Raw genomic sequence first — 143,507 nt, forward strand, 5'->3', positions numbered from 1 at the left:
TCCTGTCTGTCCCGTCCTGTCCGGTATCAACCCCATTTGTCCGATATCAACTCGGGCAATTGGAATCAATCTCGTCGGTCCCTGGCTTCCTATCTTTCCACGCCAGACCGCTGCCTTACGTGCATGACTCCCCATTTCCCATTAAAGGCCTGTGTGAGAACGTCACGCGTTTGGGTCCTGATCCTGTTCTGGTTCATGACAAAAATATGAATATAAAACTAAAGAAAAACATTTTATGAAGTGTATTTAAAATCGGGTGGAACCAGTTGTTAGCCTGGAGAGCGATGGGCGCCACCAGGTTGTACCTGCCCAAAACACACCACAGGAAATGGATTCTCTACGACCCTAGTGGTTAATGGAGATGATAAAAACAACATTACAGCATCCATTAAGCGTTTCTCTCACAAGTTGTTGACAATCTACAACATGCCAGCGATTTTATGACTTTGTGATGTCACATGAAGCAGTCCCTCCCCGCCCACACCTGGACTGGTTTGTTCACTCGAGTTCTCTTGACATTTTCCATACTGGGATTCGACTCATAAGGGTCGCTTTCTTCGACTTGGTCTCATCTGCAAATCTCTACATTTGTAAGTCAGATTTTTAAAACTTTATGTAGATGGAATCATGATAGAATTCTTTTTACAGAGTATATACATGAATCTGAAATATTCTCGTATTAAGTGAATGTTAAATATGGATTTATACCTGATTTCTCCACAGATACATTCAGTTCTTCAAGACAAAAATGACTGAGCTGAGTTCGCCGTACAGACCATTAATCAATAATAATAACAATCATTGGTTTGTGGCTTCGCAACCTGCTTGGATTCAAAACGGAATTGTCCCCGAATGGTTCTACTGGAGAATTAGCAGGAAGTAAGTCACTGCCCGAGCTTTAACATAAACCTTTTTTTGGTTTGAACAAATTTATTGACACTAAAAACAGAAAACAATCATGACAATCTCAACAGCAATTCACAATATTATATTCCAATATTACGTTTTTAACAGCAAACACAAAGTGAGGTTTGAACAAACCTTCTCGAAAATCAAACATATTCACAATTTCATTATATAACATCTTTGTTGGTGTCAATAGATCCGTCCAGGCCAAAGTCGATTGTCCTCGGTCTGAACAAATCCACTGACACCAACAGCAGCAAAACACAGCCATCAAGCATGTGTTTCTTAACTGCTAGAACTCAGTGGTTCACCGGCTTTTGCCCTGGCAAATTTATGCCGATTTAAGCAAATACAGGATAGTATTGATTAGGGGTGAATTTTAGTTAAGAGTTTTGGGGTGCTGAGCGCCCACAGTGTCTGGCTGGTTTAATTTCTCCTAAGGGACAGTGTGTAATATTTAGTGCCAATAATCAGTGGTCTGTGCAGCCATTTGAGACTCCTTGTGATTAAGGGCGTAAACATGACTAAAAAAATAGGGGGAAAAAAAAAAGAGTCATTTAAACTCCTTAACTATAGGGGTCTATAATACCCTGCAAAAGCGATTTGACACTTGCTATTTCACACCGCAGAAAAACACAGTTTGTATACACATGATGAGCACGGGCAAAAGAAAAAGAATAAAAACTATGGAGGCTCAAAAGTGACTAAAAAACAGTCTTTCCTAGGTTTTTTCCAGGTACCCTTAGTAGCAAGATGGCTGACAATTACGGTGCAGCTCATTTTAGTTCAAATAAATGCAAAGTTCTTAAACCACAAATATTAAAAAAAAATCATGTTTATATGTATTGCATGTATATTTATACTATATATTATAGTATTTTTTTAGTATTTTTTTATATAGATTTTTTTTCTTTTTTTTTTTTACAATATGTGTTTTTTTTTTTTTTTTTTTAAATAAATAAAGTTTTTCCCCTAGGAGTCACTAAATAATACACTCTGTCTCTTTAATGGAAATATGATTACCATTACTTGAAATTATCTAGGTTTTTCTGGTTGTTTCGTTGAAAAATAAAAATAAAATGAAATTCTATCTCTGGTTTAAACTGCAAATCCATTCATTAAATACATTTGTAATTAGACTTGTTTTTGCCAAACTTTTTATAGCAAATGCACAATTTTTTTTTATTAAGGAAACAAAAAAATTCCGCACCCCGCTCGTCAAAAACGTTTAAAAATGCGTTCAGGACCCCAGTTTTGTGTTGTTTTTCAATCTTAAATTAAATCTTTAATTATCATGCTGTTTTTCCTCTTAATTTTTGATCATCTTGGGACGTAATACAGGTTGTTTTACTTCGGTTAATAAAGCATATATGCATATATACATATATTTAGTTCTGTTTTACTACACTTAATCTCTCTTTGAGGAAAAACAACCCCCCAAAATGTATATTTGATTTTTGTGAACAAAAAAATAAATATTAAAATCGATTAATTTTCAGATTTTTACTTCATTTGAATCATATCTCGCAATGCAATCCTTAACTCATTTTATTTGATGAAGCTTTTTAATCAATTACTACCTCGTGAGCTGATGATCACCGTATTTTCTGGATTATAAACCGCACCTGATTATAAGGCACATTCTCAAAATATTCCTCTGAGCTATTTATTCCCTATAAAAGGCGCACCAAACAATAAGGTGCCTGAAATTTGAACCTGATTAATAACATAACATTGAAAAAAACGGTTACTTTATTTATTTATTCTATGTATTTTTTATAAAATTCTGTATTATTTTGTTATCCATTTGTCACGGTTGCCATAGCGCCCAATTGGCCCTGCCCGTGTGGCACCAGCTGCGGCTCGTTGACAGATTGGCTTTCCGTCTAGTTTAGCTCAGTGGTCTCATGCTTCCTTTGTCAGTCCGTCAACGAACCTCTGCCCCGCAAGACGTGGGTTTGGACTCGGTCCTGTTTTCCTGTTGGTATTTCCTGTCCGGTATCGTTCCCGTTTATTGTGTCCTGTTTAATATCGGTTTCCTGTTTCGTTCCCGTCTATTTTTGTCCTGTTTAATTTCGATATCCTGTTTGAATATCAATCCTGTCTGTCCGGTCCTGGCCGGTATCGACCCCATCTGTCCGATATCTGCTCAGGCAATTGTATCGGTCTCGTCGGTCTCTCCTGTCTTTCCACGCCAGACCGCTGCATGACTCCCCATTTCCCGTAAAATAAAAGCTTGTGTGAGAAACGTCACGCATTTGGGTCCTGATCCTGTTCCTGACACCATTTTGTTTTCACCTTTTTTTTGGGGAGTTTTGGGTCCTTCATACGCTGGTGTCTTTTCATAAAATTTTCTAAATTTAATTTGAATTTTTAACTGCTCTCACTTGTTATCCAAATAATTGTGTGATGATATATGATATATTTATTTTGCCTTATGATAAGTCTAGTGAATCTGTTTTACTGTCCCAACATGTTCTATTTTGTAAAACAACATGGAATATAACTTATGTTATAAAGTCTTTGTTTTTACGTGCAGGTCTGCAGAGGATCTTTTGAACTGCAAACCTCCGGGATCTTTCCTCATCAGGGTCAGCGAAAGCCGGGCTGGCTACACGCTTTCGTATCGGTGAGTTTTTGCTTTAAAAAAATGAATTAAAAAAGAAAATTAATTGTTGTGATGCAATTTTTTTATTGGAGCAATAACAGCCAAGTCTGATGTCACAGTTGTCAGCCCAATAGAAAAAAAGACCTGATAATTAAGTCACTTGATGCCACACTATATTATTCAATGAGCCGAAATTACTTATTCGAAGGATTGAAAGTTTTTATGCTCCTCATTTTTATATCTCCTCGATGCCTCTTTGATTTGTTTGGGGGGCACTGGAGAACTTGTCCATCAACCGTCAACCAACGCTATTTGTTAGAAAAGTTCTAAGAATTGATGTTCCATATTACAATACATTTTGAGTTCCTATATAAGACAACTTGTGTGTCTCTTCTCTACCTCTTCATAATGTGAGCGAGATACAGGAGAGTTAGCCCATAATCTCACCCATAATTCTAACCACTGAACCACCAGTGATACAGATATCATACGAGAAGGCATCAAATGGTGCCATCCGCCCCTAATACTGAGTAAAAATAGTGACATGATGAAATAAAACCTGAGGCCTTTTTATGTGTCATATACATTACTGGTGATAGAGTGGTTAGGAGTCGGCGCGCTCACCGCCGTGACCTCGGTTCGAATCCCATTGCATCCAGCCACAAAGTTTAAGCTGAGAAAAAGTGAAATTAAATTTTATACTGATTTTTAATCAAAAATCCAAGAAAGAGTGAAATATTTTTCTTAGCCAAAGCATGTGTGACATTAAGCATAGAATACATATCAGCTATAATTATATGCACTTTCTGCAACGTGTCTGTCAGTGTTATAGTGTTCATAGCAATATATTGTTGTTATATTTATGTATTGTTATTTTTGTGTGTTTTTTCTTTGCCGCTTCAGCTCCGACGGCCGCGTCCGCCATTTTATGATCGAAGCCAAAGACAACGGTTCTTGCGCAATTGTTGGCGAGAAATTGCGCCACCCCAGTTTGCAGCAACTGGTAGATTTTCATCGAAAAGTGCCCATTGCCGCCCACAATGAGGTCCTGACACTCTCCTGTGGCCAGGTGAGGACTCTTAACCCTTTAACGTTCCTGTAAAATTGGCCTAAAATCCTAATCCAAGACGTACCCAAAGTAAATTGAATGCTGTTGGACAGTTTTGGTCTCTTTTGAAAGGTAACACTCTCAAGTTGTGTTCCAAATTGAAATAATCACTGCAAGTGCTAATAACATCTAGTAACCAAAACCACAGAAATAGAACGTTTCTTATTTTCGCTAATAAATAGTTTCAATCACATGCCTTCATGTGTAGCATGGGCATCTAAACTTGAAAACATCCGGAACAGTAGCATGAAGCCTTACCTGGTCCCAGATGATCACAATCTGAAAAACTAAACATTGTATATTACAGATTTCTCTAAAGGTATGTCAAAGCGTTTCCAAAAGTAGCCATTTGGAAACCACCAGTTTACAGCCTTATAACCTCTATAACTGTGTATTTTACTTTGGCCATTTTGAGACATTGTGAAAGAGTTGTAAATGTTTGACTTCTTGTTATAGAAGTCGATCACTGATATACACACTTGCGTGTGATAATCGAAATTGGAATTGATCCTGGGTTGCATTTACGCACGTTTATTTTGTGATTTGAATACACCCTGGGAAAATGACATACATTTATGTTGGGAATATCTGAGGCTGCAGATTTTTTTAACCCAAAGTAGTTCATATCCATTTTCTCAATACAGGCATTCATAGGCTATGGCAGGCTGAGAACTGTGAAAAAAGCTTGTAATTGGATAAGAGTGGTGTCAATCAAAAGGTCATCATATTTTGAATCCCATGAGTTTAAGCTTTCCAAGGATATGTGACACGAATATGTTTATCAACATTCTTGAACAGTAAGAGTTTTTAAAGGGACAGTGTGAAATATTTGGTGCCTCCTAGTGGTACAAAAAACTTCAGTTCAGTTAAAAAAAACATTGATTTGAATACTACACAAAAATAGATGAACTATCATACTGGTGTTATTTTTTTATGAAAAAAGTCAAGAAATTTGTATTTATTTAACATAGTGCAATCCCTGCCTAAGGATACTGACATGTCTGTCTCGCATCTTGTTGCTACGCTGTACTCTTGGCACTTGTTTTTGTTCACATTAGACAATACAGTACCATCTACTGGTCAAATATTACACACTGGGGCTTCAAGACAAGGATAATTACAATTCAAAAGATCTTTGCTATGACGAGTGTTATTATGTTCATGATTTACTTTTCCTGTTTTATTGGCCCCACTTGTGGATGAGAGGGTTTTCTTTTTCTTGCTGGGGCTTTAAAACCCCATCATGTATGATATAGTGATTTCTAGTGGTATAAAAATACGTCTTTTGTGGGAATAAAACACTTGATTTAAATAATAAGCAAAAACACACATCTTAAACAATTTTAAAGACTCGTAAGTCTGAACATTTGTAACTATATTACACAACTAGAGTGCCCTTTTCCTCTATTTTTCCACTAGTTCCTTCTCTAGACACTTATGTCAGTCACTTGGCTGCAGGCAATGATTTGCCGCTAGACACTATTGTCATTGTTGGCTTGTCCTGCTTGGTCCTTTGGTGTCACCCACCTTCCACAGCTAGTCATGCAAGCGAACATTACTCAGTTCCGTAATTCAGGCACCTTTGACTTTTTTCCTTTTTTTCCTTCTCTAGTTAATTATGTTTCCCACTTGGCTGCAGGCTCTGGGTCGCTGCTAGCTGCTATTATTGTTATTCTTAGCTGCGCCTGCTTTGTCCTTTAGTTTCATTCACTTTCCACAGCTGGTCATTAAAGCCAACACCACCGGGTTCTGTGATTCAGGCATCTTCCACCTTCTTAGCCACTGTTTCCTTTTCCAATCACTAATGTTACTCACTTGGCTGCAGGCTATGGCTCGCCACTAGCCATTATTGTTAGCTTCTCCTACTTCCGTCTTTCAGTGTCACTCGCTTTCCGCAGCAGTCATGCAAACGAACGTTACTGAGTTCCGTGATTCGTTCCGTGATTCAGGCATCTTTGACTTTTTTCCATTGTTTACTTCTCTAGCCACTTATGTTACCCACTTGGCTGCAGTCTGTGGGTCGCTGCTAGCTGCGGTAACCATTATTGTCTTTGTTAGCTGCTCCTGCTTCATCCTTTAGTTTCATTCACTTTCCACAGCTAGTCATGCAAGTGAACATTACAGAGTCCTATCATTTGGACATTCTTGACATTTTTAACATTGTTTCTTTCTCTGGCCACTCATTTTAGCCACTTGGCCGCTAGCTACGGCTTGCCGCTAGCCTCTAATGTCATTGTTAGCTGCTCATTGTAAAAAAGCATGCCTATGAGATTGTTTAGTGCCCTTTTAGTAGCCTCTCCCGCTAGCCGCTAAAGTTAGCTGCTTACAGCATCTCTTACCAACTCCAGAATTTCGCTATTTTCAGCCAACTTGGGTGCGAAATCAAATAAACCTCCAAATTCAATCAATTTAAAGAATATTAGATTTTCCCAAAAGTTGAGATCCAACAATTTGAACCCACTTTTTGTAGAAATACTCCAAGGTTCAAGACTCAACAAACACAAATATCGTTTTCGCTCCGGCGACAATATACAGCAATCAAGTATGTGCTACTTTTGGAAGCTAACGCTAATCCGTGAGGCATGGAGCATCCTAATTGTCTTATGTTTGCTGTCAAAGCTTATTTTCACATCTACTGTCTCCATTTGCACACCAGGCCCCAATCGTCGAGATGAAAAAAAGCGAGAGGAGTTCTACCAACTCTGAGGAAAGTCACATCACCCCAAAAGAACCCTGTGATAACAAAAATGGCGACGAGCATCCCTGCCAAGCGCTTCCTACCGTAGTAAGAAAACAATTAGCACTGTTATTTATAGTTATCTCTCGTTTTTTACGGGGCTGTGGTCCAAAAAGTCCTGCGATAGACAAAACCTGTGAAGTACAAACCTTTATTTATTTCTTAGATAATCTATATACACTATAGACATTAAAGCCATAGAATAAACCCTATTTACCAGCACAAGCATTTTTTTAAACTAATAAAAGTACTGTACTTTATACTTTATTTATACTTTATACTGTTTATTTATAATTAGGTATATCAATTTGGTTTTAAGTACTAAATTTTATATTTAGTTTTGTACTCTTATTCTAGTTTTTTTTGTATTTTTGTAGTATTTCTGTAGTATTTATTTAGTGTTACTATAGTTTTGTTTTACTCTGCAGTACATTTTTGTAGTATTTCCGCAGTATTTATGTAGTAGAATTTTCGTGTTATATGAGTAGCATTTTTGCTGTGTTATTGTAGTTGTATTTTTGTAGTATTTCTGCAGTATTTCTTTGGTGTTACTCTAGTTTTGTTTTGTTTTATTCTGCAATCCATTTTTTGTAGTATGTCCGCAGTATTTATGTAGTAGAATATTCGTGTTATATGAGTAGTATTTTTGCAGTTTTACTGTAGTTGTATTTTTGTAGTATTTCTTTAGTGTTATTAGTTTTGTTTTGTTGTATTCTGCAGTAAAATATTTGTAGTATTTCCGCAGTATTTATGTTGTAGAATTTTCGTGTTATATGAGTAGTATTTTTGCAGCGTTACTGTAGTTGAATTCTTGTTGTATTTCTGTAATATTTCTTTAGTGTTACTGTAGTTTTGTTGTATTCGGCAGTAGAAGTTTTTGTAGTATTTCCGCAGTATTTACGTAGTAAACTTTTCGTGTTTTATGGGTAGTATTTTTGCAGTGTTACTGTAGTTGTATTTTTTGTAGTATTTCTGTAGTATTTCTTTAGTGTTATTAGTTTTGTTTTGTTGTATTCTGCAGTAAAATATTTGTAGTATTTCCGCAGTATTTATGTTGAAGAATTTTCGTGTTATATGAGTAGTATTTTTGCAGCGTTACTGTAGTTGAATTCTTGTTGTATTTCGGTAATATTTCTTTAGTGTTACTGTAGTTTTGTTGTATTAGGCAGTAGAAGTTTTTGTAGTATTTCCGCAGTATTTACGTAGTAGACTTTTCGTGTTTTATGGGTAGTATTTTTGCAGTGTTACTGTAGTTGTATTTTTGCAGTATTTCTGTCGTCATATCACTATAGTAGTATTTTTGTAGTATTTCTGTCGTAACATTTCCGTAGTATAATTTTTTTATTGTAGTGGTATTTTTGTTGTTTTTCCGTAGTGTTTTTGTAGCATTACTGTGGTGGTATTTTTGTAGTATTACTTTAGTTTTTTTTGTAGAATTTACATATTATTATTTTGTAATATTTTCATAGTAGAATCTTTGCAGTATTTCGGTAGTATTTCTTTAGTGTTACTTTTTAGTTTTGTTTTGTTGTATATCCGTAGTAGAATTGTTGTAGTATTTCTGCCGTATTTAGGTAGTAGAATTTTTGTGTCGTATGGGTAGTTTTTTTGCAGTGTTACTGTAGTTGTACTGTATTTTTTTTAGTATTTCTGTCGTCATATCACTGTAGTAGTATTTTTTTTTTTGTAGTGGTATTTTTGTTGTATTACCGTAGTGTTTTTGTAGTATTACTGTAGTAGTATTTTTGTAGCATTACTTTAGTATTTTTTGAAGAATTTACATAGTACTATATTGTATATGTCCATAGTAGAATTTTTGTAGTACATATTTAGTATTTTTGTAGTATTTCCATCTTCATATTTTTGTCGTATTTCCGTACTATTTCCATGTTATTTTTTGTAGTATATTTGTATTATATTTGGAGTATTTCTCTTGTAATATTTCTTTAGAAGTATTTTTGTATTACAGTTATACAAAAGTGGCGACTGTTTAGCCAATCAGAATGCAAAAAACAATGCTCCGATGAAAATCTGCAAAGCATCGAAAACTGCGATACAGCGAGGGATTACTGTTCGTTCTCTATCTGCATCCCAAAAAATATTCTTTTTTTGTTTCTAATTCAAAGCCCATCCCAAAGACCAGAAAGCGTTACACCACCGACATCTCCCGAGAAAAACCCACCGACATCTCCCGAGTCAAACTTCCCGAGACTCCGGCCCCAGAAGTGGCCCCCGCAGCTCAGGTTGCGCACCAGGAAGAGACGGACTCTAAGGAAAACGGCATAAGCGAGGAGATGCAGGATTTGAGCTGGGAACAATTTTTTGATGCCGCGCTTTCCACTTACAACGACGAAGGCGAAATGTTACCACCCGAATATTTGCCGCCACCTCCTTTTGCTCCAGGTTACCAGGCAGAAAAATCCTGAAAAAACAACAGAATTCAGATATGAAGGAGGAACCTGACTAATGTGAATGCAGGCTACATCCATGCATCCATTTTGTAAATGTAATAGATATTATATAAGTATGAGATGAATGTTTTAGTGCCTTCTAACGGCACGTGAACGAATCAGCACCAAAATGTAATTTGAATTTTCTATTAAATGGATTTATTCTTTATGGCCTATTTTTCTTATTTAAGTACAGTTATATGTGAATTGCATGCAATAGTTTATTTGAATAATTAGTTTCCACAATGTTTTCAATAATGTTAGACTACTTTTTCAACTAAAGTTGTTTTGGTTTTGATTTTGTTACTATTATCATTTGTATTTAGTGCAAGATTCTGTTTTAATGAAGAAAAACGCCGTTAAGAAACAGAACTACATTAACCACAATGCATCTGACCAGTTGGACTTCGGAACATGCAATAGCATTAAATACTGGACTGTCTCAGAAAATTAGAATATTGTGATAAAGTTCTTTATTTTCTGTAATGCAATTAAAAAAACAAAAATGTCATACATTCTGGATTCATTACACATCAACTGAACTATTTCAAGCCTTTTATTATTTGAATATTGCTGATTTTGGCTTACAGCTGAAAAAAACTCAAAAATCCTATCTCAAAATATTAGAATACTTCCTCAGACCAAGTAAAAAAATAATTTTATAACAGCAAAACTAAATCAAACATTTGAAAATGTCCATTGATGCACTCAGTACTTGGTTGGGAATCCTTTTGCACGGATTACTGCATCAATCCGGCGTGGCATGGAGGCAATCAGCCTGTGGCATTGCTGAGGTGTTATTGATGCCCAGGATGCTTCGATAGCGGCCTTCAGCTCATTTGCATTTGTAGGTCTGGTGTCTTTCATCTTCTTCTTAACTATACCCCACAAATTCTCGATGGGGTTCAGGTCAGGGGAATTAGCAGGCCAATCAAGGACAGTGATGCCATGGTCAGTGCACCAGTTACTGGTGGTTTTGGCACTGTGGGCAGGTGCCAGATCATGCTGGAAAATAAAATCCTCATCTCCATAGAGCTTTTCAGCTGATGGAAGCATGTAGTGCTCTAAAATCTCTTGGTACACAGTTGCATTTACTCTGGACTTGATGAAACACAGTGGACCAACACCAGCAGCTGACATGGCTCCCCAAACCATTGCTGACTGTGGGAACTTCACACTGGATTTCAAGCAACTTGGATTTTGCTTCTCTCCAGCCTTTCTCCAGACTCTGGCGCCTTGACTCCCAAATGAAATTCAAAACTTGCTTTCGTCTGAAAAGAGGACTTTGGACCACTCTGCAACTGTCCAGTGCTTCTTCTCCATAGCCCAAGTCAGACGCTTCTTCCGTTGTCTTGAGTTCAGAAGTGGCTTGACCATGGGAATACGGCTATTGTAGCCCATTTCCCGGACACGTCTGTGAACTGTGGCTTTTGATACCTGGACTCCAGCTTCAGCCCACTGTCTTTGAAGCTCCCCCAAATTCTGGAAGCGGCTCTTCGTCACAATTTTGTTAAGGCTGCGGTCATCTCTCTTGGTTGTGCAGCGTTTCCGGCCACATTTTTCCCTTCCAACAGACTTTTTGTGGATATGCTGATGGAGGGTATCAATGATGGTCCTCTGGACAGCAGTCTTCCCCATACTTGTGATTTAGTTTACTGAACCAAGCTGAGTGTTTTTAAGGCTCAGGAAACCCTCGCAAGGTGTTTCGAGTTAATTAGATGATTCAGGTGATTAGTTGAATAGCCTACTTGTATACTTTTTCATGATATTCTAATATTTTGAGATAGGATTTTTGAGTTTTCTTAAGCTGTAAGCCAAATTCAGCAATATTAAAATAATAAAAGGCTTGAAATAGTTCAGTTGATGTGTAATGAATCCAGAATGTATGACATTTTTGTTTTTTTAATTGCATTACAGAAAATAAAGAACTTTATCACAATATTCTAATTTTCTGAGACAGTCCAGTATACTTTTTGAATTAAAGTGTTGTCTTGGTTTTAATGTGTAATTATTAGTGTATTAAGGCTTTTTTCATTGAAGTATTTTCCCAATCGAAAAAGAAAAAGAATACGAAGAAAAACATTCAAACGGCAACTTTAGGAATGACAACTACGTTAACAACAATGGACCTGACCAGTTGATTTTATTTCGAATGCATGGATATCAATTGTACTTTTTAAATTAAAGCTATTGTCCTGCTTTTGATTTGTTAATATTAATTGTTTGTCTAAAATTGTACGAGTTTGTTTTAACTGTTGAAGAACATTCAGAAGACGAAATGATTCAAAAGGCTGCTCTAAGAAAAATAAAATACATTACCCACAAGCTTCTGACCTACTAGATTTTGGAACGTGCAATACTGTACAGTACTATTAGATAGATTTTTGAATTAAAGTTGTTGTATTGGTTTCTATTTGTATCTATAATTGTACTGTTTTTTAATTGTAATATTTTCCCTTATTGTACAAAAATAAAAAAGACGACAAAAATATTCAAATGGGAACTTTAGAATACATAGCTACATTAACAGCAATGCACGTGACCAGTTGATTTTAAAATGCAACACTTTACAAAACCACAGGGCCCTTATTGCTATTGTGCAAGGGCGAGCTACAGTAAGCCCTGTGCGGGGGCTTGCGTTTGGCGAATCCACAACGGTTTGGAGCAACGTCAATCATCCTGCCCTCCCAAACAGACTACGAGACTTGTCATGGATGGTGGCTCATGAAGTTCTCCCAGTCAGAGCCGTAATGCACCACCGAGGAATGTCAGCGACTTCGACGTGCCCTCGACCTGACTGTGGCGCCCAGGGGTCGGTGAGGCACCTTTTTTGTGAGTGCAGCGCTGCCCAGATCTTGTGGACAATGGCCAAACAACTAGGAAAGTTCCCGGACTTGCCACAGTACGTGCTTTACGGGGTGAGTCGGTCGAGGAGGCCTCGGAACGACTTTGCCAGGGACTGGCTCACTCTCGCTGCCATCAAGGACGCCATCTGGACCTCCAGAAACCTGCTGGTATGGAGGTGCAGGCAGATCCCCCCTGTGGCTGTGCTCCAAATGGCTGCAGATACCATACAATCTGCGAGCGGCGGGCCTAGGACGCAGCCATAAAGAAGAATCGTCTGCACCCACCCGGAGGGGGGAGCCGGAGCTACACTGTGGGAGTCCCGGCAGCAACGGCCTGGGTTGTGGAACCCAGAAGGGAGAGGACCCACGCAGAAGGGAGAGGACCCACACAGAGGACTGGAAGAATGCTGCTTGGGAGGGTGGGATGTCAGAGCTATGCCCTTGCACAATAGTATTGCCTTTTACACGCTGGTTAACTACTGTTAAAAGAAAATAACTCTGAAATTGTTTAATTGATGTTGAAAATGTCAGGAAAAAATGTTAAAACGTCATATCGTCACGTCATATTGTCAGATATAAAAAAAATTGTGAATATGCTTGATGGCTGTGTTTTGCTGCTGTTGGTGTCGGTGGATTTGTTCAGACCGAGGACAATCGACTTTGGCCTGGACGGATCTACTGACACTAACAAAGATGTTATATAATGAAATTGTGAATATGTTTGATTGCTAATAAGATTTTCGAGAAGGTTTGTTCAAACCTCACTTTGTGTTTGCTGTTAAAAACATAATATTGGAATATAATATTGTGAATGTGCTTAATTGCTGTTGAGATTGTCATGATTGTTTTCTGTTTTTAGTGTCAATAAATTTGTTCAAACCAAAAAAAAAAAATAATAATGTGGTTCTGGATTTGTGCTCCATCTGTTCTGGATTTGTGCTCCATCAATAAAGATGGAATAAGAGCTTGCTCTGTCCACTCCACACATCGGCCCGGTATTGCAGTACCTCCGGGAACAGTGCATTCGCACTGATCGCTGCTTGGCTCTGTGGTTAGCTAGGACCTTGACTCAGCCTCTTGGCTGAGAGCAAGTGTCTCGGCCCCTTTGCTTTGTAGCGTATTATGATTTGACCGATAACGGATAATGGATAATTGATAAAGAATATAGAACAATAAACCTTACAAAATCCCTCCTGCAATAATGTAAAATCTACTTTTTGAAATAAGTTTGTCTTGGTTGTGATTTGTCACTAACAGTGTACTAAAACTTTTTTCTTAACTGTCATAGAATAAGGAGACCAAGAAAACATTATAATGTCAACTTAAAGAAACACAACTATACTGTAGTAAACAAAATGCACCTGGCAGTTGGATTTGGAATTCGTGCAATAATATTAAATAATCTTACTTTTGATGTTAAAGCGTGTTTCTTGGTTATTTTTTGTCACAATTTGTGTTCTAGGGTTTATTTTTTATTTTTTGTTTATTGTAGGATCATTAAATCGTATAATATTTTTTTAAAAAGATGAAGGAACAAATTACAATGGTAACCGTAAGAAACACTACTACATTACCCAAAATGCACCTGACCAGCTGGATTTTCAAAACCACGCCTTTTCTATTATTATTTTTTTTTTTTTTTTTTTGCTAGGGATCAACCCCGCTGAAACTCATGTAGTCACCCAGAAGTTGCCCCACTTTGGATTTTATCCCGTTCTCTACTAATTTCATTTAAATCATAGTCCAGTCGTTGTTATTATTCGTTTGAAGGCGCATTCCGTCGAAAGAAATGTCTTATATTCCAGGACAGCCGCTGACCGCTGTTGTGGTAAGTTGAAGTTTTGGAGAGGAACTGGGACGCTCAATTATTTTTTCTACTGTTCGTTTGGACACAAATTTATTCGTATTCCTCATTCTGTTAACCCATGACTGGATTACTACTCTTAAATAACTAATTATATACTTCTTGTTACATATTTAGCCTGTTGTTCTCTAGCTAGCTATGTTAAATATGTTTCGCTTTGTTTGGCACTAGAACGCATTGCTACTGGCGCTGACGCAAAAGCATTCTTTCCCCCCTGCGACCAAAATTTATATAAATCATTTTAAGTATTCAATTTAACTCATAGAAAAATTTAAATTCATCTTTTACATTTGCCATATGGTTGTCGAAAGTGCAATGGGCTTCAACGTCAATGACGTGATTTTCAAGCCATAATACAACTGTGGTGCTTTCAAGTGCTATGGGAAATAATATATTCCTGATCACGACCAGATACTTCAAATAAGGAAGTGCTGTACTCTTTGACCTTTTCGGTGAAATTCCTTTATTAAATTGCTCTTAATTGATTTTCATTTAATTTTCTGAACATATTTCTTCACCAATCCCATAAATTACATATTTAAATGATACTAGCCACTACAGTAGACCCCTGGGATACGAAACCATTTTGAGGTGGGCATCGTTAAATGAATATTGCTGTATAGCGGGGGATAGAAACTTATGGTAATTAGCGTGCTGAAACCCTGGTATCTCAAAAAGACATTGAAATAAAAAAATGTATATAGTAAGTACCACTTATATGCAATTTACCTGTGCTGTATATGATTAATTTACATTATAAATAAATATACATGTAGAGGAAAATTTACATTCTATTTACCTATGATGTAACGTGACTTGAGCTGGTACAGTGGAGTTAGTGGGTGAATGTAAAAGGAGGGAGGAGACGACGGATTGAAATAAAAAAAGATTTTAAAATTTGCAAGGATTTATTTGCGCTTAAAAGATCCTCACTTAAATCGCCCAAACTATTTTCGTTTGGGTGTGGCCATATTTCTTAAAGAAGGTAGCGACGCGTGTACCTACTTTGTATTTCTTGATAATCGCAAGCTTTGTTTCCATGGTTTTCATGTTTTTTTTTGCTTCTCCCTTTAGGATCACTGCAAGCCTTTGGACCGATAGAGAATGAACACAGTGCAAAAATACAGTATTAAGTTGCCAACTTGCTAAATACACAAAGCACACAAGATTTATAATGCAAGAAATGATAGAAATACATTGTGGGAAGTAGTTCAGCCAATAGTATATCAGCATATTTGTGATGATTTGGCACAAACCAATAGCAGACAAGCATCTTAGACATATGCGGCATGCGACAGGCAAAGTTTTTGGGCATGCATTTTAATTTAAGAGTTTATGTTTTATAGTCAGGGAAATGCTGCAACACATTGTTAATCATCTTAAGTTGGGGGCCCAACATGGTGTGCATATTTTCACATTTCTGAGGGTTTTGTTGCAACTTGTGTGTGTTTGAGGCTATTCAGTGTCACTTAACCAAAACTATTTCCACTTTGCTCAATTGATAGTGTACTTTCCACACTTTGCAGACTTCTTCTAACAATGCGAGGATCTTAAAAGAGTGTAGGCACACTTCACTGACTGAATGACTTCCCTGCAGGCCTCTTTAGCCCTTATTGTGTCAGCTACGCTGCTGACGAAATGTCTACATTCCCACACGCACACAGGAAGTGTTTGTGTTGATGAGCGAACCCTCAATCACTGTCGTCTACTCTGCAGCTGCTTTCTACTATCACCCATGTTTGACCACCTGTTTTTTTTTCTCTACAGCAAAGGATCGAGATCCAGAAATTGCGACAGGGGGACAATCTCATCTTGGGTTTCAGTATCGGGGGAGGGATCGACCAGGATCCTGGGCAGAACCCCTTCTCGGAGGATAAGAGTGACAAAGTGAGTGCCCTTGATTGCTATATTTTGAAAGACAAATACTCCTCTCCCATACAGTATTTGTGTCATTTAATGAGCTTGATTTTCAGGCGGAAGTATGCACAAAATAGCATTGAGCAGCACTTAACATTTGAGCACTTGTTGAAACAAAAATAATGTGCCGAGATTTTATAAGAAACATGTTTGATCACATCTCTGAGAGCTTCAGATGACTAACCAGGATGATGTCATCGGATGACAGACAATGGCCATAGGGTTTTTTTCCTTTTTTTGAAAGCCTAGAGCGTATCTCAAGGAAGTGGTTTATGCTTCATTTGTTTAAATAATGCACTATTGATTCAAATAATGAGCAAAAACACATGAACAATCTCTTGAACTGGATTTTTTTTATCTTTAAGACTCATAAATTTAGAAATTTGTAATTATTGGTGCCCCTACAACCCAGACAGTTAAGGGATCTGTGAATCGAATTATATTACTCAAGTTAAAGAAACTGGCAAGTTTGTCCGCCATCTTACTACTACAGAAGCACCACCGGGTAGCTTTACACGGTGGTGCTTTTAGCACCTGAGGACCACTTGCTGCACACAACTGAGCCCTGCATGTGGTGGTGGCTGAGATTGAGGCATCTTCCACTGTTTCCTTCTCTAGCCTACTCATGTTAGGCACTAAGCCGCAGACAGTGGTCGCTACCTGCTATTAGTATTGTTAGCTGCTCCACTTAAATAAGGTGTCTACAGCTTGTCAAGCAAGTAAATTTTTTTCGTGCCGAGGTCTCCAACCTTTGCCAATCCTCAAGCAGAAAGGACTAACAGTTTGATAGGCATTTCTTAAATAACTAAAATAAAATGTTTTTACTATATTGTTACTACAGTATTACCAGGTTTTTGGGATGTCGGCTTAAATAGACTCAAGGCAACCACTGAAAAAATCCTTTTACTAGAAAATCACAATGACCTATTATTGTTTAACTATTTTCCAAACAGGTCCACGCGCTTCTCAGCTGTTCTTAGAGTGCTATGTTGGGCCCGTGGGAACCCCTGGTTTAGTGATTCAGGATTGATAGGCTTCACAAATTTATGTAATCTTTTACTGGATTTTCAGTAGCATCTCCCAGTAGCCATCAAAGTAGGCCACTTGCACCAGCTCTATTTTAACTTTTCAGCTGCTCCAGGTGTTTCAAGCTCACTCTTGCTTTTGTTGTTGCTCATTAACAGAAACTTTCACGTCCTGTCGCTGGCTGAAATTGATTCTTTCTCAAGCAAGAAAATATGGAATAGGCTTGGGAATTTTGCCAAGTGGTATTCTTTAGCCTTCCGTCTTGAGTCTTTTTCAAATGCACACAATAAAGATCCATTCTATGCAACAACAGATTATTACACAATGCCACTTTAAGGCATGTATTAATTTAAGCACCATTGTGTTGCATATTTTGCAAGTATAACCTGTTGGTGTTGTTGCTTAAGAGTACACAATATTTTGTTTTGATCCTTTCTATTGTGTATCCTCACAATGGTTTTTTTGCATCTATTGCGCTTGTTTAAAGAGACTAAAATAGAAAAAAAACAAGTTTGATACAATTTTAAACGGATCAAACATTATAAATGTTACTGTAATAAAAATGGCAATAATGTGCTATTGGTGTTTTGTTTTTTCCCCTCCTTTAGATTTTTAAATGCAATTGCTTGATGACCATTATTACTAATGTTCTAATTGATGTTATCATATAGGAAAATTATTTTCTAGCAAATTCAAATAGCTGAAGGTTAGACTCCGCTGGGAAATGGCACACCAAAAATACACCAAATCCTACATGCAAATCATTCTGTTTCACTGTCTTTATTTGATCACTAAGACTAAACAAATATTATGTTTTATTTAAAAAATAAACTGTCTGATAAGCTAACTTAACTTTTCTGTTTTTTCTAAAAAGACCCAAGACTTTTCAACTCCGACGCTAATATCCATTTGGCTAACTATTTTTCATTTTTTCTTTGGCTGTTTTTGTGCCCATCATCCAAAAGAAGTGAGCAGTAACACACACTGGAGAAATTACCAAGTCAAGAGACTTTCACTGCGAAAGAAAGTTGTGTGGTTCACTTCTTTTTTGCTGTTTTATGAAAGTTATGACTAACAAATTGAGTCATAAGTAAAACTCGAGTACTTTACCTCAGATATGATTAAATAATAATTGTTAAAAGTTATAGTTCTTTTTTTTTTATAGTTCTTTATTGTTATGGTCCCTTGATTTAGCTTTACAGATTCGATTAGTCTTTTGTTGTCTATATAATTCACTTTAAAAGTACTTTTAATGTTAAGTAATAAATTAATAATTTTTCATGTGTTCTTTTTTGTTTTGTTTTTCAGGGAATCTATGTGACCAGGATAACTCCAAACGGACCAGCAGAAATGGCCGGCCTAATGATGGGAGACAAAATCATGCAGGTGCTTCAAACAGCCACCAGATGACGCTGTGTAAACGCGGGTGTCTCACAGGAGTAGAATAGTCTTTATTGTCATAGATATCAACGTAGTATGCAATCGCAATCTTTTCAACGCGTACCTGTCGACCTCAGGCAATTAGTCCCTTTATTAATTGTTGCAATTCCCCTTATTAAGCGATAATAAACCCTACAAACACAACGTAGCACCAATATACTCACAGACTATGTAGAATTAAAAAACAAAAACAAGTTCTATTTTATTTGAATTAATTAGATAGAAATAAATAACACGAACAATTCTTTCAGCATCTTTTTCAGGTATTTCCCCACTTGGAGTAAAATTTGTGTTGTTTATACAGTGTAGGATTTTGCAAACTTACTGTTCTACAGATGCTCAACAATTTAGTTAATTCTTAACAAAAATGTCAGCGCATCAGTTCCCACTGTCTTCCTATACTCTCTGTATGTACTACTTTCTTCACATGTTTGAAAACTCTCACTGTTTGCACTAGAGTGAGGAAGGCAGAGTACATTTTTTCAAATCTTTTTGTATGGAAAGCGATCTTGCCTAAATAAATTTTCAAATTAAATTATTCGTAGCAAAAACACTAGATTAATACAGCTACAATGGTAAAAATCTACGATGACGTTGTACCCTGCTACCAGATTAGAGCCGAAATGGGCAAGATGAGATTGGTTGAAAAAAAAAGTATCATACTAAAAAAAAATACAGCGTACAAAATTTGAAATGATCAAAAGCGTAATACATACTGGAAAAACATAGAATTGAGAGGTAGAGGTGGGACAATTTGCTTTGGTCACGATTCGATTGTATCGCGATACTAAGGTGCCAGTTCTATCTATATTCTTTATAATTGCGATTCTACAAGTATTGCGAATTGATATGATTGCGATTTAATTTTCTCTCCTAAGAAAACAAGCAACTTGATGTTCAAATGATAAAAAGTGAGGGTTTTTTTTTGTTTCAAATTTGTCTCTACTGTCCCTATGCGTGTCTACCACAAAATGTTTTGACACAGATACTACAAAAATACTACCAAATTACACAATACTAAATATCACATTTAGTGCTTAAATACAGGGACCTAATATATTATTTTACTTTCAATCTGAAAATTAAAAAATACTATCGAAATAACACAAAAATACTACTACATCCATCCTTCCATTATCAGGCACCGCTTATCCTCAGTAGGGTTGCGGGAATACCATGACAGTAGTGCAGAATACAAAATTATTACAACCAAAATACTACACCTGAAACACTACAGAAATACAACTACAGTAATACAACAAAAATACTACTGAAATTCTAAAATAGTGTTTCTCTGGAAATGCTACAAAAATAATACTGAAATACTAAAATAATACTACTATGGAAATTCAACCAAAAATACTTATACAGAAATACAAACTAAAATACCACTACCAAAATTATATTATGGAGAAATACTAATACAAAAATATTACAAAACAAAAACTACTAAATACAGCTACAGTAGTATTATAAACCTAAAGCGCAAAAGAGGTGCGGTCGCGTTCTTGGTGTTACCGCAGTGGAATAAAGGTTCTGCGGCAAAGTTTTCAGACAGTTTTGGTCGTGTCTAGCTCAGTCTTCCCGCAAATTGTGTAAAAACCAAAATGTGTCCATACTTTGGATTTAAACTTTATGAGCACCGGCTTTTGTTCTCGTTGCTCACTTTCTTCCTCCATTTTCCACTTTTTTCTCACATTTTTATGTACCGAATATGTTTGGTTGGTTAGATTCCTTTACCACTATGGTCGTAGGGGCACCATTTCCTGTGGTGTGTCTTGGGCAAGTACAACCCGGTGGCGCCCATCCTTCTTCAGACCAACATATGTTTCCACCTGGTCTCGAACCGGGGACCTTTCGCGTGTTAGGCAAATGTGCTTGAGGTCACAAAATTCGATTTGAAAAAAAATAAAAATAAAATCATGATATATATACCGTATTTTCCGCACTATAAGGCGCACCTAAAAGTCTTAATTTTTTTCAAAAGCTGACCATGCGCCTTATAATACAGTGCGCCTTATATGTGGATCAATATTAAGTCGCAAAGTCTTGCAACTAATGCAAAGCAGCCGCCGACTAGATTTTCCCCCGAACGCGAAGTAGTCCGCGGTGTATGCTGGGATTTATATACCGGCGTTTCATTGGCTAACCAATGTGTCAATCATCATTTGAATGATCACTATTGGGTAAAGTTATTCGGAGGTAAAGGGGGCGGATCCTTTTTATTATTTACAGGCTCGCATAGGCTAAAGGGGCAAAACAAACCCTGCAATTGGCCGAAAAAGATGTGTCAATCATCAGTTGAATCGATCACTATTGGCTAAAGTTATTCGGAGGTAAAGAGGGCGGATCCTTTTTTATCATTTACAGGCTCGCATAGGCTAAAGAGGCAAAACAAAGCCTGCAATTGGCCGAAAAAGATGAATGTGAATAGTATGTTGGGTTGACGGCATAGAGAAAACAGTATTTTACTATTCTGTACTGTATTTGTAAATATTTTACTCTCCTGGATTTACTACACTCACGGATATAAGAGGACCATGGTTGCACATTTTTATTGAACACAACGACTTCGGTGAGCTACTCCGGCTAAATATTTTCCCAGTATCTTGTTTCAGAGTGATATCGATGTTTCTGTGATGGGTCCTTTTTTAAATTAAACTCAATTCCAAGTGTTTATTGTCATATGCACAGTAAAGACGCGAGCGAAAAAGAAAATAGAAACTAAGGAATGGTTGGCATTTCTTGAATCCCAAGACTTTAACCATCCGAATGATATTTGGAACGATGCATTTGAGTGACATTGTACGGACTCCGCATCCGCACGTGTCTACGACACGTATTTGCTTCTTTGCAAGCTTTTGGAATGTTAAGGGGGTAATAAGTTTGACTGAACTATCTGACTGTTTTGTCGACGTTCCCATTGTAGCGCCTTATAATCCGGTGCGCCTTATGTATGGAAGATATAGGACCAAAAACTATTTTTGGGGGGTGCGCCCTATAACCCGGTGCGCCCTATAGTGCGGAAAATACGGTACATTAATCAAAATTTATTTTCTTTTGTTACGCCCCCTATTAGCAGGTATGCAATGCTATTAGACTGCGCATCACAAGATAAAGACTTAAACGAAAAAAATGAGATAGAAAAGATTATTAGGCAAAGCTAAGGTTCGTTTCTGCAGGTGAACGGCTGGGATATGACCATGGTGACCCACGACCAGGCCCGCAAAAGACTGACCAAGAAGAAGGAAGACGTGGTGCGGCTTTTGGTAACCAGAAAATCCCTGGAGGAGGCGGTAAAAAATTCCATGGGGGGCCATCCCCACCGAACGCAGCACTGACCGCCACCAGGGTACCCCTGGACTTGATTTCTGAGATTTTTGAGTCCCTTCATTCCATTTGGTCACTGGACATAATGAAAGACGTGATCTCTTTTTAACCTAAACCAAGTACAAAAAAACAACAACTACACTGGTAGTGTCTTTGTTATATTTTAGTAGAGATGCGGGTTTTAGTATGCCAACTTTGAACAAAACCTCTAGCTTCCTACCATTAATCGGTACCTACACGTGTGATTTTTTTTAGTCTCGTTTAGGGATTTGGATTTGAGTATTCGTCATTTAAATAAACATGACTTGACTGCACCGCTGCAATAATCTTGATGTTATAATCAAAACGTTTGTTGTATTAAGTCATCTATAATGTAACGAAAAATGACCTGGGAAAACCTGAAATTTGAAGAAAATCTACAAAGAAATTCTAAATAAATGAGTAAAACTTTTTTTCTAGCATAAAGCTTGTAACTATGACGATAGATCACGACAAAATATGACTCTAATAATCAAGTTTTTTTTGCTGTGTATATAATCTTCCAAAATGTGAAGAAAAACTGTTAAAAGCCTAATTACCCAAAACAAAACAACCACAAGAGTAAATTCCAAAATAAAAGCCAAAATAGATGTTTCCAAGCGTAGAGCTTGATAACACGGCAATAAAACAAGAAAAATACTTCTCTGACTATTTCAGTTTTTTGGGAGTGTTTAATCATTCATCATGACGACAAAAAAATATCTGTTAAAATCTTTATTTCTATTCTATCTATCATATCCCTCAAGAGGGGTGGCCGACAGCAAGACAAACACATTTGTTTCTACAAAAGCAATTAATGGATCCTACAGAGCAGGCTAAGCCACGCCCACCATTGATGTGATATCCATGTATCATACGCGGACCAAATAGAGTGGCCGAAACAGCGAGCAACTTTTTAGTCGCTATTCCTGATAGCATAGCCGTATAATTTCTTCCTTATGATGCAAACTTGTCTCAAAATACAGTAGAACAGGGTCTCAATTATTATAGACAGAGTTATTATCACGGCAAGGGTGGATGCAAAATGTTGGCGATCTATGAGGAAGTAAAAAGCTCCGTACCAACTACACATAGAAATGGATTCAGATTTGTGAGAGATAACAGTATATAGAGGATATACAAATGAGCGACCCAGAAAATGCAATTCGCGAAACGAGTGGCGCTAACTCCAGCCGTTCCGAGTCTCCAGCAAGGAACATATAGAAACTAGATCACAAGCCTCACAAACCCGTTACCCCAGATCACGAACTCCACATCCTATTTATCCCATAATATACAAGTTTGACTTTAATTAAAATATGCCACCTTGGCTTGTATTTGTTTTCGTCACATGCTAATGCGGTATGCGCAGTGATGTACTCAAAGAAAGTGCAAAAGGCCGGAGTAACTTACAAGCCGGAGTAACTTACAAACTTCTCTCACTGAAAACTAACCGATCCAACAACAGCGTACTAAAACAAAATAATACTTTGTTTCAGTTCCAATCGTTCCTATGTGCGGTAAAACGGTGTAGCGGCTAGTATGCCATGCATTGTGTGTGATACAAAAAGGGGCAGGGCTATCGTCTGCCTCGCGTTCTGATTGGCTGAAAACGGCTCCGTCTGATTTGTAAATTGTCAAAATAGATTATAGACATTCCCAAGCATAGAGCTTGTCACCATATTGTAGAAGCACAACAAATATATGACGCTTGTCAATATTTTTTGCTGTGTATATAATCATCCATATCGTAAAGAATATCTGTTCAAATCTAAAATAAGATAAAAGTTAGTAACTTCAACAAAAGCAATTGGCAAAGTAAAATATAAACATTTTCCAAGCGTAGGGCTTGTTACCATGGCGATAAACCACAGCAAAAGTATAACTTTTATAGTATTTTTGGTTGTTGTATTTAATCAGAATGTCAACAATGTCATCTGTTAAAACCTAAAATAAAATAATTGCCACAAAAGAAAGCCCCTCCCAATAGAAAAGGACATTAGTTTTTATAGAGCTTGTTACCGTGGTGATAATGGTGACGGCACACATTTTCCTGGATTGTACAGGTCTGGTGTATTTTAAATATTTTCTTTAAATCTGTGCCTTATTTTTAACAGCTGATTAGCCTGTGGACCGTCTCTGAAAATAGCCAACCAGTGATAGGTCATTGCAAAAATCTAGGAAATCAAATTTCTAACTGGCATGAGAAATCAACGAGATGATCACTGTCTTTGAATACAGTTTCTCGAAAATGTTAGGGAAATTCTGTGACCTTTTACCTTTTTGTGGTTGATTAAAGCCTATTTTAACCCATTCTTCTAATAATTACCACCTGGTAACATAATAACAACATAATTTGTTTCCGTTAATCGGTCACAAAAAGTAGCTCTCAGCTTCAAAAGGGTTAATGACCCCATTTTAAACTTTTCTGGTAAATTTCCTAAAACTTTCCATGGAAACTTAAAAGAAGAATTTCGAAAATCTTTCGGGATGCGTGGCCCTTCGTTGTAATCATGTGAATATTTCTGCAAATTAATTTCATCCATTTCCAATGCAGATTTCACAATTTTCAGTTATACTGACATGTTTTTTATCCTGTTTCAATGTGCAGTTTCCAAAATTTGTGTAGGTGGGCTTTATTATGCTCGACAAGGACCCCAACACCGGCTTGCATTCTAATACAGACGCTACCCTACTTACGAACGATTGTTCATAAGTTAAATTTGTTTGTAAGTTACTTCAGTGCTATATTGTATGGAATGTATGTTTATGGTTTATATAGGTATGTTTAAGGCTTGTATAAGTAACCTGTATTGTTTTGTACTAAACGATAAACATTTCATAAAGTAGTATGCTCTATAAAGATAAAGTTAATTTTAACTTACTTTTGGAAGATGAGCTTTTAGAGGTCCTCCTCCGTGGTAGAGTGTGTTCGAAAAAAAGCGATCCAACCATTTTCTCAACCGCATCAAGCTTTCTTATTCCACTCTCGTTTCCACAGAAACAGCTTGTTTCTTCTTTACACTTTACACCAACCATACTGAATGGATGCACCAGATATTAAACAATAAAAATGTCAAAGTTCTTAGCATGCTGGAGCTAGTATATACAGTATAGAATGTTTACACACGAACTAGGAAGAGAAAGGCGGATTTCTTCTTCGGGGTGGATGCTGGGTGACCACTCACAGCGCCACACTCCGATAGCGGCGGAAAGAAGCACTACAGTACTGTCCTGTACTCTGAAAAAGGTGCACAATACAAAATCTAACACACAGCAATGTCCAAGTATTTTTCGACACCCCGAAAAAACGTTCAAATCTACCATTTTACATAACTCGAATGTCCGTAAGTAGGGGGGGGGCGTCTGTAATAACAAACAGTGATAAGGTATTCTGTATCTTTGAATATTGTTGTTCACTCCACTGGCAACCTATTACTTCGTAATGTTAATTCTCGTTGTCTGCTTTTGATTTTTTTTTTTTAATAATATCGCTTCCCAGGCCAAATGTTTGGGTAATGATTGTGTAATGCAGATGTTTTGGATAACAATGAAAAGACACAATGAATGAATTCTGGCTCAGTACTTTATTGTTGTTGGATGGCCTTTTCTTGACGTTATATCTGGTTCTCAGTTGCTATAGTTTTTAAGAAAAAGTGTACTTGTCAATTACTTGCCAATGGAAAAAGATTTATTTTGTTCCAAGTGGTTTTTACTTTACAAACATGCTTTTTTACTTTCATTTTTACTCAATGTTACCTTTTTCTCAGAAAAGAGAAGATACATACTACATATATATATATATATATATATATATATAAATTAGAAAAAGAGATTAAGCATTTTAATGTGTGAAAATATCAGTGGCACAAGATCATGAGGATTGACCAAGATAATTCCCCAGGGCAGTGTCTAAGGGGGCAGAAGAAGAACTGGGCCCACAACATTAAGGAATGGACTGGTGTCAACTTTGCCACAACCCAAGAACAGGCCAGGGACTGTCAACAGTGGGGAAAGTTGTCGAGAATTGCGTCCTGATTGGTGCCTCAACGACCTATGCGGTTAAGGGATTTGTGAACCGTGAATTATAATATAATTTTACTCATCTATAAAGGTTACGTATCTTTTTTAAATTGTGTTTTTTAAGAATTATATTTAAATTACTCCAAAAATCATATCTAAAAATGAGAAGATAAAAAACCTTTTTCATTTTTTTGCAAATTATATTCAGGAATTTTATAAATTTCTGCAAACTTATTTTTACACTATAATTATAAAAGGAAACATTCCAAAAGCATCCAAACTATCATATATATATATATATATATATATATATATATATACATACAGTGAAGAAAATAAGTATTTGAACACCCTGCTATTTTGCTATTTCTTCCAATTAGAAATCATGAGGGGTCTGACATTTTTATCGTAGGTGCACGTCCACTGTGAGAGAGATAAACTAAAAAGATACAGAAATCACAATGCCCGTTTTTTTCTAACATTCTTTTGTGTGATACAGCTGCAAATAAGTATTTGAACACTTGTGTATTATCTAAAATTCTGACCCTGGAAAAACCGTTAGTCTGCCCATTAGAAGTTCACCTGCAATACATGTATCATCCTGACCCAGATACACCTGTTTGAGGTCGTTACCTGCATAAAGACACCTGTCCACCCCGTACAATCAGTAAGACTTGAACTTGTCACATGGCGAAGACCAAAGAGCTGTCCAAAGACACCAGAGACCATATTGTACACCTCCACAAAGCTGGAAAGGGCTACGGACCAATTGCCAAGCAGCGTGGTGAAAAAAGGTCCACTGTCGGAGCAATTATCTGAAAATCGAAGAAGTTTAACATGACGGTCAATCTCATTCGCAGTGGAGCCCCATGCAAGATATCACCTCAATGGGTCTCAATGATTTTAAGAAAGGCAAGGAATCGGCCCGGAACTACGCGACAGGAGTTGGTTGATTACCTGAAAAGAGCTGGGACCACCATTTCCAAGGTTACTGTAGGTAATACACTTAAGACGTCGTGGTTTGAAATCATGCATGGCATGAAAGGTTCCCCTGCTCAAAGCAGCACATGTCAAGGCCCGTTTGCATGTGACCATTTGGATAATGCAGAGGAGTCCTGGGAGAATGTTTTGTGGTCAGATGAGACCAAAATAGAACTTTTTGGTCATAATTCCACTGAGCGTGTTTGGAGGAAGAAGTACAATGCGAAGAACAACATCCCTACTGTGAAGCATGTGCTTTGGGGGTGTTTTCTTGCAGAGGATGAGTGGGGCCGTGTATTGTGAGATTTTGGGGAACAATCTTCTTCCCTCAGAGCATTGAAGATGGGTTGTGGCTGAGTCTTCCAACACGACAACGACCCAAAGGAGTGGCCCCGTAAGAAGCATATCAAGGTTCTAGCATGGCCCGGCCAGTCTCCAGATCTGAACCCAAGCGAAAATCTTTGGAGGGAGCTCAAATTCTGTTTCCCAGTGACAGCCCAGAAACCTGACTGATCTAGAAAGATCTGTGTGGAGGAGTGGGCCAGGATCCCTCTTGCAGTGTGTGCAAACCTGGTAAAAACTCCCTCTGTAATAGCAAACAAAGGCTACTGTACCAAATATTAACATTCATTTTCTCAGGTGTTCAAATACCTATTTGCAGCCATATCACACAAATAAATCGTTAAAAAATAGTGCATTGTAATTTTTGGATTTTTGTTTTTAGTTTATCTCTCTCACAGTGTACATAATAATAATAATAATAATAATAATTTCCTTGTATTGTCATTCTGTGTAACAATGTACACAGAACGAAATGTCGATTGCACCTGACCCGTTGTAGCGAGCCGATGCAGCCGCAGCCAACAGAGGGCGCCGCCGACCACTTTTTAAGTCTTAGGAATGACTCGGCCGGGGCGCGAACCACCGACCTCCCAGTCTCAAAGCGGGTGCCTTACCATCTAGGCTACTGAGCTGGTAACCACCGACCTCCCAGTCTCAAAGCGGGCGCCTTACCATTTAGGCTACTGAGCTGGTATGCACCTACGATGAAAATTTCAGATCCTTCCATGATTTCGAAGTGGAACAAATAGCAAAATAGGGTGTTCAAATACTTTTCTTCGCCGTATATATTTTTTTATTTTACAAAGGTTGATTTGCCTGATGTCTATTTTGCTGCTTCATCTTCTGTGCTTTAGTAAACATCTGTTCTATGTCATGACCTGGCACTGGGTCGAATTAGGACATTGCTCATTCCTTTTGAGAAATAATCAATAAGCTGTATGTGTGTTTGTGAGACGGGCCCCCTACGAAGACGAAAGGAAGCACGCTTGATTCCACTTGCCTTGGCATCCTCAAACTATTACTCAACGTGATGATACAATAAAGAGGCTGCACACACAAGGACTCGGATCTCCAACGTCTGAGTTTGTCATCGCTAATAGCTCAACATGATCACGCCGCTGTTGCCAAGCAACTAATGGAAGCCATTCGAGTCACTTCATTACATTTCGAGTGTTTAAAGTTATTTTGTTACTAAGATAATTCTGTAAAGTGACAGTGTGTAATAAGCAGTGTCTGGAATAATGCCGTTTTAAATAACCGGTGTTGCGTAACGGCGTTCTTTTTTCAGTAAAAGGCTAATCTAACTAACTTTTTCCTGCTGTTACCGTTACTGACAGTCAAAAGCGGTGCATTACTTTGGCTGCAGAATGCCAAAAGGGGTGTCCCCTCGCCAACCTGACGCCATGTAAATGGCCCCGGTTTTCCACTATCTTTAAATTGTTTACGTCACCTCTTTCTGAGCAGCACGGCGGAGCAGTAGCTAGCGCGTGTGCGGCACAGTTTCGAGGTCATGAGATCGAACATTCCTGTGTGGAGTTTGCATGTTCTCCCCGTGCTTGCGTGGGTTTCATCCCGGCACTCTGGTTTCCTCCCACATTCCAAAAACATGCATGTCAGGTTAATTGGCCGGTCCAAATTGTCCCTAGGTGTGAGCGAGTGAATTGTCCGTCTCTGTGTGCCCTGCGACTGGCTGGCAACCAGTTCAGGGTGTCCCCTGCCCACTGCCCGAACATAGCTGCAATGGGCTCCAGCACCCCCGCGACCCAACTGAGGATAAGCGGTGCAGATAATGGATGGATATCTTTTTGAATCATGTAACCATTCAAAATAGCGACTACCTCATAGTTAGATATCGATTATGAATACAGTATTTACTAATGCATCGAAAGAAAAGGTGAATGAGGGCTGAATATTGACAGCACCTCTATGAGCCAGCTCTTGGAAGTGAACGAAAGGAGCTGGCCCTCCATCAATGAAGAGATGGTTCCCTTCGAGCCTTCCTTATGATTTGTCAATATGCAATTTTGGAAGATTCTGTGTTGTTGACTTTAAATTTGTTAAGTGTAAAAAGATTATGATTGTTTTGTATTTTATGCTTTTTGTGGATTGATAAACATATTAATTATATTTCCTTTGTTCTTCAGTGTTAATGTCTTTATCTCATCTCATCAGCCGTACCGCTTATCCTCATCAGGGTCGCGGGGGGGCTGGAGCCCATCCCAGCCATCTCCGGGCAGTGGGCAGGGGACACCCTGAACTGGTTGCCAGCCAATCGCAGGGCACACAGGGACAGACAACTCATTCGCTCAGTGTATTCTTTTTTCTTCTTTTATCTCTCCCTGTTTAATTTTTTTTTATTTTGGAAGCCGAACTGAAAAAGACGGTTCTCTAAAATAGTCGGAATTCCCATTTCGTCAAGTAATATGGGTGTTTTGTCCAAATATTTCAAATTCTTTGACATACAATAACTTATTTTTAAAGCAACAAAAATAGCTACTTTACCTGGTAACCCTTTACTTTGACTATAGAGTAATTCAGTAACTAAATCAGGTACTCTTTGCAAAAAGTAGTGAGTAACTATAAATAAATACTTGACACTGTTAATAATTCACCAATAAGCGTCGCTGTAGCTTGGAATGGACTATGAGCATGTGTATTCAAAGAAGACATACTATGGAAACTTTACTCAATCTTCTTTCATATTTTCATGCAAGAAAAATAATTAATTTTAGCCAACCGGACATGAAAGCTGCTATTAATCGACGCAGGGACAACAAAAGACATGTTGAATGGTTACATGAAAAAGAATACACTATTTATTTTTATATAAAGACATTAACACTGAAGAACAAAGGAAATATAATTAATATGTTTATCAATCCACAAAAAGGATAAAATACAAAACAATCGTAATCTTTTTACACTTAACAAATTTAAAGTCAACAACACATGTTCGGAGAAACTGAAAAGAGCGAATAGCTGGAGTTGGACAGAAATGGTGAAGTTACTAATAAGGCTGGTAAATAGATTACCATACTCTGCAACTTTAAATCTGAAAGGCGAGTGAAACTGAAAGACAAAGCAAGATTTATTCACATTAAAATACCATGCAGCTAAGTGGCTAACAAAAGTGGCCAGAAAAGGAACCGGTTAAAAAAAGTCTACAATACTTTAAACATTGAACTCAAGGTTAGCTATGGAAGGCGAGTGACATTGAGGGACATAGCAAGCTTTGTTTTCATGGAGCAGCTGAAAATAACAATAGCGCATAGCATCAAGCCACAGCCTGCAGCCAAGTGGCTAACATGAGTGGCTAGAGAAGAAACCATGAAAATTTTTTTAGATGTCTGAATCGAGGAAAGCGTCAACAATAGATGTGGAATAGGACTGACACTGATGGACAAAGTTTGCTTTATGAAAATGAAATGATCTGCATTTTATATAGCGCTTTTCAAGTCAATGACTTCCCAAAGCGCTTTACATTGTGCTTCACATTTCCCAATAGCGGCCGTGATCTGTGCAGCCATGTAAGGCGCTAACCTGCTTATTGGGGGTAATTGGGGGTTCAATGTCTTACCCAATGACACTTCGACATGTAACACGGACAAGCCGGGATTCGAAACTGGGATCCCTTAATCCTAAAACGATCGCTCTACCTCCTGAGCTACTGCCGCCCCAATCTATGCGGATCAGCTAACAATAACAATAGTGGCCAATGACAGCCAAGTGGCTCACATAAGTAACTAGAGAAGAAAACCGTACAAAAAAGGACAAAGATGCCGGAATCGTGGAACTCAGGAACATTCACTTACTTAACCAGCTGTTGAAGATGCGTGACACAGCAGAACCAACACAGAGTAACCTGTAGCAGCGAGCCATATCCTGCAGCTAAGTTCCTGACATGAGTGGCTTGAGGAAGAAACAGTGGTCAATAAATCCAAGATGCCTGAATCACGGAACCCAGTGATGTTTACTTGCATGACCAGCCGTAGAAGGCGAGTGACACTGAAGGTCGAAGCAGGAACAGCCTATGATATCAATAGAGGCTCACAGTGTACCATAGGCTGCAGCCAACTGGCTATCATGAGTGACTAGAGGAGGAAACTGTGAAAAAAGTGGTAGACTCCTAAATTACTGTATGTGTCGACCATTACATACAGGGCTTAGCTGTGGAAGGTAAGTAGCTCTCAAGTGCTAACAGATCTACCTAGATAAGCTAGCTTTGAAAAATGGTAATTCGGACTTCCGTAGCACTAAGATGGCGGCCAAACATGCGTGTAATATTATCAAACATTTTAAAACGTTTGAATCAGTTCTATGAGAATATTACTTGTCTTTGCTTCCATTTGAATCAACAGTATTTGATTTATACCAATTAAGTATTTCTACACCAATGTGGGTCATTATATGATACACTTAAACAAATATGATAATTTTATTACTCGTGTAATTAAAATGCGCCTAAATATGCTTGGGGAAAAAACATAGAAAGGAAAAATGTAAATATGTGAATAATTGCATATAACCCAGCAGCGTTCCTCCCACGTTATGTGGCTGGATAATTGTGTTGCTATGGTGATGCAATCTGTTCCTATCACTTTGGTCCTACACGTGCAAAGAACTAAAAGAGAGACCATTGTTTTTCTAGATCTACATAGAAATTTATATGCTAAGCCCGCTAGAACAATCAATAAGTTTACAAATAGCTAACATAGCAAATACCAGAATTTAAATTTCCACAGCTAGCAAAAAATATTCTTCAAATCCAAACTATTTTTTCCTTAACAAAAATGATTCAGATACTAAAAAAGCAGTACAAGTTGAAACACCCCAAAATAAGGTTTCCTGCGCTACTTCTCCGTCATATTTTTTATGTCAACCAGTGCTTCTATTTTTTTTGTCAATCCCCCCTCCCCCCTCGCATTTTGGCACATATTTGCAGAATAAAAAACGAGAGTCGTATCAGCGTGATTGGGTTGTAATGTCTTTACGTGACAGCTTGATTTATTTGGCTACGTGCTGTCCGCTGCCAACATTCTTACCATAGCAAACACACTGGTCTTCTCTCCTCTCCCTCTGTGCTAGCAGTGTAGTATGACGTACGCTCCGTCTCACTTCCTAGTCTTGTCGTGAAACTTTTGTTTGTCTCTTTATCCGGTCTCTCTTCACCTGTCTCAGCATCCGTGTTAAATATTTCATGGGGTCACGTGAGGGTCTTCTACATTTAGTGTCTACACTTCATACTAAATGTTATACTCTGTGCCTAATGTGCTGTGTAGAGGCTAAATGAAAATTTAAAAAGCCAATGAGAACGCCACTGCGCCCTAGTGCAGTGGAGGTGCAATTGCACTTTATTCTATGAAAGTTAAAAATACAAATTCCCTGAAATCAAACAGCCACGCCCTCCCCTTGACGGGGCCCCGCCCAATATCTGAGAACCACAGATGTAATTCAATGTTAGTTTTAGCAGTTATGATCGTTACCATGACCCATTTTAACACAGTAATTATAACACAATATGTAATTTGTTCCAAAAACGTTTGTTTTAAATGTTCAAATGAGTCCATCATGTTTGAAAATATAATAACACCCATTCAGCTTCAAAGATAATTGCATAGCTGGTAGCTAACACAATTAACTACGGCTTATCTAGCACAAATAGCTACGGTGGTTATGTCTGTTAGCATTACTTATTTAAAATACATCCACTATAGCAAGTCATGCTTTTATTTTAAATGTTCAAAATAGTCTATTAGTCTATAGAATAATGAGAACACACATGCGGCTTCAACAATATAGCCTAGCTATTAGCTGGCAAGACTAGATTCGGCTGTTAGCGTTGCTTGTTTTCAACACATGTACTATAACACATGAAAGGATTTGTTCCAAAGTCATACATATTTATGTTAATTGTTAATAATGTTAGTTTTAATGCTATAACTCATCTAGTGTTAGGAATTACCGTATTTTCCGCACTTTAAGGCGCACCCCCAAAAAATAGTTTTTGGTCCCATATTTGCCATACATAAGGCGCACCGGATTATAAGGCGCTACAATGGGAACGTCGACAAAACAGTCAGATAGTTCAGTCAAACTTGTTACCCACTTAACATTCCGAAAGCTTGCAAAGAAGCAAATACGTGTCTCAGACATGTACGGAAACAGTGTCTGTACGATGTCACCAATCACTCAAATGCATCTTTCCAAATATCATTCGGAAGGTTAAAGTCTTGAGATGCAAGAAATGTCAAACATTGCTTAGTTTCTATTTTATTTTTTGCTGGCAACTGTGTGGACAGCAAAGTAAGAATTTTATTGTGCAGGGAAACCGGGTTCTTTACTGTGCATATGACAATAAACACTTTGAATTGAATTTAGTTTAAAAATAGACTCATCACAGAAACATAAAAGATCGTTCTAAAACAAGATACCGGGAAAATATAAAGCCGCATAGCTCACCTAAGTTCTCTTGCAGCCATCACGTTCAATAATGATACGTAACCATGGTCTTCTTACAACCGTGAGTGTAGTAAATCCAGGAGAGTAAAATATTTACAAATACAGAATAGTAAAAAAATGTTTTCTCTATGCCGTAGTGCAACCCAATGTGTGATTCACATTCATCTTTTTCAGCCAATTGCAGGCTTTGTTTTGCCCCTTTAGCCCATGCGAGCCTGTAAATGATAAAAAGGATCCGCCCCCTTTACCTCCAAATAACTTTAGCCAATAGTTACTGATTCAAATGATGATTGACACATTGGTTAGGAAATGAAATGCTGGTATATAAATCCCAGCATACACCGTGGACTACTTTGCCTTCGGGGGAAATTCAGTCGGCGGCTGCTTGCTTTAGTTGCAAGTCTTTGCGACTTAATGTTGATCCATATATAAGGCGCACTGTATTATAATATAAAATAATACTGTATTTTAGGTGCGCCCTATAGTGTGGAAAATATGGTTAATATTACAAATCGTATCGTTTACCAATTTACTCGAATTAGTTATCCGACTCAATTAACCAAACACAACTTACATTCGGCTAACAATGCATGCTCGTTTCTTTATGGAAAAATGAACAAGAGACCGGCATTTCCACACAGGGGCAGATTTATTCTCCTAAAGTATCTAACTAAGGAATTCCATCGAATTAGCCGATTTAGTGTCGCTCTTCGTCGAGCCTCTCTCTCGATTGTCCCTCTCGATCTATCTTCTGAAGTTCCTCTGTCCACGTCTTTTCACAAGCTGGCCTGCCGGCTCCTCCTCCCATGGGCGTGCTGACTCCTCCTATGGGCGTGCCGACTCCTCCCATGGGCGCGCCAGGTGCCAGCTTCACCACCTCCTCGCTGAAGGGCGTCGCGATGTTTGTCCTTGTGCGTCTGGCCTTCTCCCGTCAGCACTCACAGGAATTCTGTTATCAAAATACATCTGATGCATTCCAGACAGCTAACCTTCTAATGTACCTTGAAGAAAAACAGTCAGTGAATCTCTCTACTGCATCACACTGAGTACATGTACTTACTTTGTAGTTAATTTTATAATATCCTTTATAAAATGTATAAAATCCTTCACTAGTTATGTGGACAAATAATCCGAGGACACAAATTCAGCTTTATCAATACAGCTATCACGTTAGCTATCAAGACTAGCCATAGCAGTTACGATTGTTAGCATACATGTGTATTCGGAGAACAAACATTCTTCTACAACAATATGACATGACTGTTAGCCTGTGAGACTAAGCTAGCATTAACTGTAAACAAACTTGTTACTGCCCAAATGGGTCGGTTTAGTCAATTAAGTAGCGCTATAAGTTACCAGGTAACACAGCTATTAGCTAGCACGTAGCACATTAGCTGCAAACAAGCCTGCTACCCTCTTCTATATGGGACTGTTTAGGCAAATAAATCAAGTGACATAGCTATTAGCTAGCAAGACTAAGCTAGCGTAAACAAACCTTTCTGTGCCCTCCTAAGGGACAGTTAAGGGAGTAAAATAACACTAATAAAGTTATATAGTTATATATAAATACGCAGTTTTTAAATAATACATTGATATGAGTTAATTTAGAGCACTAAATGTGACGTAAATTAGATAAGAAGGCTTTTTGAACCGATTGTTGAGTTTGTCCTGGTAATTCTTTGTTCTTCTTCCTCAATGAAGGATGCTTCAGCTCTCCTCCTCCCCTGCTCCGACCGACGGTGCTCGGGTTGGGGGTCTTAATGCGTGGGCTAGCCTCAGTTCATTTTCGGTGCGCAAAGAAGGAGAGAGGAGCGTCTTTCCTTCCAGGTGCGTGCAACTTTTCTGGATGGCTTGTTTGGGCAAGAAGGTTTTTATTATCTTTGTTTTGCAGCTTCTTCAAGGGAGGGTCTTGCTGACGACTTGATGACAGTCAGACTCATGACTTCCAGGAAGGTATCGATCTGCTCATCTCATTTTTTTTCTTTGTAATCACACGACAGCCAAATTGATGTCCGTTTTTTCAAATCTATTTCTATTGATAGAAAGTATTTTAGTTTGTATGTCCATCATCTGTTCTTCCTTATGACTATCTGTCCTTCTATTCATTCAACTTTCTGTCAGTTATATCAACTATCTTTTCATCCATTCATTTATCTGACACTCTTGATTGTCTTGATTAAGTCTCTATCTATCTATCTATCTATCTATCTATCTATCTATCTATCTATCTATCTATCTATCTATCTATCTATCTATCTATCTATCTATCTATCTATCTATCTATCTATCTATCTATCTATCTATCTATCTATCTGTCTGTCTGTCTGTCTGTCTGTCTGTCTGTCTGTCTGTCTGTCCGTCCGTCCGTCCGTCCGTCCGTCCGTCCGTCCGTCCGTCCGTCCGTCCGTCCGTCCGTCCGTCCGTCCGTCCGTCCACTTTTTAAACACTTTTGATTATTCATTTGTCCATCCCTTCATTCTGTCCCACCATCCATCCATCCTTCTATCCATCCATCAAATTTGACTATCGGTCCATCCATCCTTCAATCAACCCATCCATCCATCTATCCATCTATCCATCCATCCATCCATCCATCCATCCATCCATCCATCCATCCATCCAACTCCCACAATCAGTTGTTTCATCATTTTGAAGTTTGATAGTCAAAGTTAAATCCAGTAGATCTTTTTGACACATCAAGGACTAGTTGAGAACAGAACATCAAGGATAGCTGGCCTTTTGTCCACTGGCGCTCGCACTCTAATCGTTGTGTGCTCAGTGAGTTGACGTGCAGGTATAAAAAGGTCAGAACATGTGAGAGGCTTTTTATGTCTGTGGGCTGTTGGGGGCAGAAGAGCATATCACATCGTTGGTAGTGTCACCTCTGGCCACTAACACATTGCAGTAAGTCTCATGCCTAGATTGGACTACAGTATTTCAACCCCTTAAATCATGAGCGGTGAGTTTTGATTTTGGAGTCTATTTTAAATTGTTTTTCATTAGTGAAAGGATTGAATGAGAAAATGTGATAAGTTAAGATAAGTGATCAAGCCACCGGAGCTTGGCGTAATATTTTGACAAGGTGGTCCAAAGTGATTTTCTCTTATGGTGCAAAATGCTGCACGAGCTTCTTCTCGCAGTAGAAGCGACAATATTGAGTTTTAAATGAAGACTTTGCTATGATTCCGTTTTAGCAATTATTCTATTTTACGAATTTCATTTGTTTATATATACATAGAATTAGAGAAGAAATATTGCAACTTAAAAAAAGGGGCACATTTTAATGAATACCAGATACACAATATATGACCCTTTAGTTCATTTACTTTATTGTTTGAAAGAGGGATGCACGGTAACTGTTATAGAAAGTACAAATAAATTCTCATGAGTAACAAAAATATTTAGAATCTTTACAAGTGGAAGTGGCATCGAACCGCGAGATGACGAACTGCTGCGCTAAAATTCTGACGAAGACATGGTTAATCTTATCTATCCCGGCTGACGTTCAAAGAACCTGTGCGGGTCAGATGTATCGACATTTCGTTCTGTATACACGTGTACACGAATGACAATAAAGTAAATCTGAATCTGAATCTGAATCTGAAGTAGTATTGACTGACTGTTGATGGGCAACATCTCTGGTTCCTTGTGCTCATTATGAAGAGGTACAGAGAAGACATGATCAACTTGAGCTACTAATTCTATAGAAAATTAAAATACATTCTAATGAGGAACACAAATGCTTAGAATTTTCAAACAAGTGGTGTCTGATGACTGGTGACGGGGCTTTCAGGACAAGAATGGAGACAGGACCCACTTGCTTTTACGTTTCTCTCAGTTTTATTGGGAAGAAAGGAAAGGATTGCACACATGTGATCGCTTGTCGCGGGAAGCAGGTTGCTCTGAGCGCGGAAGTAGCACTTCCGTGGCGAGCCATGGCGGTGTCGGGAACGGAAAAAACAGGTCAGTAGCCGGGACAGGAGAGCAAAAAAACATGGTCGGGATCAGCAACGAGTCGTAAGCCAGGAGAGGGGAGTAGACGTGGTCAAGATCAAAAAACGGGTCGGAGCCGGGAAACAGACAGGACCAAAAACAGGAGTGAGTCAGGGTCGAAAAGCTTGCAGAGAGTAAACTGAGGTTCGCAGACAGACTGACAATAGGTGACAGATAGATGTGGGTTTAAAAAGGGACAGGGAACCAATCAGAGTACTAGGCAGTTGGCGCCAAAGGAGCGGACACAGGTGCATCACATCGGTAATCATGACAGGGGCAGATCTCCAGTGCCTTGCACAAATCAGAGAGAGGTAGAGAGGAGACAAAACCAAGTTGTGCTGCTACTACCGCCATAGAAAATCCAAATACTGTATATTCTTACGAGAAACACAAATGTTTAGAATCTTTAGTGTCGGCTGACTGTTGATGGGCAACCTCTCTCGTTCCTTGTGCTCATTTTGAAAAGGTAAAGGCACACGATAAAGGCTCTATAGCAGTTGGCAAATAACGGAGTTCAATGGTTAATTGGTTGGTCGGATTCCTTAAGCACACGAGTGGTAGGGGCACCATTTCCTGTGGTGTGTCTTGGCCAAGTACAGCCTGTTGGCGCCCATCCCTTTCCAAGCCAATACATTCTAATGAATCTTATAAAAATACTTCATTTTTTCCTAACACGTGGTGTAGGCTGATTTAATATTTTTGCATGGCATCAAATGACTAATTTTAGGGTCTTTCCTTTTGTATTTTCGGGCCATATTTGTGACATCGTATTTAGCCGTTTTCCCTTTGGATCATTAATTATCGTGTATTCCTAATTTTAAACAAATTTAGTTAAAGTTGGTCGCCATAATCATAGTTATTCTGCTTCCCAAAAAAGCCACAAAAATGACGGAATCTTTACACCAAAATGCAACTATTATCGTAACAACAATATGATATGTAATAAATAACGTCGTAATAAAAGCTGATAATGACTCCGCCCATTATTTGCTCTAACCGTTTCACGTATAAATCGATGCGTTTGAGGCCTGTGTCAGAAAAACATTAGAACCCATTTGAATAAGAACGTCGCCGCGACGCATTTCCTACCACTTTTTATGTTTCGCTCCACAAGTCCTTAAACGGTAAGTAAATTGGATTTATGTCAAGTCCCTAAATATTATTATTGTTTTTACTTTCAACTACTTTTTCAAATTACTGTTAAAGCAGAGAGTGTCCTTATATTTTTTAATGTAAATTAGCTTCTCGGTTTAGCTTGTACGCACGTGTCTAATGAATTAAAATTATTGCGCTCAATCTGTGCGTGTATTTTTGTAAGCGCATTTATCTCGATATATGTTTATTCTATTTAACAGTGTTGGTAGGAAATTAGGTAAAATTATTTAATACGGTGTTCTTAACTGAGAGCTGCATAAACATTGGCAGATTATTTATTACAATATAATGATGTGCTTTTATGCCATTTCCGACCTTTTTCTCTTATTATGTGCTCAAGAAAAAAAAACACGTTTTCTCGTCGTTTTTTTCTTTTAAATGTAGCACCTCTTCAAACACTTTATAAACGACTGTAGCTCAATTTTGGTTTTATTGCTCAAATTGTCTTACCTTACTTCATTCTATTTACATTGAACATGTTTTCTTATTCCAGCGCAGTGGTTAGCACGTGTGCTGCACAGTTCTGAGGTCATGAGAACGAACCTTCCTGTATGGAGTTTGCATGTTCTCCCTGTGCTTGCATGTTTTTTCTTCATGCACTCCGGTTTCCTAACACATTCCAAAGACATGCATTTCAGGTTAATTGGCTGGTCCAAATTGTCCCTAGTGTGTGTGCCCTGCGACTGGCTGGCAAGCAGTTGAGGGTGTCCCCTGACCACTGCCTGAAGATAGCTGGGATGGGCTCCAGCACCCCCGTGACCCTACTGAGAAATAAGCGGTGCAGATGATGGATGGCTTTTCTTATTCCCATTTATGCGTGCACTTGTGGTGGAGCTCAAATTTCATTATACTTGATTAATGACAATAAATGCACTCAGAATAAGACGTGACAGTTTTAAATCAATTTTCTTTTTAAATATTTTTGTACACTGGCACAAAATAAGTTTACCTAGTTGTGTAAAAGTACTTAATTTGTTTGACTAAAATCTGTTGATTGAAATACAAGCAATCACATACATTTGATTTAAGGTTTAGAAATATGCAATCATATTACACAGCTTAAATAAGCTGACATGTTTTTTTTGCCATCTTGCTACTGTGAAAGCCCAAATGACCAATTTTTGAAGCTATCTTGTCCCTCTGGTTTTTAAAGAACTTCACAGCTACGTGCCCTCCCATGGCTGAGGCCTGTATGTGAGGTTAGCTGAGTCCCATAATTTAGGCATCCTTTTAATTTCACTTTTTCATTCTTTCTTTGTAGCCCCTTGGTTGCAGACTATTGCTCACAGCCATTTGCTATTGTTATTGTTAGCTGCTTCTGCTATTTCTTTCCGTGTCATTCGCTTTGCACAGATGGTAATACAGACGCTGGCCTACTTACGAACGAGATCAGATCGTTCGTAACCTGAATTTTTTCGTAAGTTGCTTCAGTGTTATATTTTGTATGGAATGTATGTTCAAGGTTTTATAAGTATGTTTAAGGTTTGTATAAGTAACCTGATTTGTACTAAAAAAATAAACATTTCATAAAATAATATGCTCTATAAAGATAATTAAAGTTTTTCATAATTTTTATCAAATCATCAAAAATAAATGTGCTGAAGACTAAGCTTTTTTCTGGGGTGCGGGTTTAGCAATTTAGTAAATATGTCTCATAATATATGGTGTAGCTCTTTCCCAAAATAAAATTAATATATTTTGCTTTTATGGCTCTTTGAGTCAAAAAGGTTCCCGACCCCTGCTATATACTATATATATTCTATACCCTTTTCGCCGCCCTGAAAACACAATTCTGCAAAGAACTACACAGTGTCTGGAGAGCAAAATCTTTTGGGATATTTTTTTTTCATATATACATTGACATAGGAGCAAAGGAATTTGAATGTTATTTTAATGTTAAGTTGTTTAAGTTAAGTTCTAAGTTGTATAATTTAACAAGCTATTTTTATTTAGAGGAAAATTATAAATACTGTATAAGTGATTTAAGGTTTAAATTTAATATTTTGTTTTATGCTTTAGTTTTCTATAAGTCCAAAACTTCAATATTTGAATAAAAAGGAGGAAATTAGAAATATCTTTAAGAAATCCGATTAATCGAAAAAATCGACTGATTCTTCAGTTATGAAATTAATCGTTAGTTGCAGCCCTAGTATTATTATTGTTAGCTGCCCTTCAATGCTATGCGCTTTTCACAGCTGCTCATGCAAGTGAACGTGGCTGAGTTTCACGATTCAGACAACTTCTGCTTTGGCCTTGCAAACTTTTTCTAGCCTTTCTAGAAGCCTCCTCTTAGCCACTAGCTCTGACCAACTTCAGCTACGCTATTGGATCTTTTTGTTGTTGTCAAGTCATGTATAGCCCTTCCTCACAAGAAATGACTCAAAGGGTGGTACAGATAAAACACAAACATCATCAACATGAAATATAGGTAATAACCGAATAGTTGACAGCTTTCTGAGTTCAACATAATTTGTAGGCTATTGAATACAAGTGTGTTTTAAGCCTAGATTCAAACACTCCCACAAAGATGCATTCCACATCACTGGGGCCCGAATGGAGAATGCTCTCAAACCTAGAATTTATCTTTGCTTGCGAAAGGAAATATCGAATGGAAGTAGGCGTTAGAATTTTGCCAAGTGGTATCCTTCTTCCGTAGTGCGTCTTCTTTGAATGTACTCGCCTGAGCTACATTCTAGGCTACAGCGACCTCTAGTGCTTGTTGATTACACTATCTTTTTAAGATGGAAAAGAGAAAAAGGATGTGTATACATTTCTTTAACCCTTGTATTTCAATTCTTATCCAACTTTCCTCCCTTTTGTCCAGTTTCCCACGAGACCTGCCTCCTGGACCAGGTTCTAGAGCTGATGATGAGCGAGAAGCCCCCGGCTAGCCTCACCAACCTTTTTCTGAACATAGACAGTGACACAGCTGCTACGGAGTCCGAGACCACCCACTTGAGGAGGCGAATTTGTGCCGTCATGGAGAGGAAAGCGAGCGATATGAAGGAGAAAATGGGCTCCGTCAGCAAGGAGAGTGTCAAAGCTTTCTTAAAAAGGAACCTCTTTGTTTTGTTAACCGTCGCAGCCGTGGTATTAGGTGAGGGTTGTTGTCTTGCTTAAAGTTTTTCGGTCTTTATATTTTTTCAACCTTTTACTTTCCAGGCATCGTCCTGGGTTTTGCTTTGCGTTCCCACAACTTGACCCAGAGAGAGATCAAGTACTTCTCATTCCCTGGTGAGCTGTTGATGAGAATGCTGAAAATGCTGGTGCTGCCTCTCATCGTTTCCAGTCTGGTCACAGGTGACAAGTTTGGCTCACTGCTTCATTAATTGCAATTTAAGTAAACATTAAAATAACCAATTATAGTTGTATGACTTGATATTGATAACCTAAATTAAAACATACAGAACAAAATATTTATATATTCTTCTCATTTATAAATATAAATACATCAAATAACAATATCCCTTTGAATTGACATTTCTTGATAATGAATACCTGTGAAAGGTAAATATTATTAATATTACCCTTAAATTCACATTTCTCTTTCATTTAAACAATAAGTCAATTAGATAATGGATACATAGTTTTATAATTTGATATTGATTACATGGATTATACATAATAATAGAATATATGCCTATTATTATAATCATTATCCGTAAATATAAATGCACGACTACAACAAAATACATTTAAAAACGTTAGGTGTTCTTATTCATTTTTTGAATTGCCATTTTTATGTAATATTTTTATTATAATAAATGGAAAAGTACTGATACAACATCAGGGCTGATACTGGCATTATTTAAAAGTACTGGTGAACAACTCTAGCATTGGCTGCCCTCTAGAATTTAGATTTTAGAAGATTAATAATACAGTAATCCCTTGCAGTATTTTGGTTAACTTATGGCGGTATGGCTTCTTTGCGTTTTTATTGTACATTGTATTCTGCATTCTGATTGGCTAAACAGGGGAAGATGCTTTCTATCGGCAATAAATATTGATCTCTCCACCAGCTAAACTTGCTCTGGAGCAACATAAGGGTCCTTGGCACATTTTCAAAAATGATTGTTGATGACAGAATATATGGTTTCTGTAACACATAACTGTAAGGCACATTTGATTGGGTGAGTGGGAGGGATGGGTGGAGCTATGCAAAAAGTGCAAGCACTCCCTGCCATCTCTCGCCCTACTCCGTCTGCGCCAAAAGTAAGCACATCAGGCTCTCTGTTCTCAGAATGTTGTGACGTTTTTACCAAATAAATGCTTCCATCTGGTTTTGAAACCAATATGTAGGAAAAAAGGGTCAAAATGAGTTTAACCGATCTTGAGTAATTGCAAGAAAGAGACAAGTGTAAAGTGGTATGTTTGTTGATTTTGGGACACGGGCTCTGGCATTATTCTCTTTTCATAATTTTTATCAAATCATCAAAAATAAATGTGCTGAAGACTAAGTTTTTTTTCTGGGGTGCGGGTTTAGCAATTTAGTAAATATGTCTCATAATATATGGTGTAGCTCTTTCCCAAAATAAAATTAATATATTTTGCTTTTATGGCTCTTTGAGTCAAAAAGGTTCCCGACCCCTGCTATATACCATATATATACTATACCCTTTTCGCCGCGCTGAAAACACAATTCTGCAAAGAACTACACAGTGTCCGACTGCGATCAGAGCAAATGATCAAATCAGAGTCATAAGAGCAAAGAAAACGGAATGATTAGAATTGTTATTTCTGAAAAATACATGTTTTATGTATATTTCCAGGTTTTGTAGCATTTTCATATTTCGGCTTTTGACAGGAGATATATTAAGGAGAGCAAAATCTTTTGGGGTATTTAAGTTTTTTTTCATATATACATTGACATAGGAGCAAAGGAATTTGAATGTTATTTTAATGTTAAGTTGTTTAAGTTAAGTTCTAAGTTGTATAATTTAACAAGCTATTTTTATTTAGAGCAAAATAATAAATACTGGATAAGTGATTTAAGGTTTATATTTAATATTCTTGTCTGTTTTTATTCATATTTATGTTCCAAAAACATTAAGTTAAAGTGTGTTCAATAAATGTTTATCCTGGTTGGCGCGCGACCTTAAGTGTGTTTTGAATTTAGGCCCCTTGTGCAATTGAGTTTGACATCCCTGCTCTAAGGTAAAGGCAGTTTTCCATGACTCTCACTTGATGGCAGTAAATTATCGTGTAAATTAATGTCGACTGACAAGGTATAATCTATATAATTGTGTGAAAAAATAGGAAGATCATTTTTAAACTTATAAATTAACAGTACTAATGTTATTTGTAAAAAAATAAAATAAAAATAAGAACATTACTTGTATTGATTAAAATAATACATAAGGCCGTAATTTAGGTTTGATCTTGAATAATAAAAAATTAAAAAATCAAATAAATAAAGGTTTCTACCACGCGTGTTTTGACTATCGCGGGACATTTTTGGAATGCAACCCCCACCCAAAGCGAAGGATTACTTTAATTTAATAATTTTATCCAGTTTAAAAGAAAAATATCATTTGTCGAAATCATAGATACTGGTACATGTTTTTTGGGTTATGTAGCGGAAGTAATTTAATATACTTCTGGTATCTGTTTATGGTATGGGTGTCAATGACATCATCAATAGTGTGAGAGAGGTAGTCTAGATATTTTTCTATTGAAATAATTGAAATAATGTTGCAGGAATGTCCTCTCTGGATGGAAAGGCATCGGGTAAAATGGGAGCGCGTGCCGTGGTCTACTACATGGTGACAACCCTGATTGCCGTTTTCATTGGAATCGTCATCGTCGTCATCGTCAAGCCTGGTGAAGGTAGCCGGGACAGTCCGGTAGACAAAAGCAGCAACGTAGAACTGGTCCAAGCTACGGACGCCTTCCTGGACCTCATCAGGTGATTTCTTTCATCGACGGAATGGGATTTAACATTTTGTAGTTGTTCTTGCTATGAATGTTAGGTTACTACTCTTTTTTCTTTTTCATTAAAAATTTCTTGCGCCAATTTTTAATACATTTACAAATATTGGTTACTGGCCTCATCTTAATACTGAAAATCGTTATTGGCTTTTATTATTTTAATTATATTTTGTCTTATTTTATTTATTTGTAAATTTTCAAAAGGATATTATAAATTGGATATTATGAATTGATTTGGATGTTTTTAATTATATTTCTTTTAATATTAAACGCAATTATTTATGTTTTCATATTTTTAACAGTTTTTTTAAATATAATATTACAATATGTTTAAAAATTGAAAACTCATTTGAATGTTTTTTTTATTATTTATTTTAATTTTTGTTTTATCACACGTTTTTTAATTATTATTTATTTTATTATTGTTTTTCTTTTACATTTTATTTATAACATTCATAATATTCAACACTTGTGTATTTAAGTTGGCTGGCAGTGTTTTAACTGGGCTGGCAGTGAATAAATTAAATTAATGAAAGTTTTGAAAAGTTTTCAAATCATATTTTTCTATTAAAAACCAAGAATAAATGTCCCTCTTTTATAGTTGTACTTAATGTTCCAATTAAGATAAATTGGTTTTCAGCTTTGAAATGTGCTTTTTTCCATTCACATGCCATTTTAGAATGTCTCAAAATCAAAAATATTTTTAACCTCCGTCACAGGAACATGTTTCCACCCAATCTTGTTGAAGCTTGCTTCAAACAGGTAGGAATACATAATTTTGTAATCATTCTTTAAGGGATGCACGATAACTTTCAGGCCTATACCGATAACAAATTATAACATTGCAGTTATCGCTCTGATAGAAATAAGAAGACCTGATAGGCACTTTGAGCCACTTGTGTTTGTGTGTTATGTATATTTTTAAGACATATAGCATGCAGTTAAAAAAAACAAGTTGGCCTGTTGGTTGTATTGGGTCTTAAGGAGCTGGATTTCATCCGTTATTGATTACAACTGGTTAATGTGCTTTTAAAATCTTTATGCGTCACTGACTTTCTGCCATGATACAAGTAGTCTTCTTAATAGTCGCATCCAGGCTTAAATGCTCCAAAACTTAAGTAGACGTTCTGGTATGCATGGTTAATGTTGACACAGCCATTTCTCTATGTTTGGAAAAAAGTTCTCGTGTACCCCTTGTTTTTTATTTTTATTTTTCAGAAAAATTCAATTTAAACTGTATTTCGCAGTACAAAACCACATATAAGAGGTGTTCCTATCCTAAAAACGACACAGGGATCCTCAACTCCACTGATAACGCCACAAAAGTCAGCCTCAACCTCAGCACGGCGCAGGTAAGCCCTTGTGTCATCCATCCACCTCAAGCGTCACCGTGACAACCGTCTCCTGTAGGAAATGCAGGAGGAAATGGTGCCGGTATCTGGTTCTGCCGATGGCGTCAACGCTTTGGGTTTGGTCGTCTTCTCCATGTGCCTTGGTCTGGTCATCGGCAAAATGAAGCTCAAGGGTCGGGCCCTCAGGGACTTTTTCGACTGCCTTAACGAAGCCATCATGAGGCTGGTGGCTGTCATTATTTGGTCAGCTCGCACACATACTCACAATTATATAGAATGTAACCCTTGTTACTTATCATAGGGATGTTTGATACTATAGTTTTTCCTGACCTATACCCACTGTGGCCAGGGATCCATTCATAGGCCTGTATATATAGGAGACCCTCACAATATGAGATGAAACCATTATAAGGTTGGAATCGCAAAGTTAAATTTTCGTATGTTGCGGGATAGAAACCTATGTTAATTAGTGAATTGCGTTCTGTACCCTAAAAAAAAAACATTACATACTATATTGTTATTTTAATAACTGCTTAAGTACATTATACAGTTCATGCATGTAATAAAATAAATTGATAAATATACGCAGAAAACAAAAATTGAATTTTATTTACTTTGGTGTACCAGGACTTGATCTGGTCTAGTGGAGTAGTGTGTGGATGGAGACGGGGGGAGAAGACGGCAAATTAAGAAAATTGATTTTGAAACTTTCACTCGCAAGGATTGTGATGTCTTTAGATTTTCTTGCTTTGATCGCCTCCTTATTTTAAAGAACTGTCCCAATTGTCGATTGTTTACAGCCAAGCAATTTTGCGAGGCCGGCGATTCATGTGCCTTCTTTGTAGGTCATGGTTATCATGTTTTTGCTTCCCAATTATTTTTATTCAACGGAAAAATCGTCACGACAGGTACGCCCCGGTAGGCATCTTCTTTCTGATCGCGGGCAAGATCATGGAGATGAAGGATCTGGCACAGATGGGCGGCCAGCTGGCCATGTACACTATGTCGGTCATCCTGGGCCTCTTCATACACGGATTGTTCGTGCTGCCACTGCTTTACTTGCTGGTGACCCGGAAAAACCCTTACAACTTCATCGGTGGTTTGCTGCAGGCGCTCATCACTGCCCTGGGAACCTCCTCTAGGTGAACATTATTCCCAATATGAGATCAATTTACAAAATTGGTCCGAATATGACATACTTCTATAGGTATATTTCAAAAATATTTCTACAGAAATACCACTACAGTAATACTACATAACAAAAATATTCCGACGTAAACATTACCCGACTACAGTAATGTTACAAAAATTACAAAAATTCAAGTGCAATAATACTACAAAAAAAAAAAAAAATCAAATTTAGCGCTTAAAACAGGAACCACTGATCAATAGATAAATAATCCAGTACTGATCTTGTTTTTTGTTTTTGTTGTGATTGTCTATCAACAGCTCCGCTACTCTGCCGATTACGTTTCGATGCCTGGAGGAGAACAACCGTGTTGACAAAAGGGTGACCCGTTTTGTTCTCCCCGTGGGTGCCACCATCAACATGGACGGCACAGCCCTCTACGAAGCTGTGGCGGCCATTTTTATCGCACAAGTTAATGGCATGGACCTAAACTTTGGACAGATTCTCACGATTAGGTAATTTAACAAATCTTTTCATTGACTGGATCAGGGGTGGGCTTGGTTTTGGATCCACATTGTTCTCCCCAGGTACTCCTGTCTTATCCCCTATTTTTTTTTATCAAAATCCTGCTATGAAGCTTTCCCAACACACTCAATAGACTTATACCTCTCAAATTACAGTAAGACATCGGTTATCGCGGTTAATGGGAACAAAACCACCCGCGATAAGTGAAAATCTGCGAAGTAGCGACTCCCCTTCCCAAAAAAAAAAAAAAAAAAATCTCGTCTCATTATCTGCACCGCTTATCCTTATTAGGGTCGTGGGGGGGCTGGAGACCATCCCAGCCATCTCCGGGCAGTGGGCAGGGGACACCCTGAACTGGTTGCCAGCCAATCGCAGCTGCAAATCACATTAGTTCTCGCAGCTAGCTGCGTTCTTCATTGACGCACGAGCCGAGTGATCCACCGCTAAGAGTCGTACAGCTGGGCGATTTTATGTCCACCCGGGACGATCGGAGACAAATTCACGACAGGGTTTTTACCGCGGGTGCCGTTTGGTCGCTCCCGCGAGCAAGCCCCTAACCCGCAGCTCGGGTACTTTCGGGCGCGATACGCACGACACCGACACAGTTACAGGGGTCCCGCGCACGTCCGCTGATTTTCGCCCGCCACGCGCGGACGGCCGCTTGTCTTCGCGCCGCGCTACTGGGGTTGTCGGACGAGCGGGTTCCCCCCAGTTACGTGGGTAGCCCAATCACGCCCGCCGCCTTTTCTCGCGTCGCGCCGTGTGATGCCGCGTCCGCCGAACTCGCTCCGTCGTGCGGCCCGGGAGTGACCCCCCACCGCGATGCCCCTTAAAAAAAAAAAAAAATTATATATATATATATATATATATATATATATATATATATATATATATATATATATATATATATATATATATATATAAAACATTAAAAAAAGTTTTTTTTTTTTAACCATTACAGACCGTGAAGCTCTGAAGCTGCGAACGTCCAACCGCGGAGTTGCGAGGTCTTACTGTTCTACACACCAGCCCGTCACCTTTCCTTTTGTACAAGGGAACCACACATGCACTACGCCAGTACCACATAACAATTATAATAAGAAATATTGTTTGCCAAACCATTAAGATATTATATACATATATTCTTTTTTAATTGTATTTGAATATTTTCTGTTTTTCAGATTTAGACCAAAATATCACAATCACCTCTTACAAAAAAACGCTTTTAAACTTTTAAAAATTGGATTAATCCATTAGAACACCATCCAAAGTACTTAACCTGTCTACACTGTTGTCAAGGAAACTATACCACTAATTATCATGTGGATTCCAAGTATGTCTTTCTGCACGGCAATGTTATTTTCTCCTCCATCCGCCCACTCAGTATCACGGCAACGGCCGCCAGCATCGGAGCAGCAGGCATCCCTCAAGCCGGCCTGGTTACCATGGTGATCGTATTGACATCTGTGGGACTGCCCACTGAGGATATATCTCTCATCATCGCCGTGGATTGGTTCCTGTGAGTTACCCATTAAATGTCAGCTTGACGGGTGATTGGTTGGGGACTTTCCGCCTAAATGTCATTGTCTCCCCTATGTACCAGCTCGGTAGCCTAGATGGTAGGGCGCCCGCTCCGAGACTGGGAGGTCGCTCGTTCAAGCCTCGGCCGAGTCATACCTAAGACTTATAACATTGGTACTCATTGCCTCCCTGCTTGGCGCTCGGCATTAAGGGTTGGAATTGGGGTGTTTGGTCACCTAATGACTCCCAACACAGCAGTTGGGTCTAAAAAACCCGGCGTCGAGAGGTTCGGGTGTCAAATGATTTCCTGTATATATCATGTTTATGGTTTATACTGGCTGAAAAAATATATAAATACATTTTTAAAAAATGTAGCATTTATAAGAGCTTTACAAGTCAAGTCACATTTATTTATACAGCCCTTAATCACAAAAATGTCTCAAAGGATTACAGGATTACAATTACAAAATTGCTTTTCTGTGTCACTGTCCTGTGGGTGCATTACTGATAAGAAGTCATTGTTTACAGTTACCTCATTTAAAAAGTCAGTGTGTTGCCCCACCACATATACCCCCATACACCCAGATTGCTGACACCCAAAAGTAGTCCTTTACTCTTAAAGTTACAAATTACCGTATATACTCACATTGAAGCTGGCCGCCTAGAACTACTTAAAATAGGCTCATAATAAAAGAAATAGAAGAGTATGTCTACACGACCCAGCTGAAGTGGTGAACCTTTCATATTTTTTGGCTTTTGCGATCTTAAGGGATTGCAAACTAACACAGCCAAGATACTACCAATGAGGACGCAACTCTGGACAACTTTCTCCACTGTTGACGGTTCCTGGCCTGTAGGTCGTGGAAAAGTTGGAACCTATCCATTCCTTAATGTTGTCCTCCCATTTCTTTTTAGGTCTTCCTCTCTTCCTGCTCCTTAGGACTGTGCCCTGTCACATTAGCTCGGTCAATCCTAATGATCTTATAACGTGACCATACCACTGAAGTTCCGTCCGCGCACAGTTGACAACAGTTCTTCGTATGGTCCAATGTGCCTTCTGAGGGTGTTGCACACCGTTTGGTTTGTCACATGGGCTAAGTAGCTGGTACCTACAAGTTTCCTGTAGCATCACATCTCCATGGTCTGGATTGTCTTGCCAGCCAGTTTTGCTGTGAGAGTCCATGTCTCACAATTGTAGAAGAAGATGGAATATTTCGATTTTTTATTTCGCTGCTACGGTCTTGTCCCTTCAAGATGGGTTTAAGTCTGGCAAGAGCGGCTGTGGTTTGAACTATCCTGGCCAGGACGTCTGGTTCTGACACCTCTTCTGATATGACAGCTCCAAGATATTTAGATTTGGTGACAGGTTCTAGCTCTCTGTGGATGATGGTGATGTTTGTGGTGACACCTTGGGGATTGGTGGTTATTACTTCTTTTTTTCTGTGCTGATTTCCATCAAATACTGGCTTAATGCTTTGCCTGGGCAATTGACCAGCTCTTGTGAGTACCTGTTGGTCTCATGCCAATCCGGCAACATTATCAGCAAAGCTGAAGCTAGCAATGTTGTGTTTTTGATATGGACTGTACCTTCATGTTGCTTTGGACATGATCCTCTCAAGGAAGATGAATAAAGTTAGAGAGAGAATGCAGCCTTGTCACACGACTGTGGTTTTAAATCGCGCTTCAATGTTATCATTGATCAGTCCCGCACTGTTGGCATTGGCATACAGTTCTTCAATGGTTTGAGCTAGTTTCTGGCTCATGTTGTACTTCTGCAAGACATCATCAACATTAAATATAGATTATACGCCAAGTCTAGTCGACAACTTCCTGACTTCTGCTGCAGGTTCTAAATAATGGCCTCAGTCAGGTCCAAGTGCCGGTATGATGGATCAAATTGCATGCACCATGCAACAACGCTCCAACGCAGGGGCTTCAATTTGCTATTCGTAACACAACCAAATATGTTCATCCAAACTGACCCCCTGGTTTCAGTTTTCTACTTTTTTTAGTTCTGACTACCGCCTAGATGTGAGTATAAACCCCGGGTCCGTAACCTTTTTGACCCAAAGCTGTAAAACCGAAACACCCCGCAAAAATTGAGAGAGCCACACGTTATATTTGAAGACAAAATTCAACAAAACTGCCAAAATTGCTTTCCAGATAAAAGGTAATTTTTTTGTGACTGTGTACCATTTAATCAAATCTTTGAAATAATAATGCTAGAGCCTGTGTCCCCTTATCAATAATAAACCAATTAAAATTTGTCTCCCTCCCTTAGTTACTTCGAGTTGAAACTCATTTTGACCGTCATTTTTGTCCTAATTAATGGTTTGAAAACATGATGTACCAGCCTAGATGGTAGAGCGCCCACTTTGAGACTGGGAGGTCGCTGGTTCGCGCCTCGGCCGAGTCATACCTAAGACTTATAACATTGGTAAAATGGCGGCGCCCTCTGTTGGCTGCGGCTGCATCGGCTCGCTACAACGGGTCAGGTGTATCGACATTTCGTTCTGTGTACATTGTTACAAAGAATGACAATACAAATGAAATTATTATTATTATATTATTATGATGGAAGCTAAGCTCTTATGTAGAAATTACAAGGAATACTGCAGAAAGGAAATCCTAATCTTTGATGTGTCGTGAGGAAGAATCGCCAAGGTTTAAAAGACAATACTTTTAATAAGTAGCAGAGTAAAGCACCATGTTGTAACATGTTGTTACAGTATTTGTTACAGAGAAAAATATCTGCGTTCCAGGCATGAGTTCCATTGTAACATGTTACTCCCAACACTGGCGTTGGGGTAATACTCCCCTTTCCTTTCTTCAGAGACCGCTTGCGTACCACCACGAACGTGCTTGGCGACTCCCTCGGGGCGGGAATCTTGGAGCATCTGTCTCGAAGTGAGTTGCAGAATCGACACGAGGAGGTGCAAAATTCCGGCATCGAAGAAATCGAGAAGCCGTACCAGCTCATCTGCCAGGACAACGATACCATGAACAACCACAATAGCGAAACGACCATGTGATTGCCCAAAGTTGACGGGTTATTCTCTTGGTGAATATAGTATAGAAAAAAATATCCAATTTTTTCAACTAAATTTCAATCATTTAAAAAGTTGTAATAGACATCTATAGAATAAAATTTAAGTCACTAAAAATGGGAAACGATGCCCAAAAAATGCCACGTTACTGACAAAATGAAGTTACTTTTATACAAAAAACATTGTATTACAAAATAAAATCATGATAATAAATATAATTTTAAAAATATGAAGAAGAATTCTGTAGATTATTAAGAAAGAATAATCGGTGGAAGACAACACATTTTTCAAAAAAAAAAAATTGAAACAAAACAAAATGAAAAAATTTGTAAAAACGCTATTACGTATCAAGTTGTATACAGAATTAAGGAAGAATACTTGTTGACAGACAAAATAAACACAGTTACTTTAGTACAAAAAAAAGGTACGAAACAAAATTAAGTCCCAATGTATTGCAAAGCGTATGAAGAAACGCAATGACGAATTATGTTGTAAAGTTGTATAGAATATTGTTGTGAATCAAAACAAAGTCACTATATTACAGAAAGTGTACTAAAATGTTCAGACACAAAATGAAGGCATTCTGTTTCGATATATTGAAATAATTGAAATGGTATAAGACTACATAAAGGCATATGAAGTATTGCAAAAGTTACGATACTACAAAAAAGGTATGAAAAATATTAGGACATAGAAGTTATAATATTGCTGCATGTGAAACAAAATTTAGTCGTAATATATCGGAAAAAGTAAAAATACAAGTATTTACGTGTATAGTTATTAAGTATATAGAATACTATGGAAGAATTATTGTTGCAACTAAGTGACTACTGTACTACAAAAACGCTACATGTCAAAAGGAAGTAATGTATGTATGCTTGTATGCAATATGTGCCTGTATGTGTGCGTGTGAAAAAAAACCCGGAAAATTAAGAACTTTATTTAACTAAATTTGGGAACTGGGATACGAAATTATTTGTAACGTTCGAAAAAGGTAGCATTATGCCATGACGCAAAAAAGGTAACACCATGAGAAGAAACCAAAGTCACAACATATTGGAAAGAAAAACAACATTGTTTGGTAAAATAAGTATTATATAGAAGAAAAAGTATTCAAACAGCTGTTACATTCTAACACGAAATGTCAGGGTATTATAACATGATATACCAAAAATGATAACAATGCGTGTCAAAATCATTTTGCTGCAAAAAATACTAAAAATTCAGAACACACAAGACATAATGAAAAAAAGGATAAAATTAGATACTTTGTGCGGAAACGTCCTGTCACTCGAAAAGTTGGTACTACAGGACAATGTTTCATAACAGAATGCTTAATAATGGTTAAAATTGCATTGTTAAGCTAAAACAATGAGTCAACCTGTGGTGTGTTTGGCAATACATTGAAAATGTAATGGTTTATAAATATTGCCAAGTAAAGCACTTACTTTTTGTTTTAGACATTTATTTTGAAATATTACGTCATTACTCTTGAAAAAACACGACCCACACTAACTGAAAACAGGAATGATTTTTCAAACCCATGAGTTGTTTTTCCATATACTCAAGGATATATTTATTTGTTATTGGAAGATTTACTCATTACTACTTCCTGTTTGTTAAATTGCAGGCTTTGAGGGTCAGCCTGTCATTTTTTTCATTGAGACTACCTTCCATAGAACCTGGAGCTTTGTTAATAGTGCATATATCTTGTTTTCTTTTAAATCTATTTTCATGCTTGAAATGTGAATGCACGCGGACTGTTAAACACTTTTTGCTACTTGTTCTCAATTTGAATCCTAATATTTCACTGAGGTACCTCTTAAGAATATGTGTTATTATTTTTAAAGGCCCACTGTGTATTTTGTAGCGGCCTCTAGTGTTGTAAACATACTTCATTTATTAAAATAAAACACTTGATTCAAATATTACCATGGACATGTACTATTTCATAAACAAGAAGTTTGTAATTTACGTTATATAACTTCTTTGGCCACCATCTTGGTTCTATGGAAGCCCTAACTGCCACCTATCCCACCCAACTGAGACCTCAACGTGATGGTCGCCGAGTCCTGTTAATCCAGGCATTTGGAGCTTGTTTTCCACTGTTTCCTTCTCTTTCCCCCGTGTTGTCAATTGGATACGGGCAATGGCTTGCCAGTAGCAGCTATTATTGTTACCTGCTCCATTCTCTACATTCAGTGTCACTCGCCTTACACAGCTTATCATGTATGTGAACTTGGCTAAGTCCCATGATTCAGGCACCTTTGACTTTTATTTCCACTATTACTTTTTCCAGTCACTCATGTTAGCCACTCATTGTTGGCTATGGCCTGCAGTTTGACATTATCTCCTTGTATCAGTCCTATATCACTCGCCTTTTACAGTTAATCATGTAAGCAAACGTTGCTGAGTCCTGTGATTCAGAAATCTGACTTTTTTCCTTCACTAGTCACTCATGTTAGCCACATAGATGCAGGCTATAGCTTGCTGCTAGTCACTTGATCATTTTTGCAGCTTCTGCTTTGTCCTCCAGTGTCACGCTTCACACAGGCTGTCACATTTATTATTTTCTCCTGTTAGCTGCTAATGTTTGCCACTACACAAGCGCTGACCAACTCCACCTATTCACTCTTTTCAGCTGCTCCCGGTTTATCCAGCTCGCTTGGCCTTTTGTTGCTCACGGAGATTAACACCAGCTTTCATATCTTGTCACAAGCTTAAATTCATCCTTGCTCTTCGAAATGTGGTATCCTGTCCTTCTGGTGTGTCTTAAAATGCACAAGCTTCAGTCCCATTCTAAGCTTCAATCACCTTTAGTGGGGAATTATTACACACTATCACTTTAATATTTATTTTATATAAGATCAACTATCTTATTGATAATGTGATGTTTTCCTCACTTATCTATGGGATAAGATTTTGCCAAGAAATATTTGTTTTTGTGAAATGTCTCTCTAGGTTTGTTAAGGTGCAGTAAGTTCATGCTTTATGCTTCACATTAGAACCGAATTATTTGAAAAGAAGTGATCACTATGTAACGTTTAAAGCGATATGGACTTGATTTTACTTACAGTATCATGAAGGGGGGCCAGGAATTGATGGGACAATGTGATGAAATAAAAGACTCCGGAATGACACGGTGAGGATTTTATTTGTGTTTGTAGTGACCCCTGGTGGAGGAAATTCTTTTGAAGTCAGTTTAACGCTTTTTATCCAGGTAAGTAATTTGTTTTGTTCCTGGCAATTATCTCATCTCATCTCTCATTAGGATTAGGGTTAGGGTCTCTGAAGAAAGAACATAGGGTTATGTTCCTGGCAATTAAGTTATCTATAATTATAAAGTCTTACAGTTTTTTTTCCCATGACAGTATTTTTTGTAGTTTTCAAATCAAAATTATGTTTGTACTGCTAATTTGTGTTTACAAGTTTTTAGATTTATTTTAAAAATAAACAACAGTATATAAATAATTTAAACCACCATAACCAAAACCATAAAAATGTAAGTTTTACTAACCAAGAATAGATTCAAAAGACATGTTTAGAAGCTCATTTTATCTTAAATTATCCATTCTTAAAATGTACACTCGGACGTCTGCATTCCTTTCAATAAGCTAGCTAGCTTTAGGTAGGATAGCTTTCATTACTGAATATTTACCATCTAATTCAAAATTGAAAATACAATTGTTAAAAGGTGAATACTTAGTAAAACTGACGTAACATCATTTTAAATATGTTTCACTATGATAGTTTCGTTTTTATACATTTTGTTCTAACGGCTAGCCCTAGTCGTTAGCAGCTAACATCAATCGTAACGCAGTGATGAATTATTTAATCAAAAGTAAGATATTATTGATCCCAATTTCTTATTGACAAGGATTTGTCAATATTTATGACATTATAAACGGTTTAGGTGTAATGTTTATACCTAACGCTAAACGCTTGCTAATAACGCTATTAGCTTGTTAACGATGTAAAAACGTATATGCACTTTTTTATTGTGTAACCTGTACTTATTGCAAGGTAATATTTTATACCCACTTTCTTCTATTAGTTCCATTCCAAACACATTTGTTTGTTCATGACAGAGATTTATGAAAGACATAAGATAGATAGATAGATAGATAGATAGATAGATAGATAGATAGATAGATAGATAGATAGATAGATAGATAGATAGATAGATAGATAGATAGATAGATAGATAGATAGATAGATAGATAGGTAGGTAGGTAGGTAGGTAGGTAGGTAGGTAGGTAGGTAGGTAGGTAGGTAGGTAGGTAGGTAGGTAGGTAGGTAGGTAGGTAGGTAGGTAGGTAGGTAGGTAGGTAGGTAGGTAGGTAGGTAGGTAGGTAGGTAGGTAGGTAGGTAGGTAGGTAGGTAGGTAGGTAGGTAGGTAGGTAGGTAGGTAGGTAGGTAGGTAGGTAGGTAGGTAGGTAGGTAGGTAGGTAGGTAGGTAGGTAGGTAGGTAGGTAGGTAGGTAGGTAGGTAGGTAGGTAGGTAGGTAGGTAGGTAGGTAGGTAGGTAGGTAGGTAGGTAGGTAGGTAGGTAGGTAGGTAGGTAGGTAGGTAGGTAGGTAGGTAGGTAGGTAGGTAGGTAGGTAGGTAGGTAGGTAGGTAGGTAGGTAGGTAGGTAGGTAGGTAGGTAGGTAGGTAGGTAGGTAGGTAGGTAGGTAGGTAGGTAGGTAGGTAGGTAGGTAGGTAGGTAGGTAGGTAGGTAGGTAGGTAGGTAGGTAGGTAGGTAGGTAGGTAGGTAGGTAGGTAGGTAGGTAGGTAGGTAGGTAGGTAGGTAGGTAGGTAGGTAGGTAGGTAGGTAGGTAGGTAGGTAGGTAGGTAGGTAGGTAGGTAGGTAGGTAGGTAGGTAGGTAGGTAGGTAGGTAGGTAGGTAGGTAGGTAGGTAGGTAGGTAGGTAGGTAGGTAGGTAGGTAGGTAGGTAGGTAGGTAGGTAGGTAGGTAGGTAGGTAGGTAGGTAGGTAGGTAGGTAGGTAGGTAGGTAGGTAGGTAGGTAGGTAGGTAGGTAGGTAGGTAGGTAGGTAGGTAGGTAGGTAGGTAGGTAGGTAGGTAGGTAGGTAGGTAGGTAGGTAGGTAGGTAGGTAGGTAGGTAGGTAGGTAGGTAGGTAGGTAGGTAGGTAGGTAGGTAGGTAGGTAGGTAGGTAGGTAGGTAGGTAGGTAGGTAGGTAGGTAGGTAGGTAGGTAGGTAGGTAGGTAGGTAGGTAGGTAGGTAGGTAGGTAGGTAGGTAGGTAGGTAGGTAGGTAGGTAGGTAGGTAGGTAGGTAGGTAGGTAGGTAGGTAGGTAGGTAGGTAGGTAGGTAGGTAGGTAGGTAGGTAGGTAGGTAGGTAGGTAGGTAGGTAGGTAGGTAGGTAGGTAGGTAGGTAGGTAGGTAGGTAGGTAGGTAGGTAGGTAGGTAGGTAGGTAGGTAGGTAGGTAGGTAGGTAGGTAGGTAGGTAGGTAGGTAGGTAGGTAGGTAGGTAGGTAGGTAGGTAGGTAGGTAGGTAGGTAGGTAGGTAGGTAGGTAGGTAGGTAGGTAGGTAGGTAGGTAGGTAGGTAGGTAGGTAGGTAGGTAGGTAGGTAGGTAGGTAGGTAGGTAGGTAGGTAGGTAGGTAGGTAGGTAGGTAGGTAGGTAGGTAGGTAGGTAGGTAGGTAGGTAGGTAGGTAGGTAGGTAGGTAGGTAGGTAGGTAGGTAGGTAGGTAGGTAGGTAGGTAGGTAGGTAGGTAGGTAGGTAGGTAGGTAGGTAGGTAGGTAGGTAGGTAGGTAGGTAGGTAGGTAGGTAGGTAGGTAGGTAGGTAGGTAGGTAGGTAGGTAGGTAGGTAGGTAGGTAGGTAGGTAGGTAGGTAGGTAGGTAGGTAGGTAGGTAGGTAGGTAGGTAGGTAGGTAGGTAGGTAGGTAGGTAGGTAGGTAGGTAGGTAGGTAGGTAGGTAGGTAGGTAGGTAGGTAGGTAGGTAGGTAGGTAGGTAGGTAGGTAGGTAGGTAGGTAGGTAGGTAGGTAGGTAGGTAGGTAGGTAGGTAGGTAGGTAGGTAGGTAGGTAGGTAGGTAGGTAGGTAGGTAGGTAGGTAGGTAGGTAGGTAGGTAGGTAGGTAGGTAGGTAGGTAGGTAGGTAGGTAGGTAGGTAGGTAGGTAGGTAGGTAGGTAGGTAGGTAGGTAGGTAGGTAGGTAGGTAGGTAGGTAGGTAGGTAGGTAGGTAGGTAGGTAGGTAGGTAGGTAGGTAGGTAGGTAGGTAGGTAGGTAGGTAGGTAGGTAGGTAGGTAGGTAGGTAGGTAGGTAGGTAGGTAGGTAGGTAGGTAGGTAGGTAGGTAGGTAGGTAGGTAGGTAGGTAGGTAGGTAGGTAGGTAGGTAGGTAGGTAGGTAGGTAGGTAGGTAGGTAGGTAGGTAGGTAGGTAGGTAGGTAGGTAGGTAGGTAGGTAGGTAGGTAGGTAGGTAGGTAGGTAGGTAGGTAGGTAGGTAGGTAGGTAGGTAGGTAGGTAGGTAGGTAGGTAGGTAGGTAGGTAGGTAGGTAGGTAGGTAGGTAGGTAGGTAGGTAGGTAGGTAGGTAGGTAGGTAGGTAGGTAGGTAGGTAGGTAGGTAGGTAGGTAGGTAGGTAGGTAGGTAGGTAGGTAGGTAGGTAGGTAGGTAGGTAGGTAGGTAGGTAGGTAGGTAGGTAGGTAGGTAGGTAGGTAGGTAGGTAGGTAGGTAGGTAGGTAGGTAGGTAGGTAGGTAGGTAGGTAGGTAGGTAGGTAGGTAGGTAGGTAGGTAGGTAGGTAGGTAGGTAGGTAGGTAGGTAGGTAGGTAGGTAGGTAGGTAGGTAGGTAGGTAGGTAGGTAGGTAGGTAGGTAGGTAGGTAGGTAGGTAGGTAGGTAGGTAGGTAGGTAGGTAGGTAGGTAGGTAGGTAGGTAGGTAGGTAGGTAGGTAGGTAGGTAGGTAGGTAGGTAGGTAGGTAGGTAGGTAGGTAGGTAGGTAGGTAGGTAGGTACTTACTTTGTTCATCCCCGAAGGGAAATTCACATTTCCAGCAGCATCCCTGAGCTGAGAACAATCGAGAACAATCGAAAATAACACGGGAGCTGCTGGAGTGGCTGCCATTCGTGACGGCGCCGGAAGAAAAGATTCAATTTGAATCATGTACAAACAAACAAACAATTGAATCATGTACAAACAAACAAAATATTCATGTTTCAATAAGTGGAGTGTTAATAAAATGGGGGGAAAATAATTTCTGATACTGATATAACCAGGTAAAACTAATTTTAAGTTACCTGTCCAAATGAATGTTGTGCCATCTCACCTTTCCCACTCTCTCTCCTCTCACCTTTCCCACTCTCTCTCCTGCAGTTGACTTGCTGCTGCTCGCTCCTGAAACTAAGATAAGCTTCATACAGATATTTTTTTAATCAAGTTCACCCTAAATTGAGTTTTTTATCGAGGCACATCTCATAAATTTTAAATGAATCTAAATAACATTTGCCCCTTCCTTCCTACAAAAGTTTAATAAGTAATGCAATGAAACAACTAACTAACCCTAACCCAAAAATCTCTTTTTGTTTGTTTAGTGTGTATGGCTGACGCTAATAGCATACAATGCAACGCTACATTGAAAACGACATTTTATCTGCACCAGTTGCTTTTATTGTTTAAAATTGTAAAATAAGCTTTAGAGATACTTCGTGGACTAAATTTGATTCCAAATTGATATTTCACTGTTAACATCACACATCTTACACATTTTATTTGTATCTTTTTAAAGGAAGGCTGATAATATTTTGCCTACAAAAGAAAATGTAGATTTTTCATCATTAGATATAACGTAAGCTGAGATGTTAAAACGAGGGAAAAAATATAATACGTTTGCAATAAAACAACACCAAAAGACAGTTGTTTCCGGTTCTTTTATAAAATAGTTCACATAATGTTTCAACATACAGTGTATTCTTCTACAACACAATGATCGTGTGCTTCACACACAATCGAGCCCTCAAAGTTTAAACAGACTTGCCATGTAGTGAATGGAATAATAATGAAGAGTACTTTGGCATAGTTTCATGGCGGGACTATGTCGTGGTGATGGTGACCAACGCAGATACGATAAGTTTAAATAGCTGGTTCAAAACATCGACTCTACGGTTATGTTAACAGTCATTATAAAGAGCCGACAAATTGCTTCTCGAATTCTCGCTGTATGTAGGTTCCACGCTTTAATCATATAACAAGTCACAAACGGGCAGTCGAAGGCCTAAAGGGATTGTGAAACCCAGATTGTACAAAAAAGGTGCAATTGAGTTAAAAAAAAGCCTCCTATTTAAGTTGTGTACCCACAAAACCTGAACTAGTTACTTGGAGGAGTAATACATAGTAGACACTGGCATACAACAATCCTTTCTGAGGTGGAGATCGCAGGGTAAAATTACTGTATAGTGGGTGATAGAAACTGATGGCAGTCCCCTATCTCTGTATCCAACTCCACTGTACCAGCTCAAGTCACATCACTCCAAAGGTAGATACATTTTATTTTTTTTCCTGTGCATTTATGTATTTATCTGCGATTGGCTGGCAACCAGTTCAGGGTGTCCCCTGCCCACTGCCCGATGATTGCTGGGATGGGCTCCAGCACCCCCGCGACCCACCCTACTGAGGATAAGTGGTGCAGCTGATGAGATGAGATGAGATTTATGTATTTATTTACTGTGTTATATAGTCATATACATGTATATAACATATAAATAGTCCTTGATATATATGTTTTGTTGCTAATGTTGGATATACAATTTTAATGTTTTTTTCCTGGAGAACTAGGGGTTTAGAAATCTACTCACTAATTACCAAAGGTTTATATCCTCTGCTACAGGACAATTTCACCTAATGATCTCAACCTCAGAACGAATTAATGCCATATCCTGGGGTCTACTGCATCTTACTTCAGAACAATATTCAAAACACTTCTCATTTATACAATACATCTTTTCAAATCACAATGTTTTTTTCCACAGATTAGCCACCAAGGATGTAGATGGAGAAAGGGAAACACTTTTGGGGCAGACTCTGGCAAATAACAGTAAGAGCCATACTTCGATAAATCCTAGCTGCATATCTTACAATCTTCACTTTCGCAATCTGTCAAGCGTGTTTGATGTTTTGAATATGTAAAGCCGTTGGAATAGATATTGCTGCCCAGGTCTGGTCTACTGCAGAAAGATAGTTGTGATATAGAGACACAAGACGACCGGGTGACGAGCTGCTGACAGTTTACTTGGCCTGAATAGAAATGAAACGAGAAGAAACCTTTAAGGTAAGACTTTTGACACTCATCCATACATAAAAGGGAAACTATTGTTAAACATACCTACGACTATTATTTTTCTTCCGTTTTGTATCACTCCATATTGAGTAGCGCCCAGTTGTCCTTCTCCTGATGGGGAAAAAAAACAGAACATTAAAGGTGCGGTGTTTAGTTTCTGGTGTCTTTCAAAAGTTGCAAGTAGATATTTATTTTTTCTCTATCAAGTAGGTGTTAACAATATCCAGCCGAGTTCAAAAGCCTTTTTGTATTTTTTTTCCCTATCTGCTTTCATCTTAGTTTTTCCCACTGTGTTATGGCGACGGAGCGCATTACGCTAGAGGAAAAGAGACAGAGTGGATTGGGGAGGTGGGTGTGATTTTGTACTTGCACGCGCAACAAAAAGAGTTTAAGGCTGCAATGATGACTTTAGCCAGAAGATGGTGTTAGCAAAGAGAATATTTTGAAGTTACAGGCATCACGTTTAAAGAAAACAGGTCATATTTTTGCTTTCAAAAGACAGCTTCAAAATCATGAAGGTAACTTTAAAACGTGAGTGAGTGGTGCTTTATGACATTTTCAATTTAGTGTGGAATTAGATGGCTTGTCTTTACGTCTTTTTTCGCACTCTACGACATCAACTACAATTTATTTAGTGTGCCCTAAGACATGTAAAATTTAAATTTTGTGAGATACGTGTTTGTTATTAGTCGATATGATAGGCTGGTCTGCTTATGGTTTGTGTCAGTGCAAACACAGATAGGCTACTGGCTGAACTTCCTCCCACAATTCCTCTTCCTACAGTTAGTTCAGAATATCTTGCGCTTCGTAAAGACTTTGGGCTTCCGCAATACAATACGTTATTTGTAGTACTGTATTTATTCACTATGAGTCCCGAGGCTTGCAGTGATGCTTAAAGGAGAAGTGAGAATTGATAATCATGGAAGAATTACGAAGAAAGCACACGAATAACTACCTTCGCCAAGGAAATATGGCTTTAACAAATCGACGATCGACTATTAATGGAAAATTAGGTGATTAAAGCAAGGAAATCTTTTAAGGGCATGACAATTCTCAAAAGTGTAAGTTTTAAAATTAGTTAATTTTTTTATGTTCCTCTACCCCGCTATCCAGTCATTTCACTTTGCGATCCCCACCTCAGAATAAATTTATGACGCATCCCATGGGTGTATTGTAGTAGCGAAAGTGTCACGTCTGACCTCTGTCATGACAGGCAGGTTGTCATGAGGAAGCAGCCACATCGTCCGATGGGCCTTGGTTCGCTGTCTCTGCAGCAGCTTCCGCAGCAACCTCTTTACCTTGCGGTCTCTAGGGTCAGCACACTTAACTGCTTTTTTGGTGTAAAGACTGCCAAAAAAAGGAGAAAAGCAGAACATTACAGAGGATTCAAATCCCAAAAGCCTCATGATTCTTTGCAGGGAATTTTGAAAACTTGAATTCCATGCAAGTTTACGTTCCCTCTTTAGTTTGCATCCCCAGTATTGTTGTTGTTTCTGAACGTGGCTGCAATCTGCTGGCCCAGGACAGTATTTATTCACCGATGTCACTCTGGCATATTTCTTTTCTGACTTCCTGGCAATTAAACCCCGTAGACAACTACCACAACATAACCCAGGAACGATGACAGCAGCTCTGGCTTTAACCAGAGGCATATTTTCCAAGCTGTGTCTCTTTTTATGGTTTGTGTTAGGGCAAATACAGATTGCTCCAGGAGAGGATGGTTGGAATACTTGCATGATGGCTTGTATGCTGCAGTCAGGCCCCTCGGTCTGCACCTCAAACCGCAGCACGTCTTTAGTGCGCACCTTGCCGTGGGAATATAACATGCAGCACTGGACGTCCCGTTGCATCTGAACACCTTTGCCTGGAAATTTTAAGCCAGAAAAAAAGCAAGATCAGGTACATTGAAAAATTATCATACACAATGAATACAGGTGTCATCAAAATATAAAAATAAAATGTAATAGAATAGAATAGTCAAGTCAAGTCATGTTTATATGTATAGCCCCTGATCACAAGGTGTGTAAAAGGGCTGCACAGACCACAGATTATTGCAAACCACAGACTATTATTACACCATCCCCTGATCTAAAACCTACATGAGGGCAAGAAAAAACTCAAAAACCTCAGCTTGAAGAAAATGAAGAAACCTTGAGAAGGGACGAGGCTGCAATAGATGTTGCATCAACAAATGATACACAGATCTTGTCAACATAAAATATACGTCATTCATAAACTATAGAATATAAGTGTGTGTATGTGTTTTAAGCCTAGATTTAAACAGTTCCACTGAGGTTGCGGATCGAGTCTCAGAGGGCAGAGCATTCACAGCCAATAATTTTTCTTGGTAATGCTCGGAGACTGGCCTAAGTTAAAGGTCCACTCTTTTTTGAAATAACAGTGCTATAAAAATAGTGCAATAACATTTAGCATTATTCAACGTGACACTAGAGGTCCATAGCCTAGAATGAAGCTGAACTGTGTGGATTCGAAAAATGAAATATGGACTCCAGAAGGATACCATTTTGCAACATTCAGAAGCCTACTTTTGTATTTTTTGGCGTTACAAAAGTTGAGTTGTTGAGATGTTAATCTCCGCGAGTAACAGCAAAAGCTGGATACACCTTTAAGCGTCTGAAAAGAGTGAATGATTGGAGTTGGTCAGAAATGGTGTAAGTGATTTTGTTTTAGCGGTTTTTCGGATAAGATACTGAAAAGGCCAATAGATTATTTAATTCTTCAAGTGTTGGTACCTGAATCACGGAACTCATGACCAGCAGTAAAAGGCAAGACGCTGAAGGACTAAGCAGGGAGCGCTAACATTAACGTTAATGGCTAGTGGCGAGCCATAATCTGCAGCCAAATGGCTAATACGAGTGCCTAGAGAGAGAAATAATGATAATAAGATGCAGTCATTAATTGTTATTTTTGAGGGGGAACAAAGTACCTAAATTAATTCATTAATCAAAAAATAATCAACAAATTAATGTATTATTGAAATACTTGTTGTACTTACAATTGTCAAGAAGTTCAATTAAAATACTTAAGAATGTAATAGAGACACTAACTGAAATGTGAAACATTCGCAATTTGTGCAGGGGAAAGTGCAAACCACGTCCTGTCGCATGCACATTTGGACACGCTGGAAGTACAATGGTACTCCGCTGATCTGTGTATGTGGCATGACGGGGGGCTCGTTCAAAGCGAAATGTGCAAAGCAAACCAAAGTGTGATTGGGAATGCAATGTAGGACACGCATTACCATGCAATGATTCCACCATGACGATTGTCGGGCCCTTTCCTTTTTGTTTACATCCATCGCTGCACCTCCTGCCTTTCTCTACTCCCTCCCCCTTTCCCTTTTTTCAGATTCGCCATCGCTCTTTCACACACAAGCGCGCGTGCCCGTTGTTTCTTACCTTGCACGGATGCCAGGAGGAGAACAGTCAGGGAGATAACAGTCAACATCTGCAGCGCGAACATGATGAGGCTGACAGAGAGAGGGGATAATCTGGTGGCTCACCTCTCCCTCTGTGGCTGCTGCCTCTCTTAGATGACTCCCTCCCTCTTTTTATACACGCTCACTCGCTTCCACCACCTCTCTTTTTTTTTCAGTCTCGCTATCTTTCCCTCCCTCCATCTGTTTATTGGGTTTCCATCTTGCCATATTGTCACACGACACTCACCCGCTCCTCACCCGCCTTATCGGAAGATTAAAATCACTCTGCATTCTTTGGCCTAAAGTGCTTTTAGGATAATTTATATGACAGATTTTTGGTTCTTTCAAATAGTCTAGCTTTTATTGGGGCTGTCAAATGTCACAGCACGGCAGGTGAGTCCAAGTCCACTCTGTCAGGATCAGGATTTTGGTAAAGTTGTGTTCACTGCGGGCTCACAAAAACTATTCTTACAGCAGCGCTTACTCCGAGAATTTTGTGATGTGTCGGACAATAAATGTGTACAACATGCCGTTCCAACCAGAAAGGTAAAAACGTATAACGGATGAGTGCGAGTTTGGTTTGAAGGGTTGGGGCTACAATGTTAATAAATTTAAAAGAAGTAATTTTGCCACCTAAAGGACAGATATCCTTCTTAATTTTTTCAAAACCCTTAGGGTATTACATTAATCTGTTCTGAGGTGGGGCTTGCAAGGTGAAATATGATGAGATAGAAACCAATGATAATTAGCCAATGCGTTTAAAACCCTCAGTACCCCAGGTAAAAACATTAAAATTGTATATACAGTACATATGAAAATATTGAACATTTATTACAAAACTACTATTTATATGTAATATAAATGTATATGATCAAATAACGTCTTACATTAATATATATCTAAAACATTTTTTAATTTGACCTACTTTTGGTATGACGCGACTTGAGCTGGTACAGTGGAGTTAATGGGTGGATGAAGAGTAGGGGAGGCCATGGAAGATTAAAATTAAGGGTTACTTGCGAGGATTGTCAGGTCCTTAGAATATTTTCTTCTTTCCTCCTCTTTCTCAATAATTTTACTGATCATCAATTATCTCAAGCTATGTGTCCATAGTTATCACGTTTTTGCTTCTCCCTCTAGCATCACTTCAAGTCTTGGGACCCATCGCTCAAAAGGTTTTTATTGAACATTCTGAACTGAATGGAGAGAGGAGAAAGGAGCATCGTTGAAAGGAGTTCAGCCAATATAGCATATCAGCATTTTCATTATGCTGTGATGCAAACCAATAGCAGACCAGCATTTGAGAGATGTATGTGGCACGTTTTTCCACAGAGTCATATACACAAACACTGGAAAGTGTGAATGTTGTATATTTTTGTTGTTGTTGTATGGTAGGGAAAATGCCTTAAGGAGGGTCCGAAAAACATCGTATTCTGGATCTAACATGAAAATATCGTAAACTCGAGATGCCATAACCCGGGGATCTTCTCGATGTTACTTTTTTATACAAGCTTTCATGTCCTGCCACTGTTTAAATGTCATCCATGTTTACCCAACAAAATATAAAAAGTAGGCTTCCCAATTTGCAAAGGGGTATATCTTGGCCTTCAATGGTGTGTCTTCTTCGATTGCACACATTTTAGCTTCTAAATTACACTAATCTTAGTGCTGGATTATTACAAACCATAGATTTAAACATTTTTTATTATCATCTTTTGAACATTGAACAGGACAATGTTTATCCTATGTAGCACCCTTCAAAATAAAAGCTCAAGATTCATTTTATCACACACATAGGACGCTATTTGGCACCCAGAATTCGAAAGCATTTTGGCAAAAGTAGATGAAAACAAACAGAATCCTGGAAACAGGCGTACGGGTATTCCCAGCTTTTGTTTTGTCTTGCCTAAAAGGTTTGACTCACAGTGTAATTATCATATGTTTCTCCAGTTGAATGATTCACATATTTGGAAATTGTGGCCCTTGCATGTTTTTTCGACCTCACCCTGAAAAAGAAAATACAATGGAATCAACATTGACTCAGTTTCAAAACAACATCAGGGTGTGACCCTATTCTAGAAAAACAGTCCTTTTTTTTTCTTTTCTAAAAATGTGTAAACAAATTAGAGAAATAGCATTTTGGTTGTGCTGTCACAAAACTAGCGAGGCTTTACTATATTTTTACATTTATTCTTTTTATTTATTTTCGTTTCTCTTAGATTCCAAATAAAGAATCAGCATCAACAGGGATCTCAGAAGACGATGAAGATAATTAGACAGCAGAAGGTATGTGAATTGGTAACATTCATTCTAGTGATATGCGATAACTTTTTTTCCCCAAACGGTACCGAAAAAGTCCTGCTTTTGGAGACCAATACCGATAACTGCTCATTTTTCTTCAGTTGCGTCTTATTTTTTGTGTACAACGACAATAATATTATTCAGCCATGGGAAACATATCTGGAAAAAGTAGTCCTTGGCTAAAAAAAATATTACTCATTTTTATCAAGTGGCAGTACGTTAGTTGTAGACTAGGGATGTGTGTATGTTTATTGTGTAGTACAGAAAACTAACGATTGAGACACTAGTTTGTGGACTTGGTCGGGCATCAGTCATCAGTCTCAAGCAAATAACTGCCAATCAAAATGGTGTTCAAGCACAATCACGCGCGGGAGTGAGACTAAAAAGAAGATTAGAAAAAAAATTCTAAAAACAAAACAAAACTTGCTATAGTTGCGGTACCCATAGAATCTCAACAGCCTGTACATATCCTAATCCATGCGATTGTTTATGACCAAGTTGTCGTGTGCCTGGCACTCATTATAATGAGGTATAGAGGATATATGACCAAATTGTCCTACTGTCACGACCAGAACGGAATCAGGACCCACATGCGTAACGTTGACCACAAGTTTATTGAGATAAAGAGGTAGGGCAGCGCTCGTGAACCGGTGCACGCTGGACGCGGGAAACAATCCGCTCACAGAACCGGATCGTGTTCTGAATGCGGAAGTGGCTCTTCCAGAGCGGGAGATAGTGGTGTCGAAGACGGAAAAAACAGGTCGATAGCCGGGACAGGAGAGCAAAAACGTGTTCGGGATCAAAAACGCGTTGTAAGCCTGGATGGGAGAGCAAACATGGTCGGGGTCAAAAAACAGGTCGAAGCTGGAGACAAACGGGAAATCAGGAACAGACGGGTGAAAAAACGGGTGCAAAAAGCGTGACCGACGGGAGTCAGAGTCAAAGTGCTTGCCCTGTAGAAACAGAGTTTCGCTGACAGACTGACAGCAGGCGAGTGAAAGGACTGAGTTTAAAAAGGACGGGGAACCGATCAGGTAGCCTGCAGTGGCTGGCGCCAAACGAGCGGGCACAGGTGATGCTAATCAGTCATAATGACAGCTACAACTTCTTATTCTAATAATCAACTTAAACTATTTGAATCTTTCTAACAAGTAGAGTCAGCCGATTGAATATTATAGCGTGGTGTCAAGTGAGTAATTATCGGGTTTTCACTGTGACGTTATTTTTTGGCGATACCTATCGGCCAAATAGTTATCGTGCATCCCTTGAATACTGTATATACATTGTGTTTGTTTTATACTGAATGTCATACTTGCTTTGGCCTAGAAATTAATTCTGATTTCTCGAGTTTCTATGTATCCAAAATTTTAACAGGACTTCAAATATTTCATGCTGTTCACAAAGACTCTTTAATAAGTATGTTGTGGAACTACAGGTGGTTATTGGCGTACCGCCATTCACAAGTTAAACCTATTTTCTCCCTGGGCAAATTGAGGAACTATTCAAAGAACAAGGCAACAATAAGTCCCCTCAGGGGGCATTCTTTTTCGAGCCATGGAAGTAAAAATATGCGGCAAAGAGGCAAAGACGGAGCGCAAGTATGTCCGTGCATGTGCATCCAAGCATGCGTGTGTATGCGGGCACGCTTCGGGGACGGAGTTCAAGAATTTGACCCAAGAAATCAGGTTGGAATCTCAGCTGCAAAAACATACCTTCCACATGAACACAGGTCTGCTTGTGAGCCAGAGACATTTTCCGCATAGCTCCGCCGCCATTAAAATATCTCCTGTCAAGGTGTGCAGACTCACAAAAATGCGGGCAATCGAAAATAAAAAAGTTACAGTGGGACGCTAATGTTGTAAAGGGGGGTTGTGGTGAGGGACGGGGGAAGGGTGGTCTCCGGGAGAGGTTGCATGGCTGAAATCACAGCTTTAAGAGATCTCACCATACCTGGCAGGGATTTCCGAGGGATAAAACTCACAAGGGCAAATAGTTGATCTAATCTTTGCTATGAAAGTGCGTGATTCAGTGAACAAGCGATGTGTAAATAAATTCCACATTACAACATTCTGGGAATGATTTGGATCAGCTGAGGAACAGCATTCTTGCTCTTAATGGGTGTTTTTTCTTGCTTCATATTGGTCTCTGCGGTTCAAATTCAGCCAGAGGTGCCACATTGACACAGTAGTGTTTAACTTCGAATACCAAACAAGTGCAAAATTATCGTTGAAGATCTTGACCTACCCTGTCAGTGTTGAAAAATGAATCCTAATGGCGGTTAGCTGTTGGGGTGCTACATTATGGGGTCTATTTTCATGACTGGCTCATAATACGGTAGACCCCTGGGATACGGTGTCCCCACCTTACTATATTTTAACTTTACTGCATTTTTTTAAATACAGTAGACCACCGGTATATGCCATCCCCAATTTACAGTGTTTTCACATTACGGTGTGGAATATGATTTTTTTTTTTGGCCCCTCTTTACTGCACTTTCCCCACGATACAACATCAACAACGAAGTATTTTGCGTGTCCAAAAACTCAAACTTTGAGGTGCGTATGTAGAGTTACGCCGCTAAGATAACTGCCTGCTATTTATCTACGTCATACAAAATCATGGTCTGCTATTGATTTGCGTCACGGCGTTGTGAAAATGTCCATATGGTATTGGCTGAACTACCTTCCACAACGCCTTTATCTCTCTTCATTGACTTCAGAATCTCATGTGCTGTGTGAGTTAAATAAAAATTTTGTCTTTTTCGTAATGTATTTATTAGCTATGCAGTGATGCTATTGGGAAAAGCAAAAACATGGAAACGAAGATAAGGCCGCGATTAAAGCAAGGTAATCTTATGAGGGCGTCATAATCCTTTTTTAGTCTGATAAAGCTGTTTAGATTGCACTCCAAAAATAATAAAATCAAGTTAAAATCTTGTACATGATTTAACTGATTTTAATTAAAACTGTCTTATACAGACGCTCCCCAACTTCGAGTTACGGAAAATGGTAAATACAAACATTTTTTTCGGGATGTCGAAAAATACTTGGACATTGCTGTAAGTTAGATTTTGTATTGTGCACCTTTTTCTGATTACAGGACAGTACTGCAGTGCTTCTTTACGCCGCTACCGGCGAGTGGCGCTGTGAGGGTGTCAGAGTTATATATTAATATAAACTCATTGCTGGCAAAAATATTCAAGTCGAGACATTTATGAAGTTTAAAACTACTGCGCAAATGTAGTGAGCCCGGCCCGGCCGCCATCTTGCTTGGCCGCCCAGGCCGAACTGACACCGGGTCAGTAGGCATGGTTTACTGAAAGGTCGCACATGCGCAGTGAATGGATGGAGTCGCACATGAGTGCCACATTACAACGGAAATTAGACTGAAAACGTATTACAATGGAAATAGACTGATCTTTGAAACGTGCCTATGTGTGGGTGTGATGACTACTAGTATAAAAACATAAAAACAGGTTAATTACATAGCATGGGAGTCTGAGAAATACACAACTTAAAAATGAAATGAAATGAAATGATCTGCATTTATATAGCGCTTTTCAAGTCAATGACTTCCCAAAGCGCTTTACATTGTGCTTCACATTTCCCAATAGCGGCCGTGATCTGTGCAGCCCTGTAAGGCGCTAACCTGCTTATTGGGGGTAATTGGGGGTTCAATGTCTTACCCAAGGACACTTCGACATGTAACACGGACAAGCCGGGATTCGAACTGGGATCCCTTAATCCTAAAACGATCGCTCTACCTCCTGAGCTTACTTTACAGAGAGCTCCACGCCGAAGAAGAAATCCGGCTTCCTCTTCCTAGTTTGTGTGTTAACATACCATACTGTATCTGCAACGCGCTAAGACATTTTTATTGCTCGATATCTCGTGCATCCATTCAATATGGTTGGTGTAAAGTGTAAAGAAGAGGTGAGCCGTTTTTTTTTTTTAAATGAAAGTGGAATAAGAAAGATTGATGCAGTTGAGAAAATGTTTGGATCGCTTTTTTTCGGCCACTTTCTACCACGGAGGAGGATATCGCCTAACTCCTAAAGCTCATCTTTCAAAAGTAAGTTAAACTTGACTTTATTTATCTTTATAGAGCATATTATTTTATTTCATGTTTATTTTTTAGTACAAAACAATGTAAGTTACTTATATAAACCTTAAACATACATTCCATACAAAATATAGCACTGAAGCAACTAACGAACAAATTCAACTTATGAACGATCGTCCGGAACATGTCGTTCTTAAGTAGGGCAGCGTCTGTATTACTATAAAGGAAAAAAAAAAGTTTGAAAGTAGTGGTAACAATGTTTTGTTCTGATGGCAGATAATTTTTGCCCATTTTAGGGAACTAGTTTTGTTATTTTTCTAGAATAAAAAGACAAAAATATAGTAAAAATGTAAAAACTGGACAAGAATGTAATAAAATCCAATATTACTATCAGGCAGTGTAAATTGGCTAATACCCAATATTCATCTTCACCTCTTTGACCTGGACATGAGAGGTTTTTGGTTCAACTCCTGGATGAGCCTGCCATTAATATGACAAATATGTTGAATTCAGTTTGAAGTGATTCTAGGTCACACAAGGTTTTGTGTGCGTGTTTTTTAAAATGTATTATAATATTATATTTATCATTGAGGATTGACCAATATGGGTTTTTCAGGGCTGACGCGATTATTAGTATTAAGAGGAGGCTGATAACCAATATTTGGAGCCATTATTCATTTGCTGTTAAAGCTTAAAAATTGGCGTAAGAATTTTTTAATAATGGAAAAAAACCACAATGAATATTTGTCATAGATTTGAATAAAACAGCACTCTGAAAGCTCTTACAGTAAATAAATTAGAATTACAACACAACTAACTTGACTAATAGTAAATGGTCTGCATTCATGTAGCGCTTTTCAAGTCAATAAAGACTTCCCAAAGCGCTTTACAATGTGCTTCACATAATAAGTGTGGTATTCTTCTGCAGTCTCCCAAAGCCAGACAACACGATATGTTTAAAGTGTGTCTTAATTTGCAAACGGTAGATAGTCATATTTTAAATCCAATTAAACCAGGGTCAGGGCAGCACGGCGGCACAGTTCTCTGAGGTCATGAGATTTGGGGCGGCAGTAGCTCAGGAGGTAGAGCGCTCGTCTTGGGATCAAGGGATCCCAGTTCGAATCCCGGCTCGTCCGTGTTACATGTCGAAGTGTCCTTGGGTAAGACACTGAACCCCTAATACCCCCAATAAGCAGGTTAGCGTCTTACAAGGCTGCTATTGGGAAATGTGGAGCACATTGTAAAGCGCTTTGGGAAGTCATTGACTTGAAAAGCGCTATATAAATGGAGATCATTTCATTTCATCGAACCTCCTGTGTGGGTTTGCAAGTTCTCCCCGTGCTTGCGTGGGTTTCCTCCGGGCACTCCGGTTGCCTCCCACATTCCAAAAACATGCATGTCAGGTTAATTGGCCGGTTCAAATTGTCCCTAGGTGTGAATGAGCGAGTGACTTGTCTGTCTCTGTGCCCTGCGATTGGCTGGCAACCAGTTCAGGGTGTCCACTGCCCAAAGATAGCTGGGATGGGCTTCAGCGACCCTACTGAGGATAAGCGGTGCAGACAATGAATGAATGAATGAATAAACCAGGGTATCATTCACAACAATGCTCTGGTTACAGCGACAGTGAACAACTACGTACAATAAACATGCGTTACAATAAGTCTACTGTAGTATGCCATATAAAGCTTACGTGTGTTATTATAATATCACATGAACGCACCGCGAGTGAAGCTAGCGTAGTCGCTAATGTGCGCCATGATTTTGGCGTCTGTGGGTTTCGAAGGAGAAAGCACGGAGTCGGACTTCTTCTGAAAACCAGTGCAGGAAGGAGGCCGATTTGTCCTGCTCCCGAGTTCGGCCATTGTTGGCGCTGCGTGGGTAGGGACGTGCAGCGGAGAAACGGGAGCGAGCGACGAGGAAAGACACGCGGCGAAAGAGGAGACTGGCTAGTTGGCCACTAAGACTGAATTTGCATTGCGGTAAGGAGGCAAACATGGCGGGAAAACTAGGTCCGGCGAAACAACAACCGGAGAGTCATAGGGGGCTCGGGTGAGGCGATCAGCGGACGGTGCTGTAAAAGAAGCCTGGAATTTTCAAGATGCAACATGGAACTTGAGGAAATCAAAAAGTCACTCGGCTTTATGATGGACAAAATGGATATAGTCACCAAACAACAAAATACAATCGTGAGTTTAATGGCTGAAATAAAAGATCTAAAAAACGAAAACATGGAGAAGGACAAGAGGATTAATGCGCTAGAAGGACGTGTAGCAGAACTTGAACAGTACACCAGGATCAATGACATTTTTATCACCGGTCTGGACATCAAATCTCAGACACATGCCAAGGCTGTGGCAAATAAAAGTATTGAAACGGATGCTGATCAAGATTCTGCTGAGCAACAGGTCATTGCTTTTATGAGTAAAAAAGGGATATCTATCAATGCTGAGGACATAGAAGCATGCCATCCATTATCAAGAGGTGAGAACCGGCCTAAAGCAACCATTGTGAGGTTTGTCAACAGGAGAGGAAAACATGAAATCCTTAAGCAAGGAAAAAAAACAAAAAGGAACAATGAAATGAAATGAAGGAACAAATGTTTATTTAAATGAACACTTAAGCAAAAAAAACCTCTGACATTGCAAGACAAGCTCGATTTTTGAGGAAAACAAACAAGATACAAGGAACTTGGACTTCAAACTGTAGAGTATACATAAAGTTAAACGGCAATCCAGAAGAAGCAAAAGTACTTTGGATTTGCGAAATGCAGGAGCTGGACAGATTTGCCTGAAGGCCTGGATAGAGCGGTAAACACAATGTACAATCTCGGACAATGGCATCCTGGACAGACAACATGGACACCTTTATTACAGATCACAATAAAAAATCTATCATAATATATTAGGCCATGGTCTACCGGAACTGAGCATTATTGATCGCATTGACTGCAATAATTCAAGATTAGATGACTTTGATCCTGACCACAAATTTCTATCAACTTGCTCAAACAATTGCAAATATTATACTGGAATTGAATATAACACTTTTGTTAAATCTGAAGGGAAATTCTCAATAATTCACTTTAACAGTAGAAGCATGTACACAAATTTTGAAGACATCACTGAATGCTTACAGCAATTTGAGAACCCGTTTAGTGTCTGAAATGTGGTTCAGTGAGGAAAGGGGAGTTTATTTTGAATTAAACGACTATAATTTGAACTATGTAAATGGAACAAACAAAATAGGAGGAGGAGTAGCGAAGATAAAACAAAACATGTCATTTGTAATTGACAATTTACTTGAATGTCTTACAATAGAAATTATAAATGAAAAGAAGGAGAAATATTATAGTCAGTTGTGTATATAGATCACCGGGCTCAAATCTTGAAACTTTCACAAACTGGGCTGAAAAAACATATTCAACAAAAGCAAACAAGACACTATTCATCTGTGGAGATTTCAACATCGATCTAATGAATCTAAACAAACATAAAAACATTGATGACTATATTAATATAATGTACAGTATGAGTTTGTACCCAACTATATTAAGGCCTAGTAGAATCACTTCACACAGTGCAAAACTCATTGACAATATATTTACAAATAATATTGAATTTACAAACGTCAGCGGATTACTGGTTTGTGATATTTCTGATCACCTACCAGTATTTACAGTGCATGATGAAAAGGTTACTAGACAAGAATCAACAAAAGAATTTGTTTACAAACGAGTTAGAACTGAATAGACTATTATATCACGCTATGATGACTTAGTTAAACAAAACTGGAATGCTATATATGGTACAGGTGATGTGGATCGTGCGTTTGACATATTTTTCGAAATATTCCCCAACAAGTATAACAAAAATTGCCCAATGAGACAAACTAATATTAAGAATAAATCTGTAAACCATCCATGGATAACTAATGGTTTATATAATGCTTGTAAGGAAAAAAACACCTTGTATAGAACTGAGGAAGCCGAATCGCGTTATAAAACGTATAAAAACAAATTGATGGGAATATTAAGAGCGAGCAAGAAATCATACTATACCAATTTATTACATAATAACAAAAGTAATATCAAAGGTATTTGGGATATATTAAATAGTATAATAAAAGGAAAGAATGTAAGTCATGCATATCCAAACTATTTTATTGATAAGAACAGTGAAAATTATCATTTAAATGAAGTTGTGAACAATTTCAATAGTTATTTTGTAAATGTTGGACCAGAGCTCGCTGCAAATATCCCAGGGTGCAGTGGTAAACAATTTGAGTCACTGATAAAAATGAACTCCATTATAAATAGCATTGTGAAACCATTGACCTACATCTGTAATCTATCATTTCTAACAGGCAAATTTCCAAATCAAATGAAAAAAGCAAAAGTTATACCAATATACAAAAATGGAAACAAGCACATTTTTACAAACTATAGACCGGTATCTCTGCTTCCTCAGTTCTCTAAATTATAAGAGAGACTTTACAATAATAGACTAGAACAATTTGTAGATAAACAGAAATGTATTAATGATAGTCAATACTGTTTTAGAGCAAACAGATCAGCAACAGTGGCTATTATTGGTGCAGTAGAAGAAATCACCCATAGTCAGAAAAGAAGAGGTACGCAGTCGGGGTATTTATTGACTTAAAAAAAGAATTTGATAGATAGATAGATAGATAGATACTTTATTCATCCCCTAAGGGAAATACCATTAATCATAATATACTATTTTAAAAACTGGAAAAATATGGCATCAGGGGAGTGGCTTTGCAATGGATTCAATTATTTGACGGGGAGAAGCAATATGTAAAAATGGGAGAGTTGTCATCTGAATACTTGGAGATCTGTTGTGGTGTACCACAGGGTTTTATCTTGGGTCCAAAGTTATTTAATTTATATATTAACGATATTTTTAATGTTTCAAAACTATTGAAAATAATAATAATTGCAGACAACACTAATATTTTCTATTCAAATGATAACTATATTGATTTGGTCACCTGTATTAATCGTGAATTAATTAACCTAAAAGTATGGATGGATATAAATCAATTATCTTTAAATTTAAATAAAACCAAAGTAATATTCTTTGGTAATCGCAAGGCAAATCAAGATTTATAAGTAAAAATGGATGGTGAAATTGGGTTTTTAGGGGTCATAATAGACAATAAATTAAGCTGGAAAACACACATCAGACACATACAAACTAAAGTATCAAAAAACATTTTAATAATTAATAAAGCCAAATTAATTTTAAACTATAATGCATTGTATTTATTATATTGTTCTCTAGTTCTGCCATACTTATTGTGCTGAAGTCTGGGGCCATAATTACAAAAGTTCACTACAGCCCGTTTTTATCCTCCAAAAACCAATTGGAACCATACACAGGATAGGATATCGAGATCATACTAATATTTTATTCCTGCATTCCAAATTATTAAAATTAGATGATTTAGTAAAATTTTTCACTGCACAATAGCTATTTAAGGTTAACAAAAATATAGTGCCAGAAAACATCCCTAAATTATTCATTCGGAAAGAGGGAAAATAAAATTTAAGGGGCTGTAGTGAATTCATAATCCCAAAGGTGAGAACCACCAGGAAAAGTATGTGTGTGGAGTCAAGCTTTGGAATGGATTGCAAGACGAGGTCAAACGGTGTCCAACTATTCACTTGTTCAGGTTTAGATACAAAGGAACATTCCTGGCGGAAGATTGGGAATAGTGTGTCTAGTTTACTTTGTGTTATTGTTGCTATTCTTATATCTAAACTGTTATTATTAATATTACAATTTTTGTTATATCATTGTTATATTGGGTGGGGAAGATGAAGGGGTAGGTAATATAAGCATTTGCTTCTTACTACCCCTTTTCGAATATATTATGTCACGTTATTTTGTTGTTGAGTTGTTTTTATTTTGATGTTCGAATAGTTTTCATTCATTCATACATTCATTCATATTATAGCGTTTAGCTTCATTGGTTCGCCTCTAGTGTTGGTGACGTTCTCAGGGTTCAGCATGGCTGCGCAGTAGTAGGCGCGTGTGCGGCACAGTTCTGAGGTCATGGTAGCAAACCTTCCTGTGTGGAGTTTGCATGTTCCCTCTGTGCTTGCGTGGGTTTCCTCCGGGCACTACGATTTCCTCACACATTCGTGTCAGGTTAATTGGCTGGTCCAATTTGTCCCTAGGCTTGAATGAGCGAGTGAGTTGTCCGTCTCTGTTTGCCCTCTGACTGGCTGGCAACCAGTTCAGTGTGTCCCCTGCCCACTACCCAAAGATGGCTGGGATGGGCTCCAGCACCCTGCAACCCTACTGATAAGCGGTGCAAATAATGGATGGATATATACAACGATCGCTTTTTTTGTTTTAATCATGTTAATGAATATTTCTTAATAAACCAATCATACTGACTACTATCACAACACTCATTCTATCGGAAGGGCAGCGAGGAAAATCAAAGTTTGCGGAGTAGCTACTGAATGGGCGATATTAGAAAATATTGAATTTGTCGAGCGGCTTTAGCCAAAATTATGGAACAAAGTGACGTTAGCCTGCATGGCCAGCTGCAGAAGTTGACACTGGAGGACGCAGCAATGTTTATTTACACGTGCAGCTTACAATAACAATTGGGGCTGGTGGCAAGCTAAAGCTTGCAGCCAAGTGGCTAACAGGAGTGACCAGTGAAGGAAACAGTGGACTGAATGTCACACACAAAGCATGTGTTCACAAAATGAGCTCTGTAGTGTTAGCACATTAACATTAGCCAAAGATTGGCTACATGACAGAGGGGAAATATCTTGTTTGTGTAAGCTCTGTTGAGCTTCTGCTTTGACGTCGTTCTTCACTTCTTTCCTACTCGTATGCCATATGAAAAATAAGCAGTACAGACCTGCCCCTTAATAACATCCAGCTTCACCTGGCTCACCTCACTTTAAACATGACGTCATCACAACATACCGAAAATGCTTTCTTGTTTATTTTCGCACAAGTGAAATGTAGCCATCAGGCCAACCTATCCTTAAATGTTCATCTAGTGAGAGGAATTAGATCTTCTTTTCACCTGAGATTGCCTTCTTGGAGTGTCTTTATTGCCCGTGAAAATAAAACAACATTCAGTCTTTCAGGATTAGATTATGTATTTTTCTTTGTATCAGGAAGACATTCCCCAGTAGGGAGTGGACTGGTGCACTCTTGAAACCAAACGTCTATGATTCTCACAGTTTTGTTTCATCAACGGCCGAAACACTAAACCAAGAAAATCAGCTTAAATACACTCGGACATTTATTTGGAAAATTTATAACGCAACAACCAGCGGGGGCTTGACTGTACCTGGAGTGTGAATGATGGATGTGTTTAATGAATGAGGTCAGCAAAAACAACACGCAGAAATCTTAGAACATTCCTAACCCGCACTTGGAACTTGTGAGGTTTTTCTCAGCATTTTTAATCTTAAGTATTTCTATACAGTAAACTCCCTGAAGTCACATCACACCAAATGTAAATACAATTTTTTTCCTTTAAATGTATCTTTATTACGTTATTTAATCCTATACACATATACAGTATTACACATTAATAGTACTGACTATATACTTTTTTAAATGTAAATTTTTTTTAACTAGGTATTGGGGATTCAGAGCCAATCATCATAGGTGTTTATCTGCCGCCATACAGTAAATTAACTTTTCGATCCATACCGGATTCCTATGGATTAATGTCGTATGCTGACGCCTACTGTATAAATATTATACGGGTTGGTGACCCCTAGGAACACCTGAGTAGCCAACTGGCTGATTCAGCTTACCAGTGATGGGTCATTGTGGTTTTCTAGGAAATTTGATTTCTTATTGACATGATCAGTGTCTTTAAATACATAAATTATCCTAGAATTTTTTTTTAAATGTGCATATAATTTACGTAAATCCGATAGTTTCCCCATAACAGGCAGATGTTTTAGTGACATAGCCCATCTGAACCCTACTTATAATAATTACAACCTGGTAGAAAGATGATAATTAAACAGCGATAAGAGGTTTTATTTTAGAAATGCATACCAAACGGATAGCACTTTGCGCGAATCAGTAACAAAAACTAGCTCTCAGAGTCAAAAGGGTTGGTTACTATTAGACTACGAATAAATATAGGACATGTACAAACATGTCCTAAAAGAAAAAAACAAAGTCAGCACCTTGGACAGCGAACATTTTAACCATTTGTGTGAGTCCAGAATGTGTACACTAGCAAAAATTTTGAATCCATACTGGTAAAGACTCATTATCAGACAAAGTATTTGCAAACTGATTTAATTCACAAATAACATTACCTTTATTTACTAACTAATTTACACTTGTAATGGCCTCATGTTTCCAATGCAACAAATATCATCCCTCCATTAATAAACAACAAAAAACATTGACACATATTCAAATTCTGGGAAAAACAAAACCAGTAGTAGAGATTTTAGACTGTATCCTGTCTATGAAAATTAAACCAGTTTTTGGTGCGCTCATCTTCTCAGGAGCTTTTTAATCCAACGTTCCTGCCAAGGAAAAAACAAAACAAAACAAATGATTTAAATGATTAAACCATTTCTGCCGAAAGGAGAGGAGAAAAGAAACTCACCTTCCAGAAAAGCAAATTCATCTACGGCCTCGATTGCATTGTCTGTCAAAAAAACGACAAGTCATTTTTGGGACTGTACCTCGTATTTCGACCGATTATGATTGCATGTGGTTCTTACCTAAATCTTTTCTTTGTAACGTCTTTCTTTTTCCCTGCTGTGCGTATACCAAAGCGTCTTTTGCGATCATCTCAACAAACAACTCCTGTGGGGAAAACTGTTGAGTCAAAATTAAAAAGCCAAAAGAAAGAAACATTTCCGCCTGAATTTGGGTGTTCACTCATAGTAGACCCCTGGGATATGGCGACACCGCCTTAAGACGCTTTCACTTCACGGTGTGAATACAATCTTTTTTTAGACCCTCTTCTTCATCCCCCCACTTTATGGCATCAATGACAACTTCTTTGTGTTCTTTAAAACAAATAAAATCTAGACTTTGTATTTCATGCTGTAATATGGGGTCTAAAGTAGTGATATATGCAGTTACACGTGTTTGCAGAATAAAAACCTGATGATGTTCTATAATTGCCAATAAATCCATTAAATGTGTAAAGTTTTAGGTACAGATGTGAACGCCATCACACTTTTAATCCTCAAATACTTTTTAAATTGTCATGTTTAAAATTATTTTACTGTATACGATATTTACTCACAGAGTGTCATTACTAGAAAAAAAATCATTCTTTTAAATATAATAGCAATTCAAACTAGTTTTTTGCATAGTACCTGCTGTTGTAAAGGTAAGAGTGATCATTCTCCAGCCAGCAGAGGGAGCTTTTATTCAATGAATTACAATCTAATGTAATACACTAGTTCACCTTTTTATTATCACTTAAAACAAAAAAAATATATTTATTTTCTTGACTGGAAAAGAGTGGAATACCCCTCTAAATATTCAAAGTAATAATATCACATATATTTGCTTCTTTTTTCTTTTGATTAAAAATTAGCAAACATTTCAAATTCTAAAATTATTAATAGCTGTATAGTTCTCAATTAAACAAGATGGTTGAACTTTGTGGTAAACTTTTGTCAATGATGTTATTGTATGCGGCGCCTTGTAGAAAAGTCTATTCACTCACGCCAAAACATCCAAATCATGTGAGATCTAAACCGCTCACAGCAACAAGTAATATCAAGGTCAGCTTTATTGTCAATTCTGCAGCATAAACAGATAATTGAAATTGCGAATATCCAGACTGCTAAAAATATATGACACAATTGCTCCTGTATTTGTTCTTTTTAATGTTTCCAAATGGCAAACATTGCAAATTAAAAAAAATTCTATTGCTGTAAAGTTTTATACTAAATGTAAATGTTCTGCATTTATATAGCACTTTTCAATTCAATGAAGACCTCCCAAAGCACTTTACAATGTGCTTCACACTTTTCCCTTATACAAATTAACTAACTAACCGATAGCTGCGTCAGCCATGCAAGGCAACTACAGTAAGACCTTGGTTATTGTGGTTAATGGGGACCAAAACCACCCGCGATAAGTGAAAATCCGCAAAGTAGCGGCGCACCTTCAAAAAAAAAAAAAAAAAAAAAAAAAAAAAAATTATATATATATATATATATATATTTTTTTTTTTTTAATATTATTTTTTAGACCCGGTTAATGGGGACCAAAACCACCCGCAAAAAAGTGAAAATCTGTGAAGTAGCAACGCCCCTTCCCAAAAAAAATAAAAAAATCTCATCTCATCATCTGCACCGCTTATCCTTATTATTCGCGAGCAAGCCCCTAACCCGCGGCGCGGGTACTTTCGGGCGCGATACGCACGACACTGCGAAGCTCTGAATCCGCGAACGTTGAACCGCGAAGTAGCGAGGTCCCACTGTACCTGCTATCGGGGGCATTAGGGATTCAGCATCTTGCCCAAGGACACTTCGACATATAACAAAGAGGAATCTGGAATCAAACCTGCGACCTCTTGATCCCAAGACGAACGCTCTACCTCCTGAGCCAATGCCTTCCCTGTCTCTACCCGCCTCAGTCTTTCCCTCTCTCTGTCTCGCTCTCTCAGGTGTGTCTCCGTCTAGTTATTTCTGTGTCTTTATCCCTTTCTCACTCTGTCCATCTGTTTTTCTCTGTCTCTTCCCCCTTCTCCCTGTCCCTTTATCTATTTCACCTTGGCTCATATTTAAAATTAAATTTCGTGGTCTTTTTTGTAATGATGACGTAATGAGCAGCCAGCTCCTAAAAGTAAATCAAATACTAGACATTCTTGATTACCCAGATATAATAGAGGAGGATGGGCTACTGCTATTCTTATCTCTGCCATGGAAAGTTTGTACCATAATGTCAATAGTTCAATAAAGTTAACAGATAGCATGTCTCCCAGGTTCAGAGTTTGTAGAGGGATTCGACAGGGTTGTCCAGCTTTACCATATATTTTTCTTTTGGTGGCCCAGTTATTAGCTGACCACATCAATTCTGGTCAAATCATTGGTATCAATGTCTTAGGTAAGAAACTTTCAATCGTTGCAGATGACACAAAGCTCTTTCTTTGAGTTGAAAAACAAGTTTCTTGTGCAATAAATACGATTAATAGGTTTTCCACAGCTTCTGGTTTATGCTTGAAACTTAGTAAATAAGAAATCATGCCTATTAAAAAAATGTTCAGTCACTTCTATCTGTAATATTCCTGTAAGATCTGAACTCGTCTACCGAGGGATCACAATAACCAAGGACCAGCTAAAAAAAAACTGCTTTGAACTTTAATCCCATCATTGAAAAAATAAAGAAGAAATCAAACCAGTGGCTATTCCAGGATCTCTCTTAGAGGTAAAGTGCCCCTGTCTAAGGCAGAAGGATTTTTTTGGGTTAACGTACACCTCTCAAATTCTGTCTTTGGGCAAGAAATTGTTGTCGGAAATTGACAAGCTGTTTTCCAAATTAATGTGGAAAATTGTGGAGCACTCTATCTATCTATCTATCTATCTATCTACCTTGCTCATATCCCTCAAGAGGGGTGACCAACAGCAAGACACACAAATACAATAACAAAGAAAATAAAAGGGAAATAAATAGAAAAAAAAAAACAAAAAAAACCCCCACAACATTTTTTGGACCATCGCCAACCCAATTGCCCAAACACCCAAACAAGTTAGGCACCTCGGCACCCAAGTTGGTCATGCTTTCGTCCCTCCAGATGAAATGGGACACCAGAAAGCGGCCATGTCACTCGGGTCAGGGTGACACGACACACTCTTTTGTTCAACAGCAGGGCCCGACAGCTTTCACTGGTTTACCCCTGCCGCATCATACGGGTGCCCAGCTCATCCTTAGGAACGCGTCCACAATCCCACTATACTTTCACAACACCTCTCCACTCCTTTCTATTACCAACAAGAGCTCTAGCTTCCATTATATTTAGACCTCTTTCCTGCAGTGCACTCATAACACCATCCATCCACATCAATCGCAGCCTTCCTCTTATCAACACACTACTCCAGTTCTGTCTCTCATAATTTCATTTCTCAGTCTATCCAATCTTGTCACTCCTAACATAGTCCTCAAACACTTCATCTCAAAAACATTCAACTTCCTTCTTAAATCTGCATTCAGGCTCAAAGTCTCTGCACCATACAACACAGTCAGCACAATCACACTCTTATACGGTCCCCTCTTAACATCCATACTCATACTCTTGTTGTTCATCACTCACCTCAGAGCACCCAAAACCTTGCTTCCTTAAATCACTCTGTGCAATACCTCACACTCCATTCCACCAACTGCAGCCACATCACAACCCAAGTACCTAAAGCTTTCAACTTCTTCCAGCACCTGTCCATGCAACCTGATTTCTAACGTGGAGAACTCACCACATAAAAAATATGGTATTGCTGATGACTACGCAAAGAGAAGTTTACATTTTCTTGATTTTGAAAGTTTAAATATGTTGTCATGATTACCGATGTGATGCACCTGTGCCCGCTCCTTTGGCGCCAACTGCCTCGGACTCTGATTGGCTCCCTGTCCCTATTTAAACCCACTCCTATCTGTCCCCTTTTATCGGTCCGTCTGCGAACCTCAGTTTACTCTAGGCAAGCCTTTTTGACCCTGACTCCCACCTGATCCTGACCACGTCTACTCTCCTCTCCTGGCTTTCGACTCGTTTCCGACCACGTTTTTGCTTTCCTGTCCTGGCTACTGACCAGTTTTTCGGTTCCTGACACCGCTCGCTACGGACGTCCCACTTCCGCGTTCAGATTGATCTCCCCCAGCGATCACCGGATCGTGGGCGCAACTCTTTCCTTTTTTCCAATGAAACTGAGAGAAACGTAACACAAGTGGGTCGTGTCTCCGTTCTGGTCTTGACAGTTGTTTAAAATCAGTTGGGTCTTACAATTTATCAATAACCCAGATTATATCTGGAACATCATACTCTTCCATAATTTGTCAAAACGGTCGCATACAATTCTTCTTGCCTTGTAATTACAGTATTGATAGAATCCCCATAAATATTATATTAGTGGGGATTTTACGGTCTTGTTGTAAGATAAATAATTTTATAAAGCACTTTTCGTGCCAATATTTTGCCTGCACAGTGCTTTACAAATAAATTTGAATTGAATGTGTATGGAAGGATGTACAGTTTGCATTATTATTTAATAAGAGAACAAAAAAACATCACGTTGATTCACGCCGAAGCCTCGCGAGATATAAACCAGAAAATATCCAGTGGCTTTTTGTACCGTGGCTTTAGAGGTGATAGACACAGACTCCTAAGAAATAATCTTAGAAACATATCTTCATTGGTTTTTGTCTTGTAAATATTTTCCAAAATATTTACAGCTTTAAAAAAAATACAGCTTTAAATATGTAGGAAATTCATCTTGATGACGTCACGAGAGGGAAAAACATGCATGGGAAATCGCGTTAATTCACGCTCAAACCTCGCAAGATCTAGACCAGGGGTCACCAACCTTTTTGAAACTGAGAGCTACTTCACGGTTACTGAATCATACGAAGGGCTACCAGTTTGATACGCTCTTCTGAAATAACAAATTTGCTCAGTTTGCCTTTAGTTATACATTATTTATAATGATTAGTAATACTCACCTATGTAAAGACACTGATCATGTTAATGATTTCTAACAATGATTATCAAAAATGACAACAAGGTGGGAAACAGATATCAATATTCAACACTTTATCTCTATTAATCACAGTATTTGTTACATTTTCAGATGATCACTTACATCACTACATTTTAGCAAAAAATATCCCATTTGCACAAGCCACTGACATGCCCTGTTAACAAATCATGAACTATGTTGCAACATGTTTCAAAAAGTTAACAATTATGTAATGTTAAACAAAATCAACTTACATATTTTTAAATATGTAATACATTTTTTATTTCACATTTTGAACTAATGGCCAAGTCTGTGTTATGTTTAACAAAATTATAACTTTTAAATGTCATGAACACACTTTTAAATTGAACACAATTCTTCAATATTTTAATTCAACTTTGCCATGGCACTACCATGTTGTCACTGACTACATCTGGTATCCGTCCTTGGTTAGTGGGAAGACTGGCATTGCATGCTGTTCACCAGTGTGTTGTAATCTGGTGTGTAACTTGACACTGCAACTGTGAGTGAGTCTCTCAGATGTGCATCAGTGAGGCGTGTTCTGTGTTTGTTTTTGATGAAGTTCATGTCAGAAAATGCTGATTCACAGAGATAGGTTGAGCCAAACAGGCTGGCAACCTTCATGGCTGCTGTGCATACTCCACTGTACTTCTCTGTGTCAACAAGGCGCCAAAAGTTTGGTGCAGCCTGGTAGGCTTTGAGATGGAGATCATTTTGCAATGTTATAATTTCAATCTCCACCTGTCCAGCATCCAAGTTGAACGTTGCACTTAACTGCTCAGCAAAGCATGTTGTGTCCCCATTCATGAAAGGGTTGGAAATGAAGATCACACATGGTTCAAGCTGATGAAGGTCACAAAACCTATTCTCAAACTCTTGCCCAAGTCTGTTTATTACTTCAATGTACTTTTCTGCCACTTTTTCAAATGTCTCAGATGTAGAAGCATTGTCTTTCAGCACTGACTGCACAGAGGGAAAGTGCAGAACTTTTTTTCTCTGTAAATCTGCAGAGAATGCATTCATTTTGGCTTTAAATGCATTTAAAGCACTTATCATATCGACAACAGTCTTACCTTTGCCTTGCAGCTGGCAGTTCAGGAGGTTTAATTTCCCAGTAATGTCCACCAAAAATGCAAGGTCAAGTGTCCACTCTGTGTCCTCTAGCAGTGAGACATCTTCGCCTTTGGACTGCATGAACTCTTTGATTTCACGCAAAAGAGACAAAAAACGATGCAAAACTCGTCCTCTGCTGAGCCATCTGATTTCTGTGTGTAGCAGTAGGTCCCCATATTCTGCTGACATCTCCTCTAATAGTACCTTGAAAATCCTGTGCTGCTTTGCTTTGGAGCGGATGTTGTTTATGATTTTCACAACGGGAGTCATCACGTGCCCAAAGCCGATCACTTTCGCACACAACGCCTGCTGGTGAATGATGCAATGGTAATGCAGAAATTTGGGGAAGTCTGGGTCACGTTTACAGTGAGCGATGAAACCTGTCTGTCGGCCGACCATAGCAGGAGCCCCGTCTGTTGTCACCGCTACCAGCTTTTCCAATGGCACCTTTTTCTGCACGAAAAACTCCTTCACCGTGTTATAAATGTCAACTCCTCTCGTAGTTGTCTTTAAGGGCAGTAGTGTCAGGAGTTCTTCTTTTGTGGAGAAATCATTAAACACCATCCGGATAAAAACCAATAACTGCGCTGTACTGCTGCTGTCCACGGACTCATCGCACTGGAGGCTAAACCACTTGCACTTCGCCAGATCCTGCTCCAACTGATCGACCAAGTTACTGGACATAGCTGATACTCGTCTTGCCATCGTAGATGCCCCCAGTTGGACGTCGGAAAGAGTGGAGATTAGGTCGCTTCCATTTTTCTCGTCTTTAAATACAGTGTTAGCAATTAATAACATCGCTTCTTTGACAACTTCTCCATCTGTAAATGCCTTTTTTTTCTTGATCAGAAAATGTGTAGCTCTAAACGAGGCTTCGGTTGCTTTTTGTGAGTTTTTGGCCGGCCTCGTAAAAAAAGACTGTTGCTTACCCAGAGCGGTCTTTAGCTCACGGGCTTTTTCTGCCCGTAGGGCGCTTGCAGGTGGATATTTATCATGGTAGCTTTTGTGACACGTATTGAAATGTCTCTCCACATTGTGCCGTTTTGCTGTCGCCACGGTCGTCCCGCAAATCAGACACACGCAGGTTTCTTTTACAGTCGTAAAAAAGAACTCCTCTTCCCATTCACTGTGAAAGAGATACGTTTTCTTTCTTTTTTCTGCCATGTTTTTGGGGTACGAAAGTGCATACAGCGCCCGCTAGCTTACTCTCCACATCCCACAAGCTCTACTTTACTGCCCATAGGTAAATATTGTGCGCGTTAACCTTAAAGTATTTTTAAGATAGTATTTTTTAAATCTATATACATACAAGTGTGATTAAAAAAATAATAGCAACAGAACAAAATTAATTTTTAGACGCAGCTCTCTATGAGATGTGCTATTTTTGGAACAGGCCCGCGGGCGACTCATGTGGTCCTTGCGGGCGACCGGGTGCCCGCGGGCACCGTGTTGGTGACACCTGATCTAGACCAATCAATGCAACAAGGGATATCCAGTGTGTTTTTGTACCGTAGCTTTTGCGATGATGAAGACGGACTCCTGGCTGGCGAGGGACACATCCGGGTCGGTCTTCATCAAGGCCTTGATGCGGGTCAGCGGTAGTTTTGACAAGCGGTTGTGGACCACCGAGGCTCCCGGAACCGTCGCCTGCTGCTGTGCGACCTCCTCGGGTGCCTCGGCCGCACGACTCTCCTCTTCGGGCTCCGCGTGCGGGACGTTTGCCGCCACCTTGGCTGCCATTTTATAAAACCGCTCGTTAACTTTCACACGATAGAAAAACTAAATTGTTTGTTTTCCACGACATGTCACAAGACACCAGAAGAAACGAAGAAACATGTGTTTCCGTTGGGTTGTGATCTCTGTGTACTCTGATTCGTCAGAAGGAGTTGCGTAAACCCTGCCTTTTCCTTACCCGCCAATTTAGTAGTCGTGAACGATTGGGTGGATTGGAAGCAAGGACGTTACGATTGGCTGGATACAGACGTCGATCAAATAAAGAGTCTTCCGGTTTGGACTACAATAAGCGTCAGAAGTTCATGCATGTGGAAGAGTAATGTATTTTTTGTCAATGTTCTCAGTTCTAAATATAATTATTTATATTGTTACCGATCACAACGCAGTGCACATTTTTATAGCAGGAACATACAATTTTGCATATTAAGCATTATTTTTTTTCCCTGTGAAAAATACGATACCAAAAGTAAGAATGTATTTTCTGCTGATAGGCCATGGTTTATTTATTTATTTATTTTTAGTTTGATTTCCCTCTTTGATATTGTATTATTTCCACTTTTTTACTTTGATTGACACATTACTTTTTTTGCCCCATATAACGGTTGTTGGATAATTATTAACTTGAATTCTGTAGAGCTAGAGTTGTCTTCATTGTTATTGATCATAAAGTAGTGTACAGTGTTTATAATGATATTAGATAAGGCACTCCAAGGCTGGTTTGGGTTGGGATGGTTCCCTTAACCACTAGAGTCGTGGGGACACCATTTACTGTGGTGTGTCTTGGGCTGGTGGCGCCCATCCCTCTCCAGTCCAGGGTAATCGTCATAAAAGACAAGAATAAATATGGGTTTGAAATAATATTTAGATGGGTAGGTAAAATCTCCAAGATAGTGGTTATCCTCACCCTTGAGTACTGCAGCTGTCCTTCCCCCTCCACCTCTGGACACTAGCATGGATGACATCCCCCCACTAAAAATAACTGCAGCCCAGGTGTGTGGAGAGCTGAGAAGGCTGCGAACCAGCAAGGCAGCTGGTCCGGATGGAGTATCCCCCCGACTGCTGAAAGCCTGTGCGTCTGAGCTGGGAGACCCTCTACAGTGCGTCTTCAACCTGAGCCTTGAACAGGGGAGGGTCCCTCTGCTGTGGAAAACATCCTGCATCATCCCAGTCCCAAAGAAATCAAGACCTGAGGAACTCAACGACTTCAGGCCGGTCGCCCTGACATCACATGTGATGAAGACCATGGAGCGGCTGCTGCTGCACCACCTGAGACTACAGGTCCGTCACGCCATCGACCCACTGCAATTTGCTTACCAGGAGAAGGTGGGAGTGGAGGATGCTATAGTATACATGTTACACCGATCCCTCTCTCACCTGGATAGGGCGAAGGGGGCTGTGAGAATTACATTTTTGGACTTCTCCAGTGCCTTCAATACCATACAGCTTCTGCTACTGAGTAGGAAACTGACAGAGATGGGAGTTAGCTCACACCTTGTAGAATGGATTACTGACTACCTGACAGGCAGACTCCAGTATGTGAAACAGGGGTGCTGTACATCGGACACTGTGGTTAGCAGCACAGGATCTCCGCAGGGGACCGTGCTCTCTCCGTTCCTATTCACTCTATATACATCGGACTTTAAGTACAACTCTGAGTCCTGCCATGTGCAAAAGTTTGCCGACGACACTGCGATCGTGGGATGTATCAGAAATGGGCAGGAGGAGGAGTACAGGAAATTGATTCAGGACTTTGTCCGATGGAGCGACGCAAACCACCTGCACCTAAACACCACCAAGACCAGAGAGATGGTGGTGGACTTCAGGAGAACCAGAACTCACCCGGTTCTTGTAACCATCAAAGGAGAATGTGTAGAATTTGTCCAGACCTACAAATACCTGGGTGTGCAGCTGGACAACAAACTGGACTGGACTGCCAACACAGAAGCTCTATGTAGGAAAGGGCAAAGCCGACTTTACTTCCTCAGAAGGCTGGCCTCCTTCAAAATCTGCAAAAAGCTCCTGAAAATATTCTATGAGACAGTAGTGGCAAGCGCCCTCTTCTATGCGGCAGCGTGTTGGGGAGGCAGCGTCAAGAAGAAGGATGCCTCTCGTCTCAATAAACTGGCTAGGAAAGCGAGCTCTGTTGTGGGTAAAGAGCTGGACAGCCTAACAACAGTAGCTGAGAGACGGGTACTGAAAAAGCTGCGGTCAATCATGGACAATCCATCGCATCCACTACACAGCATTATCTCCAGACAGAAGAGCAGTTTCAGCGACAGACTGCTGTCACTGTCTTGTACTACGGACAGACTGAAGAGATATTTTCTTCCTCATGCCATGAGGCTCTTTAACTCTACCCGGCAGAGTAAAAGCCCACAGTAAACCACACCACCTACATTGCATATTACCGAATCTTATTGCAATATGTATTCTGTGTAGCACTATTTAGTTATTCTATATAACACGCTACAGTGGGTATTTGCACGTCACACTGGGTATTTGTATATTGTATTCTTCTTGCTTTATTATTGTATTGTTCTCAGCTCAGGGATGCTGCTGGAAATCTGAATTTCCCTTCGGGGATGAATAAAGTATCTATCTATCTATCTATTTACTGGCCTAAATTATATGTGTGTGTGTATCCCTTAACCACTAGGGTCGTAGGGGTACCATTTCCTGTGGTGTGACTCGGGTAAGTACAGCCTAGTGGCGCACATCCCTCTGCAGGGCAACATATGTTTCCACCCGGTCTTGAACTGGGGACCTTTTGTATGTGGTGAAGGTGCTGATCACGCACTACGGAATTAAACTAAAAAAATGCCAGACACTCTGGATTATGAACAAATCAACTGAAATATTGCATGTCTTGTTATTTTAACATTGCTGATTATGGCTAAAACATCCCATCCAAATATAGCGCTGAGCCATAGTCAGGAATTAAAAATAATAAAAAGGCTTGCAATATTTTAGTTGATTTATAATTAATCCAGAATATATAACATTTTTATATATGCATTACCAAAAATAAATAGCTATTTCAATATTCTAATTTTCCGAGACAGTCCTGTATGTACATCAAACACATGCAAAAACAAAAAAAGAGTGTATATAAGTATATTTCTATGTATAGTCAATATCCATTCCATCCATTATCTGCACCGCTCATCCTCAGTAAGATCGCGCGGGTGCTGAAGCCCATCCCAGCTACCTTCAGGCAGTGGGCAGGGGACACCCTGAACTGGTTGCCAGCCAGTCATAGACGGATAAATCACTCGCTCATTCACACCTAGGGACAATTTGGACTGGCCAATTAACCTGACATGCATGTTTTTGGAATGTGGGAGGAAATCGGAGTGCCCGGAGGAAACCTATGCAAACACAGGGAGAACATGCAAACCCCGCACAAGAAGGCTGGTAGCTGGATTTGATCCCATAACCTCAGAACTGTGCCGCGGACGCGGTAACACTCAGCCGCCGTGCCGCCTGTATAGTTAAAATATTGCACATATTTGTATATTAATGCCAACTTAATTAAGATACACATTATGTAAAACACAGACAACAAAAATAACAGGACAAAAACATAAGAATCACAACATACACAAAGTTTGCAAAGAAAACAATGATCAAAGCCACTTTAAAAAAAGGAAAATGAAAATACCGCAAGAAATGTATATGCAATTTCCATGCTTGCAGCTGGTGCCGCACAGCCAATGAACATTGCACTAATACACTGCCCTAATAGGATTGAGGTTCATCTCATAAAACTGCACTCACCATGTCCAGTCAGGTGTTAACTGCGTGAAGGAACAACATGAAGAACTCGCAGCATGCAGGTACTGTATTCCTTCCTGGAAAATACAAATGTAGTTTTCATTAGACTTCACATGTACACTATTGTTATTCCTCTATCCTTAAGTTTATTAGCTTAGAGCTTTAACAACAACATAATATTGTGTGTGGTTTTGATGCATAGTTTTTAGACGACACAATTTACTCTAAATAGATTAGAATTGTGGTTTATGGCCATACTACCCTGGGCCCGATCTCAAAAACTGAGCAGCGTCAGGCCTGCTGAGTACTTACATCCTGGGAGTGCCACAACCCCACGGCGTGGTAGTCCACGGTTAAATTCCTGCTACCGCAGCTTCCCCGTGCAGAATTTGCATGTGCCGTCTGAGCTTGCGAGGGTTTCCTCCAGCCACTCCGGTTTCCTCTTTCATTCCAAAAACATGCATGTCAGGTTAATTGGCCGTTCTAAATTGTCCCTACGTGTGACTGAGGGACTGAGTTAGCTGTCTCTTTGTGCCCTCCGACTGAATGCAACCAGCTCAGGCTGTCCCCTTGCTCAAAGATGGCTGGAATGGGCTCCATCGACCCTAGTGAGGATAAGTGGTGCAGAACATCAATGGATTGAATAAAATTGTCTTTAATTTCAGATTTTTTTTCACAGATTATTTCATAACTGAGTGATTTTGAAAAGAAGTCTGGAAGAATTCATTAAATATTTAAAGCCACATGTTTTATTCATTTCTCATGCCTGTTAGAAATCAAATTATCAAGAAAATACCAACGACTCATCACTGGTGAGCTAGTTTTTGAACCTGTCCGCGGGTTACTACTTGTTCTTGGGAGGCGACATGGTGCCTGCGGTGTTTGGCCAGCCAGCATTGTCACAGTTCGGGTTTTAACGGCACTTTTCAATAAAGGCGAGGCGAAGGTTGCAAGCAGCCCACGCCCACGTGTGAGCAACCCTAACAAAAGCTCACAGAAGAGGGTGCTGTTTTCTTTAGGTCACTATGATTAAGCACCAAAAAAACAATCACGCAAAATGCACTTTTCTTTTGAAATCGAAAATTGCATCAGAATTAATACTGGTCTGACAAATTGCAATTAGGTTGTTTTTTTTCTCCCCAAATCAATCATATCTCCAATAAATAAACTGGTAATAACATGAGAATTTATCGTTTTAAGAATGTATATCAAACTGGGTGCCCTATGCGCTAATAATTAATAAAAAGGAGCTCACTGCTTGAAAAGGGTTGGAAACCCCTGTTCTAAATATTTCCATCACTTAATCAGATTGGTAATGGTCAGATACTAATTTTTTCCTACGGATGGCAAACTTGTGAAGAAAAAAATAATGTTAAAATTGACTAGGGTATTGTTGACAAAGAGGCTTTTTTTTCTTTGCTTAAAAATTGAAATTTTCAACCAGTCGCAAATTAGCCATCCATTATCTGCACCACTTATCCTCAGTAGGGTAACGGGGGTGCTGGAGCCCATTACAGCTATCTTCGGGCAGTGGGCAGGGGACACCCTTAACTGCTTACCAGCCAATAGCGAGGCACACAGAGACAGACAACTCACTCGCTCAATCACACCGAGTGACAATTTGGACCAGCCAATTAACTTGACTTGCATGTTTTTGGAATATGGGAGGAAACCGGAGTGCCTGGTGGAAACCCACGCAAGCACAGTGCAACCAGCAAACTCCACACGGGAAGTTTGTTCTCATGACCTTAGAACTCTGCCACACATGCGCGAACCACTGTTCCGCCGTGCTGCCCTGTTGCAAAGTAGTTAGCATAAAAATATACCACCAAAAGCATTAAAACTTACTTCTAGGGAATGTCAATATTGGCTTTTGTTTTGGAATTTCCCCTCACTTTGTTTCGAGGGCGATATTAGAGGTCAACGATCTCTAGGTCTCTTACAAATGACAAATCCCCCAATTTAAAAAAAAGAAAGTCTCTAACTCAGGGTTCACCTACAAGCTGCCTGTGGGCACCTGGTAGCCCTCTATGAACACCCGAGTAGTCCGCGGACCATTTTGAAAATAACTCGCCGGCGATCGGTCGTTGTGATTTTCTAGTATATTTTATTTCTGACCTCATGAGAAATAACTTACACAGTGTCCCTAACTACATGACCAAGTCTTCTAAAATTATTTTTAAGATTAGTTCATAATTTATATATGTATATCAATCAGTCCCACACACAAGGCAGATGTTTTCAACCTTTTTGACGCTGTTTTTTTACAATTAAAACTTGTTAATAACATAGTAACACTACAGTAATAACATAATTGTGATTTCATAAGTGCATATCAAACTGGTAGCCACCACCTTCAAAAAGGTTGGTGACCCCCTGCTCTAACTCTTACTGTAGAAGTCTTCCGTTATGACCTGACTTTTGCCTCTAGCAGGCTTCCACAATTAGATCATGAGTACACACTAATGCTGTACCTAAAAGAGATAATCCTTGCCATTTCGAGGACTGACTGCACCGGCTAGTGTCTTTTTTTAAACCACAGTTATCCGACACATACCGGATACACCATAAGCTTGTAATCCAGAAATACTTTAATTAGCGTAGGGATATAATGTGGAGCAGCACGGAGGAGCAGTGGTTAGCACAGTTCTGAGGTCATGAGTCTGAACCTTCCTGTGTGGAGTTTGCATGTTCTCCCCAAGCTTGCGTGGGTTGCCTCCGGGCAGTCCAGTTTCCTCCCACATTCCAAAAAAACCCCATGCATGTCAGGTTGATTGGCCGGTCCAAATTGTCCCTAGGTGTGAGTTGTCCGTCTCTGTGTACCCTGTGGCTGGCAGGCAACCAGTTTAGGATGTGCCCTGCCTACTGCTTGAAAATAGCTGGGATGGGCTCCAGCACCCCCGCAGCCCTACTGAGGATAAGAGGTGCAAATAATGGATGGAATATAATGTGGATATAAAGGCAGAATATTTTTGAAGCTTTTGTGCTTTAGGTTCATGATTATCAGAATCCCTAACCCTTTATAGGCAAATGGGTTCAGAAAAAAAGTTTATAAATAATATGTTATTTTATTTTTACAATTATAATTTACTTAGGTTTATGACTGAAGAAGTTTATATTTTATTTCATCTTTACGGGGAGAAAAAACCCTGGCCATGGTCCATTGTCTTTTTCTTCTGGTGATCAGCCGAGTAACTGTAACATTCATCCATATCTGTAGGTGGCAGCAGTGATGTTATTGTTTTTATAAATTCATTATCTGCTCATGATTGAGTACAGTATATTTAGATTTAGGTTAGCAGCTGTTTGACCTGCTGTCCTCTGGAAGGCACTACATGTGCATCAGAGCAAAAACCAACAGATTGAGGAATAGCTTCTTCTATACCTTCTATAGCGTTCTGGAGTACAATTTACTGTAAAACTACCACTGTGAATATGCACATTTTTATTATATGAATGATATATTTTACATTTTATTTATCTTTTCACACATTTTTTATCATTTGAATGTACTCTGCACTGAAAGGAAAATCCCTCCTATTTTGTTGTATGATTGAATAGTGACAATAAAGTTTACTCATTTATAACCTAATTTGTTTAATGAAACTGTTTAGGATTGCACTGCAAAAAATATTTAAAAAAGATATCAAACAAACCAAAAATCTTGCACATAATTCTGCAGATTTTAATTTGTATTTTCACATGCATGAGATTTACTCCCGCAACATTTTTCCTCTCTCTCCTCAAGCCATCAAATCTAAGCTGTGGCCCAAGCAGAAAGCAACCAAAAAACCCAAAGATGAGTCCCCGAAGATGGAGAACACACATATCTCCTCAACCTCGAGCGCCCCAGTGGAGAGAAGTGCTCCCCCCCAGCTCAGCGAGACCGAAAGGATGCGACTGACGCCTTTCGAGAGGGTGGTTTATGACATGTCGCACAACGAGAGGGTGGTCAACGACCTCATCTTGGGCCGCAGGGTCGGATTTTACGAGCTCCGTGGGGAAATCGGCCAGGGCAACTTCTCGTCGGTCAGACTAGGCATCCACGCTTTGACTAAAGGTTTGCTACTTATGTGTGATAAACGTAAGGACTCTTCAAAAATCGTTTGAGTTATCGAATTCCATGCCCCTAACGGCTTTATATGTCAAAGATCAATCCTAATGGCTAAGTTATGTATCTCTATTTTAGGGATGCATAATAATAATCAAGCCAAATATGACATCACTGTTATTGTACAAATGGAGAAAAAAACCCGATAATTATTCGCTTGACACCACACGATAATATTCAGTCAACACTACTTGTTGGACAGATTCTAAAGATTTATGTTCCACATTGTAATACAGTTTGACTTTCGATAGAGGATGTTAATAGAGGTTGCAGAGAAACTCCAAAAACATGCAGGACATGCAGCTCTCGATGACTGGTTTGGCCATCCCTGCTCTGGCCATCCCTTACACTACTAATATGTGATTGTAGAAGTAGACAAAAATAGACATTCATAATTATTATTATTATTATTATTTATTTTGCTCTTCAGAGAGAGTGGCGGTCAAGGTAATGGACAAGCAGTGCAAGGCAGGCAAGGGTCCCCAGCCCTTCATCTCCTCTGAGATCCGCTGCATGGAAAAGCTTTGCCACCCCAACGTTGTGCGTTTGTACGAGGTGATGGAGACCAGCAGGAAGCTGTACCTGGCCATGGAGTACGGCAGTGGCGGTGATCTATTCTCCTGTGTCACCACAAGGGGGAAGCTCGGAGACTTGGAAGCCAAACTGATATTTGCACAAGTTGTCTCTGCTGTCAAACACATGGTGAGTATTAGCGTCACACACTCCCTAGCAAAAATGCAGAACGATAACCACCAAACCACTATGAGGATTGTAAATTTGTCAATACACACTCACTTCATTGTTAAGGCATCTTTATATTCATGTATGCATTGCCAATAATAAAAAAGCAATGATTGTGAAACTGTACACGGCCATCTACATTGCAGAGAATTAGAGAATTGTGCTTAAGTTCTTTATTTTCTGAAATGCAATTAAAATTCTTTTATTGTTTTAATATTGCCGGTTATGGCAAAACTCAAATCCCATCGAAAGATATTATAATATTACGTATAAGTATACTATTGAGCGTTTTAACTTCATATTTTGTGCCATTTTAGATTCTAATGGAAAGGATAGTGAATAGTGACAAGTAAATGGGGGTAGGACAGAACTGATGAGATGATGCGATAGTTGGACAAAAAACAAGTCACACTCTCGTACTTGCACAGTAAGTAATATTATAAATGAATTCAATTAACTCTGCACATAGATAAAAGCTAGCCAATTGAGTTCAGGGACAAATAGATTGAATTTCACAGACAAAGTGTGTGTTTACAACTTATACTCTAATTCAGATCATCAGCTCTATAGTGATAGAATGTAAATAATATCAAAAGCTAGTGTAGGGATCCCATTTAGAGAGTGTTCTCCATCTCCTTTATTTTGGTGTGCAAAATGAAAAACAAGCATCGGAGATATTTGCAAACTCGCCCAAGGGTGAAAGCTAGCTTCGCATAGCTTGCTTCACTTCGGATGGGACGTCTCAAACCATTCTTCGGAAGCGTTTTTTTCCTGCATTGTTTCTTTCAGACAAAACTATAAATTCACCTTTGCTCATTTGCTTCTGATTTTTTTTCCATGTGATATTTATCCGTTCTGAGGTGGGGATCGCAAAAAGGATGGCAAGAGGAAAAAAAACTATGGTAATCAACTAATGCCTTCCGAACCCACGATAGGCCATATAAAAACACTAAAATTATGAAATAGTAGATAGTAAGTACTACTCAAATGAACTGTAGGTGCAAATGATTAATTAAGTAACTTGTAAATAAATATACATGTATTGGAAAAATGAAATTGTATTAACATTTGGTGTGACGTGACTTGACCTGGTCCAGGAAAGTTAATGGGTGGATGCAGAGGGGGGGAGGAGGAGACGGCAGATTAAAATGAAAACCGATTTGATAAGTTCCTCTTGTGAGGCTTGTCATGGCCCCGGGTATAAGCTTGCTCGGCAAGGCTCAATTAATTTCGGATGGGACGTCATCAAACCGTTGTTCGGAAAACGTTTTGTTTCCTGTTTCATTTTTTCTCCCAGCCAAAACTGAAAATGCACTTTTCCTCATATTCGGCCAAGAATTCTTCCCTGAAGAATCTTCCGTGCGCCTCTAACGTTTCCCATGTGATGTTCCAGCACAAAAACAACATCGTCCATAGAGACCTGAAGGCGGAGAACATATTCTACACCACCAGCTATTGCGTCAAGGTGGGTGACTTCGGCTTCAGCAGCGAGAGCGCGCCCGACCAGCAGCTCACCAATTTCTGTGGCTCGCCTCCATACGCCGCTCCCGAGCTCTTCCGGGAAAAAGGCTACGCGGGCCGCTATTCGGACATTTGGGCTTTGGGGATCATTCTTTACTTCATGGTTACCGCCACCTTGCCTTTCTATGGTGACAATTTGAGCCGACTCAAGCGTTGCATCCTCCAGGGGGCGTACAGCATCCCCGCCTACGTGCCAGACGAGTGCCAATTGGTCATCAAGGGTCTGTTGAGACCCGTTCCCGTGGACCGCTCTTCCCTCGCTCGAGTTTCAGACAGTTCGTGGCTGAAGGGGATCGAATGCCCCGGTCCCTATGTGCCCCTGCCCTCGACCCCGGCCCACCTGGCTCAGGCTGCTTTGTGCGACGAAGAAAAGGAAGTAAAGAATCTTATGTCGGACTTGGGCGTAATAGCCGTCCACATGCAAAACAACCCGTGTTCAGACTCCAAGAGCCCGTTGACCGGGACTTATCGCATTCTGCTCCACCGGGTCCAGAAACGAAGGTCCGTGGAGGCGGTCGGCTATGCTGCGGTTTGCCCAGACGAGTACAAAAGTCGGGCCCGGTGGTGCATCGCATCTTTGGACAAACACAACCCTTCTGCTGTTTGCGTCCTACTATAATGGAACTGTAACTCCACTAGTGAGTGCCACAACCACAGTTTTTGTCTTGGGGTTGATTGCAATAAAACATTGGAATTACTGAACAGCAGACTCTCAGGATACGATATTGATCTGTTCTCGGATGGGGATCGCAAATGCAAATTGCAAAGAAATAATAACCGATGAAAATCAGCTAATGCCTTCCGAACACCCAGTAGCCCATATAAAAAGATTAGAATAACTGAATCCTATATAGTGAGGACTACTTATGTGGAATATAAAAATAAATATACACGTAAAGGGAAAATTATTGATTTTTAACCTTTGGTGTGACGTAACTTGAGCTGATACAGTGGAGTTTGTGGGTGGATGCAGAGGGGGGAGAAGAGGGCCAATTGAAATTGATCCAAATTTTAAAAGTTGCGAGGCTCGCCATGTCCTTAGAAGATGATTTTGCTTTAATCGCCTTCTTATTTAGAGTCTGCATCATCGATTGGTTACGACTGTGTAAATTAGTGAGGGTTGCCATGGAGCCCAATTGGCCCCGCCCGTGTGGCGCCAGCTGTAGCCTTTTGACAGATTGGCTTCCCCACTAATTCAACTCTGTCCTATGTGTCCCCTTTTGTCAGTCCGCCTGCGAATCTCCTTTTTTACATGGCAAGCCCTTTTTCGACCCTGACTCATGCCTGTCCCGTTTTTTGCTCCTGTTTGTCTCCCACTACAACCTGTTTTGATCTCGACCAAGTCTGCCTTCCCATCCCGAATTACGTTCCGTTTTTTATTCTAACCACGTCCGCTCACCCGTCCCGGCTTACGACTCGTTTCCGACCCCGACCACCTCTTGCTCTCCCTGTCCCGGCTACCAACCAGTTTTCCGCCCCTGGCACCGCCATCGCTCGCTACGGAAGATCCACTTGTTCGGATCACAAGCCGAGTACGAGAGCGAACACCAGATCTTGGGCGCACCCCTTCCTCGTTTCTTCAATAAAACTTGTGGTAAATGTTACGCAAGTGGGTCCTGTTTCCGTTCTGGTCCTGACACCTTCTTTGTGTTTTTTGAGAAAAACAAGTTTCCACGGTCATCATGCTATTTCTTCTTTTTTATATCACTGCAAGTTTTGGGACCAACGGCAAATAATTACAGTAGCTACAAACAAAGCACACAATGGTTTGAATTGGATGAAGAGATAGAAAGGCACTGTAGGAAGTAGTTCAACTAATCATTTTTACGAGACCGTGATGCAAACCAATAGCAGACCAGCATCTTACATGACGTCCAGCAACAGCAGAATTTTAGAGACGTAACTCGTCATTCTCATGAACACTGTAGAATTTGAGTTTTACAAGTTTTGGGCCTACCAAATGATTTATTGGTGTCTCACAGTGGCAGAAAAAACGTAGGTGGGGATGCTGTATCCTGAGGTATTGATGTATTTGATATTTGAAGACTTTTTCTTGCAGGTTAATGCCAAATTGTTCAGTGTTGAATCTGAAGAGGCAGATGATTAGAGAGGTTCAGTGAGTTCTTCATCTCAGAAATTTCTTCTAAGTAATGAGCTGTGACTCGCTGTGCCAGCATTACTCAGTATTTAGTGTACTGATGCAAAGCGTTCATCAATCACTGCGCTGATATCCCTATCTTGCAATCCTACTTAGGCACGGTATAAATCCGCAGTGTTAATCCGAGGACATGGGTAATTGCAGTTAGAGGGGGGGTCTAAGAAGGGAATGCTGGGAACATGCTCCTTCCAACAGTAATAAAAAGCTTCAACTTGAAAAACATGTCAGTAAAATCTGGGGGGGGGGTGTCAAAGCAGGACCACTAGCTTTCCTGGCACCACTTTGCGGATATAATTGTTAAAATTTTGAGAGAGGTTTTGAAAAATATTGAATGTGTTATTGTTTTAGGTTTAAGTTGTAAAAGATAATTAGTGGATATTGGGATATTATTATATTTTTTTAAACTTTTTTTATATTATATTCTCCATTCTGGCCCCGGTGCTGTGGAATGCTCTGCCCACTGAGATTCGATCTGCAACCTCAGTGGAACTGTTTACATCTAGGCTTAAAACACACTTCTATTTTATAGCATATGAAAAACCTATCTTTCATGTTGACAATATCTGTGTATTATTTGTTATTGCAACATCCATTGCAGCCTGACCATCCTGGAAGGGCGATTACCCCCATGTGCAGTCCCTTCTCAAGGTTTCTTCATTTTCCTCATGTTGAGGTTTTTGAGTTTTTCCTTGCCCTCATGTAAGTTTTAGATCAGGGAATGGTGTCACCAGCTCAGTAGCCTAGATGGTAAGGCGCCCGCTATGAGACTGGGAGGTTCGGGTTCGCGCCCCGGCCGAGTCATTCCTAAGACTTAAAAAGTGGTCGGCGGCGCCCTCTGTTGGCTGCGGCTGCATCGGCTCGCTACAACGGGTCAGGTGCAATCGACATTTCGTTCTGTGTACATTGTTACACAGAATGACAATACAAGGAAATTATTATTATTATTATTATTATTATAATAGTCTGTGGTTGGCAATAATCGTGGTTGCAGCCTTTTGAGACTCCTTGAGATCAGGGGCTACACTAATAAATATGACTTGACTGTGGTTTGTCAAATACAGAAACTTTGAGTAGTCAGCGGGCAGCACGGCAGAGCAGGGGTTATCACGTCTGTGGCACAGTTCTGAGGTCGTGAGATCGAACCTTCCTGTGTGGAGTTTTCATGTTCTCCCCGTGCTTGTGTGGATTTCCTCCCGGCACTCCGGTTTTCTCCCACATTCCAAAAACATGCATGTTAGGTTAGTTGGCCGGTCCAAATTGTCCCTAGGTGTGAATGAGCGAGCGAGTTGTCTGTCTCTGTGGCCCTGCGACTGGCTGGCAACCAGTTCCTGCCCACTGCCTGAAGATAAAAGTTTTTTTCACTGAGAAGCACTTAAACATATGGATATACACATCATTTGTCAGATAAATGACAAACTCGTACAGGAGTAAAACCCAGGTCCCCTTACACGCAAGGCAAGAATAATACCCCAGACCAACAGGCCACTGTATAATAGCTCACTGCGTGCTAGTCATAGTTATACTCCACTGACCAATTTCAGCTATTTGGCTCTTTTCAGACGCTTATATAGCATTTCCCAGAAGATTACAAATATTAAAACTAATAATGATAATAGATTTAAAAAACACATAAAAAAGTGTGTGTCCCAGAAGCATTTAACAAATACAAAACAACATAACTTGGGCCCACCCGGGAGTTGAAGCCCGGGACCTCTCGCACCCGAAGCGAGAATCATACCCCTAGACCAACGAGCCATGACTGCCAGCCAATATGGCAGTCTATTGGATGTCAGCCACAGTGGACTAGCTGGCCAACACCATGTATTGACTCTAGTTTACTTTGTTTTTTGTTGACGCTGGTGGACATCACACCAGAGTTGATGTCCTGCTGCCAGCTGAAAATTGTCCTTGCTCACTAAGTGTAATAAGGAAGTAGGCTTCCAAATTTAGCAAATTGGTATCCTTTGGCTGCGACTGGCTGGCAACCAGTTGAGGGTGTCCCCTGCTCACTGCCCGAGGATGGATGGGATGGGCTCCAGCACTCCCGCGACCCTACTGAGGATAAGCGGTGCAGATAATGGATGGATGGATGAGTCGTGGGCCACACCGAGTTAAAACATTTGTCAGAGCAGCCGAGCCAAGAGGAAAAAAAATTGTTTTGATTTTGTTTTTTTGTGTGTCCTGACCCGATACTTGGTCAATGCATGTGGAAAAATATTTTCTATGTTTTTATGAATAAATATACATGCATGGATTTTTTTCATTTCATATTTGTTTGTTATTAGAGTATTTCAACAAATTGTTTTTGAAACACTCCAAAGCAAAACAGTAATATATTTTTCCCTCTGTCAAGCTCTGAATTTGATAATTTTTATTAAAAAAACTGATTTATTTTGCATGACTTTTCATAAGTATCTTCATAGGTAAAATAAATACATGATAGAAAATTGGAAATACATAAAATAAAAATGATATTAAAATGATACAACTAGAAAAAGAATAAAAACTATACTTAAAATGAGGAAAGTTTCCTGTCAAAAATACATTTTCTTTAGTGTAATGACACTTTTAAAGGGACAGTGTGTAATATTTGTCCACTAGATGTCGGTCTATAGTGTTATGCAACTGAAAAAGTGCTAAAAGCACAACGGAGAATCTAAACCACATATGTCAGAGTCAAGGCCCGCGGGCCACATTAGGCCCGCGAGAGGGTTTTACCTGGCCCGCGTGACGATATCAATATATTATTAGATCCGGCCCGCAGGCCGCTGCAAGCCAGCAGCCCTCAGTACGCATGAATACTACATTTCCCACAATGCAACGGGGACGCGCCGAGCGGGACCAAAGCGGGAGGCGGTTTGATTTATTCAGCAGTCGATCAGCAGCAGTCATTAGCATAACAGCAAAAATTAGCCCACATTACCCATCAACAATGGCTAAACGGAAGGTGGACACTGAAAACCGGGGCTTTCAAACAAGGTGGGAGTTGGAGTACATGTTCACGGAGGTAGCTGGAAATGTATCAGCGTCAGCCTCAAACAAGTAATGTAGAGTTGTAGTAATACAGTACTGTATATAAATGTATGTAAATACAGTAATAATACAGTAATGTTTCCTGTGCAATTACACATTTGAAGTTTTTACTCCGTTCAAGTTTAAAAGTTAAATATGCACATAAAGAAGGTCTTGTTTTTTGTTGTTCCCCTCGGGAATTTTAAAGCTTTATTGTCTATGTTGACTATGTTTTTTTTGTTTGCCGACTCTGTCCTGGGAGTGTTTCTTGTTTTTCGGCTTTTCATGGAAAATAGATCTTGATATGGACAACAGTCTTTTGATAAAATTGTCTCCTATTTAGCAGAGAAAATGACTTTTGATTGTTGTTATTTGTTAATCAGTAATTCCTTTTTTTCACACTAACCCAGAGAAAGCCCAGAAAGGAAAGTCAATGTACATTTGAGCAGGACAGATGAGGTCCAGTGTGTTGATTGCTATTGGTTTTAAGTAACAAGAGATTTTTGCACTTTATTTTATTGTATTTCGAGGCAATATTTCTTTTTAATAATTTCAGATGATTGAATGATAGAAAATGGTTATGAGTTGTTGTTATGAGATATGTTATGAGTTTTTTATATAAAGGACATTTGTATTTTGTGCCTGCTGAAATTAAAAATGACTGACAGAGTCATAAGAAAATATTGCTTTATTTATACAATCATATTGTAATATATTTGTTGTGTTTTCAGTAGGTTAAATCTTGGTTTCAGTAAAGATTGGACAGTCCGGCCCTCGGCTTGTAGCCAAATGTTTTATTTGGCCCTCCGTCCATTTGACTTTGACACCCCTGATCTAAACCATCCTCCATCCATCCATTATCTGCACCTCTTATTCTCAGTAGAGTCGCGGTGGTACAGTGGAACCTCTGTTCTCGACCATAATCCGTTCCAGAACCCTGTTCGAAAACCGATTTGGTCGATCACGGAAAATCGTTTTTCCCATTAAAAGTAATGTTAAATCATTTGAATCCGTTCCAACACCCTGATTGTTTAGCAAGAACGTAAACATGAAGCTAACCCAGGCTAATCGTACGTTCGCGTCAGCGTAATCTTCCGTACGAAAGATTACGCTAACATGAACGTGTAAAAATAAAAAAATAAAGGATTATGAATAGGATTTCTTACCTTTATGGTGGACGGTGGGGAGAGAAAAATCATCAAAAGTTTTTCAACCTCTTCCAAAACTTGCGGCAGTTGCTTGCTTATAGCGCTAACTTCCTTAGCCACATTACTCGATTTCACAGCCTCCTTATTCTTTACTATCGTACTGATAGTAGATTTAGCCATGCTGTATTCACTAGCAAGATCGGAAATTCGTACACCTCTTTCATATTTAGATTATGTATTTCTTAAAGGCAATAGTTGGACAAACAACTTGTTTTTTTTTCACCTGTCCTGCGTGCACCGACCTTCTTCGTAGGCATAATTAGGGGCTAAAACACCCGTACGCCGCTCAGCATCGCACCCTAGAGTACCGGCGTTCGAACTCCGATTTTTTGACCGAACAGCAAAGCAAGAATTTCTCGAAATTTTGGGTCGAACACCGATTTGTCCGAACTGAGAGGCGTTTGAAAACCGAGGTTCCACTGTACTTGATCCCATCCCAGTCCACTTTGGGCAGTGGACACCCTGAACTGGCTAGTCGCAGGGCACACAGACACAGACAACTCACTCGCTCATTCACACCTAGGGACAATTTGGACCAAGAATTAACCTGACAGGCATGTTTTTAGGAAGTAGGAGGAAACTGAGTGTCTAAAGGAAACCCACGCAAACACTGGGAGAACATGCAAACCCTGCACAGGAAGGCTGGTAGCTGGATTTGATCCCATGACCTTAGAACTGTGCTGCAGACACGCTAACCATTCCACCGCCATGCCGCCCACCAATGTACACTATTTCTTCTATTGGCTTGGCAATTAATTCCCTCTTGGTGAGGCTCATGTTTTGTCAAATGAATATAAATTTCTCGACTTATGAGTATTTAAAACAAATGTACATTCATATGATAGGTCATGTATTTTTGCCCATTTTTTTAAAATGCATGAGTTTTGTTTTTAACGGGGTTTTTTTTCTACATTAGGAGGCGCTAAATAAATCCAAACTGACCCTTTAAGACCAAAATTGTACAAACATGAACAAAAAAGTCAGCATTATAGCTCCCCTACTACAAACATGTTTTTGTGGTCTGCAGTCTCTCAACACCAGGCAGTAAAACCATGAACAGTAAAACAAACACAAATGGCCATATGTAATAATCTCAGTTGTGTAATGTCTGTGCATTTCAAGTACCATTTCTCGTGGGAAATTCAAGCTTTCGAATTCAGATGGTGAAATCTCCTGATTTGAATACTTTGGACTCTTACCGTGTCCAATTTATTCCAGTTACCTTTCAAAATAACCTCTGCCTGTCAGTCTCTATTAAGCAATAATGAGCATGATATAAATAAGCTTTCTGTACTTATTTAGGGGCGTCATCCCCTGTGTCAACCCTGTTTCCAGAGGAATGTGTGTGTGCATGAGTCCCGGCTTGTTGTTAAACATACGATTGTTGCTCAATTCACATGCGGTGAACTTTCTTGTTACTGTTTGTATTTATAGTACTGTAACATAATTTGTCATCTTAAATTGTTGAACATGAGATAAAAAGTAATGACCTGCTTCTGTCTGCACAGCTTTAGTCAATTATTTACACCAAGACGTTCAAAGTTTCAAGGAGGACTTTGGTGAAACACCGTTGTTTTATCGAAAATCAGAATGGGACAACTTTCTTAAAGGGACAGTGAGTAAGAATTTCCCACTATAGGTCGTTGAAGTGTTGAAGACACACCGAGGCCCGAAGGATACTCATTCATCCACCCGAAAACTAGTGCTATAAAGCACAAGGAAGAACACAAACTATAGAGACTCAACGTGACCATATAGCACCTCATCTCATCTCATCAGCTACACCGCTTATCCTCAGTATGGTCGCGGGGGCGCCGGAGCCTATCCCAGCTATCTTCCGGCAATGGGCAGGGGACACCCATGCCAGCCAGTCGCACCTGAAGGATACCAATTTGATCAATTTGGAAGCCTACCTCGATATTACACGCAGTACGCAAGGACAATTATCAGCCGGCAACAGGATATCAACGGTGGTGTGATGTTCACCAGCATCAACAAAAGATAAAGTCAACTAGATACACCTGGAGCGGCTGAAGAGAGTCAATAGCTGATGTTGGACAGCTAGTCCGCGATAGCTGACATCCAATAAACTGCTATATCACTTGGTATTCATGGCTCATCGGTCTAGGGGTATGATTCTTGCTTAGGGTGAGAGAGATCCTGGGTTCAACTCCCGGATAAGTCCAAATTATGTTGTTTTGTATTTGTTAAATACTTCTGGGACACACAACTTTTTGTGTTTTTTAAATTCATTATTATTATTAGATTTAATATTTGTAATACTCTGGGAAATGCTTTATAAGAGGCTGAAAAGTGCCAAATAGCTGAAATTGGTCAGTGGAGTATGTATACAAATTTGTCAGGACCAGGAACAGACACAGGACCCAATTGCGTTACGTTTCTCACAAGTTTTATTAAAGGAAAGAGGAAGGGCTGCGCCCACGATCCGGCGTTCGCTAGGCGCGGGAATCAAGTCGCTCTCGTACTCGGATTGTGATTCGAACACGGAAGTGGATTTTCCATAGCGAGCGATGGCGGTGTCAAGGATGGGAAAACAGGTCAATAGCCGGGACAGAAGAGCAAAAACGTGGTCGGGGTCAGAAACGGGTCGTAAGCTGGGACGGGAGAGCAGACGTGGTCGGGATCAAAAATAGGTTGTAACCGGAGACAGACGGCAGCAAAAATGGGACAGGTGGGAGTCAGGTTCGAAAAAGGCTTGCCTAGTATGCACTGAGGTTTGCAGAGGGACTGACAAAAGGGGACAGATAGGAGTGGGTATAAAAAGGGACAGGGAGCCAATCAGAGTCCGAGGCAGTTGGCGCCAAAGGAGCGGGCACAGGTGATGCATATTGGTAATCATGACACAAATTATGTTGATATATATTTGTTTAAGTGCTTCTCAGTAACAAAACCTTTGTTATTTTTTTTCCAGTAAGAATGTTACTGTATATTGGATATTTTTAATACCTTGGCAATTGGTATTTATACTTCCAGATCAGCTGAAAAGAGTAAATAGCAGGTAGCAGGATAAGCTAGCAAAATAAAAAATAAAAAAACAGGAAAATACTGTTTTTTTTTAAGCTAATAATAACAACAGCGACCTGCAGTGATCGATAGCAAGTAGCCAAGTGGCTAATATGAGTGACTGGAAAAGGAAACAGTGGGAAACGGAGAAATAAAACACAGAACTCAGCGATATTCACTTCCATGACCATTTATAGAAGGCGAATTGCAGTAAAGGGCTAAGATGGAACTACTAACAATAGCCGTATAGCTTATAGCCAAGTTGTGTGGCTAGGGAAGGAAACTGGGGAAAAAGTGGAAGATGCCTGAGAGACAGGATTTGGCAATCGTCACTTGCAGGGCTCATTTGTAGAAGGTAAGTGGCTGTTGAGCTGTTAAAGCACTCTTATACTATTTAAGTAGTCTTTTTTTCAATTTTGTTTTAAATATTACCTTCAAAAATCTCAAGTTTGTGCTAACACTGATGACAGGAATATTTCATAATCGCCCTCACCTTGAATTAATTCCCCTCAAGCTGAAGGAAAAACAGTCCCCAAACATGATGCTGTCATTCTTGGTTAAGAGCCCTAACGTTTTTATGGTCAACAAGTTAAATATTTGAATCATTGCTTTGTAAAAGAAAATGAAATCCAGAACCTGGAATGATAAATTGTTTCGTTTCTTATCTTCCAGGATCCCGAAACTCCAGAAATCGTCATCTGTTTACATTTTGACAAAGAAATCCTTTCACTTCCGATAAGTGCTGTTGCCTTTTATGGACAGTACCTAAAAAAAAACAGTTGCATTTCTAACTCCATCTCTTCCTCAAGTACAAGCTGTCATAAAAACCTACAGAATAAAATGTAATTACCCAAAAATGCTAGCCAAGCACACAGAACAATTAATTGAGGTGAACAGTAGGGGTGGGCGGAGCGATGCACACACAGCATGCTCGACTCTCTCACACGCGCCCACTGCGCTGAAAGGAAATACATCCATAAACTTTTCGTTTGCAGTTTTTGTGACATTTTTACAAAAGAACTCTGCTTGCACCTTGTTTTGAACCCATTATTTATGTTGAAAAATGAAGGTGGAAATGAGGCTCAATAATTTTAAGTAACTGTGGGAGGGAGGCAGGTTTAAAGTGGTGTATTTATTGATTTCATTATTTGTATAATTTTTTATGAAATCATCGAATCGGCATCCTGTTTAGGTTATCTGTGTGAAATAATTTCAAAGAAACCAGATCGTGGCTACTTTTACTTATTAAGCTGCAGCTGCAGACCGTTTTCCTTTTTCCTCACATATTGTTATCAGAATGATAGCTAGCTTAATCTTGCCTTGATAAGATTTACCGTCAATTTCTATTGTCTTATTGTGAGCAAGGTCACCCAATGTCAAACCCGGTTTGATGGCTCTTCCAGACGATGTCTCCTTTCCTGATTTCCATTATTCTCCCGTTTCCTCTCTCAGATTAACAGATCTCACACATACAATGAAGACTGCGTTAAGTTAGTTTGATTTCCTGCCGATAAGTGTTGAAAAACACCTGTGTCAAATGATCATTTCCGCATTTGGTTCCCAGTTTCAGTTATTCTAGTTGATATTTTCGATAAATGAAACGCCTCTTGTTATCAATTAAATCTCACTGAAACTGTTGGTTGTCTCATCTCATCTCATCAGCCGTACCGCTTATCCTCATCAGGGTCGCGGGGGGGCTGGAGCCCATCCCAGCCATCTCCGGGCAGTGGGCAGGGGACACCCTGAACTGGTTGCCAGCCAATCGCAGGGCACACAGGGACAGACAACTCATTCGCTCATTCACACCTAGGGACAATTTGGACCGGCCAATTCACCTGAAATGTGTCATTGTTAAAATATTTTGATATTTTTCAGTGTGAAAGATGATAAGTAGAGCTTGAAAAAGAAAAGGCCTTAAGATTGACCCTTGAGGAACACCACCACAAAGTGAGACAGACTACGGCTCATTTAAAAAATATTGTACTAAAATTTAAATCCAATGTTAGATAAGGCATGACTATCCATTAATATAGCTTATTTTAAGTGGATTGTTTTCAAGATTTAACACAAAACAAGATCAAAGACCTTAAAATGATACCTACAATGAGCAAAATCTTCTGCCAATTGGGCATTTTTTGTAGTGCATCGGGAAGATTTACGAGGTACGGGTATTTTATTTCCAGATGACCTTCATAATTATTTTCTCAAACTTGATCTGTTTTAAAATTGCAGGCGTGCCTAACTTTGTGCCTAGGATAGCTTAGCTGAACAACCACCGCTTCACATTCCCCTTTAAAAATACAGTAGAACCCCGGGATACGACAAATCCATTCGGAGATGGGGATTGAAAGTGAAATTCTCATAATGCGGGGGATAGAAACCTATGGTAATTAACTCTGGACCACCATTACCCCAGATAAAAACAGATTTAAATAGTAAATTGCAACTAAGTATATCTTACAAATATGATATAAATGAGCATGTAAAAGAAAAATTACATTTGATTTACTTTTCGTGGGAAATTACTTCAGCTGGTACGATGGACTAGAGGTTGGATGCAGAAAGGAGAAAGGAGGAGACAGGGACAGCGAATTATAAATGAAACTGATTTTGAAATTTTCACTTGCTTGGATTATCATGCCCTTACAATACTTCTTTAACACCTCACTTTGAATGAATGTCCCGATCGTCGATTGGTCACGCAACTTAGCAAGAGTAGTGATTCCTTTGTCTTCTTCGTATTTCTTGATAACGGCAAGCTTCGTCTCCATGGTTATCATGTTCTTGCGTCTACCTTTATTATCCCACCCACAGTGAATAAATACAGTAGTGTTTACTTTAGCTCTGAAAAGTGTTGGTTCTCGGGGGACTCGCATGCTCAAAAATCTATGGGTCCCAACAGAGATCTATGGGTCCCCAAAATTTAGTGTTATCGAGGTTGAAATTGTAAATCGTCGACAAATATATAATATAAATCTATGTATTCATTCCATTTTAATCATCACACTTTATTGGTAATACAAATCAGTTATCACTTCAAGATTTTTCATTTCACAACAATATTTCACATTATGCAAAATAATATTGCTGAAATAATTATATTAAATCTATATTTTCAAATCAGTTTTAATCATCACAGTTAATTGGTAATACAAAGCAGATATCACTCCTGATTTTTCAGTTCACAATATTGTACATTACACAAAATAATATTGCTGAAATATTAGTCTGTATATTCATGCAGTTTTAATCATCACAGTTAATTGGTCATACAAAGCTTATCACTTCAGATTTTACTGTTCATATATTCTTCGTGGTTTGCTGTCCCGCCACAGTTGTAATGCCTTCTCAAGGTCCAATCCATTATCATCCTCCTCATAGCGTAACCAGGAATATAATTTAGTCCATTTTGGCAGAAAAGTCCTTTTCTTGCTAGGAGTATTCTTTTGTTTATTTTCTTTCAACACATGTGTTTTCCTTGCCTCTGCGATCTTCCGAAGAATTTCTCTGCCGTTTTTTCGTGCCGGAATTATTGTTGTTGTTATCCCTTTCTGCATTATGTTTTGACTTATTACTGACACTGAAGAAATGACCAATTTTGTGTTGATTTTCACCTAATATTTACTGTTTTTTTCGGAGGCATACTCATACCTGTCAAACTCCACGGCTCCATGCCCTTACAAACTGTCGTATTTTCCCTTACAAAATACAAAAAAAATGTTATATTGTATATGTGTTTCCTTATATCATATATATTGTTAATGGACATTTTGTTGTGAGACAGAGTTGCTCGAAATGAATGAGGTTTATTATAAAAAAAAGGTCAAAAATTAAGTAGCTACGACGTTCACTGTAGAAGGAAAAAATACATGCAAATATAATTAAGTAGACTAATACATCTTATTCAAATTATGAATTCATTTTCTGCATTCAATTATTGTTAGTAATATACTGATTAAAGGGATAACCACAAACCTGTTTTTTTTCATTTCTCCTTTTATACTTCCTTTTTTTCTTAACTTCTTTATACAACATAATCATTCGTAATATAATGCATCAAAGTAAGTGAGCCGTTTGAGAGCCGGCTCTCTTTAATGAGTTGAGCCGAAAAAGGCGGTTCTCTAAATAGAGACGGACGTTCACTACACAACTCGAACTCGTTTGACTCGATTGATTTGTCGTTTGGTGATAGTCGGTGTATACCGGATGGTACCCATCATTGACAAATTTGCGTTTTTCCATACAGATGTTCTTCGCACACGTCTTAAAATGCACAATAAACGTACTTTGTACGGCAAAAACGTACGGGTTGACAGGTATGCATACTTCACCTTCACTCAACGACAAGTGTTGTAGAAATTGGAGGTCCGATAATCGAGAGAAAGTCTTCTCATAAGTGGATAAAAGAAATAGACAGAGAGCCAGCCTCGTTACGGAGGGAGATGTCACTTTATTGATGCGTCAATAAAGATCTCACAGAGCTAGGAACATGACAATGTATTTAAAGCTGGTAGTGACGATTAGGCTTCGATTGAGTACACCCCAAAAGGCGGTCCTGTATCACGTATCAAGTACAGAGCGTCCCGTCCCTTGCACGCTATCTTCAAGGAAACTTAATGTCTGCCAAGAGTATCTTCAAGGATGTCTACCCGACCTTTTCCCACAAACGTAAGCAAGTCTTTCTAAATTTCCACATGTATGCAAATCCATTCTACATTTGCAAGTGTATTTGCCACAACATATCCCCCCTTTTTTTTTTTTTTTTTCTTCTGTTACCTTATCCCCCCTTTTGGGAGTTTATACTCCCACTTTGAATGGAAATTAAAATTGAAAATCAATACAGAGTAGTGGCAAAGTATTACAAATCATAGATATCAATACACGGACAGAGTTTACGCGAATCGAAAATAAAATAAAATTCTGGCGGTCAGCCTGCTGTGATCATTCTAACTTTCATTGTTCATGTTTCATTTACAAAAACCCCCAACACTCCAAACATCTGACCCATGCACTAACCCCCCCTTCATTTATCTTTATCCGTACACACTGGATTATACACGCGGACCGTCGACGGTTGATCGGTACGTGATAAAGGTAAATGAATAAATGAACTGATAAGTGAGTGATAACAAATTTCGGTAACAGTCGTCGATACATTCCAAGATGAGTGCATGACTGGATAGTGATATCCACATTGGCCTTTGGCCTGACCCCCGTGAACAATTTGAAGACCATGCATTGTCGTATTCGTCAACGGGTGTCGTGAAGTCAGATGTTGGAGTGAGCGTCCATCCCAGCAGGCATCACGCTCAGTTTCCATGCAGCCAAAAACCCGGAAGCGACGATGCATCCTGACCATCCCAGACAGCAGTTTGCTCCCCGGCAGTGTGACATACCAACAAAAGAATCACAATCAGAAACCAATATATTTGTTGCTGTTATTCCTAGTGCTATATAGTGTGTTGCGTGTTTAACAATAGTGCTAATTGATATCGTATTCAGTCCAGATCATCATATGTGTCTCTTTCCGCAGATGCTCCATTTTTATTATAATGTAGACTGACTATTAACGTTGCCAGATAAAATTCAAGGCGTTGAATTTAGTTGAGTCATCTGTTCTTCCTCACTAAGGAATAAGCTTGGATACTTAATCACTAACCGTGCTCATTGAGCTTCTGCCACCCTAGTATTAGCCACTACTCTCATTTGTTCTCCAAAAGTCTTAAGAATTCCTCTTTCAAGAATAGGTATGGCACAACAAACACATAATTATTACGACAGTTAGTACAAAAATTTCCCCCTTCGCTAACATACCACCCCAGTACCCAAATGTAGACGAGAACCAATCAAAAGAGATACTGTTCTTTTCAGTATTTACTGTCACTTCATTGCTCAACTCACGAATCTTTGACAGTGCTTTTGTGAAGCTTCCTGCTTCGGATGTATTTAAAGGTATACTTAATTTCATTCCTAGCTTTAAATTCTTCTGGAATTCCTCTCGGTTGTCCGATGGCATCTAGATATACTCGTCCATCCGGAAGATATGTTCTCTTTACTGCGGCCAATTGTCAACAAAAATATTTCATTTAATTACTTTTTCCCCTTTTCATTTCTTCCTTTTGTCACTTGCATGTCCCCCTCTTCTCTTTTCCTCAACGCCTACTTTCTTTTCCCCTTTTTACCTTCTTTTACTAACTTTTATCTTTCTGTATTTGTAACTTCCTTACTTGCTCTGCCAACAATCCATTTTCTACATAACTTTCCCTTCTCCTACGCCCTCTAACACATTCTTTTTAGCCCACTAGTTCAATGTGAAATTGACATATAACCATCTCACTAATTTATTTATTTATCTATTTATTTATTTTTTATTTTTATTTTTTGTCTCTCCAAACCAATTCAATCTACTATCTTAGCTTCACCTACTTAATGTGAAAATGACGTGCATTGATCTACAATGATTCATCTTACTCATTTTTATTCGACTCAATGAATTTTTCCTCCATATTCAATGAAAAGAAAGTATTTACTCACGCTTTTCCACTATTTTCGTATAACAATGCTTTCCATTCTCAAATTACTCCATTCCAATTCACTCAATTGGATTTTTCCTAGTCTTCACATTCCCTAATCTTCCAATTTTGAACTGAAAACTGGAATAGGTTAACCTTTTTCTTTTTGTTATTATCCTATCCTTTCTTGGTGTTATTCTGGCATTTAACACAATCTAAAATCTAAAGCACCTAAAATAACCAAACATACTTTTCTAGACTTTTCACTTCTAAATTCATCGTTTTCCAACTGAAAAAACATTTATTTTTCTGGGAACTCCATAGGCTCTCGGACGTTATGTTGCACACCCTTAGCGTCAAAACGATTTCTAAAAAAACGAACGTTTTCGATTCCTAACGAGACGTGCTATCGGTTCTATCTAAAACAATACATTTTAAACCGTCTACCTCTTTAAAAACGTTTTTCTCGTCTCAATGAGTACTGTATTGTTCCCTTTTCCCTTTTCCTTCGATATTTTTCTGTTAATCCTTTCAGTTACGTGGGCCGATTAAACGCTGGACAACCATATAGACAAGAAAGATAAGAATACAGGAAAGAATACAAACACTTACAACATTGAACAAACATAAAACATATGACAAGACAGAGGGCCCACAAAAATTTAAGTTAATTAGTCAAATTAAGTCAGTGCACATTGAGGCCATGTGCCTACACAACTACCGAGTTAGGGTTATGGTTTTCCTCTTCTACACAATTTCCCGAATTTTACGTACCATCCCAAAATGTTCTCAATGTGGGCGATTTTCTAATGGTGAATGGTTATCTTAATTGATTTTTGTTAATCAATTTGACAAACACTGTAAATTTTGTAATATCACAACATTTCTTCTGTGTAATATTTTTCTATCCGTCCAAATTTCGTAATTTGAATCTCAAAAAACAGTTATATGGAGAGCTTATTCAGAAGACAATTTTTCATCAATTTCGGAAAAAACTAGGTTTTAACTTATTTTTACGGAATGTCTCAACTTCCCCCCTGAGTTAAAACCTAAGTTCACAATCTATGTCTCTCTTTCGTTTGACTCATCCCATAATACTCGGAATTTCAGTAATTCAAACTTGTCTTCTATCGCAATTGCACTATTCATACACGTCCTTCTACTCAATCAAGGAAGCAAGGTTTAGGGCGCTCTAAGGAGAGGGATGACTGAGTATGGGCGCCAAGAGTGGACTGAGAGTGTGATCGTGGCCACTGTGTTGTGCGGTGCAGAGACGATCCAGTTTTATTAAGACGACAGCAGTGTGCGTGTGTGTGTGTGTTGTCGTATCGATACTAATAACTAAATGGAGTGGAATGGAACTATGATGACTATAACATGAAACCAAACGAGACGTCACGCTCTATAGAGAACTTATCAACCTATTTCATCATCGCCTACAATCAGCACAAACATTTTTTCCAACATTCTGCTTCCTAAAAAGAACCTAAAAAGAAATCCGTCATTAAAAGCGCAATTAACCACCAGTCCATCGTCCCAGAAACAATGGTTCTAAGTCAAGGGTGGGCAAACTTTTGGCGTCACGAGCCTGGGGACACATCCAGTTTTTCTCATTTACAGTTATGATGTTATATTTCATTACATTTATTTCATGTTTATCTATTTTGTGTATATGTATGAACCCCTACTGAACACCAGCATACCTTCAGGGCAATTGCAGTTGATTCAACAAGGTTCGTTTGCTTTCGGAACGGACTAATCCCGTTTCAATCCAATTGATTCAAATTGATAATGTGTTTCGATTTACAATAGTTTCATCATTCCATATTTACTGCTAGAACCAATTAAACTTATAAGTAGAGGTACAACTGTGTCATTGTAGCTGTGCACGTATGTAGTATTTCTGTCATGTCTAGCATGGTCGCCGTGACGACCGTCTAATTTGCGTGTGTCCCTCTTAAGGGCTTGCCTGTTCTGAGTAAAAGCCTGTTTTATGAGTATTCCTAGTTTGAGTTCCTGTTTGCCCGTAAGCCAGTTGCTGTTTTGTTTATTCCCTAAGCGTTGGACAATTTTGCTGAATAAAGTAACTGGTCGTTAAGCGATTGAGTTCAGGTCCGGTCTGCACTTAACTCAACCATTCCTGCAGTAGTATCTTATAATATTTACAAAATAAGATTCTGTAATATTTTCGAAGTCTGTTGTAGTATTTTTGAAGGATTTTTTTTTTTTTTAGTAGCGCTAGTATTAATGCTGTTGTAGTTTTGTAGCAGTATTCTTGCAGAATTTCTGTAGTTGGTCTTTTTAGAATTATAGCCGTACCATATACTATGTCCCGTTTTCCAAGCTCTATATTCCGTTTTCTAGTAATTTCATAGAATTTCTGTAGTAGGATTTACATTATTGTAATATTTTACCATCCCATTTCTTGTTCTCCTTTGGTTTACTGCACATGAATGGCTGGATTAAACCCTAGAGGTTTAATTCTGACCCAATTGTGGAAAAATGTATTTGATAATGTTACTTCCGGCGCCGTCACGAATGGCAGCCACTCCAGCAGCTCTCATGTTATTTTCGCTACTTTTGTGTTTTATTTATTTGTTTATTTATTTTTTCTTACTTTATCAGTGCCTTGCAACACTTGGATTACTTTCTATCCTATGGATATGGGCTTCACCTCGCAAAAATACGTACATTAAACAACACCACCTACATTGGACATTACCGAATCTTACTGCAATATGTATTCTGTGTAGCACTATTTAGTTACTCTATATAACATGCTAAAGTGGGCATTTGCACGTCACACTGGGTATTTGTATATTGTATTCTTTTGGCTTTATTATTGTATTGTTCTCAGCTCAGGGATGCTGCTGGAAATGTGAATTTCCCTCAGGGGATGAGTAAAGTATCTATCTATCTATCCATCTGATTAATTCGTTCACCCCTGTGCTCAGCATCTTTTTCTATAACAAAATCTTATGTATTGCGTGGTACGTATCTTCTTATTCTAAAGCAAAACAACATGTTATGGCTATGTTTACTTGCCTTCAATTAGATATTGATCCTTTTAATAATTTCCTTTTATTTTCATAGCCTATCTATAAAAATACTGTTATATGTTTTGCACAATGCTGACAACTTTTTTGCACTACAATGACTATTTTTAGACCAAATGCATATTACACAAACCTCAACTGTACATGCACATTTTTGTGTAAATATTGTATTAATTATAACTATAACCTTATCTTTCCCGTTCCTTTACCTAACTTTGAAGATGGAGTGTCATGCCAAATTTAATTGTCAGTTACAATATGCGAACCCGTTTTGTAACTATGTCCGTAAAGGTATATTCCATTCCATCATAAATGGTCTGGATTTATATAGTACTTTTCAAGACCCTGGGGAACTCCAAAAACACTACCAAATGTGTTGTTTTTTCATACTTTTGTCTCAAGTTTTTCATACCCAATTTTCAGCAAATTATCCTTATTTAAATAACTTATGTTGTATGTTTGTCTTAGTGTTTCTTTTTCCTTTTCCTTCAGAATTAAAGCAAAACAATATACCTGGTTAAGTATTATGTGGAATTCAGGGGCACTTAGAGTCTCGTTAAGTTTTATCGTGCTTACGTACTGAGATGTTTTAGTAAATTAGCCAGTTTATTCAATTTCTAAATTTTTCTCTAAATTTAAGTACTAGTAGACATTAATTATCTTAGTTTAATTAATTTCCATTCATTTCCCATGCAGTTATATTTCTAAATCACCAAAATCGTCTTGTATGGTTGTCTCTAAATCCACTAATCCGTTATTTTGAATTCCTTTAATCCTTTCCAGGATTGATCAATCTTTTTCTCATTGTCTTCTAAAACAAAAATGCTCTTTTCCATAGACATTGTTTCATTTTAACTTAACCAAACCATAAGTCAGCTATTGTTTCACATTTATTAATCATTTGTCGAACGTAACACTCATTCTAAAAAATTCAGTGTGGAACCAATTGTCCTAAAAAAACTGCCAACTCGAACTCAATGTCAAAAATTTCTAATTGTCTTTTCATCCCTCTGTAATCACAATCTCTTATTGTTGATTCGATATAAAGCAATACCTACTTGCCACTTATGAATTATCTTGTTGAATCGTATTTATTTTATATTACTATCTTAATCTTTTATTCCGCGCAACAATCTTCGTTTTTATGCAATTGTCTTAGTCCCCTTTGTTTTTCTTTTTCTTTCCTTTTTAAAAGAAATATTCCATTCAGTGACTGAAATAGCTTCAGCTACGTTATTAATGATTTCTAGTCTCGAATTTTCTTCCCTGGTGGTAATGTGTCGTCATTTTCAAACTTCTTTCAATTTTTTGATAATTCGAAATCATTCATACCACTAGTAATCTATTATTGAATATGAGAAAAACTAAGGAAACAATCTTTTTATGTATTACGCCTCTTTTGAATTTGTCCATTTATAACCAACGAAAAGATGGACACTGAAATTATGGACGGTTTCCAGTCGTCTTCTTTGTTTTACTCGCCCTTGCTTTATTAGGAGCATAACTACACGTCTTAAAAATTCTTACCCTTTTGCCATTCGCATATTCAACGAGAGATGATTAGTTTTGTTATTTAAACATTCTTTCTTTTTAAACTATTCTGTATAATTATCTTGTATTATACACTCAGTGTCTTCATTTCACCATGTTCCTGTGTCCCAGATGCATCATTCATGCTGGGGACGCAAACTTTTCCTTTAAATTGTCATTATCATTTAATTCCTCTATAACAAAGATTCAACGCATTACATCATCGTTACTTTGGTTCTGCTGTACGAGTTTTTATTCTTCTGCACGCCGATCTTAGCTAATGAGATCTCGTCGCTTCGAGATTACGTCATTGCTGTTGGTAATTGGTTAAGTCAGTCTTTTTCATTGGACAAAACTGCTTTTTTCTCAATTTATTGAAGAGAGCCAGCTCATAAATGCCCTTTTTGCACTTAACTTGGTATTTAGTTCTGTAGTTATTTATTTTCAATTGACATAGTGTACCATGTCTTTGTTTTAAAGTACCATATTGAATCGTTAGTTTTGTGATACTGTTTAGTATACCTCTAGGGCACAGGTGTCAAAGAGGCTGCAGGTTGAATTATGAAACCCAGGTGCCTTGAACAAAGACACTGTTCTGTATTTCTTTCGCTTTCTCTCTCTCTTTTCCACCCCTTTTCTCCCACTCTGTCTCTGTCTCTTTCACTCTCTGTGTCTCTCTTTCTTTGTTATTTTGTCTCTTTCTCTCTCTCTCTCTCTCTCTCTTTTAAACTTCTTTTGCTCTACCTTCATTTTTTCCTTTTCTTTCTTTTCTCTTTCTTCCTACCCTTCACGCTTTCTTTTCTCTCCTTCAGTCTTTCTATTTCTCTTTGGATTTCTTTCTTTCTCCCCCTTTCTTTTCCCCCTCTCTCATGACTTTTTATCTCTTTTGTTTCTCATGCTCTCTCCGCCTCTCCTTTTCCTTCCCTCTTTTTCTTTTATTTCTCTCTCATTTTCTTTCTCTTGAATCTATCAGTCAGGCCCCCGACAGAATGTTTGTTCTATCGTGTGGCCCCCGAGTTCAAATGACTTTGACACCCTTGCTCTAGGGGCATTTCTCTATTACCGTATTACTGTCGTAGTATTTTTACGGTACTTTCATTTAGCGATTTTAATTTTCACTGTGTGACGTTTTGAGTGTCGAGCGACTTAGAATTCGACTCCCTCCCGCCGTCACTTATGAGTGCTGAGGCTCATTTTGTCTGTCACTCTGTCCCAAAATGAAAATGTTAAAAATCCCTACAACTGAAGATACTTACGTATTTTTATTATTATTATTATTATTTACTTTTAGCACAGGCGCTGGGCAATGGAGCAAAATGCGCATGTCCTGTTTATAGTTCCTAACACTTACCCAATCAAAACGTTTGAGTTTCTTTGCTACAGCTTCTGGATAAAACGTTCGTTCTCGGTTAAGGTTTTTTCCTGCGAGTTTTTATTAGAAATGTCTTGATAGTGAACCTAAATCGTTTAGTTAGCTTTCTTATAAAGTATTTTTAGCAATTTACATCCAAAACAGGGACCGCTGGTGTGACTACGTGACTGTAAACTAGAGTAATAATTAGAAGAAAATAGTGCTTCTTTGGGCACTGTGACTCTCCTTATTTATCCTGTTCAGCACTTTTACTTCGGTTGCACTCCACAGTGCAAAGACATCTTGGGGTCAATGTATACACACTGTCCCTTTAAAAGATTTCGAGTGCATGTTTCTTATGGCACCATATTTTAAACATTATATTTTACACATTTTCGTCATATCTCACATTTTTTCTCTTTTCCTGTAATATTTTTGATTTTGGTACTTTCGAGCTTCCATACCTCAGGGCCATTGAGCCCTTCATGAGGTAAAATGTACTTGTACTTTCCAAATCCTCAACCGTTTTGGCATGTTATACAGTAGTGTCACACTTAACCGGGCCGCTGTCTCTAGGATGCGTCATGGTCTGCAACTGCAGCGTCGCTCTTTGGATCTCCGGTTGCACTTTCGGACCCGCAATTTCCATTCGCCGCTGCAATTTCTCGAGCTCTGCTCCTAGTAACAATCATATCAGACAATTTATTATCACACACAGCTTTGTCATCCACATCTTGTTTTCCTAATTTTAACGTTACTGCCCTGTTGATCTTGCTTGGTCTCGTTGACGGTGGCAGCGTGAGCCGTGGTACCGCGGTTCAGATGGTACCATTTTGAGCTGCCCTCGACCTGGACTGCGGCCAGCGTTGCCCTCACGACGGTGTACGGTCCCTCACGCCTCGGATGGTTCCTCTTTCGTCGAAACCTTGATGTAGACGAGATCCCCTGGGACGTCTTTTCAAATGGTTGTTCGACCTTGGACTCTTGTCTCTTAACCAGCCAGTAGATGACAGCCGTCAATTGTCTCATACAGTCTCTCAGTTCAGTTTGTAGTTGCTCAAGTGGCGGCCCCTTATAGGGACCTCCCAGATGCGGTGCTGGTCTGCCTGTTAGCATTTCATGCGGTGTTAAATGCGTGATCCAATGAGTTTGCATGCGATAACTCATCAGCGCTAACTGTAGCGCATCCCCTCAGTTGAGCCTAGTACTCACAAAGATCTTGTTTATCTTTGATTTTAATATTCCATTTACTCTTTTCCACCATCCCTTGACTTTGTTGATAAACCTCACCGAACCGTTGTTTAATGTGTAGTTTTTGTAAGATGCCCTTCACGACCTTTTGAACAAATGTTATCCGAGCTTATTTCTGACGGTATGCCAAATCGCGGAATAACTTCTCTAATCAAAAACCTAATTACTGTTCCCGCACCTAGATCTTTTGATGGCACTGCTCCTATTATTCCTATTACTCCTATTATTATTATTCTCTCCGTCTACCGTGGCCTGTATCTGATATAAAGTCAAAGGTATTCCCCTGTTACCTATTCTCCTTAATAATCCTCCTGATGCTCCTGCATCTGGAGACACATCACCGTTTTCCTGGAAAGCAGATTCAAAATACAATTTTAGCAGTATTTCTGTGTTAAAAATAAAATAATTCACAATCCAAACGTATCAATATTCCTCAGATTTGTAAACACTACGTCAATCAACAAGATTCTAGCGTGATTCAATGCAGACTCGTGTTGCTCGTTATCACCGCCTCGTCGACGGCCTTGGCCGTCTGGCTCAGTCCATCGTGACGTTCCACTCGTAATTCACTGTAGGAATGCGCCATGAGCTTTATCAGTGCCACACTGACCTTGGTGCCCAGTTGTCTACCTCTTTCTCCTCGAAACTGGCTGCAATCAGTTCAGATTGCCACCTGCTCACTGTTTGAGGACAGCCTGGATGTGCTCCAGTGTCCCCACGACCCTGCTGTAGACAAGCGGCGCAGACAACGGATGAGTGAACGTCTTTGTTTGTTTTTTGCCATCTTCAGCCCTTTTCAACAGTCCGTCTGACTTCTGAATCCTGTTAAATCGGTCATGTTTACAAACTCGGATGTTTAGTCTAGGTTAAATGACCATGAAGACATCACCTTAGCAATTAAATTCTTAAATTTTTCACGGTCTTCCTCAAGATCGAGTAATCTGCTCCTCATTGTCTTTTGAAAATGCTTGCCAAATTGTTTCCTCAATTTACCCAAACTATACTTATCACGTTTATCGGAACAAGATCTCACAAATCAAAAGGCCACACGCAAACGGAGCACTTGACGAATTAAGTAATCCCTCCACTTTTTTTTCTTTTTTTCCATACAGTAAAGGAGCGAAAGACGGGGGAAAGATGGGGGTGGGGCGGGAATACACACGGTTGAGCTCAACTCACACAGAGCGAAAGACGGGGGAAAGACGGAGAGTGGTGGGGGTGAGCTTTGTGTGCGAGAACAACCCACAAAAAGCAAGACACTTTAACGCACATACAAGACCGTAAAATGTAGAATAAGCAGTCACTCCATCATTCATCCATGCTTCCTTAACTCCTCTCCCAACGCCAAACAACACAAAAAACAAAAAAGACAAAAAGAAACACAGGCTCTCCTAGCCCTTAAACAGTTAAGTATAAATCACCCGCGCACACTCACTCAGGCGGGCGGGTGAGAAACCGAACCGAACAGAACACACATCCACATACAGAGAGACACACGCACAATTAACGCCAGCTGGCACACACACCAACATTCCCGAATGAGACATCTCCCAGACTGAAAACATGTCAGCAATTCTCACACATTCTGTGTATCGCTTGTTTCTATGCGAATATATCTTAATAATACAACATCTGATTACTGCTCATTTTTCTAACGCCGGTATAACCTTTTAGATTGTAGAAAATGGCGAGGTTCCATGCACCACACTTTTTCCTAAGTGCAAGGTTACATATCCCTCCCAAATCATCAATCGACTAGGGAAACACATAAAACATGCCCCGTATTAACCATATATAGATCGTTCACTCTCGAACTGTCACTTCAGCAAATGACGACGTCTTATCACAGCTTTACACAGATCTCAAGACAATCATAAATATACAAATACCGACGCCGCTGCAACCTCTTATCCAGGTTAAATTAGCCTTTTTCCGTTTTCAAGCAGCCTATGTCCCTAAACAGACAGGACTCTCTGAGCTCAGAATCCCGTCGGACATAAAAATCTCAACTCAGTCTATATATCTCATCCGTCCGAACTTGGGCCTGACTATAGACGGAAAATTCCCACGTGCACGCATTTTCATAATTTAGCTCCGACGCCACAGGCTCCCGTCCCCCCACGAATCTCGACAAGCAAATTGAAACAAGGAGAGAAAAAAACTATCCTTACCTCAACCGCTCATTCGAGACCGTTCCACTGAGAAGTCTTTTCCCTTTTCTGTTTATTTAATTAGTGCCAATCCACGTTGCGGCGCCAAATGTTGTAGAAATTGGAGGTCCGATAATCGAGAGAAAGTCTTCTCATAAGTGGATAAAAGAAATAGACAGAGAGCCAGCCTCGTTACGGAGGGAGATGTCACTTTATTGATGCGTCAATAAAGATCTCACAGAGCTAGGAACATGACAATGTATTTAAAGCTGGTAGTGACGATTAGGCTTCGATTGAGTACACCCCAAAAGGCGGTCCTGTATCACGTATCAAGTACAGAGCGTCCCGTCCCTTGCACGCTATCTTCAAGGAAACTTAATGTCTGCCAAGAGTATCTTCAAGGATGTCTACCCGACCTTTTCCCACAAACGTAAGCAAGTCTTTCTAAATTTCCACATGTATGCAAATCCATTCTACATTTGCAAGTGTATTTGCCACAACACAAGCACCACAACAATGACGTAATCTCGAAGCAACGAGATCTCGTTTTCCGAGATCGACGTGCAGACGAAAACTCGAACCGCGAGACCAAAACAACAATGGCGGATCTGCCTGACGAAAATTTTGGAGTGCGGTAAATCTTTGTTTAAAAAAAAGGACCGTAATCGGGTAATAATGACAATTTCGTGTCAAAAAAGTTGCGTCCCGGGAACGCACGTTGATTTGACACTATGCGTCCCCAGTAAAAATAATGCGTCTAGGACGCAGGGACGCGGGCAAACGAAAACACTGACAGTACAAAAAAGCATATTTTATCACAGCCCTCGAGATTTGGAACTGAATGAAAAGACAGAAAAGCATTGTTGGAGGCATTTTATATAACGTCGACCAATAACACACCGGCACGTTAGAAGCGTAAAACAAACACCTTTTGGGCACGCAAAATAGCTTGTTGTTACCAGTCATACCAGTCAACGTGTACGGTTTTTTTCATCAATTCAATTTGTGCTCGGCATATAACAAATCGAATAAACAATTTTTTTTGTGAGACTGATCTTGTCTCGGCCATTTTGGCTCTAATCTGGATCATCTCGGTCATCATAGATCGCTAATATTTTTGCTGTATTGTACATAGCTTTTTATGCCATGAGTAAATGGGTGCTGTGTTGTGTTTGTAAGGTTTATTATCAATTAATAAGGTAATTGCTGTCATTCATAAGGGGAGCAATTATCTGGAGTTGACAGGTATCTGTATATTTGGGAAAATGTAATGAAGGAGATGAAAAAATATCTTAGTCCACACTGTCATGAGAATGCCGTATCGCCTGTAACTCTGTTTCGTCCACCCCTCCCCCCCTTTTGGCAGATGGAACAGAGACAAAGAGTTAAGCGTCCCTTAGCCCTTCTAGGTCTCGAAACCCTCGGCATGCTGCTCGCTTTTTGTTGTCGTTTCGCAATCCCGCCGTTACCCAATAATGAGACGAGAGATAACGGCAAACTGTTTCTTGTAAAAACATGTAGTCACATCCCATTAGTGGCACAGTTATGAATTATTACCTGCTAGACCACATCTTTAACCCTTCATGGAAAGTATTTAGCCACGGAGGTCTAAGTCAAAGTTAGCTTTATTGTCAATTCTGCAGCAAAAACAAAGAATTGAAATTGCGTTTTTCTAAGCCCTCGGTGTCTAAGAGATAAAAACACAATTCTAGGACACACTACACCAGGGGTGTCAAACAAGCGGCCCGTAGGCCGGATCTGGCCCGCTAAGGGATTGAATCTGGCCCGCGAGACAACGCTGGAAGAAACGCAAGAGAAAAACGAGCTGCAGGTTGAAATATGTCCACTTGATGTTGCCAAAGCCAGATACCTCTCACAAACGCTGTGCTTGTATTTCTCTCTCTCTCTTTCTCTCTCTCTTTCTCTCTCTCTCTCTCTCTCTCTCTCTCTCTCTCTCTCTCTCTCTGTATTCCTCTTTGTCTCTTTCTCTCTCTGTGTCTTTTTACCTTCTTTTGCTCTCTATTCCTTTTTTCCTTTTCTCTCTTCTCTATTTCTCTCTCTTGCTTTTACCCTTCTCTCTTTCTCCCGTTCTCTCTTTCTCACCTCTTTTCTCTCGTCCTATCTTTCTATTTCTCCTTGGATTTCTTATTCTCTCTTTCTTTCCCACTCTCTCACTATTTCTCTTTTTATCTATTTTGTTTCTCACATTCTCTCGCCCCCTTTTCTCTTTCTGTCTCTCTTTCTCCCTTTACTTGTCCCAGACTCTCGCTCCCTCTTCTTTCTCCTCAATCTGCTAGTCCGGACCCCGAGAGAATGTTTATTCTATCGTGTGCCCCCCCAAGTTAAAATTAGTTTGACACCCCTGCATTACACTGAGACACACATGTAGACAGTACAACGGATAAATAGACACATAAGTCATAAAGTGTATAGTAGTACCTTGTGAAGAAAAAGTTTTGATATATGCAAAATGTTCTGAGTTGTAAAGGAAATGTACATGATTGTGCAATGAGCAAGGTTAGCTTATTTTGGTCCTAAAGTGTTAAATTGTTAAAGTGATGTAGTTTCCTGGAGGCAGTGGGTGTGTGTCCATTTGTTGGAAGAAATAAAAATGAACAAAAGGGGAGAGTCAGGCTCTAGGTCAGGGGTGTCAAACAGGCGGCCCGCGGTCCGAATCAGGCCCGCTAAGGGATTGAATTCGGCCCGCGAGACAACACTCAGAGAAGCGCGAGAGAAAAACGAGCTGCAAGTCGAAATATGTCCACTTGATATTATCAAAGCCAGGAGCCTTTGACAAAGACGCTGTACTTGTATTTCTTTCTCTCTCTCTCTTTTCCTACCCTTTTCTCTCACTTTCTGTCTCTCTCTTTCACTCTCTGTGTCTCTCTTTTTCTCTTGCTTTGTTCCTCTTTGTCTCTTTCTCTCTGTGTGTCTATTTACCTTCTTTTGATCGAAGTTCCTTTTTTCTTTTCTCTTCCTCCCCTTCTTTTTCCCTCTTTCACTCCTTCTCTTTGGATTTCTTTCTCTCTCTGTCTTTCTTTCCCCCTCTCTCACTATTTCTCTTTGTATCTCTTTTGTTTCTCACATTCTCTCGCTCTTGTTCTTTCTCTTTCTTTGTACCACCCTCTCTCTAATCTACCCCCGAGAGAATGTATGAGAAGGTAAAAAGACAGAGAGAGAAAGAGACAAAAGGAACAAAGAGAGAGATTTAGAGAGAGAGAGAGAGAGAGAGAGAGAGAGAGAGAGAGAGAGAGAGAGAAATACAAGTGGCCCCCGAGTTAAAATGAGTTACACACCCCTGCTCTAGGTGGAGCGGGCAACGGGGAGAGTGGCCTTGAGGAATGATGGCAGAGCAGGGAGTGAGTTCAGCATCCCGATAGACTGTTGGATGAAGCTGCCCCGCAGTCTGCTGGTAGTTCGGACACACGCTCAAGGTCACGTGTTTTTTGTAAACGCTTGTTTACACGAGTCCTGCTAACAATCGGGAAAATGTAGGGCTCAACGGGACCCAGCAGGGGGTCCAGAGTAATTTTAATCAACGTTGACATAGACGCTCTTTTTTCTGTGGGAAAAAAACTAAAACCGGTGCCGAGTTTCACGCTAATAAACTGGATGAAAATGGAGAACAGCTGTTGATGTGAGTGAATAGGGGAAAAAAACATGTTTTTTTTATTCCATTCTTTATTGGGGGTTATTTTTAACAAGTACGAATGGAGCATTGTTGGAAAAATACAAAAATTCTATTGATTTACAAAAGGCGTGCGAGATAACTCACATACACAGAAAATGAGTATACATATTGTAAAGAACGTGAAGCCTAATATAAATTGGGATCCAAAAATTTGAGTATGTTCAAAATAAAAAAAGTGTTTATTCGTGTATATCGGGAATCACCAACGTAAGCCCCTTAGGTACACCTGAGTAGCTCACCAGTTTTCTAGTGAATTTTATTTCCAGCTGGTATGGTGTTTTAGTTGTTGACTAACCTATACAGTATAACCCTACTTCTCATATGTATGACCTGGTAATAACATAATAGTAAGTTTTTATCATAGAAAATCATTCAAAACCGCTAACTTTTTGCAGTTATCAGGAACAAAACTCGTTTTTTTAAAAATGTTTGTTTATTCAGCGTGTAAAAGTTTCAAATGCTTTTATGATAAAACTAATAAAATAATAATTACAGGCATAATGGGCCAGCGTTGCCGGGCATTCTATTTGAGTGAGGTTGTTGGGGCCGTGGTTTGTTGAAAAAGTGCCAGGGAGCCACTAGGGCAGGGGTCGGGAACCTATGGCTCGCGAGCCATATATGGCTCTTTCTATGAGTATCTGTGGCTCAGAGACCAATTTGATTGCATGCAAAATTTCTCCATCTTGTTCAAAACCGGAGTTATCTATCCTATTCAGGTACACGTAAAGCCAAGCCAAAGCTAAATTCGAAGGTAACACTTCGCAGTATATATAGGGCACGTTTTTCACTACAATTTACAGTCAAGGTGTCACACAAAAAAGGGGGAAAAAAACTCGTTTTGGCTGTACAACGCTAAATAATCCTTTATTTAAAAGTTCACTATATAATCTGTGTTCAGTGTTCAGATACTTTATGATGAATCCACAGAACTGTAAATACGCCAAAACACCGGAAGAGAACTTAGTCATTTGATTGGGTGAGTGGGAGGGATGGGTGGAGCTATGCAAAAAGTACAAGCATTCCCTCCCATCTCTCGCCAAAGGTAAGCACATAAGGCTCCCTATTCTCAGAATGTTGTGACGTTTTTACAAAATAAATGCTTGCATCTGGTTTTGAAACCAATATGTATGAAAAAAAGGGTCAAAAGGAGTTTATCCGATCTTGAGTAATTGCAAGAAAGAGACAAGTTTAAAGTGGTTTGTTTGTTGAATTTGGGACAGGGGCTCTGGCATTATTCTCTTTTCATAATTTTTATCAAATCATCAAAAATAAATGTGCTGAAGACTAAGCTTTTGTCTGGGGCGCCGGTTTAGCAATTTAGTAAATTTGTCTCATAATATATGGTGTGGCTCTTTCCCAAAATAAAATTAATATTTTTTGCTTTTATGGCTCTTTGAGTCAAAAAGGTTCCCGACCCCTGCACTAGGGAGTACCAAAGAGCAGTTTGAGTGCATGCAGCTCCAGGGCAGCTTGCATAACAAAGCAGATGTTTATCGATTTGGTTGGTATTGATTGAGGGTGCCTTGACATGAAACCTAGCTAAAAATACTTCCAGTAAATTACTACCGTGTTAATTTTTACTAAAATTGGCTGTGTTGTTTCCGAGTGTTTTAGCCACAAACGAACCAACACACACGCAAATTGGGAATTATATAACAGTCGAGATAAAAAGATGAATTAACCCCCCCCAAAAAAGTTTTAAATAAAATAAATTCGACATATGTTCACTGATATACAAAAAAAAATTTATTTTCGTAAGTCTATGTAAATCAAGGGTTACAAACCTATACTGTTCCAGAGCCCTCTGATATTAGATCTTCAGTGGAACTGTTTAAAGCTAGACTTAAAACACACTTCTATTCTATAGCTGATGAATGACCTATATTTTGACAATATCTGTGTATTATTTGTCATTGCAACATCCATTGCAGCCTGGTAATCCTAGAATGGGGGTGCAGCCCCTTCTCAAGGTTTCTTCATTTTCTCATCCTGAGGTTTTTGAGTTTTTCCTTGCACTCCCGTAGGTTTTAGATCAGGGGATGGTCTAATAATAATCTATACAGACCCTTGAGACTTCCTGTGTTGAAGGGCTATACAAATAAACATGACTTGACTTGTCCAGTTGGATTTGTAACCAAAATAACTTAATCATATTATTACTATGGTATTAATATGTTGTTACTCGTTGTAATTTGAACATGTAAGGTTGAAATAGGTTCAGTCGACAACTATAACATCATGCCAGTAAAAAAATCAATATTTCCTAGAAAATCGCAATGACCAGTCCCTGGTGAGCTATTTCAAGAACTGGTACACTGACTACTAGGGTTTTCTTAGGGGGCTACCCACATTGGTGACCCCTCCTCTAAATAGGACAATTATAGAAATATGTGTCCTCGCCTGAACTATATAATACAAACACTGAAGAAAATGAAAATAAAAGGGACTAGAAATCATTTTGGACACAAATTTCATTTCTCACCACATGGTCTCGCCGCATTTTGCCAATTTTACGCCTCATTTCCAGCGCAAAGCACATTCACACAAAAAAAATCACTTAGACTGTGGTTGAGTGTCATTTTAGCTTCACGAACAATCCAAAGCTGCCTCAAAAATGGCTCATCGAGCGTCAGGAATAGATAGCTATCCATTTGAAGTTGCCGCGGTGTGTTATTAACACCTCGAATACAAGACAGCAATTGTAAATTACATTCTCTGTCAGCGACGGGAAACGGCAACTTTACAAGCGCCTAATGGGATCCATGTGCTTGACGATGAAGACCTTCCAAGCGTCTTGAGACATTCTTCGTCTCTTCTTTTTCTACAAGAAAGTGGCACAATGGTTAATTCTAATGGTAGATAGTTTGGAAGATGGCCGACTACTGAGTAAATATTTGCATGACAAAAGAATCGGATTAATGACAAAAAGGTTCAGTTAGAGAATCTGGGGGGATGGGCCAAATAAACAAGAACACAGTTATATTTTTAGATGAAATGTTCTCCTTCTGTTTAGAAATTATTAAGCTCATTTTAATAATTTATTTTTGTCAGGAACTGTAACAGAATCAGGACCCAAACGCGTGACGTTCTCACACAAGCCTTTTATGTTACGGGAAATGGGGAGTCATGCACGTTAGGCATCAATCTGGCGTGGAAAAACAGGAAGCCAGAGACCGACGAGATCGATTCCAATTGGCCGAGTAGATATCGGACAGATGGGGTCGATACCTGACTGGACGGGACAGACAAGTTTGATAACTAAACAGGATATTGAAATAAACAGGACAAACTAGACGGGAACGAAACAGGAAACCAATATTTAACAGGACAAAATAAACGCGAACAATATCTGACAGGAAACACCAACAGGAAAACAGACCAAGTCAGAACCCACGTCTTGCGGGGCAGAGGTTCATTGACGGACTGACCAAGAAAAAATGAGAGCACTGAGCTTAAAAAGACGGAAAGCCAATCTGTCAATGAACCGCAGCTGGCGCCACACGGGCAGGGCCAATTGGGCGCCATGGCAACCGTGACAATTTTTTAGTGCTTACTATTTTTACTCTTTGTTTTCTAGTAAAATCGAAAAGAAATACTATACTTTTTTTACTGTACTGTTTTTCCCCCTAGAAAATAAGAATATTAATACTCAATATATGTATATATTTCCTACTTTATAATGTATATTTTTAAGAACTTTTGCTATAACTTGAAAAAAATAGTAAAATAAAAAGAAAGTATTACTGCGAAAAAAAAGTGTTACTTTTCTTATTTTGCCATTGAAAAAAATGTTTTTTAAAAATGTGAGCACGAATATCTGATCCAGCATATCATTTCTATTTCCTTTTCCAGGTTTTGACTTCTGTTTCCTATACTGTATTTAATCTTCATTTTTAGTCAAATAGAAAAAATAATGATAATAAAATGAAATGCTATATTTTGTTGTACCTTAATAAAGTTTTTAAATTGGTAAGATAAATGAGATTTAATAGATATCACTTGTATTACTTTTTGGGAGACTGGGACAAATAATGTAAATAATACTTTTACGTTTATACATATAGTTTTTCCTGGTATAACAGAAAAAAACTGCATTCAAATGGGATTTTTTTATTCTATTATTTTCTGTATTTATTAATATTCCATTTATTTTTAATATTTTTATTGTACTGTTTTTTTCCCTAATAAAAAATGATGGTAAAATAAAACGTATTTAACGTTCTATTATATCTTTTATCATTTTGATTTATATGAACTTTTATTATACTTTTGTTATTTTTGGACTAAAACAAAAATAGTAAAATATAGATAATACGCTAGAATTATTTTTCCAATATTACTAGAAAATAAAAATAGTGAGCAAAGTTTTTTGATCTGACGGTGTCATGATTACTGATGCGAAGCACCCGTGCCTGCTCATTTGGCCCCAACTGCCTCGGACACTGATTGGCTCCCTGTCCCTATTTAAACCCACTCCTTTCTGTCACCTGTTGTCAGTCCGTCTGCGAACCTCAGAGTACTCTAGGCAAGCTTTTCGACCCTGACTCCCACCTGTTTTCGTCTGTTTCCCGGCTTCAACCCGTTTTTTGATCCTGACCACGTTTACTCTCCTCTCCTGGTTTTCGACTTGTTTCCGATCCCGACCACGTTTTTTGCTCTCCTGTCCCGGCTACTGACCCGTTTTTTCCGTTCCCGACACCGCCATCGCTCACCATGGAAGTCCCACTTCCGCGTTCATAGCGACCTGCTTCCCGCACCCAGCGATCACCGGATCGTGGGTGCAACCCTTTCCTTTCTTCCAATAAAACTGAGAGAAACGTAACCCAGGTGGGTCCTGTCTCCGTTGTGGTCTTGACAGACAGATACTTTTTGTGTACAGAATATATATATATATATATTATATTATATATATATATATATATATATATATATATATATATATGTATAGATATATATTATAAATATATATCCATATATATATACATATATAAATATGATACGTCAGATAGTGCACGCTTATCATTGTAATCATTAGGGTTCGCGAAATAATACACACTTGGGCATTAAGTCCCTACAGTATTTAGTGAACTGGACCCGTACCTAATTCTGCATGGCAACTCTCAATCTCAGGACCTCCAGGAATTCCTGAACCCAAAGTTGATCCGGGTCGGCGCAGATCGTGCGCGCCGTTTTTCGTCCGGGTCTCTTTTTCATGATGAACCTACACACACACACACACACACCTTCATTAGTATCTTATAACCTTTAAACCCCCTTAATCAAGACAGTTATTTTATTTTCCATTTCTCCGTGCCAGATCGTAAGAAGTCGGCGAACTCACACGACGGCTCTGATGTTGCAATCACCATCTGTTTCCTGCATCCTGTAGCTGGCCACTTTTTCCTTGGCCTTGTCCTTCATGCCTCGTACGTGGCCCAGGCAGCAGTTACCGTAAGAACCTACAAGGGGGAAAACCCGTGTAGCGAGGTCAGTCGATCATGAGGGAGAGTCCCCTGCATTTGAGACAGGCGAGTTACAATTACTCCATCAAAAATGGGTACGGATAAATGGGGCTGTCACTATTGGGAATTTCTGGAGACGATCAATTATCAGCCAAATAATCACGATTGTCAATTTTTCCCCCTCTGCATAATATGTTAGTATGATAATGGGAGCTTAATATTACATATACGTAGTTTCTCCCGCCGTTTACCTGCGCTTCATTGAATGTCTTCACTTTGACGTTCAGAGCACTGGGTAGATCTCACATTGCGTCATCACCCGCCGCATATTTATTATTAGAAATATTTATTATGAAAAAATAAATGTTTTACAAACAACAGTACTGAGGTCCCCAGCCCTTTCTAAATAATATTAATTCTATTTTTCTGTTGTTCAGTCTGTGAGAATATTAGAAACCTAAAAGTAATATACAAAAAAAAATGTAAATGAAAGAATTAAAAAACCAACAATGCAGTACTGTATGAAAAACCATACAGTATAATAAAAATATATCCAATATAATTATTAAATTCTTCAGGAATCGACAACATCCTATCAGAACTAGTGGTGAGCAAACCATAGACATATTAAAGAAAGATCTGGCTAGCAGGACAGTGGGCATCTGCATAGACAAAATCGCTAGCAATTATGCTACCAAAGAAACTATGTTCCAACTACAGAACCTCAGTCTCATCAACCATGCAAGTAAAGTTATGCTAAAGGTCCTACTAAACAGACTAAATCCACAGGCTAGCAAAAGAACAGGCAGGTTTCAGGCAGGGAAGGAGCACCATAGACAGATTTTCAACCTGTGCCTACTATGTGAGAAGTTTCAACAACACCAGAGAAACCTTTAGAACGTTTTTGTTAATTTTAAGAGGGCGTTTAGCAGAGTATAGTAAGCCGTTTCATGGGCCACCATGAGGAAGTACAACATGGGCCATAAACTAGTTCAGACCATTGAACAAGTGTATGCCAGTGCCGACAGTGCAGTACTGATCAATGGTACCATTGGAGCATGGTTTTGAACCACAGGCTGCATTCTCTCTCCAGCTTGATTCAACATCTTCCTGAAGAGGATCATGTCGGAAGCTCTGGAGGAACATGAAGATACAGTCAGTATTGGGGCACACAACATCGCTCATCTCTGTTTTGCTGATGATATTGCCGGATTGGCGGGAGAAAAACAGGATCTCAGAGATCTGGTCAATCGCCTGGACAAAGCATCAAGCCAGTATGGGATGGAAATCAGCAGAGAAAAACAAAAGTAAGGACCAACAATCCCCAAGCTATCACCACAAACATCACCATCAACCACAGAGCGCTAGAACCTGTCACCAAATTTAAATATTTTAGAGTTGTCATATCAGAAGAAGGGTCAGAACCAGAAATCATGGCCAGAATAGGTCAAACCACAGCTGCACTTTCCATACTTAAACCCATCTGGAGGGACAAGAACATAGCAGTGAAATCAAAGACCTGACTCCTCTAGACTTGTGAAACATGGACTTACAGCAAAACTGGGAAACAAAATCCAGGCCTTGAAAATGCAATGCTACAGGAAACTTCTAGGCATCCGCTACATAGCCCCTGTGACAAACAAAACGGTGCGCAACACCATCTGGGGGTACACTGGACCCTACGAAGAACTGTTGTCCACTGTGCGCAGACGAAAACTTCAGTGGTATGGTCGCATTACCAGATCACCAGGACTGACCAAAATAATTATCCAGACAAAAAAAGAACTGGGCCCACAACATTAAGGAAGAGACTGGTGCCAACTTTAACACGACCCACGAACAGGCCAGGAACGTCCGGCTTTTTTTTAAGCTAGCTGTATAGTCCCCTTTTAGTTTTTGTACGTCTTTAACATTCTAGCTAACTACCAAGCTACCTTTTTTAGCTATTAGGCAAGCGATCTCGCTAGGTTTTTAAAATTTTGCGTGCTATCTAGCTAACATGTTATCATTTTTTGCTTGTTATTAAGCTAAATTTTAACCTCCTTCTAATAGCTATGTAGCTTTTTTTCTTTCTATCTGGCTATTGAGTTGGCTTTTTACTCTTTTAGCTAGCTATATAGTATCCCTTTAGTTTTTGTACGTCTAACTTTCTAGCCAACCATCAAGCTACCCTTTTAGCTATTAGGCAAGCGATCTAGCTAGGTTTTTAAATGTTTGCGTGCTTTATTGCTAACACTTGATCTTTTTTGCTAACAATCAAGCTAAATTGTAACCTCTTTCCAGCTAGCGATGTACCTTTTTTTTAGCTTTCTATCCGGCTATTGAGTTATTTTTACTCTTTTAGCTAGCTATATAGCCCCCTTTAAGTTTTTGTACATGTTTAACTTTCTAGCTAACTATCAAGCTACCCATTTAGGCAGGGGTCGGGAACCTATGGCTCGCGAGCCATATATGGCTCTTTCTATGAGTATTTGTGGCTCAGAGACCAATTTGATTGCATGCAAAATTTCTCCATCTTGTTCAAAACCGGAAATGACAATCCTATTCAGGTACACGTAAAGCCAAACCAGGCTAAATGCAATGGTAACACTTCGCAGTATACTGGACTGTCTCAGAAAATTAGAATATTGTGATAAAGTTCTTTATTTTCTGTAATGCAATTAAAAAAACAAAAATGTCATACATTCTGGATTCATTACACATTAACTGAACTATTTCAAGCCTTTTATTATTTGAATATTGCTGATTTTGGCTTACAGCTGAAAAAAACTCAAAAATCCTATCTCAAAATATTAGAATACTTTCTCAGACCAAGTAAAAAAATAATTTTATAACAGCAAAACTAAATCAAACATTTGAAAATGTCCATTGATGCACTCAGTACTTGGTTGGGAATCCTTTTGCACGGATTACTGCATCAATCCGGCGTGGCATGGAGGCAATCAGCCTGTGGCATTGCTGAGGTGTTATTGATGCCCAGGATGCTTCGATAGCGGCCTTGGCTCATTTGCATTTGTAGGTCTGGTGTCTTTCATCTTCTTCTTAACTATACCCCACAAATTCTCAATGGGGTTCAGGTCAGGGGAATTAGCAGGCCAATCAAGGACAGTGATGCCATGGTCAGTGCACCAGTTACTGGTGGTTTTGGCACTGTGGGCAGGTGCCAGATCATGCTGGAAAATGAAATCCTCATCTCCATAGAGCTTTTCAGCAGATGGAAGCATGTAGTGCTCTAAAATCTCTTGGTACACAATTGCATTTACTCTGGACTTGATGAAACACAGTGGACCAACACCAGCAGCTGACATGGCTCCCCAAACCATTGCTGACTGTGGGAACTTCACACTGGATTTCAAGCAACTTGGATTTTGCTCCTCTCCAGCCTTTCTCCAGACTCTGGCGCCTTGACTTCCAAATGAAATGCAAAACTTGCTTTCGTCTGAAAAGAGGACTTTGGACCACTCTGCAACTGTTCAGTGCTTCTTCTCCATAGCCCAAGTCAGACGCTTCTTCCGTTGTCTTGAGTTCAGAAGTGGAATACGGCTACTGTAGCCCATTTCCCGGACACGTCTGTGAACTGTGGCTTTTGATACCTGGACTCCAGCTTCAGCCCACTGTCTTTGAAGCTCCCCCAAATTCTGGAAGCGGCTCTTCTTCACAATTTTGTTAAGGCTGCGGTCATCTCTCTTGGTTGTGCAGCGTTTCCGGCCACATTTTTCCCTTCCAACAGACTTTTTGTGGATATGCTTTGAAACTGCACTCTGTGAACAGCCTGCTCTTTGAGAAATTTCTTTTTGTGTCTTACCCTCCTGATGGAGGGTATCAATGATGGTCCTCTGGACAGCAGACAGATCAGCAGTCTTCCCCATACTTGTGATTTAGTTTACTGAACCAAGCTGAGTGTTTTTAAGGCTCAGGAAACCCTCGCAAGGTGTTTCGAGTTAATTAGATGATTCAGGTGATTAGTTGAATAGCCTACTTGTATACTTTTTCATGATATTCTAATATTTTGAGATAGGATTTTTGAGTTTTCTTAAGCTGTAAGCCAAATTCAGCAATATTCAAATAATAAAAGGCTTGAAATAGTTCAGTTGATGTGTAATGAATCCAGAATGTATGACATTTTTGTTTTTTTAATTGCATTACAGAAAATAAAGAACTTTATCACAATATTCTAATTTTCTGAGACAGTCCAGTATATAGGGCACGTTTTTCACTACAATTTACAGTCAAGGTGTCACACAAAAAATGGGGGAAAAAAACTCGTTTTGGCTGTACAACGCTAAAGAATCCTTTATTTAAAAGTTCACTATATAATCTGTGTTCAGTGTTCAGATACTTTATGATGAATCCACAGAACTGTAAATACGCCAAAACACCGGAAGAGAACTTAGTCATTTGATTGGGTGAGTGGGAGGGATGGGTGGAGCTATGCAAAAAGTACAAGCATTCCCTCCCATCTCTCGCCAAAGGTAAGCACATAAGGCTCCCTATTCTCAGAATGTTGTGACGTTTTTACAAAATAAATGCTTGCATCTGGTTTTGAAACCAATATGTATGAAAAAAGGGTCAAAAGGAGTTTAACCGATCTTGAGTAATTGCAAGAAAGAGACAAGTTTAAAGTGGTCTGTTTGTTGAATTTGGGACAGGGGCTCTGGCATTATTCTCTTTTCATAATTTTGATCAAATTATCAAAAATAAATGTGCTGAAGACTAAGCTTTTGTCTGGGGCGCCGGTTTAGCAATTTAGTAAATTTGTCTCATAATATATGGTGTGGCTCTTTCCCAAAATAAAATTAATATTTTTTGCTTTTATGGCTCTTTGAGTCAAAAAGGTTCCCGACCCCTGCATTTAGGTATTAGGCAAGCCATCTAGCAAAGTGGCTTTTTTAAAAACATGTCCTTTGCTCTTTTTAGTAACAAAAAGTAGCTCTCAGCTTAAAAAAAGGTTGGAGACCTCTGCAGAATAGCAACAAAAAGAAGTGCAACAACATTTAGCAACAAAGCTCCTAATTGTGCTGATTAATTTGTGCTGCATCTGCTACCTGATTTGTTAAAATGATGATTTTTTTGTTTGTCTTTGAAGACTTACCTTGTGCCAGACACATTGTAGTGCAGATGAGCAGCACCAGGAACAAAAGGGTTTGGAACTTCATATCTGTTTCTCGCCTTTCTGCTCCAATGAAAGACAAAAACAAGTGTTAAGCATCTAAGGCACAAACTGTTATAGTAATGACAATGCAATAACAATGTAATAACAATCTAATGACAAGTCTTCATTCCTTTGTCCAGCTACTGCATACCAACATGGATTTCATCTGCATCGGACTTACCTACTGTTAGTCAGTCTCTCCTTGACAAAACCTGCCAATGTCTGAGATTTGCACTCTTAACATGCACACATGAATGGACCCCCACCCACCTTTTCTACCCAATCTAAGCCCCAACGGTCACACACTTTATCGCCACTCCTCCTCGTCAAGCGACACCCACTATTGCAAACGTGTAGTTTAGCATGTTGCGCAAGAGTCATTGCTTTCCATACAAAAGTCTTACCTCCGGGAAAAGCAAACGTGAAATGTTGCAATGCAAAGACATTTATTATTTTGCAAAAGAGAAAAATCCTGGACTGGTGGTCACTCGGTCCCCCTCCCCTACGAAGAATTGATTGAATCCAGATGTCCACAAGACAGGCTGACGCTCAGTGTGATCAGTAACATACGAGTCATTAAATCCCCTGTGTGTATTATATAGCGACCCCTAGTGGTATGAAAATTCTTCATTTGTGTAAATAAAACACTATTAACTCAAATAAGAGGTAAAAACACATTTAATATCTCATAAATGTGATCTCAGGTTTAGAAATCTGTAATTTTATTACCCAACTATTTAACCTCAGTGCTCTTACTCACCCGTTGTCAGTCCGTCAACAAACCTTTGCACCCGCAAGACGTGGGGTTTGACTCTGTCCAGTTTACTGTTGGTGTTTCCTGTCCGGTATTGTTCCCGTCTAGTTTGTCCTGTTTAATTTCAATATCCTGTTTTGATATCAATCCTGTCTGTCCCGTCCTGTCCGGTATCAACCCCATCCGTCCGATATCTGCTCAAGCAAATGTTATCGATCTCGTCAGCCGCTGGCTTCCTGTCATTCCACGGCAGACTGCTGCCTTACATCTTCCGCCCAATGATCGCTGATTCACTGGTGTTTGGGTTTACGTGCATGACTGCCCCATTTCCCGTAAAATCAAAGCTTGTGTGAGAAACGTCACGCATTTGGGTTCTCCTCTTGTTCCGGTTCTGGACAGAAGAGCTGACATGTTTGACCGCCATCTTAAACTAAAGAAACCCCAATGACAATCTTGCGAAAGTAGCTTGTCAGCCCTGCATGCGATGGTTGAAGAGTCCTGGGATTTAGGCATCTGTCATTTTTTTCCACTGTTTGCGTCTCTAGCCACTTGGCTGCAGGCTATGGCTCTCCGCTAGCTGCTCTTGTTATGGTTAGCATACCTTTTAACCTCAGCCAAATTATCCTAAGATTAATGATCACAATTTCTTTTATCAAGCCATAATAATCCTTACAAAGGCAAGGCGGCACCCATTTACCCACACAGCAAGAATAAACTATGTAAAATACCGCGACAGTATTAGCAATCTCTAATGACGTTGTCGTCTGCTGCCATCCAGATAAGAGCCAAAATCGGCAAAACGAAATTGGATTAACAATCCTTTTAATATATTAAAAAAAAAGTTTTTCCCAGTAAAAAAATTGTTCTTAGTCGTACACAAATTCATATGGGCAAAATACGTATGAACTACGGGGAAAATGTTTAATTCTACAGGTATTTGTTAGCTTCTCCTGCTTCGTCACTAGCCTTCCATAGCTGCTCATGCAAGTGAATCTGGCTGACTTCTGTGATTTTGGTTTACTTTTTCTACTGTTTCCTTCTTTAGCCATCTTGATTCTTGGCTTCCTACGCGAGGCATTTAACCAAAACAAGAAAGTTTGATCACTTTACCCCAGTTTTGGCTCCTTGTTGGTTTAAGATGTGATTTTAAGGTACTGTTGGTATTATACAAAATTACACATGGACTTGCTCCCTAATATTTTTAAGATTTAATTTCCTCTTTTGTTCTTGCTTCTAGCCTTTGCTTGGAAAATGCGGGTCTACGGGTGATCCAAGAGCCAAAAAGAAACCCAAAGGTTCGAGAGTGTTCTTAATTTCGGCCCTGGGTGCTCTGCCGCCTAAGATTTGATCTGCAACCTCAGTGGAACTATTTAAATCCAGGCTTAAAACACACTTATATTTTCATAGTTTATGAATAACCTACATTTCATGTTGATGATGTCTGAGTAATGTTTTTGATGCCCTTGCAACATCCATTGCAGCCAGGTCATCCTGGAAGGGGGTTACCCAATGTGCGGTCCCTTATCAAGGTCTTTTCATTTACCTCATGCTTTGTCATGTCCTGCATGATCGTCATGGCACCCAGCTGGTCCCGCCCTTTGACACCGGCTGAGACAGATTGACTTGATTGCGTGTGGGATACTTAAGCGCTCCTTTTGGGACTGCCCGTTGCCAGACCATTGCTTAACTTGAGGAAAAACCTGTTCATTTGTTCTGGGTAAATGCCTAGTTTGTGATTTTGATGGCCTTTAAGCCTGTTTTGTGTGAATTACCTAGTTTGAATTTTTGATTGCCTTTAAGCCTGTTTTGTTTTTGATTGCCTTTAAGCCTGTTTTGTTTTGTCTTTGGTCCCTGCGTGTTGGACAACTTTCATTTTCTAAATTAAAGTAACAGATCGTACACACAAATGAGTTCACACTTCCTGCCTCCTGGTCCGTTCCGTGACATGCTTAGGTTTTTGGGTTTTTGCTTGCCCTCATGTAGGTTTTGGATCAGGGGATGGTGTCATAATAGTCTGTAGCCTGTACAGCCCTTTGAGAGTCCTTGCAATTAAGGGCTATACAAATAAACCTGACTTGACTTAGTCATTCGGTGTCACGCGCTTTCTACAAAAGAGTCCCATGATTTAGGAATCTTCAACTTTTTTCCACTATTTTCTTCTCTAGCCACCCATGTTAATCACTCGGCTTTAGGATATGGGTTGTCGCTGGCCGAGTTTCTTATTGTTAGCTGCTCTGTGTAAATAAAGTTTGCTTTGTCATTCATAGATAAGTCCCGTGATTCAGGCATCTTTGATTTGTTTTCCCCCCACTGTGTCCTTTTCTAACCAACAATGTTAGCCACCTGGCTGCATGTTACGTCGTTCACCTATTTCTATTCTTAGCTGCTTTTGCTTCATCCTTCAGTGTTACTTGCTTTCCCTGGGTTCAGTTATTTAGGGTTCCGACACTTGACAAATTCTGCTTTGTCCTAGGCGAAAAAGTAAGATGCTCACACTAACCCTGACCAACTTCAGCTATATACTATTTTCAGTTGCTCCGGGTGTATCCAGCTTGCCCAGTCTTTTGATGTCCCTCGATATGATTAACATGTCCTGTGGTTAGCTGAAATTCATCCTTGTGAGAAAACATAAATTAGGCTTTCACATTTTGCCAAATTTTTGAGATGAGATGAGATTTTGCCAAATTGTATCCTTCGGGCTCCTGCAGTGTGTCCTTTAGAATGCACATGTTTCTGCTCCTGTCTCCTGGGAATTACTACACATTGTCACTTTAAAAAAATGCTTAAGCGGGTTTATAGATGGCATAAATGTAGTGGTGACCTAATCTCCTACAATTAAGTTCGTTAACTAGAACCTTTTTTTGCTATAAACAAACGATTAGTGTTAGAATGTAAATATAAATGGTCTGCGTTTATATTATATATAAAAATAATGAAGACCTCCCAAAGCGCTTTACAATATGCTTCACGCTTTTCCTGTTTACACACTAACCAACCCATAGCAGGGTCAGCCATGCAAGGCAACTACCCGCTATCGGGGGCATTAGGGATTCAGTGTCTTGCCCAAGGACACTTCGAAATATAACACGGAGGAGTCGGGAATCGAACCTGCGACCTCTTGATCAAGACGAGCGATAATTCCAGTGTTCTCGTTTGCCCGCGTCCCTGGGTCCTAGACGCATCATTTTTGTTGGGGACGCATAGTGTCAAATCAACGTGCGTCCCCGGGACGCAACTTTTTTGACACAAAATTTTCATTATTACCCGATTACTTTTTTTTAACAAACATTTACCGCACTCCAAACTTTTCGTCAGGCAGATCTGACATTGTTGTTTTGGTCTCGCGGTTCGAGTGTTCGTCCGCACACTGATCTCGGCAAACGAGATCTCGTTGCTTCGAGATTACGTCATTGTTGTGGTGCTTGTTGTCGAGTTAAGGTAAAAATCGACACAAAATTGGTAATTTATTCAGTGTCAGTAATAAGTCAAAACATAATGCAGAAAGTGATAACAACGGCAATAATTCCGGCACGAAAAAAACGGCGGAGAAATTTTTCGGAAGATCGCGGAGTCTAGGAAAACACGTGTGCTGAAACGAACAACTCGACGAAAGAAAATAAACAAAAGAATACTCCTAGCAAGAAAAGGACTTTTCTGCCAAAATGGACTAAATTATATTCCTGGTTACGCTATGAGGAGGATGATAATGGATTGGACCTTGAGAAGGCATTACAACTGCGCCGGGACAGCAAACCACGAAGAATATATAAACAGTAAAATCTGAAGTGATAACTTGCTTTGTATTACCAATTAACTGTGATGATTAAAACTGCATGAATATAGGGACTAATATTTCAGCAATATTATTTTGTGTAATGTACAATATTGTGAACTGAAAAATCAGGAGTGATATGTGCTTTACATTAGGACTCCTTTCTGATGGAACAAATCGATCAAAAAATAGTATAAACAACACAAATGAACTAATTTAATATGCATGCCCGAAATATTTCAGTTCAGTTCGGAAGCTTTTGTTTTTTCGTATACTCTCGACTGTTCCCTCTGTCAGTAGTTGTCCTAATCTACATTTTTACTGCCGAAGAAATTGAAAGAAATTCACCCCCATTACTAAGATAATGTTATAAATTATTCGAAATATAATTCTATAATGTATGTTTTACGTTTGGGAACATGGCAATCACATACATACCAAGGGATATTATTATTATCAATATATATATATGGGCAGCACGGCGGCGCAGTGGTTAGCGCTTGTGCGGCACAGTTCATGTCATGGGAACCTGTCGTGGGTTCAAATCCAGCTCCAGATTTTCTGTGCGGAGTTTGTATGTTCTCCCCGTGCTTGCGTGGGTTTCCTCCAGGCACTCCGGTTTCCTCCCACATTCCAAAGACATGCATTTCAGGTGAATTGGCCGGTCCAAATTGTCCCTAGGTGTGAATGAGCGATTGAGTTGTCTGTCCCTGTGTGCCCTGCGATTGGCTGGCAACCAGTTCAGGGTGTCCCCCAGCCCACTGCCCGATGATTGCTGGGATGGGCTCCAGCCCCCCGCGACCTGAGGATAAGCGGTACGGCTAATGAGATGAGATGAGATGAGATGAGATGAGATATATATATATATATATATATATATATATATATATATATATATATACATATACATATA

At 39.2% G+C, this 143,507-nt stretch overlaps 8 protein-coding genes and 1 long non-coding RNA gene across 15 annotated transcripts; 4 read left to right on the top strand and 5 right to left on the bottom strand.

Annotated features, from left to right (window-relative positions):
* Nucleotides 1-502: 502 nt before the first annotated feature.
* On the top strand, nt 503-10,354 carry hsh2d (hematopoietic SH2 domain containing). Its single transcript, XM_088349760.1, has 6 exons — nt 503-590; nt 724-879; nt 3,446-3,535; nt 4,418-4,583; nt 7,279-7,407; nt 9,486-10,354. The coding sequence occupies exons 2-6, from the start codon at nt 749-751 to the stop codon at nt 9,783-9,785; spliced, it is 816 nt and encodes a 271-aa protein (XP_088205886.1). The 5' UTR covers nt 503-590; nt 724-748; the 3' UTR covers nt 9,786-10,354.
* A 3,936-nt stretch (nt 10,355-14,290) lies between these two features.
* On the top strand, nt 14,291-25,822 carry tax1bp3 (Tax1 (human T-cell leukemia virus type I) binding protein 3). The gene is made up of 4 exons (XM_088349773.1): nt 14,291-14,483; nt 16,287-16,406; nt 18,771-18,848; nt 22,085-25,822. Exons 1-4 carry the CDS (start codon nt 14,445-14,447, stop codon nt 22,241-22,243), a joined length of 396 nt encoding a protein of 131 aa, XP_088205899.1. The 5' UTR covers nt 14,291-14,444; the 3' UTR covers nt 22,244-25,822.
* An 8,863-nt stretch (nt 25,823-34,685) lies between these two features.
* LOC148354726 (uncharacterized) lies at nt 34,686-35,990 on the bottom strand. Its single transcript, XR_015852179.1, has 2 exons — nt 35,116-35,990; nt 34,686-35,056 (listed from the first exon to the last, which is right to left on the bottom strand). It is a non-coding gene; the product is annotated as an uncharacterized LOC148354726 (long non-coding RNA).
* Nucleotides 35,760-54,636, top strand: slc1a6 (solute carrier family 1 member 6). 4 transcript variants are annotated; one of them, XM_088348932.1, is made up of 13 exons: nt 35,766-35,882; nt 35,947-36,008; nt 42,028-42,056; nt 42,121-42,300; nt 42,366-42,503; nt 44,901-45,108; nt 45,851-45,893; nt 46,379-46,483; nt 46,542-46,726; nt 47,392-47,625; nt 47,933-48,127; nt 49,522-49,656; nt 52,492-54,636. In XM_088348932.1, the coding sequence occupies exons 4-13, from the start codon at nt 42,183-42,185 to the stop codon at nt 52,688-52,690; spliced, it is 1,560 nt and encodes a 519-aa protein (XP_088205058.1). In that variant the 5' UTR covers nt 35,766-35,882; nt 35,947-36,008; nt 42,028-42,056; nt 42,121-42,182; the 3' UTR covers nt 52,691-54,636. The 4 variants fall into 4 exon arrangements, with proteins under 4 accessions (XP_088205059.1, XP_088205056.1, XP_088205058.1 ...); XM_088348930.1 differs by having other exon boundaries at nt 35,765-35,882; nt 42,028-42,300; XM_088348933.1 differs by lacking the exons at nt 49,522-49,656; nt 52,492-54,636 and adding an exon at nt 49,099-49,507 and having other exon boundaries at nt 35,760-35,882; nt 42,028-42,300.
* A 5,910-nt stretch (nt 54,637-60,546) lies between these two features.
* Nucleotides 60,547-65,555, bottom strand: ccl44 (chemokine (C-C motif) ligand 44). Its single transcript, XM_088348797.1, has 5 exons — nt 65,391-65,555; nt 63,706-63,835; nt 63,171-63,318; nt 62,017-62,082; nt 60,547-61,928 (listed from the first exon to the last, which is right to left on the bottom strand). Exons 1-4 carry the CDS (start codon nt 65,452-65,454, stop codon nt 62,047-62,049), a joined length of 378 nt encoding a protein of 125 aa, XP_088204923.1. The 5' UTR covers nt 65,455-65,555; the 3' UTR covers nt 60,547-61,928; nt 62,017-62,046.
* Nucleotides 61,682-100,115, top strand: LOC148354729 (serine/threonine-protein kinase NIM1). Of its 3 annotated transcripts, XM_088348796.1 has the most exons (6): nt 61,682-61,962; nt 66,551-66,719; nt 67,630-67,696; nt 95,887-96,198; nt 96,680-96,951; nt 98,384-100,115. In XM_088348796.1, exons 4-6 carry the CDS (start codon nt 95,952-95,954, stop codon nt 99,128-99,130), a joined length of 1,266 nt encoding a protein of 421 aa, XP_088204922.1. In that variant the 5' UTR covers nt 61,682-61,962; nt 66,551-66,719; nt 67,630-67,696; nt 95,887-95,951; the 3' UTR covers nt 99,131-100,115. The 3 variants fall into 3 exon arrangements, with proteins under 3 accessions (XP_088204922.1, XP_088204921.1, XP_088204920.1); XM_088348795.1 differs by lacking the exons at nt 61,682-61,962; nt 66,551-66,719; nt 67,630-67,696 and adding an exon at nt 88,098-88,680; XM_088348794.1 differs by lacking the exons at nt 61,682-61,962; nt 66,551-66,719; nt 67,630-67,696 and adding an exon at nt 92,148-92,200.
* Nucleotides 80,076-88,519, bottom strand: pole4 (polymerase (DNA-directed), epsilon 4, accessory subunit). The gene is made up of 4 exons (XM_088348800.1): nt 88,140-88,519; nt 80,529-80,613; nt 80,411-80,452; nt 80,076-80,327 (listed from the first exon to the last, which is right to left on the bottom strand). Exons 1-4 carry the CDS (start codon nt 88,368-88,370, stop codon nt 80,314-80,316), a joined length of 372 nt encoding a protein of 123 aa, XP_088204926.1. The 5' UTR covers nt 88,371-88,519; the 3' UTR covers nt 80,076-80,313.
* On the bottom strand, nt 85,947-88,084 carry LOC148354731 (general transcription factor II-I repeat domain-containing protein 2A-like). Its single transcript, XM_088350145.1, has 2 exons — nt 87,560-88,084; nt 85,947-87,397 (listed from the first exon to the last, which is right to left on the bottom strand). The coding sequence occupies exons 1-2, from the start codon at nt 87,792-87,794 to the stop codon at nt 85,947-85,949; spliced, it is 1,686 nt and encodes a 561-aa protein (XP_088206271.1). The 5' UTR covers nt 87,795-88,084.
* A 29,902-nt stretch (nt 100,116-130,017) lies between the features above and the next one.
* ccl25b (chemokine (C-C motif) ligand 25b) lies at nt 130,018-138,610 on the bottom strand. 2 transcript variants are annotated; one of them, XM_088350048.1, is made up of 5 exons: nt 138,473-138,610; nt 138,009-138,089; nt 132,796-132,913; nt 132,555-132,675; nt 130,018-130,275 (listed from the first exon to the last, which is right to left on the bottom strand). In XM_088350048.1, exons 2-4 carry the CDS (start codon nt 138,070-138,072, stop codon nt 132,555-132,557), a joined length of 303 nt encoding a protein of 100 aa, XP_088206174.1. In that variant the 5' UTR covers nt 138,073-138,089; nt 138,473-138,610; the 3' UTR covers nt 130,018-130,275. The 2 variants fall into 2 exon arrangements, with proteins under 2 accessions (XP_088206174.1, XP_088206173.1); XM_088350047.1 differs by lacking the exon at nt 138,473-138,610 and adding an exon at nt 138,250-138,348.
* Nucleotides 138,611-143,507: the final 4,897 nt, after the last annotated feature.

This window comes from Urocampus carinirostris, chromosome 12, assembly GCF_059441175.1.
Source record: "Urocampus carinirostris isolate Australia breed hairy pipefish chromosome 12, RoL_Ucar_1.0, whole genome shotgun sequence".
Taxonomy (NCBI): domain Eukaryota; kingdom Metazoa; phylum Chordata; class Actinopteri; order Syngnathiformes; family Syngnathidae; genus Urocampus; species Urocampus carinirostris.

What these genes read in the sequence shown, in the direction of transcription:
- LOC148354731 (XM_088350145.1), bottom strand. Translation starts at nt 87,794, where the DNA reads ATGGCAGAAAAAAGAAAGAAAACGTATCTCTTTCACAGTGAATGGGAA. An exon ending in TGAGCTAAAGACCGCTCTGG is followed by an intron (nt 87,398 to 87,559) that starts GTAAGCAACAGT and finishes CTGTATTTAAAG; the next exon opens with ACGAGAAAAATGGAAGCGAC.
- LOC148354729 (XM_088348794.1), top strand. Translation starts at nt 92,179, where the DNA reads ATGAAGAACTCGCAGCATGCAG. An exon ending in CATCCACGCTTTGACTAAAG is followed by an intron (nt 96,199 to 96,679) that starts GTTTGCTACTTA and finishes TTTGCTCTTCAG; the next exon opens with AGAGAGTGGCGGTCAAGGTA. An exon ending in TCTCTGCTGTCAAACACATG is followed by an intron (nt 96,952 to 98,383) that starts GTGAGTATTAGC and finishes GTGATGTTCCAG; the next exon opens with CACAAAAACAACATCGTCCA.
- ccl25b (XM_088350048.1), bottom strand. Translation starts at nt 138,072, where the DNA reads ATGAAGTTCCAAACCCTTTTGTTCCTGGTGCTGCTCATCTGCACTACA. An exon ending in TACAATGTGTCTGGCACAAG is followed by an intron (nt 132,914 to 138,008) that starts GTAAGTCTTCAA and finishes TCCCCCTTGTAG; the next exon opens with GTTCTTACGGTAACTGCTGC. An exon ending in TGCAACATCAGAGCCGTCGT is followed by an intron (nt 132,676 to 132,795) that starts GTGAGTTCGCCG and finishes GTGTGTGTGTAG; the next exon opens with GTTCATCATGAAAAAGAGAC.
- ccl44 (XM_088348797.1), bottom strand. Translation starts at nt 65,454, where the DNA reads ATGTTCGCGCTGCAGATGTTGACTGTTATCTCCCTGACTGTTCTCCTC. An exon ending in CCTCCTGGCATCCGTGCAAG is followed by an intron (nt 63,836 to 65,390) that starts GTAAGAAACAAC and finishes TAAAATTTCCAG; the next exon opens with GCAAAGGTGTTCAGATGCAA. An exon ending in ACCTGCCTGTCATGACAGAG is followed by an intron (nt 62,083 to 63,170) that starts GTCAGACGTGAC and finishes TTTCCCCATCAG; the next exon opens with GAGAAGGACAACTGGGCGCT.
- hsh2d (XM_088349760.1), top strand. Translation starts at nt 749, where the DNA reads ATGACTGAGCTGAGTTCGCCGTACAGACCATTAATCAATAATAATAAC. An exon ending in TACTGGAGAATTAGCAGGAA is followed by an intron (nt 880 to 3,445) that starts GTAAGTCACTGC and finishes TTTTACGTGCAG; the next exon opens with GTCTGCAGAGGATCTTTTGA. An exon ending in TGACACTCTCCTGTGGCCAG is followed by an intron (nt 4,584 to 7,278) that starts GTGAGGACTCTT and finishes TTTGCACACCAG; the next exon opens with GCCCCAATCGTCGAGATGAA.
- pole4 (XM_088348800.1), bottom strand. Translation starts at nt 88,370, where the DNA reads ATGGCAGCCAAGGTGGCGGCAAACGTCCCGCACGCGGAGCCCGAAGAG. An exon ending in TCATCATCGCAAAAGCTACG is followed by an intron (nt 80,614 to 88,139) that starts GTACAAAAACAC and finishes TTTTCCCCACAG; the next exon opens with GAGTTGTTTGTTGAGATGAT. An exon ending in GTTACAAAGAAAAGATTTAG is followed by an intron (nt 80,453 to 80,528) that starts GTAAGAACCACA and finishes TTTTTTTGACAG; the next exon opens with ACAATGCAATCGAGGCCGTA.
- slc1a6 (XM_088348930.1), top strand. Translation starts at nt 42,069, where the DNA reads ATGATGAGCGAGAAGCCCCCGGCTAGCCTCACCAACCTTTTTCTGAAC. An exon ending in TTGAAGCTTGCTTCAAACAG is followed by an intron (nt 45,894 to 46,378) that starts GTAGGAATACAT and finishes TGTATTTCGCAG; the next exon opens with TACAAAACCACATATAAGAG. An exon ending in ATCGCCGTGGATTGGTTCCT is followed by an intron (nt 49,657 to 52,491) that starts GTGAGTTACCCA and finishes TCCTTTCTTCAG; the next exon opens with AGACCGCTTGCGTACCACCA.
- tax1bp3 (XM_088349773.1), top strand. Translation starts at nt 14,445, where the DNA reads ATGTCTTATATTCCAGGACAGCCGCTGACCGCTGTTGTG. An exon ending in AGCCGCTGACCGCTGTTGTG is followed by an intron (nt 14,484 to 16,286) that starts GTAAGTTGAAGT and finishes TTTTCTCTACAG; the next exon opens with CAAAGGATCGAGATCCAGAA. An exon ending in CGGAGGATAAGAGTGACAAA is followed by an intron (nt 16,407 to 18,770) that starts GTGAGTGCCCTT and finishes TTTGTTTTTCAG; the next exon opens with GGAATCTATGTGACCAGGAT.